General features: G+C 34.9%; 3 protein-coding genes and 3 long non-coding RNA genes across 11 annotated transcripts in view; 4 read left to right on the top strand and 2 right to left on the bottom strand.

Moving 5' to 3' along the window:
- The first annotated feature begins 27,949 nt into the window (after positions 1-27,949).
- Positions 27,950-30,327, top strand: LOC141486119 (uncharacterized). Its single transcript, XR_012467659.1, has 2 exons — positions 27,950-28,067; positions 29,990-30,327. It is a non-coding gene; the product is annotated as an uncharacterized lncRNA (long non-coding RNA).
- A 34,689-nt stretch (positions 30,328-65,016) lies between these two features.
- On the bottom strand, positions 65,017-99,073 carry LOC141486224 (uncharacterized). The gene is made up of 2 exons (XR_012467713.1): positions 70,038-99,073; positions 65,017-68,459 (listed from the first exon to the last, which is right to left on the bottom strand). It is a non-coding gene; the product is annotated as an uncharacterized lncRNA (long non-coding RNA).
- A 7,799-nt stretch (positions 99,074-106,872) lies between these two features.
- On the top strand, positions 106,873-109,572 carry LOC141486157 (uncharacterized). The gene is made up of 2 exons (XM_074183874.1): positions 106,873-107,461; positions 107,570-109,572. Exons 1-2 carry the CDS (start codon positions 107,288-107,290, stop codon positions 109,169-109,171), a joined length of 1,776 nt encoding a protein of 591 aa, XP_074039975.1. The 5' UTR covers positions 106,873-107,287; the 3' UTR covers positions 109,172-109,572.
- Positions 109,573-120,276: 10,704 nt separating this feature from the next.
- Positions 120,277-123,458, top strand: LOC141486223 (uncharacterized). The gene is made up of 2 exons (XR_012467712.1): positions 120,277-121,637; positions 121,726-123,458. It is a non-coding gene; the product is annotated as an uncharacterized lncRNA (long non-coding RNA).
- A 1,317-nt stretch (positions 123,459-124,775) lies between these two features.
- On the top strand, positions 124,776-130,174 carry LOC141486221 (protein FAM200B-like). The gene is made up of 3 exons (XM_074183949.1): positions 124,776-125,359; positions 125,451-126,077; positions 126,163-130,174. Exons 2-3 carry the CDS (start codon positions 125,452-125,454, stop codon positions 127,709-127,711), a joined length of 2,175 nt encoding a protein of 724 aa, XP_074040050.1. The 5' UTR covers positions 124,776-125,359; position 125,451; the 3' UTR covers positions 127,712-130,174.
- Positions 130,175-142,099: 11,925 nt separating this feature from the next.
- Positions 142,100-144,179, bottom strand: part of LOC141486222 (uncharacterized) — a 25,297-nt gene continuing 23,217 nt past the window's right edge. For 5 of the 6 annotated variants that reach the window (XR_012467708.1, XR_012467707.1, XR_012467710.1 and 2 more), the window contains one exon: positions 142,100-142,464. The gene's annotated coding sequence lies outside the window, so the exon portion shown is untranslated. The remainder of the gene's footprint in view (positions 142,465-144,179) is intronic. The other variant, XR_012467711.1, reaches the window with a different exon arrangement.

The raw sequence follows: 144,179 nt of genomic DNA, 5'->3' as shown, positions 1-144,179 counted from the left end.
AAATTTGGTATTTATTCATCACAACTTGCCACTTGTTAATTTTGAGTATTAAACTAATAATTAATAAAACAAACATTTTTGATGTGCGATTATAAAAATAAACGGTGTCCATAACCTATTGGAGTATGATTTGCCTTGTGATTTGCCTTATGATTTGCCGGATAGTAATACAGTATTCGGTATCCGGCCGGATACTGTATTACTATCCGGTATCCGGCCGGATAGTTAAAACAAGGCCGGATACCGGATAGTTACCGGATATCCGTTTCATCTCTAGTTCACACCATTTGATGCCACGAAGCAGTGCTACCTATCCAATAACGCCCTCGCCCTTTCTCATAAAAAGACTGCTCAAGAATGGGAAGAGTGGAAAAATAGTCTGGAGGCAAGAACGGCACAAATTACTGTGGCACAAAATGCAGCGGCTGGAGTAGCGGGTGCAAATAGTACGGGAGTAAACGCATCTAAGAGTAGAAGAATTTTTGGTGAGAAGTAAAGCTTACCAAATCTGGATGATTTTAAACGTGTTCTCAAACTGAGAGCGGATCTTTTAGAAACCTTGGAAATAACTAAGTTGCCGAAAACTGGGGATAATGAAAATATTAGAACGAAACATAATGCTGAACGCGTATTTAAAACAACTAGTTACTGCTTACTTTGCAAGGGTGACCATTTCGTTCAAAACTGTCCTGCTCTCTTGAAACTCTCTGTCAATCAACGGATTGATAAAGTGAAGCAACTTAAACTTTGTTTAAACTGTCTAAAGAAGAAACCACTCAGCTAATTGTGATGTAATATTCTATATACTCCATGGTTGTTGGTGTCCTGTGTGTGTAACTCTGTGGGATGGTGTTTTAGGCTTTGACAGAGATCAAGAGAGGGTCGTAGATGTGTTATTTCTGGAAAACTAATTATTAAGTATTGAGAAGCAAATAAACCTAAATAATGGATCTCGGAGTTTAATTTGCATGAAACTACACGGTGGCAGCGGTGACTCACAACAATTTAAAGTGAGAGTATCCAATCAAGAAAGTTTTCGAATCTTTTTCGTTTCAATATCGTAGCTCACGGAGTTCGAGGGAAGCCATCTTGTGCCAGAGTTGACGATTGCAGCGAAGCAAAAAAAAAGGAAAGAAATATGCCTACCAGAACCGATAATAGAGCAGGGGCGGCTGCGGTACCAGGATAGAAACGTTTGCGAATGTTTCGCCTCCCAGTGAATTTAACTTAACTAAACCACAGGAATGGCCACAATGGAAAAAGAGGTTTGAGCGTTTTATGTCAGTGAGTGGTTTTGGCAAAACATCTGATGAAGAGAAAATAGATATGCTAGTCTACCTTATGGGCGGCGAGGCAGAGGAAATACTTATTCAATTCCAACTAGCAAGAGTAAACACTACTTTTCATGTACATTCTAGCTAAATTCGATTCGCGTTTTATACCCCAACGAAATGTAATATTTGAAAGATACAAATTCAATGCGAGGACCCAAAATCCGGGGGAAAGTGTCTATAGTTTCATAACGTCACTTCACGCCTTGGCAGAACATTGTAATTATGGAGCCCTCAAAGATGAGTTAATCCGAGATAGGATTATGGTGGGAATAGCTGATATAAAGGTTAGCGAACGTCTACAACTACAAAGTAATTTGAGTTTAGCTGATGCAGTTTCAACAGCTAGACAGGCCGAATTACAAAATTCTCAAAATAAAATTTTAAGACAAGAAAAATATCCAGAAGTAGCAGTTGTTCATCATAACGTCAAGAAGTGGTAAGGTTAAAACTGATGGATACAAGAATAGTGGAAAACAAAGAAAATCAGGAGTACTGGAAAAACCCAAATGCAAGTACTGTGCTATAACAGGTTGTGTGGACCGGGATAGGTGCCCAGCCTAGAATTCAGTATGCAGAACTAGCGGAAAGAAGGGACACTGGAGTGTGGTTTGGAGAAAAAAAAATCCGAGCAGTAGGAGCTGAAGAGGATGGTCCACAGGTAAACTTGGATAGTATAGACCAATTCATTGGACAAATATATTCAAGTAATAAAGATCACTGGTATGCTGATATGCTCATAGATGGTAAATATAAGTATCCATTTTTTGTAGACTCTGGGGCAAATGTAAACTGTTTTCCTATTGAAAAATTATCTAATGAATATATGAATAAAATTACAGAGTGTGAGCCTGTGCGAGGGCCAGATGACCATAAATTAGATGTAGTTGGTGAATTTCAGATAAATTTAGTCTAAATCACGTATTTAGAGGAAATTATCCTTGTAAGAAAACTTGAGCAACCAATTTTATGTAGAGCTTCTATTCTACGTTTTAAGGTTTTGAATTTTACTGGAAACGAAGTAAGTGTTCAAAGTATAAATATTGATAATGATTGTAGAGCAGTTAATAAATTGAATGTATGAATTATTGAGCGAACATATGATGGAATTTTTAGTGAAATAGATCAGTTTAAAAAAGAAATGAGTATTGAAATGAAACCTGATGCGAAGCCGTTTGTGCAGTCAGTACCAAGATCCGTTCCATTGCCATTACTTCTAAAATTGAAATTGAAGATGGAATTAAATAGATTAGTAAAACTAGATATTATTGAGCCAATAGAAACACCTACCAAATGGGTAAGTCTTATAGTATGTGTAGACGAAGGTGACACAGTGAGACTATGTTGTGATTATACAAAGATAAATAAAGGTGTTCTACGAGCACATTATCCTCTACCTAAAATAGAACATACTCTTTCGCAACTTAAAGGTTCTAAATATTTTTCAAAATTAGACGCTACAAGCGGATTTTATCAAATCAAGGTAAATAACGAGAGCCAATTATTGACTACGTTTATAACACCATTTGGGCGGTTTTTTTAAACGACTTCCGTTTGGAATATCCTGTGCTCCCGAATATTTTTCAATGAATTTTGCGAAAATTTTAGCAGGTATGGAAGGTGTGGTCTTCCATATGGATGATATTTTGATTCATGCACCGGATATTGAAAAACATGATGAGATTCTCAGTAAAGTCCTAGCTAAACTACACGTAAAAGGTATTACTTTAAATTGTGTTAAATATTTAGGTCATTTAATATCTCATGGGGGAATATCGATCGATCCCGATAGAATTAAAGCAATACGTGAATTTCCCAATCCTGAAAATAAAACCGAACTTTTAAGGTTATTAGGAAAATATATCCATAAATAGTCAGAAATTTTAGGGCCTCTTACGGCGCTTCTGAAAAAGGAAGTTAATTTTGTTTGGGGAGTTGCCCAAGACAATGCTTTCAAAACAATTAAAGATTTATTACAGAGCACTCCTAATTTAGCGATTTTTGATTTGAATTAAACTATCATAGTAAGTGCGGACGCGAGCTGTCATGGCCTTGGAGGTTGTCTCATGCAACTAAATGATGACTCTACTAGAGAAATTGTAGCATTTTCATCTCGTTTACTGTCTAAAGCTGAAATACGGTATGCGCAGATCGAGAAAGGGGCCTTGGCACTAACTTGGGCTGCAGAATATTTTTCTGACTAAATTTATGGAGCGCAAAACCTAATTTTTGAAACCGATCATAAATATTTATTACAGATCCTACAGACTAAAAACTTGGATGACTTGACACCAAGATTGCAACGTTTTCGTATGCGACTTATGAAATACAGTTATATACACTCCTGAAAAAAATTTAGTAGTCGCAGACACTCTCAGTAGGAGTCCGTTGAAAAGTGCAATGAGTAGGGATGATAATTATGAGTTAACGCATGAAGTAGAGATGTACGTTGGGTTAATTATAAAAAATTTGCCAGTTAAAGATTATTTTCTTCAGCTAGTTAGGAATGAACAAAATAAAGATTATATTTTACAAAAACTGAAGGAATATTATTTAACTTCTTGGCCAGAAAAATCAAAGTTGTCCATTGAGTTTCTACCTTATCATCAGTATAGGTATGAAATCTCTTATGATGAATCTTTACTTTTAAAAGGATCACGAATTATTATACCCAAAACTTTACAACTGAAGTGTTTGGAATTCATACATACAGGACATTTAGGTATCGTTAAATGCAGGGAAAGAGCTAAATCTACTGTATGGTGGATAGGGTTGTCAACACAAATTGAGAATCTTCTGAAATATTGTCCACAGTGTATTGAAAACAGATGCAACACCAAAGAAACTTTCCATAAAGATAAAATGGCAACAAGACCATGGCACAAAATAACAATAGATCTTTTCAAACTTGAGAAATGGTATCTAATTGTAGTAGACTATTACTCACGTTTTTTCGAAATTTTTGAACTAACCAACATGAATGAGAACAATATCATTGTGAAAGTTAAAGAATTATTTGCTAGGTATCGCATTGCTGAGGTAGTTAGATCCAATAATGGACCTCAATTTTCTTAGAAATTTAAAGATTTTGCTTATGAATATAACTTTTTACATATAAGAAGTAGTCCTTATTTTGCTCAGAGTAATGGTTTGGTCGAGAGAACGGTGCAAATGGCTAAACATCTGATTGAGAAAAATAAGGCTGCCATATTTTTGGCTCTATTAGCATATAGAACAACTCCATTAGGTTTCTCACCAAGTGAACTATTGATGTCCAGAAAGTTACGTACTGACTTACCCCAGTTACCTAGTAAGCTAGAGAAAATTGTTGATACTCGGTCTCATTTCAGTGGGATAGAAAAGGAAATAAAATAGAAACAAGCTAAACACTATAATAAGAGACATAGAGCTAAGGATATGACTCCCTTAAACATAGGTGATTCAGTTTGGGTGATTGATTTAAGACAGTACGGAAAGATAACTCATATATGTGAAGAACCACGTTCATATATAGTTGAAACCAGTTGTGGAAAATATAGACGAAATCGGTGGCATTTTGTTCAAGCTCCCTATCATTCATCCAATATCCAGGCTGAACCACCTATACCTGATTTGTTCTTGAAACATAAAGGAAGTCATGTTCAGAGAAAATTTGAAAATGTAAACGATAGAAATAAAATTTGTTATGTTATGTTATTCAGGATGAAAATAAAAATTGTCAAATTGAGGTGCAAATGAAAAGTGAAAGTGTAGAAAATGAAAAAGTATCACAGACAGATGTCAGTTCAAGCAGGCCTAAGAGAAATGTTAAAACACCTGTGCACTTGTCTGATTATGTATTGGAATAGAAATTAATACGGCTATCGGCAACATTGGCGTATGACTTCATTTCTATGAAAAATAAAAAAAAAATAAAAAGGGATGTAATGTAATGTTCTACAATGTTGGTGTCCTGTGTGTGTAACTCTGTGGGATGGTTTTCTAGGCTTTGACAGAGGTCAAGAGAGGGTCGTTGAAGTGTTATTTCTGGTGAACTAATCATTAAGTATTGAGAAGCAAATAAACCTGAATAATGGATCTCGGAGTTTAATTTGCATGATACGACACTAATAAATGTCGGGCAAATATGTGTATAAAATGTAATGCCAAACATCACACCCTTTTACACTTTGACAGACCACAGTCATTAGGCGAATCGTGCTCTGTATCTCAGCCTTCAAACGCAGTGCTAACATCGCTAAATGATAGCAACGTGTTATTACAAACCACTTTAGTCGAGGTAGTGACGCCATCCGAGTCATCACAGATATGTCGAGCTTTGCTAGATCGAGGTAGTCGAAAAAATTTGATAACCGACGAATGTTGTAATAGGCTAGGGTTAAATAAGATAGAAATACAGTCGGCGATATCGGGTATTGGGCGGAATATTTCATATTTTAAATATCAATGTAAAATGAAAATGAACTCTCTTTATAATGGATTTAATACCGATGTAACGTGCTTGGTTATTCCTCAGATAAGCGGAAAATATCCCTAACATCATATCAACATATCGTCATGAAATATACCAAATCATATTCGACTGGCAGATTCAACTCTCGGTGAACCTGGCGATATGGTGCTCGGCAAGGTATTTGAATGAACGAATGAATTATTATTAAATATCAAAAGGGGCCAAATTCTGAGTACTATCCATCCCACCGCAGCATATTGGCAATTACCAATTGTTCGGAAGTATCAGAAATATGTGGGTTTTATGTTTGAAGGAATGTCCTATACCTTCAATAGAGTACCGTTCTCTGTAGCGAAAAATTTCGAAAGTCTCAGAGAGTTCCCGGGATTAGTAAATTATGACAATCGTTTTTGTGAAAAATATTCTCAGTTGACTATACCTTTATTGAAATTATTGAAAATAGGTTCCGTATGGCGTTGGAGAATGAAAGAAATAGAAGCCTTTGAAGAAATTAAGAATGCTTTTTTAACGATCACCATGATTTTTCATCCTGACTACGATAGAGAATTTTATGTACAATGTGATAGTTCTAATTACGCGATTAGGGGGATGTCTTTATCAAATACATGGAGAGACGATTAAAAAACGAGTGATTGCATACACTAGCAAAACCTTAAAGAATAATCAGATGGGTTATACGGTTACCGAAAAAGAGTTATGGGGGTGGTGCTTTCATAGAAACAGTGGCGTGTTCTTGTCAATTTCATTGACCAGTCAATTCAAGAGTGCTCGTCTGGTACGATGGATCTTCTTCATTCAAGAATTCAACTTTGAGGTTAGACATTGTAAAGGGTCCGATAATGTTGTAGCCGATGTATTGTCACGAAATCCTGTCGATTTTGATAATATACGAGAGCCAATAAGGACTAGAAACCATACAAGTATTCTTTACTCGTTTAAACGTGGACTATAAATCAATACGTAATCACTTTCGTGTTGGATAAGAGAAAACATTATATTTTTAGAACACTATCGCGATGAAAGTAAGCTTGTTATGACTAAGTCACCAGAAACAATAATTAAATGGTTCGTAATACATGAGGGTTTATTGTTCCGGAGAGGGGAACATTGTCGTGAAGGTTTCAAGTTGTGTGGTCCGCGTACTTAAGTGATTGATCAGTTTGAATGACCAAGACGTATGGTAAATTAGAAGCTTATTTCTATTGACCAAAAATGCAGAAGCACATTCGACAAATAGTATCTTCGTGTGATGTATGTCAAAAAACTGAAGTATCTCAAATAAGTTAGGTTCAAAGAAATGCGGCATTCGTAGAGCGGCCGGGAGATCTGGTATGAGTAGATATGATAGGCCCGCTTCCTCGAAGTCGTAGACGAGTTACACAAATCTCAGTTCTGGTAGACGCTTTCAGCCGATTTGTGACAGTGTATGCTCTCAAAAAGGCTACAGCCAAAGCCATTTTGAGCAAAATCTCTAAAGACTATATTCCAAAGGTGCAAAAGCCGCAATGTTTATCAAGTGATAATGGCACGCAATTCACTTCGAAGGAATGGGAAAAGAGCCTTAACAGTGAAGGTATTCGAGCCAATCATATATCTGTTTATTTTCCTCAGGGACATTCTACCGAACGGTATAATCGCGAGATAGGATGACTTTTAAGGGCATATTATTCAGAAAAACATACTAAATAGGCGGATTCACTGCCGTGGGTAAAAGATTGTTTGAATAATGTAATGAAAGTTATTCAGCAAACTTCTTGAAATTTGGCACTAAGGAAAGAAATCCTTTTGAAAATTTCGTAAGGTTTCCGATGTTTCCAAAAAAAAATAATGCCACTGAAAGAGTATTGGGTTTTAACTAGGTTCAAGATGAAGACAGTGGCGAAAAAGAGAGCTGCGCAACATGATGCGAAAATGAAAGTAATTACTATATGTGATTGATGACTTGTTTATTTTATGGCAACATGATGCGAAAATGAAAGTAATTACTATATGTGATTGATGACTTGTTTATTTTATGGTAATTCATGATCACTTTAATGAAATGAATAAAAACAATTTCGTCTAATTACCACTGGTACCACTAATATAGTTGGCTGTGAACCTCTTTTCAAATATGTTTTTACACTTGCTTATTTGTACAATATCGTTCAATTGAAATTTGGGTGTACTTCGGATTCCTTTCATGACTTTGAATTTTAATTTTATAGTTGAATTAACATTTATGGGTTCTATACCAGTTGTACTATGCACCTTGTTGTTATATTTCCTCGTTATGATTGGAAGAAGGCACTTATGATTCCCCCTAATCGAAAATTCTTTGTAGAGCAATGTTTTGATTGTTCGATTTACTCTTTCTGTTACAGATGTTTTTTTGTGCTAAAAGTTTAATAATGATTGATTTTATATCGTTGCATGAGAGAAAAAACATTTTTATGGAAAAATTATTTTCCTTGATCGCTTTGTAGATGGTTTGGAAAATACTTGGCTATCTTCAGAACACATTTCATTGCATTGCTTGTGGTACTAAATGTTTTATATTTAGTCGGCACTGTCCATAGATACTTTGAGTAGTAATCAATTACCACAGGGATATATCGATGTCTTTTGTTACTTCTGGCAAATGATTGCATTACCGCTAGATATATTTGCCATAGATCAGCAAACCCTTTGATGGTTGTTATTCTTCTCTGCAAATTACGTCTTACAGGTCTATGAAACTTGTTGACGACTTGTCGCTTAACATCACTTATTTCATTATCCATTCTTTGCTTTGAATATGGAAAAAATGCTAATGTTACTTCATTGAATAATGAGGCGGGAGTGATTTTTATTTGTAAATGTTTTTATATAGTATCCCTTCTTCATTCAGTTATTGAAATTTTTTCTTTATTGTGTCCAGTATGGCCAGCTGCCTTTGAAGATACTAATAGTCGTAAACTCATTGGATAATGAGTTGACTCTAGTATTCTTTTGACAACTTCACGAATTTTTTTTTGATTCGTGTTCTTGAAACCATTCTTCAATTGGTGTTGTTTGTTTGGAGCATTCGTTACTTTCAATATCTTTGAATATGTTTGCAAATTCGTTCATCGTCAATATTTTGTGGATTCTTCAAGAATATTATATCATATAATTCTGGACTACCCGGAAACTCATATTTTTTCGATTTATTGGTATTCAAAAATAATATGTTTTCATCGTTGAAATGTACCTGAAAATTTCCCATTTCAAGTTTTTGTGTGATTGGTTCCATTCGTAGGCCAAATGTTGCATCATTTGTCATATTTCTACTTCTGATATTTCTCAAATGTTTTTCACTACATCTTCATGACTTACATCCAGATTGGATGAAGACTCGAGATCTGAGGAACTGATGCGAGATGATGATGGCGGTGTTTCAAATACATTTTTTATTCTGTATGTCTCACTATATGCAGATGATAGAGTAGTTTGAAAGTTCACTTAAGTGTTGGATAACTGCGATGTTTTCGATGTAGTAGCATTTGACGATAAAACATTCAATGGTTTTGTTATGGGTTCATAGAGTTTTTCCAATGTCATACGATTTTCAATATTAGCATTCATAATTGAGCTGAATTTTTGTCTGACAGCTTCTGTTGTCTCAACTAATTGACGTTTGAAATTAATTTCATTGCTTTTATTTTCAGCTTCAGATTCATTTCTGGTCTTCATATCAATTTCTTTATTATTATACATGAATTCACTGGAGTGGCATCTATACAATCCAGTGATCAATTGAATTTAAATAGCAACATCTTGGATATATAAAACTATCGAATTCCTTGCGATATCTACCTTCATGTATTTTTCTATCCTTGTCAGTGACTAGAAATCCATATCGATTCTCCCAACATTTAACACCCATTAATTGAAACTATTTCGTCTCATGTTGCTTGAATATTATTGTAACGAATTGAAGAATTAACTATCAAACAAATTTATTTTTAACAATATTTCACTATCACAACTAATTTATATACAACACTTAGCAACTTACGCTTGATTTATCTTCACTGTTCGAATTCTTTGTTAACCGCTCGATTCACTTACTGAATACAGACTCCCTCTCTGGATGGGAAGCCGGCCTTTTATATCGGTAACGATCGCTCTAGATTCCTCTAGTGGTTTCGATACTCATCTATACTTTTCGCGGCGGTTGGCGGTGAGTCATGTTTTTCTGGCTGAGATATCGGTCAGGGCCGGCTTCAGATTCGTTACATTGCCCCCTTCTCAAAGACGTTTTGCCTCGAAATGTCATCCTTAGCGTGTGTCGATACCTGCAGGACTCCCCATATCTGCACTGTGAAGTTCGATGGAAGTAACACTCCACAGTCTTCAGGCTCGGTAGTGGAAGATGGTTACCGCACACCAAAATCTTGATGCCGCTGGATCTGAAGAACGTTTCCAACATGGTTCTCACAATTCTCCAGTCCAGCCTGTCGAGCCCAGAGGCTACTTTAGGGATTGCCAAGTCCACGAGTTTTTGGTCGAGCATCGTATCCCTCAGTCTGGTAAGACTCCTCCAGACATCCTCATAGGACGGTTTGTCTCGAGAATGCTTTTTGGTCACCAAGTAGAAAACGTTTCTCTAACCCTTCTTTAGCTGTAGCACTCCTCCGATTTCAGGATTCTATTCTCGTAATGTTTGAAGCTGACCGAATTTCTTGTTGAATACCACAACGATACACCTGGACATTTGGAGATCCTCTGCCACGCAGAGAGCTAGTGCGTTATCAACTGGCACCTTGAAAAGGTCTCGTCTCTTGAGTTACCCCATGTACGATCTTCTGTCCGTTCGAGTATAAGGACATGAATTTCTGGAACGTCGTTTCATCTTCTGGTGGTCTGAGGGCGCGAACTTGGTCGTGATTTTCAGCATAAGGAGCCAATCTATTAAAATTGACGACCCTAGGCTTTCCTCAAGGTGGCTTATGGATTCGGTAGGCGAGGTCACCGGTTTCAAATTCTCCAGCATTCGCCTTGATGTCATAGGCCTTCGTCATCTCATCGCTGGCACTCCGGATGTTCAGACGGACTCGTTCATGGATATTCTCCATTCTCTGCCGAAGCTTGCTGACATAGTCTTCCCCCGCAGTGTATTGTTCTGGCGGCGTCACAAATTTTAGATCGCAAAAAAGCCGCAGCTCTCGGCCCTTTATAATACTGACAGGGGTTTGGTCGGTTGACTCGTGCACTACCGATGACTACCACTTGACCAATGACGCCACTTGTCCAATGTAGTCAAAGACTACATTGAACAAGTGGCGGTTAATGGTCTTATTCATTCGTTCCACCATTCCATCGGACTGTGGATGTAAGGCTGTGGTTCTGGTCTTTCGAATGTCCAACAGTTTACATATTTCTTGGAACAAGTTGGACTCGAAATTTCTGCCCTGGTCTGAGTGCAGCTCCAATAGGACACCGAATCGACATATCCATTCCTTTACCAGGACGTCAGCGATGGTAATGACTTCCTAGTTGGGCAGAGTGTAGGCTTCTGCCCACTCACTGAAGTGGTCCATGGCTACCAAGATGTATTTGTTCCCACGGTCGGACTCTGGGAACAGGCCGGCGATATCGATGGCGGTTCTCTCAAAGGGACTACCCACGTTATACTGGCGCACATTTTCTGCACCAGTCCTTGATGTCGACTTGACAATTAACCCAGTAAAACAGTTGTCTTATTTTCTGTAGGGTCTTCGTTACTCCCAGATATCCTCCAGTGACTCCATCATGGGTTTCTTTGAACACCTCCCGTCGTCTGTTTCTGTGTACCACTGTCTGGCGTCTTTCTTGTGCACCGTCTTCAGACTCCAACACCCGCTTTAGAACCCCGTTTTCCAAATTAAGGGAGTTCCATTGTGCCCAGTAGGACTTGACCGCTGGCGAATAACCTGCTACCTCCTGCCACGATGGTCTTCGATTACTTTTCTTCCATCCGATGACTAAACCAAGATCTGGGTCTTTCTCTTGGTCTTCCTTGATCTTATCATCCTTCCAGTTGTCGTCTACAGCTGTAGTTCTACAAATAGCTTCTTCCTTCTCTTCTGTTCGTCGTGAGCAGTCATCGGGGCATGGTCTCCGTGACAGGGCATCTGCGTTTTTATAGCTAGTCCCAGTTCGATGTTCTATTTAGAAGTCAATCCAGTGCGCTACTTGGCCCTCGGGATTTTTGAACTGCAGAGCTGCATGGTCCGTTCTCAACAGAAATCTTCTTCCATACACGTATTTGTAGAAATGCGCTCTGGTTTACTGAGCGTTTTGCTGAAGTAGCCAATAACTTTCTCATGCCCATCCTGGATCTGAGAAAAGACTGCTCCAAGTCCCACGCTGCTGGCGCTCGTATCTAAAATGAACTTTCCGCCTGTTAGGGGATAGCTCAAAACAGGACCGTTGATCAAAGCCCTTTTCAGCTTCTTGAATGACTCTTGGCATTCCTCAGACCACTGGAACTGGATCTGTCCTTCTGTAAGTCGGGTCAATGGTTTGGCAATGTTGGCAAACCCCAGCACATATATGCGGTAGTAGGTGCACAAACCAAGGAAGCTCCAAAGCTGGTGTATGTCTTTTGGAATGGGTCATTCCTTAACTGCTTTGATCTTTTGTTCGTCTACCGCCACTCCTTTGCCAGAGACAACGTGGCCAAGGTAACGGACTTCTTTCTGGAACAGATGACATTTCTTGGGACTAAGTTTCAATCTCGAACTCCTCAGACGCATGAATACCTCCTTCAAATTTCTCAAGTGATCTTCGAACGATTTTTCGACCACGATTATATCGTCGAGATACACCAGATCCATGAGACCCATGAGAGCCCCTTGAGAACCGTCTCCATCAATCTATCGAAGGTCGCCGGAACATTACACAGCCCGAATAGCATAATCGTGAACTGCCACAATCCTGAGCCGATGATGAAAGCTGGTTACGTTTCAATTTAGCACTAGATCGAAACTGCTCCTATGTGACCTTTCAAAACACTACCTTACCTTTTAAGATCTTTATTCAGAGGATGTTAACAATATAATTCAGTTAAAAGTTGATTTCATTCCTTTAACATCATAGTAATGGGAATCTTCCGTTCCATAGAAAATCATACCTGAAATGTACGAGAATAGATGTATGCTCCCTGACTAACTGCTTTGACCAGTACTTACGCATTCCCCTATTGCCAATCGACGTTGGAGATCCGAAATTCCTCGCTAGGTTGAAATAGTTGTTATTGTTTGTTTCTCAGTTTACTTCACCTATCATTTTTTTTCAGCCGTTGTCTGCCTTATTCTCTATACCTTTCCAAGAATATTTCTTGCATATATTGTTATTCATCACTTCCAGAAGGTTTACTTACATATTAGAGCCATATCGCCTGAAAAACAATATTAGTTAGCTCTGGGTTTCTGAATACTGTTTGATATTTTCGGTTAATATTCTACATAATATGAATGCTCAAATATTCGTACTGAATGGGAAAGATGTGGCGACTTACCTTATGTGTTTCTATTCCATGGCATGAATAAGTATCGGTAAATAGTTGAAAATAGATTGGAGTCAATATTTTTGTAAACATTCAATAACAAGGTTGAGAGACAGCTGTTGGTTGACATCTGTCGAACTTTCGTAGTTTCGTTCCGACGACCTACACCGAACTAGTTTTACAGTTGTTCACGGGTGAGGGATTGATCGGTTACTCAAATTGTCAAGGGTTGTTTAAGGGTTGCATTGCTTTGAGAAGGAGTTTTGATGGGTCATGGACTTGTTGATATCTCGAGTGGCTGTGGAGGAATTGATAGATTTATGATGTTGTGCACGGCGCCCCCTTGGTGCTTGTAGTGTAGGTTGGACGCACTGTGGCAACAACTGGTTAGCTGTCAGATATGACAGTCAGGATTGTATAGTGGAAGACTGATTGGTCATTGTGGTGTGGATATTTGCAGTCTGAAACTTAAACTCTTTTGAGGATTTGTGGTGGTTACCGAACTCATTGTGCCAAGTGGAAGGATTTCCGAAATCAGATTTATAAGAAACAGAAGGCCCTTAGTCACTCATCAAGTCCCAGTAGGACTTCCGTGCAGAGCACCGCACATGAAGAAAAGTATAGAAAACCCCTTGGCCAGGGGTTTTTTTTTTTATCTTTTTGGGTCTTACTTGGTGATTCATTACTGGTCCAGCTTGTTGTGCCCTACAGGGTGATCCATCTCCGCCGTACTACAGGGTGATCCACTTCCGTCGGACCACGGGGTAGCCTAACACCATATACCGGGTGGCCCAAAAGGAGCACGCAAGTTATGATTGGTTTATTTGAATATTGGTGATATACTGAGTTATTTAAATAATTGTTTGCCCTTATGTTTATTGATTCCTGTTTGATATAGTGTTTGTTTATTTATACCTGATTGATATAGTGATGCATTTGTGAAACGGAAATTGAGGTATTTTCTTCTTTTAACGATTGCTTGTTGACACCGATGCGCCTACGCCTGAGCTCTCGCGACGCAAACGAGATTGTCTTACCTACCGATACTAGTATTTACGATTTCACCAACTCAATTTTTGTAGTAGTTTCACTTGACGTATTGTAGTTATATTGAGCGTCGTTACTACCGTAATTTATGGCTGATTGAATTTGTGGTTATATACACCGCGCTCTTGTATTGACATTTGAACATCGCGTAGTAGTGTGAATATTGCATTGTTGTCTTAGAAGCGTTGTCGGTTATTTCATGTAAGTTAGGTTTATTGAATAAATCATATTGGGGATCTTTATCTTTTATTTCCAATATTAATTGGTAAGTTATTGATATTGTGAGTTACTAAGGGTATCTGGAGGATTAAATTTACCCGGCGCCCATTAGGATCTATTTGGAATTTGCTAAGTTGTTTAACCCACTCCCGTCTCCACTGTTTAGCTTAGCCGCGGATACCCATCTGTCTTATTTATTACCGACAGTTGATTTAGTCTCCTCTTGTGGTTTGTGAGGTGACAGCTGTCTTTTCTCGATCTTCTGGGGCCAATTCAACTTGCCAATATCCACTCTTCAAATCCAATTTCGAGAAAATCGTGGAGCCGGCTAGCGTGTCTAGGGTGTCATCGATTTTTGTCACGTTATTCAGCTGGCGATAGTCCACGCAGAATCTTGTCGAGCTGTCCTTCTTCCTCACTAATACGACTGGGGAAAACCAAGGGCTGTCAGAAGGTTCGATGACTCCTTCTTTTTCCATATCGCTGACTATCTTGTGCCGATTGCCGAATTGGTCGGGCATTTCGAGTGTCGATTCTATGCTGAACCACATTCGTTCTGCCGCCTTTTCCTTCTCCAATGTCGCAAATTTCCTGGTACTTCTTGACTAACTCCCTCAGTTTCGATCGGTGAGTTGGTGATATGTCCTTGGAGGAAATGTCAATCAACTTCTCCAATGCTTTAGGAAAGTTATTGGCTTGGCTAACAGAACTGCGTACAGTCCGTATCACAGAGGAAATGGACGAACAGTGTCCCAGCATTCTTCCTTTTTACAAAGTCACAGAAAAGTAGTCGACATTCATGACCCTGACCGGCACAACTTTATCAACATGCAACAGGGTCTTCCCCAGTGCGATTCCTTGTCCAATTTTCTCGTCGTGTATCTTGGGCTCGAACAGTACCACCTTGCCGCTGCTCACACTTCCGTCCAAGCGCGCCTCCAGGATGGTTTCAGCCCTTTCAGATACGCATAAGCCTTCAGCCAACAGGACCCTGATCGTCTCTTCGCTTCTTCCATGAAGCACCAGCTCTTCTCCACCACCGACGTAGGACGCCGTCTTGAAAATTCAGCTCGAACCCTCTGGAATTCACAATGTCCATTCCAGTAATCGCATCGTCCTCGTTGTCCGCCACCTATGCACGATGGTTCAATCTAGTGCTGCCCAAGACCAATTTAATTGGTAGTTCTCCAAGTACAGTGGCTGGTTCCCCTGTTGCTTTGCGTAGCTTCTAGCTTGACTGTTCAATTCTTGCCGGTGTTTTGGCAAAGGTTGGCCCAAGAATGATTCTCGTCGCACCTGTATCTAGCAGCATGGTGCAAGGCTCGTTGTTGATGGGGCCGTCTACGAAAACACATTTGTCTAATCGTTGGAGAACGGCAACATATGCGTTTTTTGCGGGGGCTTGCTGGGTACAGGCCGACGATTGCCCCTTCTCATCGACTCCCTCTAGTTTTCCTGATTTGGTGTCGATTCTTTGAAAGCTGGACACGTGCTTACCAAATGTCCAGTTCCAGCATCTTATTTATTTCCTCTTAGGAAACACTTCTTTCAATACTTTTGTGATGCTGGCCTCAATATCAGCAGGTACTTGTCCATCTTCCTCGATAGCTCGAACTCTTGCAGGATTGTTTTGCAGCCTCAAACTCCAGAGCACTTGCCAGTGCATCCACGAGATGTTTGGGGTGAGCTAGTGTCAAGATCTGCCTCGTTTCTTGGTCACGAAGTCCGTCCATGAATGCCCGAACCACTAACCGCTCCATTACATTTTCCGGTGTAGCAGGATATGCCAGACGAACCAACCGAGCTATGTCGGCTTCAAACTCCTGTGGGGATACTCCTTATTTCTGGCAGCGGTTCTTCAGCTGTGAATGGTAAACGTGCCCTAGGTGGACCTTTCCATACCGCAGCTCAAGATGCCTTATAAGTTGGTCATAGTCTTCCTGTTCTTGGGTCGTGAGGATTTGCAAAATATCCGTTGCTTCTCCACGCAACGCCAATGTTAATGCTACCGCCTTTTCTCGGGCATTCCATACATTCGCTCTGACCGCAGCTTCGAATTGTAGGCGGTATTTGCCCAAGGAGTTTTTCCGTCAAACTGGATCGGCTTCATGAAGAGCTTTCCTGGTTCGTAACTGACTTTGACATCTTTCAGTTCCGGAAATGAGTAGTAACCGTTTCTGTAGGGTGAGCAGAATTAACGATTTGGTTTTGCAACTTGCTAATTGGTTCCTTCATCCCGCTGATTTCTGCCTGAACTCCGCCTTTGATTTCCATTACTTTTGTGTTCATTTCCTTTCTGATTTTATCTATCTCTGTCTCGATGATTCATATCCTTTCTTCGAGTAGGCTCGCCACACTACAAAGCTCTTTCTTCAAGCCTTCTGCATTTTCTAGAAGTTCTTCCTTCAAACTATTCGAATTTTCCAGAAGCTTCTCTTCAAAGCTTACCGTCCACAAGGCCACTAGGCACACTTTCTTTGAACACATTGTTTGAACTTATTGTTTATTTTCCACAAAACTGAATACGTCCACTTATTTCAATCGAGTCCGAAACACTTATTTATTTTCACAAGTCTATTTTTAGCGTGGAAAGGTCGTTCTCTACGCGAACAAATAAGTCTTATAACAAATTTATTTTAATAATCCACTTCTGATCACCAATTGTAAGGAATTGAAGAATTAACTGTCTTAAACAAATTCATTTTCAACAATATTTCACTATCACAACTAATTTTTATACAACAATTATCTTCCCTGTTCGAATTCTTTGTTAACCGCTCGATTTGCTTTCTGAATACAGACTCCCTCTCTGGACGGGAAGCCGGCTTTTTATATCGATAACGATCGCTCTAAATATCTCTATTGGTTTCGGTACTCATCTATACTTTTCGCGGCGGTTCGCGGTGAGTCATGTGTTTACTGGCTGAGATATCGGTCAGGGCCGGCTTCAGATTCGTTACATTATGATAACATTTATATTATCACGCACCAATTGCTTGGGCACTCGTGAATATATCTGTGAAAGATAATCAACATTTTTATGACGTTCCATACAGAAACATGATTTCATGATATCCTGCTTTCACATATCACATCATCGAAAAAGAAAACAGAATTTGGTTTAGCGTCAGAGGGTAACATGATTTCTGCATTACTGCTGAACGTATAGAATCCTAACCCTTTTATAGGTTCCAACACATTTTGCAGGAATACTCAGAATGAAATAATTGCGTTGTTAAGAATTGTCAGAAAAACTATTATTGATGAAATACATAGTAGTGATGGTTTGTCAATCTTAGCTGATGAAACATATAATATTGCGGGTATAGAGCAGGTATCTATTGGTATAAGATACGTAGACTGTAATTTAATAGTAGAGTTTCTTGGATTCACCGAATGAACTGAAACATATGGATTCTACTACAATAGCCTTTGCGATAATCGACACTTGTAAAGAGTGGAATTTAAATTCAAGTAAGTTATATGGGTTGGGATTCAATGGCTGCAGCGCCATATATGGGAAAGACAATGGCGTGCAATGGAAAATCCGTTTGCAATATCCTTCTGCAACCTACTTACATTGTTCATCCCACAAACTGAATCAAGTTGTAAATGATCTGAATTATGTTCCACAAATACAGGACACTTTAAATTCTGTTAACCCTTTCTATACGAATGCCGCATGTATGCGTACGTCCATGTGAGTACGAGTGTCGTACACGTTTGAAAGATAATGGACAGCTTCACGAGTGTCTTACGAATACGGCAAGCTAGACATGTGTAATATAACTGTAAATTGATGGATGTAGCTGTTACTACGTGGTAGGAGATCGTGATTAAAAGAGAAGTGAAAATTTCTATGTTTTTTACCACTTTTATTTATAACTAACGTTACTGCAGTTTCGTCCTATATGGACATTCTCAAACTAATACAATAAACTAACAATGATTCATTACATTCGCTACATGATTCGCTACATTCGCTACATTCCGGTACATGATTGACTACCTGAATTTACAGTTCACAGTGCGCATGTGCCATTTTGAAAACCGGAGAGTAAATTAAATCGATTTGGTCATTTAACAGGTTGTTTATGCTTTGGCATTGAAAAGGAAATGAGATAACCTGGCATGTGGTCTGAATGCTACTTCCACATTGTTTTTTCTGAAGAAACAATCAGAAATCAAGAAATGGATAACGCTAACATATTTTGGAAAAAGAACATGACAAGTTGGAAAAATCTGGAGTTTATAAGCTTAAGTGTCCGGAGTGTAATAATGTTTATGTGGGACAATGCGGACGAAATTTCCAAAAACGGTATGCTGAACATGAAAGGTCCTTCAGACTAGGGAAAAAATGATTAGACGTTTTCAAACCATTCCTTGGCATGCAACCACAAGTTTTCGAATCTAAACGATACGGAAATTCTGCACTATGCAAGGAAGAGTTGCAAACTCAATTACTTAGAATCCTTTGAAATTCACAAGCATAAACATTGATGATAACGAGTGTATCTTCATCTTCAGTACTGGAGAAAGTGAAGATGATGAGGGATACGATGATGAACGAAAAAGGATGATGAGCCAGAACATTTGACTATGAACATAATCCCCGTTTCACACCTGATACTGGGGTATGACAAAGCACTAGTTTTGTCAGATTCCCGACACAAATGTTAAAATGGACTTATTTTTAGTGATTTTGAATTTCAAATTTTCTATTATTTGTAGTGTTATCCAAATCGATTAACTTTTGAGAATTATTCTTCTCGCAATGACTAGGTGCAAAAAGTTGAGAATATATGAATATTGGTCTACTGATCCTTTGTTACAGACTTTCTTCTTTGCACGTGTGATGAAAAGAGACATTTTTTTATCCTCAAGGTGTTGCATTTTCGCGATAACAAAAAAACTCGAATGGAGATAAACTAAATATATAAAATAAGATTTGTGGTGGATCATCTAAAAATTGAAGATCAAGAAATTTTCGAACCCTTCCAAAATGTATATATCGATGAAAGCCTCGTCCTTTTCAAAGGAAGATTGAGTTTTTAAACACTACATAAAATCCAAGTGGCATCGTTTTCGTTTGAAATTATTCATGTTGTGTGATTCTGCGAGCAAATATTGCCTGAATTTGATTATTTATACTGGATCAGGAACTGATGTAGAGCCCTTACAAAAAGAACCCGAACTATTAGGAAAATCTGACACTTGATAACAGCGGCCCGCCAGCCTTTTCTATACGGCCCTCTAGCGGCTCTAGCCCTTTCTGCAGCCTGAAGGCTAATACAATATTTTTAGATTATTTGACAATAGTATTTTCTGATAACGACACAAAAATGTGTAGGGGTTTTTGACCCAAATCGAATACCGTGGTCGAACACTGGAAAGCCTAGTGTTCGAATACCCGCGAACGGTGTTGGCAAAGGCTGAAAGCCGGATTTTCGGTTTCATCAACACGTGGAAGAAAAATCATGATTCTTCTTTCTCTTTAGTTCAAGTCTTCAAGCGAGTAACATATCTTGCGAAGTAAACCTGTTCATTTCGAGGTTAGTTCCCAAAGCCACGTGGTACTTGTAAATTATTGTGTTCGTTTGTGTTTGTCAGTCGACTGAGTTTCTTTCACTAGTGCCGAGAATTCGTAACCATTACAATGGCTGGCGTGTCCTCAAAATCAAAACGTAAAATTTCTGACGAAAGTAGATTATTTGGAGGAAGAATATTTTGTTGTACCTAACAAACATAGTGTGATATTGAAAAAAATATATTATTATGAGATATAATACAAAATACAAGATGTTCGCAATAGTTTCCAGTCGGCTGGCTCTGCATTGCGAAAAGAGAAGCTATGCGTCTTGAAAAAGTAATTACAGCAGCAGCAAAATATTATGTCAGTTTCAATGTAACAAGATGTAACAGTGACGAGAGCGTCCTACGAAATTTGTTATTTACTAGGTTACCGTGTTAGGAATCACACGTTAAAAGGTAAGACCTCGTTAGTCCTTAGCTCGCGCAAGTTTCTCAACTTCTGAGAGTTGTCGTTCTTATGGGGGAGATAGATGATTAACGGAAAAAACAGATTTAGTGACGCTGACAATGTGAAGAAGTGTTTTATAAATGCTTCAACTATATTATTTGAAAAGTTCAGCAATAAACCACAGATAATATCACAAATCAGGAAACTACAGCTCTCAGATTTCACTTGCGAATTGAAGATATTTCGAAACATATTTTTGATCATGTCATAGACGACTTGAAGAATTGTAAATATTTCAGTTCATCATTTGATTCGAGCACTGATGTTTCATCAACATCACAATGTTCTCTGTTTGTAAGGTACTGTACTGAAGATTATAAGATTCGTGAAGATTTTCCCAAATTTTTGCCAACGAAAGGACATACCAGAGGAAGTGATTATATTGATATTTGTACTTTTTTGGAAAAAAATGGCATTGATATTGGAATTATGGTATCTATATGCACGGATGGCTGCCCATCTACGACAAGAAATAAGGTTGGGTTTATTTCTTTTTTGAAAAGGAAATATGACATAAATATCTTATCATTTCACTGCATCATACACCAAAAAAATCTTGCGGCGCGTACCACCATACCGGAAGTTGACGACGTGATGAAACCGTTATTAACATATAACAAAACGTTATTAATCACAGGAAATTCAAGAGTTTGTTAGAAGAATTAGGAAGTGAGAATGGCTATGTACTTTTACATACCGGAGTACGATGGCTGAGTAGAAGAAAAGTTTTAGAACATTTTTACGCTTCAAGGCACGAAATAATTTTGTTTCTGCAAAAAAATAATGAAGTTTACAGCGAACTTGAGCAAGATAGTTGGTGGTGTCTTCTAGCATTTCTTTGCGATATAACGGAGACACTTTGTGAACTCAATCGTCGTTAACAAGGTGGACATAAAATTATTTCACAGTTGGCAAGTATTTGCTTTCGAAGACAAGCTGAAGATGTACATCGAAGAAATAAATGTCCTACTGCTTTGCAGAACCAACATCAGAAGTTAGCTTCAGATGATGTTTCCATTGGATGAGATCCTCCGTTCTGTCTCACATTTTTGCTTGGTGCCCTCTTCTTAGAAAACTGTTTATATACTACAAATGCGTTCCTTTTTTCATATCCACTTTCGCATTATTTCATTCTTCCTTCTTCTGAGAGCAATTTAATTTTCACAAAATCTTCTGTCACAAGATTAGCATTTGATGATAACAAAATGTCAATTGAGGTTATAACAGATTGGTACTCGTTTGGCATCGACGCTAGCAGCTGAGATACATCCTCTGCAGTATCCACTGATCATCCAACATTTTTAAGATCAGAGAAAACCTTATCGATTTCAATTATGTAGCTATTAGGGAAACTACATTCATCAAAACCATATTTCCCAAACGTTTTTGTAGGGAGATTCGTGAAGTTAAACTTACTCTCACATACGTAGTGTGTAAGGTTGTAATAATTTCCTTGGCTATCTTCTTTGAATTTATTATTTCCAATACCGAATCGGCAAGACACTGAACAATGATGTCACGTGCAGTAGCGTCATCCTTTTGGAAATTTGCGTCCTCAACACCTGGCGGTTCCTTCGTGAGTTTCTCTCCAGGACTCGTTGAACTCAAAATATCCAATTTTCGAATCCAGTGCCATCAAATGGACGAATATTCACGGCTCCTTTCCCACGTGCCATTTTGTTTTTAGGAAAAACAGAATACACGATGAACAACAAACAGCAACTAATTTTTCACCTATAAATTCACTCTGGGCCCATAACCTGATGTTATGTGTTAGTCAACACAAAGAGAGCAACAATGGAATCATGCGTGTAGATTTATTGTTGAAAAACTTCTGGTTACATACACAATTATAACAACTGCTTCAGATGTTCATAACATGACAGATGGGCACACACATATCCTTCTATATAACTTGTAACATGGGAGACTTCTAGCCAGTTTTGATTCAGTAAGATATTTCATTTCACGGGAGAAAATTACACCTAGAGACGCAGGATGTTTGGAAGATTTTTGGCTAACAGGTCCAGAATATCTACAGAAACATCATAACAATATAGATTTCCAGCGTAACTTCGATGATCCGTTTCTGGAAGGAGATGATGTTAACGGTGCCGGTGTAGATATAAACGGGAATATTATACAACCTATGAAACAAATGTTGTATAGCAACTTGAGACAGAATGTGTCAAGTGTCATGTTGACAATAATGGTGCCAACTTGAGGAATGATTCATTATGGATTGTAAATTATTTTTGGTTGTGAAGAAGCCAATATAGAATAAGGTATTTCAATAATGAATTTTATATCAATTTAATTATAATTCATAATCTTTTTATGACATTCTGTCTCAAGTTGCCCTTCTTTTATATAATACTTTGACTCAACCACATGGTGTCAATCTATAACATGTATTCCATTGGTTATTAGGCTTATAGCGTGTTCAAATTACAAACTCGGCTATCATCAACCAGATGTCCTACCCTGCATTAACAAGACTCCTTTTGTGGTAGAACTCTGTTGTTTAGTAAGTTATTTTGTAAGAAATTGTATAGAGGTGTCGTTACTTGTTTTAAGATTTTTTTGAGAAAGTCGAAGTCCTCGAAATAGCCATATTAGCTTCTCTTTTCTGTTCGTGTAAGGAACGACGCTAGTCGAGATTAGTGTAATCCGACAGAAAAACCAAATTTGTGAGTAAAATTAAATCCAGAATGGATTATTAATGACTTTGAATGTTCCTGCGTTAATTGAGCACTATGTCTAGTGACCATATTTTGTTTGTTCCTGTTGGGACGTGTATTTAACCTCAGGATGAGGTTTTATGGAGGATGAGATTTCTGGAGAACTTTCACCCCATGTAATTTAAGTTAAGCCTAAATGTACGAGAAGATTTCCTTTTGGTTTTCCTTTATTTTGCTGATGACAGTTACGGCTTTGGTCCCGTCCGCCATTTTGTCATGTTAGACTGAATCCACCGTATCCACCTAATATCCCTACTTCATCAACTGAAGAGTATTTTAGACGTCGGTAGTCAAGTCCTATACATATAAGATCAAGAAATCCTCAGACGAGCTGTGCTCATACTGTAATGTAAGAGACGACCCCCAGCATACGATCTTCGTATGTCCCAGGTGGTATGTACAGAGAAACACATTGCAGACCGATTTCGAAATGGAAATAACCTCAGATAACCTCACAGGCCGAATACTGGAAAGCAAACGTAGTTGGTCAAGGGGGTCAAATTTCTTACATACGATTATGGAAACGAAGGAAAAAGAAGAAAGGGAGAGGCAAGGACTGCCAGTTGATGATAGATCGATGTGAACTAGGTATTCACAAATTGATTCAACTTTATCACTATGCGTTGGAAATGTTTACACATATTTCAAAATATTGTTTTTTTACACCTGTACTCTAACAATACACTTATATGACCATAATCCGTTTCATAATGATATCCATTATGATACAGATTTTTCATAACGATACAGATTATCAACCAATAGAAACCCATAATTTTTCAATCAAGAATCCTGTTCCTTTGTTTGTCCTAGATTCTAACCTAAGTAACTAATTGCTTTATTTGTCAAAATCAGTTTTCATATTACCTACCTATATTATCAAAATGTCTGAGAACAGCGATATAGAAGGAATACCATTGACTCCAATATTTTCAAAAGATCAGATTAATTACAGTTGTTATATTCAATATAAATATAATTAGAATCTATATAGTTTTCATATATCGATGATAATACCATTAAGTTTGTGTTTTTTTTTTTAAATATGAGTTAATTACTGTAAATGTGTTCAATACAAATATAATATTTATAGTTTTTCATTATTTATCGGGTTTAGAAAAAATAGCGTATGCAACTCTCATGTAATGGTTATTAATACACTCGCATATACCCTACAAAACTCGCCTTCGGCTCGTTTCGTATCCCGGTTAATGCTCGTGTCTTAATGATCGTTGTATAATATACTATTTACTATTATTTTACTTTTACACTGTGCGTTGCGTTATGAAAATTTTATCTATACCCTGGATGTGTGAATGTGTGTTTTGTTTTACTTTTAATATTTTACTGTTTTACTTTCAATTTTTTACTATTCTACTTTTATCTATACACTGTGTGAGTTATAACATTTAATTTACACTATGGATGTTGACGTAGTATGCCGCCTTTACTTGAATCAATGTCTTTCAGACAGTTCCAAGTACAAGAGAGGGCAAAGGGGTGGTTTTAGTCGGTAGGAGTCCGACACTACTGTTTCGCGATGGACACCAACCGATCAGTTCCCATGAGGGTTTCCACCCTACCAAAAAAAAAACTCCCATGAAAATTTTGCAGTATTGAAAGAATGTGTTTGCCGTATATATGGTTTCAATAATATAAATGATGTAAATTTATCGCGGGTAGCAGCATTCATGAAAACATACAAGGTTAAAAATGAAGATATTTTAAAATTTAATGAAACATTCGAGGGCTCTACTCTTCCACCGTATCATTCAGAATTGCAACAATTATTGAGGAGCAGTTATATCGTTCAATTGTGGACTCACGCATCTCATCAAACATCAACTCATTTAACTCCAACTGATTATGGATAACATATATGTTTTTAAATGGTTCGAAGGAGATCAATTGCCTTCGATAAATAGCATCACGAACTCTATCGAAGATGAAAGCGATAATATTATAAGTATTTATCATACTTTTCTCTGATATTGAATTGTTAATCTTCAACCTCCACTTCATATTAATGCAATTTTTCTGATCATTCAGACGAAACAAAATTGCAAGACGACGATAAAGATGAAGATTGCAATGAAAGCGGGTTGGAAGACAGTAGCGATGAAAGTTCACTGGGCGCGAGTGATTCTGATAGCGAATATGAAGAAGCCGAATAATAATTTCTCACATTTTTATTATTTTTCATACGATTTTATTCATAGAACAAATTTTTAATAACGAAAACTATTAAAATTTACAATTATTTTCATAATATTGATAATTATTCCCAGTCTTTAGTGATGAATCTATTATCTTTCATCTTATCAAAGTCATTGTATGCATCCTGCATTGCATTGTATGCATTTCAGATATAGGTTTTGAGTATAAAAAATAAATATAATCGTCAGACGACATGAACGTGGTGGAAAGTCCGTCAGTTGGACCGCAAAAGATGCCGCGCGCTTAATTATTTCCGAGAGCTAATATTCACTTCGATTGCTCGACTGACGGGTTTTCCACTATTTCTATAACGTCTGAAGATTATTTTTGTACTTTTTATGCTACAAACTGTCAACTTTAACAATTTCAGACTGCATGCAATAACTTTTTTTTCAAAATTCGGGATTACGTTACTACGCGTGACTGACGAACAATCCACTCGCAGATCATGGTCTGACGACTGACTTTATTAGTTGAATATACCTTGAGAATAATGAACTTTCGACATTATGGAGTGCATAAAATCACTTTCTTTTAAATTACTGGTTATCTTCCGCAGCTTCCTCCGACTTTACTCACCGCTACTGGAGAGTCTGACGGTCGGTTTAGTATTCAGGTATATGGAAACAACTTCAATGGGTGAATTGCATTGTGCATAAAATGACTTTTATAATATTAATACTACCTCCCGGACTAATCAGTATTCAAAGGAGTGAAATCTACTTGGAATCTACGTTTGGCTGATTGGCAAAGACGACGACACATTGGTGAAAATATTTCTAAATCTATATTTGCCAATATTCTTGAAGAAGTATGGTATTCCATGAAAGACACTGCTATCATAAATTGATTTCGAAAAACTGGTGTATATCCTTGTGACAGATCCGTTATTCCCTAACAATTTTTGATAAAGTGAAACTTGTACGATATGACAAACAGAATATTGTAAATCAAGGAAAATCAGATGATGGTGTTCAGATTAAGGAAAATGCAACTCTCCAAATTGAAGAAGCAAGTGAAGGTATAACATATTTTTTTCAAATTGGACTTTGTGCAACTTTTTATTTTTGTTTTAGATTTGACTAATAATGAGCCCAGCACTTCTGCAACGCCAACTTTCGAAGAACTACTGCTAAAAACTGTAAGAATACAAAAGTCAGATAAAAAAAGAGTTGATACAGCTGAAATGATAACAAAAAAAGATTATTTAGAAAAGGTCATAAAGCAGAAAGAGAAACACTCAAAACGAAAAAGAAAACAGAAAAATTAAACAACAAACACAAAAACAACAGAAATGCACTTAAATATCTGAGACATCTGAAGAGAGTGACGTAGAAATACAATATGCAGAATCTGATGATTTTCTCCCTGATCTGGGAGAACTATAAAGACAAGAGGAAGAAGAAATCTTTGAAATTTATGAAAAAGATGAAGTTCAAGGAAATGAAGGAAGCAAAGTCAGTCCAGACGTTGGAATCATATAATAGTACAATTGTCAGGCAAAAAAAGCAGAAAATATTTCGTAGCAATTGTTGATCACTGTATTAATGAAAAAATCAGAATTGAATTCTTAGAAATACTAGGAATGTTATACGATTTCATATATCCGCCAAAAGATGATATATCTATCATTGATTTAGAAGAAATTGAATGAATTTTACCTCGTCCTTGTGCCATCAAAAGTAGAAAGTGTTCCTTCGAATTTGATTTTTCAAAATATAAGAATCTAGAGTGACAGAATTTACTATTGTCAATTAGCCTATTTTATATATTTTAGGAATAATGTTTTCTCGACTGTGTCTCATATTTGATATTCTATGTATTTCATTGGTATATGAAAATATTTTTTTAAGCACAGAAAATCCTAAAGTGAATATTTTTGTTCTCAATCTACAATAACTTTAACACAGAGAATATTCTGTATGTCATATTTCCCACGTTCGAAATCACAATTGCTCCAATATGTGGGGTAACTGTGGCAATCGCAAGGGATTGAAAAAAAAAATCAATTCATAACGACCGAATTCCAATATGTATCATACAATGTATGGATCATTTTTAACATCACGAATGGATAAGTGTACTAAATTAAAACCGAATTGATCAATAAATATAATAACTAGGACTAAGTATAGTGAATTCACAATTTTTTTGCCACAGTTACCCCCCTTCACCCTGATGAACATTCAAGAAAGAAAGCACCATTGACCAAAATTGCTCAAGTATATTTCCTGAAAGAGAAAATGAAACAATAAAACAATACTCATGTAATACAACAAATATATCGCTAGAAAATCATATAAACATGCCGACTGCTGATATCTAAACTCAATTATTTCTCTTATCTGATCAGGAATCCGATATCAATCCTTAGTAATGATCAACTGATGAGAATATATCACACTCAGATATATTGAAAACTGCGATACAGAGTGCAGTTTTGGGGATTATCCAGTTCATCATCCGACGGGTTCATAGCACAAAAGCGCATCATATGCTATCTCAGGTATTTTTAATAGAACATCGTGTAGATACCACTTCAAAACCTTCAGAGTTTTGATCTCACCATTCCTATTTATATTTGAAACCACTGTGTATGTACACATACAGTATAATATTTTATTGTAGTATATTCACAACAAAAAATCAATATACCACTACAATGGTAATGGCTCCCAGAATATTTCATTCAATTCCAAATGATATAAAAAGATGGAAAACAATATACAGTTTCAAAAAAGCTCTGAAAAACTATTTGTAGCGTAACGCTTCTAGGATTATTAAAATTGTTAGTGAAAATTGTTTTATTTATCATCATGGATACTGTTATTAGTTTTCATCAAGTAACGGGTCAGTCCATTCATACATGTGATATGATTTCTTAATAAAAACTCAATATGTTGTGATTCTCGATTGAAATATACTTTATTTATAAGAATTTCAGTCCAATTATGTTTTTAAACACATTTTTAAAACGACTTCTTTTTGAGCTGGCTCACACAAATGAATCAATCGTACTATCAAAGTTGAAAGATATTGTAATTTCTCCTTTAATACTCAGAAAAGCGATAAAAAAAATGAAAATGTAGGTTTTCTCTATGCTATTATTTGATAGTATCCAAATGCGGCACCTTCAACATTGGTCCATAAATATTTCCTAATTTGCTCAAAGTAGATGTGGCCATGCCCTATTTTGCGGAAAGAGCTATCTAATCTCAATCTTGGATTTCCTGTGTGTGATACTAGGGTATGTATACTTTTTGTAATTGGTGAACATAATGTACTTGCGTCTTACTCGTAATAATAATTGGTTTTTATTCAACAAAATGGTTGTCTTAAAATTAAGTGAAAAGGATGAATAAAAAAATCAAGTGAATACTGGTATAACAAATGATTATACTAGAAAAGAACAGTATACTATAAAAATAAACGAAATGTCACTAACAATTGAAATAATGTATCTAATCAAAGAAAAGGAAACATCCTAGCTTCTTGATGCGTGTTCATTCCTAACACCACCAGCTCAGCTACTCCTAGCTGCATAAGAAATGTTTGGTAAGTGTTTTCAAACAGGAATATTACTTTCAATCAAAATGAGGTAAAAATATATAAATAAGCTGTTCCTACAAAGAAATACCGTGAGAAAACATTTATAAAGAAGTGAGTCGAAGAAATGAATTTTCATCGTACTTAATATTTATTGCAAGATATATTGTAGAAAGTCATACTTCAGTGGTCATCGAAACTAAAGAATACCATGACTAAAATTTTGAATATATCAGCAACATTGAAACTGGATTGATATTCTTCATGAACAGTAGACTTTATGTATCATAATACCTTCAATACTAAATATGCAATGAAGACCAAAGAAAAAAAATAAAATAACGATGAGTTCAGTAAAAATTTCACAAAATAAATTCATAAAATCTAAACATCCATTTAATGTAATAATTTATTCAACCTAATCATATATATTTATTAATCAACACTCGCCCCCAGATATGCAGTTTTATTATTCGTTGGCAGAATAGAACAAAATTTTATATGCCACTGTTACTAAGGAGAAATGGAGTTGTCTCATCACTACTTTTTATGTGAAATGATTGTTTTCTGGTGCATGAATACGAGTAAACTTTATACAAAGCGTGTGGCTGACCGAAAGTCAGCCAATATCACGGTTTTAAAAATTTCTCCGGAATCCATCGATGAGGAATGGAAACAATGGTGGAGTCTGTATAATAGAAAAATGGTATTTTTCAATAATACTTCAATTGAGAAAGGAGATCTTTTTGAAGCACCTTGTAATTTTGCTTTGGCACACTATGTGTCAAGCGATATGAGAATGTCTCGTGAAATTGCAATCATTTTTAGATGAATTACCTACCTATTCCTATGCTTTATATTTTTCCACGCTTGTTATTTCAGGAATAAGTATGGTAGGGTTGAACAGCTCTTACAGCAAAATCAAAAGCCTGGATTGCTCACTATACTTCGGCATGAAGAGCGGTGTTGCGTGGCACGCCTTTGTTTTGTTTACGCATAAAACCAAATTATGTTAAGGACTGCCTGCTAGCCGAGGTATTTTTATTGCAACCCTCAAGAGCGGTGAGGTGCGGGGTGTGCCAGGCAAAGTGACGACCAGACAAGAGGATTTTGGGGGAGTTAAATCGAGTCCATCGACGAGAACGCATTGCAATTCATTGTAGCATATTTTTCCACACGTTTTATGTTGTATCACTTCAAAATAAAGTTAATTGTCATGAGTTAGTGAATCATTTAAACGGAGTAGTTTAAGGAAACATCGAGATTAAAACATGGTCCTTCAGCCGAATGGTTATCATTCAAGTTATGGTACAAAATACACTGCTCTCAGCGAGAAGTAAACAGGCATTAAGGAATTGGAGAAATTAATCGAATCCATCGTGAACACCGAAGACAAACCAAACCGTCTGTATCATTTTTTCCATTTTCTACATATTTTGTGCTCTAGTTGGGTAAAAACGTTTGATATCATTTATCGTATCGTATTGTCATTTTATCGTAAAAATATCGATTTTCCTATAACTCCAACTTATCGTGAATCGTTGTTTGAGAGAAAAATAGCTATGACGTAGGAATTGAGAAAATTGCGTTTAGAAAGAGCACAAGTTAAGAGTGCCTTAACGAGGTTCAATACTTTCACTGATAAATTCAATTCAATTCAATTCAAAGCAAATTTGGTTAGACTTCGATAGAATTCAGGGTGAAATAGAGTTTTTGGATGAAACCGAATTGGATAATTGTACTGAACGTGAAAATTTCGAAGATAAATTTTGTGAGATTATAGAGAGGGCAAATCTACTTATAAAACGGGTTAAAAGTGAAAATAATACAGGAAACGTTACAAACACATCCCAGCAACCAATTTTAACGATTAGTCCGGTCAATAATGCAACCAATGTTAGATTTCCAACTCTCGAATTACCCAAATTTTATGTAGAATACCAGAAATGGGGTCAGTTCAGGGATATGTTTTTAGCGTTAGTACATAATGACGCCACAATGGACAAAATAAAAAAATTCTATTATCTCATAAGTTGTATAAAAGGGGAAGCTTCAAAAGTTATAGAGGCAATCGAAGTAACTGAAAGTAATTACGAAAACGCATGGGACTTATTAAAGTTTAGATATGAAAATAAATTATAGACCATAAAAAACCACGTCAGAGCATTAGTTGAAGCGCCAGCCATTGTTAGGGACGTTCGTGCCAATTTACGAAAATTAACGGATGACATCCAGAAACATACACGTTCACTAAAAACTTTGGGAGAACCGTTTGACAACTGGGATACCTAATTAATCTATTTGATCTCTCGTAAATTGGATGTTGCAAGTCAGAAGGAATGGAACATATGAGTTGCGATTGAGACGTTGATGAGTGAACATCGATAGTGACAAAAGTGACATTTTCAGTTTTATAATCCGCTATCCCCTAAAAGTGCTTTAGGTCGATAAGCGTTAATAATGGAGGAATTATTGAATCATATTCACTACTTCCGGAGAAGCAATTCAAGAGACGCAGTACTCACACTAGTAGCTGCATTATTAGACAGATATGACGTTTCCAGCTCAGAGCTGGCCAAGTCATATAAATATTTTGAGAAAGTGATGGAAAATAACAAACAAAATCGCAAGCCAAAGTACTACCAGCTTTTCGAAGCTTTGCCAAGCTACGAAAACGACATAGAAGATCCGGATTTCGACAGCATTCCTTCAGAGGATGAAGAAATCATGGAAGAAAGCATACCCCAAAAAAGAGCGGCCACGCCTGAGCCCTCTGTGGAAAAACAATAAGCCCGGTACAACAACCAAAAAAGAAAAAGAGCAAAAATTCCTTACCTGAAAGGAATAGTGAAAGTAAACCCGATGACGTCACACCTGGTACGTCACAAAACTCGGGCGAACCGGAAGGGCCTAAACAAAAGGATAAGCAGGTAGCCCAGAAGGTTAATCCCCAGACAAAAGACGATAATAAACCAAAAGGATGGAATTAGATGAGGAAAATAAGGTCGAGGATGCCACGGGAACTCGACAAGAACAACCAAAACAAAAGACCATAAAACCTCCGCCAATAACAATACGGGCGAAGGAAAAAAGGAAAGAATTTAATTCGATCGCCTCCGCGCAGAACATTTCCATCTCGCGGGCGATAAATACAAACGATGGGATCAAAGTTCATCTAAACACCATAGATGAATTTAGGAAAAATACCGTATCATACCTACTCAGTACAAGCCGATAAGCCTCTAAGAGTCGTTTTTCGGGGAGTTCCAGAATCCCTGGAAACTGAGGACATAAAGACCGAACTTCAAGGAAAAGGTTTTGAAGTTATTTCCATTGCTCGGATGAGCAAGTCAAATAGAAAACCGATCCCATTTGTATTAGTCTTGGTACCTAGAAACCAAACTAACATTTTTCAAGTGGAAGAATTACAAAATGTCCGCGTAAGTGCAGAAACACAACGCCCAAGGAATAGAGTAGGACAGTGTTTTAGGTGTCAGAAGTTCGGACACACACATCGGAACTGTAAAGCAGTTCCTGCTTGCGTAAAGTGTGCCGGACGACACTTAACAAATGAGTGTAGAAGACAAAAAAAATTGCCCATGCGGTGTTTCAACTGTAAAGGCGAGCATCCAGCCAGTTTCTCCGGGTGCCCAGAACGCTCAGAAAACAAAAAAACGGCCACTGACGTGCCAAATGACAGACGGCAGCCCACAAACCCGAGGACAGCCAGGCAAAATGTAGTCATAGACGGAATCTCATATGCGAGAGCCGTGTCCGCAACGGAGAATTCCCACAGCTCTCCCGAAGGTCTCCCAACGGCCCTAGGGCAGCTGCAGGAAATTCTAACGAAATTCCCAGTCCTGCAAGCCATGCTTGCCGGAAGAAATTGAAAAGAGAAACTGAAGGAACCTATGTCTGCACGACAGAAGAAAGAAAAGTAGAAGAATGGAAACTTCTACAAACATAGCCACAAGCTACAAGAAGTCGACAGAGACTTGTCTCCTGTGGAAATACCCGGTCCAATCACGAAACGCTCGATTCTATCTTCGATATGAAAAATATTCGATCCTTTGGGATTAGTTGCACCTGTTACAATTACCGCAAAGCTTATGATGCAGAAATTATGGGAATTGAGCGTTGAGTGGGATGAGACTCCCCCTACTCATATCACACATACTTGGCTTGAATTAGGTAAGCAACTACCTATGATAAATAACTTAAAAATCCCGCGGCAAGCTTTAGTATTGAATGCCGAACGTGTTCTGTGGAACGTGTTCACATGGGTTCTGTGATGCTTCTCAGTCAGCATATGGTGCATGCATTTATCTGAGAAGCTTCGCAAGTAATAGGGTGGGTACGGTTACATTACTCACAGCAAAGTCCCGAGTAGCACCTCTAAAGACCGTATCCTTACCACGATTAGAATTATCAGTACACCTCTATTTGGAAAATATTTTTAGCCAATAGGGTTTCTGAAATTCAAAATCATACCGATATTAGTCACGTTTCATCCGAATACAATCCAGCGGATATTGTATCTCGCGGTATCGAACCGTCCAAACTTGAAAGTTATTTTTCATTGTGGCACGGTCCTAAATGGTTATCATTGGAAAAATGTCATTGGCAAAATTCTCGCATAAACAGCGAATTAAAGGAAAATGCACCTGAAAGGCGTAAGGTGAAGATATCATTTGTAACAGTGAATTTCAATTTCGACATATTTCAAAAATATTCTTCACTCCAGCGCCTTCAGCATGTGGTTGCACTCATTTTACGGTTTTATAAAAATTGTCGAATGAAACCATCCAATCGGAAAGGAGAGAAAATTATTAATGAAGAAATGAGTCACGCGATGATGGTTTCATTAAAAATAGCTCAAAGGGAAATGTTTCCACAGGAGATCTATTGTTTTGAAAGAAAAAAGGCAATTCCAAAAAATTCTAAATTGACGTCTCTCAACCCTTTTTGTGATTCAGATCAGTTAATACGCGTTGGAGGTCGACTTAAAAATTCGGAATTTTCGTACGATAAAAAATTTCCAGTGGTTTTAGCGCAAAACCACGCATTAACGAAACTAATTATTTTAACGGAACATTATCGACAGTTGCATTCTGGACCCCAAGCTCTTTTAGCATCTTTACGTCAGCGATATTGGCCAATAAACGGGAGAATGGCTATACGCAGCGTCTTAAGAAAATGCTTAGTTTGTTTTAGGGCGAATCCTATTAGTATGAATGGTATTATGGGTAATCTTCCTGCGAATAGAATTACACAAAATCGACCTTTCTCTATTACGGGGATAGATTTCGCGGGACCCTTTAATATTAAGAATGGGAAATTGAGAAATCGCGAAATCATCAAGGCATATTTATGTATTTTTATTTGCTTCACTACAAAGGCGGTTCATTTGGAAACAGTGAGTGATCTCAGCAGTGTAGCGTTTCTTAATGCTCTGAAGAGGTTTGTTTCGCGTCGTGGACTTTGTAAGGTCAAATATTCGGACAATGGAACTAATTTTACGGGGGCTAAAAATGAATTGAAACGAGTTTATGATTTGTTGTCTGAATTTATCTCTGAGCAGAAGACTTCTAATTTCCTATTAGACAACAAAATTGATTGGAATTTTATTCCTGTCCGAAGTCCCCACCACGGAGGCCTTTGGGAAGCGTCAGTTAAAATCGCGAAATACCACGCGACTCGAGTCATAGGTAATAGTAATTTAACATTTGAGGAACTAACAACGGTTTTTACTCAAATAGAAGCCGTTATGAACTCCCGTCCACTCACTCCTTTATCCAACGATATAAACGACCTTAGTGCCCTAACACCTGGTCATTTCCTCATTGGCGAAACCCTCACATCAATTCCCCAAACAGATCTAACGGAGCTTCCAGCAAATAGATTGACACAATATGAACGGTTGCAACAAATCGCCCAACATTTTTGGCAAAGATGGTCCCACGAGTACCTGAGCCAGGTTCAGCAACGTTCAAAATGGAAGGAGCATTCTGATGACATTCTCAAGGTGGGATGCATGGTAATCCTCGTAGACGAATGCATTCCATCCCAGCATTGGCGGTTAGGAAGAGTACTCAAACTTCACCCAGGCTCAGATGGAATTACCCGGGTGGTCAGTGTTAAAACATCCACGGGAGTTACCAAACGCGCAGTGCAAAAACTGTGCTTACTGCCAATTGATAACTGATATCCGGCAACCCTCCTAGAATAAACAGTGTACCAGACAATATCATTTGATAGACTTGGTGCTTTCAAGGGTGGCGGTATGTTGCGTGGAACGCCTTTGTTTGGCGGGAGTTGGTCGTTTTCCCGTTTGATTAGAGGTTTCCATATGTTACTTATCTCTACGCCGCAAACGGCCATCTCCCGCTAAAACCAATGAAGCGGAGAGAGAGAAGAGGAGATAGGTGGAAGCACTCGAATGGACTATAAATACTTGTATCTCGAAGGAATAAGTCCATCACCCGAAGACTTTTGTGGATTCTAACAATCGAAACGTTGTGACAAAACTTGGTTTGGAATCCTTTAATTTTTCATTAATAATAATATTTGATTTTCAGCTTTCATCAATATTTCAATTTTTATTTTTTTGGTTTTATGTTATTATTTGTAATTTCAGTTTTTTGTTTAAATAAAATTGTTATTTTCGGTTAATGTTTTCAATATTTTTTCATGAATTCCAAACCAATTTATATTATATTAGACTGATGAAATGTATCAAACTATGGTTCTGTGTGAAAATGGTATACCATTTTGCCTCCATTTATCGCCCGCTGAAAATGGTATGGTGATAATATCGTCTGAAAATGTTCTAAAGGTGGGTGAAAACGTATTTGAAGTTCGAATTTTGTTAGATAGCGGATCTCAAAGAAGTTTTATCACCAAATCTATGTGCGATAAATAGAAAATTGAGAAATTCCCCATAACTCATACAGTCAAAGGTGTAGGACAAGGTAAAATGAAAATAAAGTACCAAGTTAATTTACACTTATTGTCTCTATGTGATACTTTTTCTATGAATGTTAATTGTTTAATACTTGATAAAATAAGAGTGTCTTCCAAAAATGACCTTTGATAAATTGATATTGAATATTCCAAAAGGACTCAAGCTAGCAACATGTCAGATATAGATATTAATGAATCGAAGAGGTTTTGTATTAAAGTGTATAATATATTGAAATTCTTGCAAAGCGCTTTCGACTTTTGTCATCATCAGTGCTCACCTGAAAGTAAGTGATCTAGTTGAAAAGGGAATTTAGTGAAATTGAAGTTGTAAAATGTTTTAAGGTTAAGAAATTTGGAAAAATTGTTTGAGATTACTTACTTGTCAGGCAACAGGAAGTATCAAGATAAGTGAATTGTACATTGTAATATTTAAATTATATAAAACAAAATAGGCTTATAGCCAAGAAAATACATTTTTGGATTCAGGCCATGTGGTTCAGTCAAAGTATCTTATGAAGAAGGACAACTTGAGACAGAATGTGTCAAGTGTCATGTTAAAATAATGGTACCAACTTGAGGAGTGGTCCATTATAGGTTTAAGTGAATATGTAGAGGAAAAATATTGAATAAATTATATTAATAAACTGTGATTAATTAATAATTCATAATCCTCTTATGAAGGGGGAGGAAATCTCTGTTTAAGTTTACTTGAGTATTCAAACAATGATCATTGTTAGAAAGTTCTTTAGAAATCTCCAACTCTTCAAACAAGTCAAGTCTAAGGAAATTTTTATTATCTATTTTATGTAATATTTTGGAATTTCTATTGGGACTGAAGTTGTGGTTGTGAAATTTTATGTGGTGGCCAAAAGCAGATTTATCAGGTTTTTTTATATGTTCATTAATACGAGTGAAAAGAGGTCTACAGGTTCTACCAATGTAAGATGCCGAACAATCAGAACAGTTAAGCTTGTAGACTCCGCTACAGTTTAATTTGTTGATTTTGTCTTTAGAATTTACTAAAAAGTTACTTAAGTTGTTTTGAGATTTAAAGGAAATTTTTGTACCAGGTATGGTATTTTCTATAAATTTGGAAATAACAGTACACATATTTTGATCAAAATAAGGTAAGGAAAAATATCTCACAGAAGGTGAATTAACTAAGGTGGTGGAGTTAAAGGCCAATCTTCTATCTGATCTGAGTTTAAATTTACTAATTAATTTGTGAATAATGTATGGTTGATAACCATTGTTGACAGCAATCTGTTTTAAAGTATTTAATTCTAAATTAAAATTGGAGGGAGATAAGGGAATGTTCAACAATCTGTTAACATAACAATTGAAGGAAGCCATTTTATGTTGCATGGGGTGAAATGAATTGAAAGGAATGACATGATCAGTCTGGGTTGGTTTTCTGTAAATGGAAAAATCTAGTTTGTTGTAAGTTTTTGTTATAGTCAGATCTAAAAAGTTTAATTTATTGTCTTGTTCTATTTCAAGTGTAAATTTGATTTTGGGATGTAAGTTATTTAAGGAGTCAAGGATATCATGTGCTACATTAGAGTTGCCATCTATGAAAACCAAGCAGTCTTCAACATATCTGTGCCAACTGAGAATCTTATCAATTTTAATAATTATGAATGAATTTTCTAAATTTTCCATGAAAATGTCAGCCAAGAAAGGTGAAAGAGGGTTACCCATTGCTAGGCCATCAGGTTGACTGTAAAATTTTTTGTTAAAGACAAAAAAATCTTGGGAAATGCAAAATTTAAGTAAAGTTAATATATCTGTTTTGGTGGAGTCAGAAGTTAAGTGTTGAGAAAGCAAGTTAGAAACTAAAGGTAGGGTTTCAGATTTTGGGACAGAAGTGAACAGGTTGCTAACATCAAAGGATATCATGAGGGTGTTGGAATTAGGTTGAAAGTTGAAAGAAAAGGTTTAAACCTTTTCTTTGAATTCAATAAAACTCACAATTTAATCCCTAGCAATCCACAAATTCCAAGATTATACGGTCTCCCGAAGATACACAAAGATGGTACTCCAATCAGACGAGTGGTAAGCTTTTACAATACTCCTGTCTCTATCTTGTCAACATTTGTCTTACAAGTGATAAAACATGTAACCAACTACAAACCTGTCAATTAAGTAAGTAACACTTTAGATTTAATTAATAAAATCAAAAACTTTCAACCTAATTCCAACACCCTCATGATATCCTTTGATGTTAGCAACCTGTTCACTTCTGTCCCAAAATCTGAAACCCTACCTTTAGTTTCTAACTTGCTTTCTCAACACTTAACTTCTGACTTCACCAAAACAGATATATTAACTTTACTTAAATTTTGCATTTCCCAAGATTTTTTTGTCTTTAACAAAAAAATTTACAGTCAACCTGATGGCCTAGCAATGGGTAACCCTCTTTCACCTTTCTTGGCTGACATTTTCATGGAAAATTTAGAAAATTCATTCATAATTAATAAAATTGATAAGATTCTCAGTTGGCACAGATATGTTGATGACTGCTTGGTTTTCATAGATGGCAACTCTAATGTAGCACATGATATCCTTGACTCCTTAAATAACTTACATCCCAAAATCAAATTTACACTTGAAATAGAACAAGACAATAAATTAAACTTTTTAAATCTGACTATAACAAAAACTTACAACAAACTAGATTTTTCCATTTACAGAAAACCAACCCAGACTGATCATGTCATTCCTTTCAATTCATTTCACCCCATGCAACATAAAATGGCTTCCTTCAATTGTTATGTTAACAGATTGTTGAACATTCCCTTATCTCCCTCCAATTTTAATTTAGAATTAAATACTTTAAAACAGATTGCTGTCAACAATGGTTATCAACCATACATTATTCACAAATTAATTAGTAAATTTAAACTCAGATCAGATAGAAGATTGGCCTTTAACTCCACCATCTTAGTTAATTCACCTTCTGTGAGATATTTTTCCTTACCTTATTTTGATCAAAATATGTGTACTGTTATTTCCAAATTTATAGAAAATACCATACCTGGTACAAAAATTTCCTTTAAATCTCAAAACAACTTAAGTAACTTTTTAGTAAATTCTAAAGACAAAATCAACAAATTAAACTGTAGCGGAGTCTACAAGCTTAACTGTTCTGATTGTTCGGCATCTTACATTGGTAGAACCTGTAGACCTCTTTTCACTCGTATTAATGAACATATAAAAAAACCTGATAAATCTGCTTTTGGCCACCACATAAAATTTCACAACCACAACTTTAGTCCCAATAGAAATTCCAAAATATTACATAAAATAGATAATAAAAATTTCCTTAGACTTGACTTGTTTGAAGAGTTGGAGATTTCTAAAGAACTTTCTAACAATGATCATTGTTTGAATACTCAAGTAAACTTAAACAGAGATTTCCTTCCCCTTCATAAGAGGATTATGAATTATTAATTAATCACAGTTTACTAATAATTTATTCAATATTTTTCCTCTACATATTCACTTAAACCTATAATGGACCACTCCTCAAGTTGGTACCATTATTTTAACATGACACTTGACACATTCTGTCTCAAGTTGTCCTTCTTCATAAGATACTTTGACTGAACCACATGGCCTGAATCCAAAAATGTATTTTCTTGGCTATAAGCCTATTTTGTTTTATATAATTTAAATATTACAATGTACAATTCACTTATCTTGATACTTCCTGTTGCCTGACAAGTAAGTAATCTCAAACAATTTTTCCAAATTTCTTAACCTTAAAAAATTTTACAACTTCAATTTCACTAAATTCCCTTTTTCAACTAGATCACTTACTTTCAGGTGAGCACTGATGATGACAAAAGTCGAAAGCGCTTTGCAAGAATTTTAATATATTATACACTTTAATACAAAACCTCTTCGATTCATTAATTCAAATAAGTGTATTCAGCTTTTCCAAATCCTTTTAGATATAGATATAATTTTACGGTCTCAAGTATTTTGAACAATTTTAACTTCTGCTCAAAAAATATTAGGACCTAACTTATCTGTACTTCAGAACTCTCGTTTAGGATGGATTATCGCTGGAAATTTGGGGCTAACCTCAAATACCTTCTGAGTCCATTTATTGCCAGATTCCAATAATTCTCTTGACTGTGAATTAGATTAACAACTCGCGCGTTTTTGGAGTTTGGAACAAGTGCCAGGTAAAATACAAACAATGTCAAATGAAGATATATATCGCGAGTGAGTTTTTGAAAGTAATTTAAAAAAGGATAGTAACGGAAAATTTATTATAAAAATGCCATTCAAAACTGACGATATTGATTTCTATGAGAATATTTTTGAAATTAGAAAAAAGATTGTTGAAAAATAGTAACTAACGTGAAGAATATGTAAGTTTTATGAGTGACTATATAGAATTAAGTCACATGAGTGAATTGTCCGACAATAATAAAAAACAAAATGAAGGTTATTTCATTCCTCACCACGCAAGTGGTGTATCCTATCGTCAGTAATATAATTAGACAAAATTTTTGCGTTGATGACGTTCTCACAGGTGGAGACTCACAATACAGATCCAGAAAGATCTCTCTACAATTTTTTCAAAATCTGGTTTCTATCTAAGAAAATGGCTATGTAGTGACTTCAATATTCTGAACAAATTTAAATTGAATGATCAATTAGAAATCAATATTTTACCAATAGGAAATATTGGAATACCAAAATGGACATCTTACAGTGTTGTGTGAATCTGAAAACAGTTAACAAATAGAACAATACTTTCAATAATTTGTCAAGTTTACGATTCATTAGGTCTTATAAATCCGATTATAATATCAGGAAAGTTGTTCATGCAAGAGCTATGGAAACTGAAGGCTCCATGGGACGACGAAGTTCCTGAAAACATTAAAATATAGTTTGAATTTCAGGAAGAATTACATTTTATCAACACACCATAACCCGATTTTTTTTTTATTATTTCGTGATTGAATTATATGCATTCGTCGACGCAAGCGAAAGGACGTGCGGTGGAGATATATATTTTAGAGTTTTCATTGAAAACAAAGGATATTTTTCAAATATGCTGTGCACCAAATCGCGCGCAGCACCTCTCAAAAATATTAGTACACCCAGATTAGAACTGCGTACAGCAGTCCTGGTAGCAAATCTAGCTGACAAAACATATCAATCCATTCAAATAAGTTTTAATGCCCGATTTTTTTGAACGGAATCAACAGTTAGCTTGGCCTGGATAAAGGAAGAACCGAATGTTTGGAGAACTTTCTTTGCAAACCGCGTAACAGAAGTACAATCACTTACAGAAGTCAGTGAATGGTATCATGTTGGTACAAAAGATAATCCTGCTGACTTGTTATCGCGAGGTGTCAATCCACAAAATTTAGCTTAGCTAATTCATCACTATGGTAGAACGGACCATCATTTTTATGCTCCAGCAATTTACAATTTTGACCGTATGAAATCTTTAATTAAACAATTTTTCGAGTTATCCAAAATTATTACATATAACTGCCTATATGTTACCTTTGTTGTTTTAATTGAAAATTGAAAACCTAATAAACCCATTGAATTCGACAGTCGTATTATTGGCTTGCTGAGAAAATTGAACACGATTTTTTGTGACGTGATGGATACCCAGTGATTCCTGTCTTTACCGTTACTGAGAGTTTCACCATCTTTTCCACTACAGTACTTCAACGACTGGAAATCTGCCTGTCGCGGCAATATGCTGTCATTTGTTGAAAACATATAGACATCTTCTGGCAGATTTTGTAGACCTTTTCTGCGACTCCAGAGTTGATTATCTTTGTAGTAACTGGACTTTTACTAGGTCACCATTGTAGGAACTAGTCTTATTCTCTATTTATTCATCAGTCCTTGGAATGGTCTCACCACTTGCTTGCACTTAGCTAGTTGTCACCCTTTGTAACCCTATTGCTATTGCCATGATTGTTTTGTTACATTTATTTGGCAGCCGCCGTCACCGAATGCGGATTTCTTCACATCAAATTTCGAATGTTAACTCAATTCTGAAAGGAGCTTGAGTAATTCCTACCATATACGAAAGTAACTGTAATACGTAGCTTGGCCTGTACTTTCGGACCACTGCCTAACTATGACTCAATTATTTGGATCCACTCTGTATACTGATTTGAGGCTAACTCCTTTCCAAAATTCAAATAACGATTATTACACATGGGCAAGTAACTTACCGCCGCTTTTTCTAGTTCATAGCGGTGAATCCTGTAGGTTATCCAAAAAGATATCAGCTCAATTTTAACACGATTATATTCGGTTTTGGCATACGTAATTATTATATATTTTTTCGCATTACACTGCTCGATTCCCGCTCAAACTTCACACACTTTCGATCCCCCTCACGGCACAATAAACAAAATATTTAAAATCTTTATATATTTGTTCGACACCACTCGACTCAAAATAACTTATTTTGTTCGAAACACTTGACTACGCTCGCTGAACGAAATTTACGCTCGACTCCCCAACTGTCTACCCAAAAAATCCAAAGCAATCGCGGGTACCCTCCTCGATCAATCACGAGAGGTTATCTTTTCTCTCGGTGGTCTCGATTTGTCAAACTCATCCTTAATTGGCCTATGGCCACGCCTTAGCAAGACAGTTGCTGAATTTTTGTCGTTCTTAGCAGAACTAGCCCACACATGACGTGGTCCAACGGAAAACTATATTTCGCTTAGCACAGCTGTCAACAGTTACAGATGAAAGTTAATATATTATCGTCTGATCTTTCTATTGGTCTCAAATACGTGAGTCTGCGTCTAGCGAAGAACCCGCAGATAATTGAATTTCTCAATTTAAAAAAAATATCTCTATTCTCGAAGCATCTCTATTATATACTTTACTGTACCGAAAATTAAATATTATATTTTTGTCTGTACGAACTTTGGAATCAAATTGCCTGATGACTTATTTATGTACACCTTCTGCAATTTCATAACCTCACCAGAGCTGATTAACCTAACAACCTGGATATAACATAAATAAAATATATAATTTCAGTTTATTACTAATACATAATGATAATAGTACATAATAATTACAATATAATGTATTCATAATCGCAAATGTCAATACACAAAAATCGCAGGGAAAAATTATACAATAATATTGAGTAAATAATTCAATATTATTTGAAGAAAACTGTTTTGAGATAAATTGATGTTAAGACACCAATTTGAGCATGTATGCAAGAGACGATCTAGATACCTATAAATTTAAAGGGTAGTTGAATCCAAATAACGAACCGTCACAGCGACACATTGAATGGTATCATTGATGAAATTGCAGGACAATCTATTCTATTGTTTGAAATATCATACAAAAATATCAAAATAGTCAAAAAAAACGCCTTTGCTGTAGAGATATAATTTTAAAATTTATTCCAAGTGTTGATGTTCGCACCATCCCATAATCCGGCCCTTTATATTATTCAAAATACAGATATCTCAGCAATTCATTTTGCAGTTTTTCTAGATCACCTAAACAGTTAAATTCACGTTTGACCAAACTTCGGATGCATACTCTCTGATAATGTACCCTAACATCTGATCAGCAGATTTCGTAATATTGATATGGTTAAAGAAAAAGTAGAATTATAATTTACTGCCAATTCTTTGGTTTCCTTTACACGCTCTGGTACTTCATTATTCATTGTGTAATTAAAAATAACCAGATATTTCATTCTATTCATAGTTGGAACATGACATTTCCTTATGTTGAATGAAAGTTTGTTATCATGACTCCATTAAACTATATTGTTTGGATCTTTCTGTGGGAGTATATAGTCTCTAACCGTTTTCACGTTTTTGAAAACCCTAAAATCGTCTGCAAAAAATGAGCCACATTAATAATTCAGCACTAAGGCCATAGGCATTTTGATATCGATGAGGTGCTATTCAGTGAACGTGAACCGTTTTTACATCTTATATAACTCAATTGAACCACTTGTTCCAGATGATGGTAATGTTAAATTGTCATTATAACGTGTTTTGATGTTTCTAGCACAAGTGTAAACGCCCTGAGAGGAAGACTTCTGATCTGATCTGTGTGTTCGTCTCTGATCTGAGACGGACACACAGAGACTGCAGGAAGTAATAGAAGAGACATGGAAGAGGCTAGAAAAAGCTGAAGCCGAAAGTAAGGCCAAAGATGAGAAGATAGCAGAACTAATCGACAGGATAGACAAAATTGAAGGAAGGAAATCAAAAAAGGAAACCGACAAGGAAGAAGTAAAAAAGAAGAAGGAGAAAAAGGAAATACAGAAGGACAAGGACAATGGGGACAAGAAAAAGGTAAACAAAACCGAGAAAGTCCAAAAAGTGGAATCTAAAAAAAGCCGTAAGGCAAAAAAGAAAACCGAGGCCGAAACTCAAGACGACACAAAAATGGACACGGAAACAACGTCCATAGCAATGGAAGCGGAAGCAACGCCCACAACAAAACCAAGCGTGCCAACAGACAGAAGAAAAACCCCGGAGACACCAGTATGGCCAACCCCCAGGCCAAACGAACAAGGCGTACCAACAAGCTCGGATACGAATCCGAGCGTAACACATACAAACCCCATGTCACCATCACCGATAGTTGTCCACGACAGCAAACGGTGGAACGAGATTTCCAAAGGCCTCGAAGCCCGAAAAATCGGGTACAACAAAGCAAGACTCACCAGGGATGGAATATACATCCATACAAATAATGAGGAAGAGTGGCGCAAAGCCACAAGATACATGGAGGAATTCCGCCTAGAATTCCACACCTATACCTTAAAAAAAGAAATCCCACTCCACGCAGTCATCCGGGGGACACCGGAGAACGTGGAGGAAGCGGACGTCGCGGCAGACCTAACTAAACAAGGGTTCGAGGTTCTGGAATGTCATAGAATGACGTCCAGAAAAACAAGGCAAATACTGCCGCTATTCCTGGTCAAAGTGCCTAAAGACCAGGAAAAAGTCTACGCACTAAGAACATGCGTAAATTTGATCGTGCGGGCGGAGCCGCAAAGAATAAACAAAAGAGAAATAAGGCAGTGCCACCGATGCCAATATTTCGGGCATGCACAAAGATGTTGCCACGCAACCGCACGTTGCGTAAAATGCGGAGAGCAACATGAGACCAGAGAATGCAAAAAAAAAGAGAAGAGCCAGCTAAATGCGCAAACTGCCTGGGTGCGCACCCGGCAAGTTACAGGGGGTACAGAATGTTCCCCAAACCCAGACCCTCACAGATAGCAGGAAGCAGGCCTCGACAAGCGGAGAGTCAGAGGCCCCGGCAGCAAACAGCTCAAAGGAAACCAGCACCGGAGGCAAAACAAACCGGAGGAAGCGAGTTGGTCCAAATCTTAGGAAATCTGACGACTGAGCAGCAAAAGATCGAGCAAGCGGTCTTAGCCGCCTTAATTCAAGCACCCGGTCGACAGTAATGCCCACTCGAGTCCCGGACAGACTACTATTAGGATCATGGAACATAAACGGGTCCATAGAAAAACGGAACGAGCTACTGGAGCTGCTATCGCGTCTAGACATAGACATTATGGCACTGCAGGAGACAAGATTAAGGAGTGAAAAGAGCTACCGAATCCCAGGATATAACATATACAGGACAGATAGGCCAGGGGGGCGCCGCGCCGCAGGGGGAGCGGCGCTACTAGTCAAAACAGATCTAACACAAAACGAAGACAGAAAACCAGAAGTACAACTCGGAGAAGCAGTAGCAATCAGAGTCAAACTGAGAAACTACGAGCAGCTGAGAATATCGTCGGTATACCTGCCTCCGCAAGGTATAAGACTAGAAAGAACCGACGCAAAGTCGCGCGACTGGAACTGCAGGAATGAAAACAGGAGAGGCAGAGACCTAGGCAGAATCCTAGAAGAATTCAAGGACATCGCGGTAGTAGCACCGCACACCCCAACATACTACGCGCACGAAGATCAAGTCCCGGACATCCTCGACATCGCACTAGTGCAGAACATCGAAACTACGGAGATGGAAGTACTAGATGAAGGTTCGTCAGACCACAACCCCATTCTATTTACAATAGGAAGGGGTGGAGTGGAAACAGACAACACAACAAAGCGAGTCATCGACTGGATAAGATTCCAGCGCACTATACACAACGCGATGGGTGAGATACCACGCATCGAAACAACAATGGATCTGGAGAACGCCACAGAACAGCTGCAACAGGCAATCATCCAAACAATAGAAATAAGCGCACGGGAAGTCCCAGCCCAACGCTTCAACTTCCAAGAACAGCTTCCACCAGAAACCTTGGAGCTGGTCAGGATAAGGAGACGCCTAAAAAGACGGTACCAAAGGACTCGCGCACCTATGGACAAAAGGTGCATGCAAAGAGCAAACAGGATACTGAAAGAAGAACTAAAAGAAATCCGAAACAGACAATGGACTACTCGCCTGGAAGAACTCAACACTGAAGACCAGTCTGCATGGAGAATGCAGAAAGTACTCAGGAAAGGACCTCGACAACCATGCCCGCCAATACACGGCGAGCAAGGAATCGTCTACACTGACCAGGAGAAGGCGGAAGCATTCGCGGACAACGTCCCGTTCACGGACGAAGTAGAAGAAATAGAGAGACAGGTGGAAAGAACGGTACGAAGTCTGAGACAACGAACTAACAACGCGCAAACCCTGGCCCCGACATTTCCTGAGGAAGTGAAAGATATACTAAGACGACTATCCACTCGGAAAGCTCCAGGCCCGGACAACATAACAAACCGGGCACTGAAAATACTACCGCGCAAGGAAATAACAGCCATAGCGAACATAACAAATGCTATACTCAGACTGCAGCACTTCCCGTACCAGTTCAAAGAGGCAACGGTTATCCACATACTGAAGCCCAAGAAGAATCACCTGTTCCCAGACAACCACAGGCCAATAAGCTTACTACCTTCCATAACCCTTTGCCGTCAGGTGGTCCCGTCAAAGTAACACAAATATAAGATTTTTTCCTGATTGCCTACTAAGCGCTAGCTGGGACCACAGATGTTTATACGTTGTTAGATACTTCTGTCGTCGCTGATTTGATTTTAGTTAGTTTAAAGCGCCGTAAGTGTGAGGTACATTTGAATAGCTGACAAGGTCGCGCGTTACCTATGTAAACAAATATTTTGAAAACATTATTTTGTCTGCTTCTGATGTTTGTCAATTATATTGAGGTGCGTGTTATGTTTGTTCAGTATCATAAATTATAAGGTAAGGTCCCATTTGAGTGAAAAATTTAGTGGTTATATGATACAGGTTAGAAAACTACGTGGTCCCAAAAGAAACCACTAGGAGTTTGTACATTATTTATTTATTCCATTTATTTTTTTCAGATTGAATCATGAACCTGAATAAAATAACTTCAGATGAGGTCTATGCTTTTTTGGACGAACTTCCTTCAGATATTGACTCATTTAGTTCAGAAGCTCCATCCGTAGATGATTTGGAGGAAATCGATATTGACGACCTGGAGGACCAAGGCACCAATGATCTTATTGAAAATATTGAGCCCACAGAAAATATTATCGATAATGAACCTATCCAGCATACAGTTATTGCAAGCAGTAAAATAAATTATGAATTTGATAGCGAAGATGAACTTCCTCTAATAAACTTTGCTACAAGACCTTTCGAATGGACTGAAGATGGAAATTGTGCTAATAAAGCACATTCATTTAGGCAAGATGTGGGCCCAAATGTTTCTGTTGATGCTGAGAGTCCTACCGATGTTTTCCTTCAATTGTTCACCCCGGACCTCATTGATATTCTGATATTTCAAACAAATTTGTATGGAACTCAGCGGTACGGCGAACGGTTTCTTCCAACAGACGCAGAAGAAATGAGATGTTTCCTGGGTATAAATCTTATGATTCGAAGAAATCGAGTTATAGAGATTATTGGTCCTCTTCAATACAGATGAGGGATCCATATATTTCTTCGAGCATGTCTCGTGATCGATTTGACTGGCTCTTGAGCAATATACACAGTTCAACCGAAAAAGGGTGAGGCTGGCTTTGATAAACTATATAAACTCAGACCGTTGATTGATATTCTTTCAAAAACTTATTTGGAGAGTTATAAACCCAACGAACACCAAAGTATAGATGAGTCAATGGTGAAATTCAAAGGCCGAATTGGGTTCCGGCAGTATATGCCTATGAAACCGGTCAAAAGAGGATATAAAATCTGGATACGGGCAGATCAGTCGGGATTCGTATCGCAATTTCAAGTCTATACAGGGAAATATGATGGAGTTCAAGAGAGCTTAGGCTCAAGAGTGGTGAAAGATTTGACCCGTCCGCTTGTGGGCAAGTACCATAAGGTATATTTTGACAACTTCTTCACAACTATCCCTTTGTTACGTGATTTGTTGAAGGAAAATATTTATGCTTGTGGTACAATCAGGAAAAATCGAAAAGAAGAACCCAAAGACATAACAAATAATAAAGATAAAATGCTTAGAGGTACTAGTCTCTGGAAGATAAGTAAGGAAGGAATATTTTATATAAAGTGGATGGATAATAAACCTGTATTATTTTCAAGTAATTTTCATGGTCCTGATGATGTCCAAACTGTTTCTAGAAAACAAAAAGATGGTTCGTCTCAAAATATTGCATGTCTTCAGCTCGTGCACGATTATAATGCTCATATGGGGCACGTGGATCAATCTGATATGTTCTTATCTTTATATAAAGTGAATAGGAAATCAAGAAAATGGTGGCACCGATTGTTTTGGCACATTTTAGACTTGAGCATCGTCAATAGCTTCATTATATTCAGAGACCGGTCACCCACAAAAAGTCTAAATTTGAAAGATTTCAGGCTAGCTGTAGCCGCAGGACTCATCGGTGTTGATCCAGCAATACCTAAAAAAGGCAGAAAAAGTTTGGAGGATGTTCCAAACCACTATAAGAGATCAGTTCCACCTGAAATAAAGTATGACAAATGTGCACATATGCCTATTCATGGTACAAAAGTCAGATGCGCACATTGTAGTTCACGTTCGGAGCCCCACCGAACAAGATGGCACTGCTCCAGTTGTAATGTCGGACTTTGTTTGACCGAAAAGTCTAACTGTTTTCTCAAATTCCAACAAAAATTTTGATTTTTTCAATTAGATTTTTTTCAAGTTTTATGTTTGATTTTCCTTGTGGTCCTGATATGGAACCACATTTTTTTGTTAAATTTTGCAAAAACGAAACAATAATTTTTTTTTCAACATTTTTTGTTTGTTTTTCATAACACAAACAACAATTCAATTGATACAATAAAGTGTATTTTAGAAAAAAATAATGTCGGCTTGAAAGGGATAAGCAAGGTGGCGGAACGTATCATCCTGAAAAGACTAGAAGATTAAACCAGAGAGCTAGGAATCCTCCCGGACGAGCAATTCGGTTTCAGATCAGAACACTCGACAGAGCTTCAAGTCCTGAGGGTAGTAGACTTTGCCACCGAGGGCTTCAATCTCGGCAAAGGACACAACACCGGTGCAATCTTCTTAGACGTCTTCAAGGCGTTCGACAGAGTTTGGCACCAAGGACTACTGGCCAAAATGAGCGACTTCGGATACTCAAAACCAATGGTAAGATTAATACAGTCTTTTCTAGCTGACAGGCGATGCCGATGCAGAGTAGGAGACGAATTATCAACAATTCGACTACTGGAAGCAGGGGTCCCACAAGGAGCAGTCCTTTCGCCGCACCTCTTCTCCATATATACAGCGGACGTGCCCAAGCCGGAGAACAACTTCAACAAGTTGGCGCTCTACGCAGACGACACGGCACTGCTGGCGAGATCCACGAGCCAAGCACATGTTACAAGATACTTGCAGCAACAGCCAGACAGATTAGAGGAGTGGGCCAAACTGTGGAAGATCAGTATAAACCCTGACAAGAGTCAGGCGATACTGTTCACCCGCAGGAAGGTACAACCGGAAGGCAACGTCACCTTCAACGGACAAGAGATTCCGTGGACCAACAAAGCGACATATCTGGGGGTCATCCTAGACGGGAAACTGACATTTCAGTCTCACGTACGGCAGAGAATTGGAATGGCTAGACATGCCAGACAACGACTAGCACCGATCATAGGACGCAGAAGCAACATGGGGTTGCAAGTGAAGTTGCTAATGATCAAAACCGTCCTCATGCCCATAATACTGTATGCTTGCACTGCCTGGGGCCAGTGCGCTCAGACATACAGGAAGCAGATACAGTCGTTTATGAACGCGAGCGTAAGGGCCGCTGTAGACGCGCCGTACTACGTTCCAAACAGATATATATACAGAGACCTAGACCTGGACACGCAATATGTGGACGTGTATATGAGAGAACACGCAGAAAGCGTGTTCGACAGAATCAGATCGCACAACAATCCAGCGCTACGCGATCTACACGATGCGTTGAACATGGATGACCCCAGGTTCCGAGAAAGGGACAAACACCCAAGGCCGACAAAACAGAACCAAAGACCGCCCCCGCTAGTCGCCGTAAGGCGACTACGATAAGTATAACTAATCAGATTCTCTTTCAGCAAGTTCACCACAGAACAAATCGACCGCGATTCCAGAATCCTCAGACTCGCTGAGGAACGCCCGTCATAACAACAATAGCCGCCGGTTAGTTTTTGGGGGCCCCCATGCAAAAATTCAGTTAGGAATACCGCGACAAAAACACGAAGTCACATAGGGAAATAAAAGCACCTAAAGGCTGGTTTCCAACCAAAAGAGGTTAGATATCAATCTTGCTGAAGTGCCTAGCAGTTGGATTGAGGATCGTTTCCTTAAGAAACGGGGGTGGAAGGAAAGGGTCGCCAGGTCCAAACCTACGAAAGCGATTCCGTAAGGAGGGAGCTTGCGACCTGGGCACACAACCCGGGAGGGGGCATGGGGGGGGGCAATTCTATTATTTATAAAGTTATTGCTGAATAAAAGTCATCAGTGTTCGCACCAAATTTGAAAATATCAAATTTGAAGTTGAAATTGAAGTATTACGGCAGTGAAATAATATATTTTGAGGAAGAAATGGCAGGAGCATTTGAATTTAAGTGTTTTTATAAACTTATTCAAGAACTGAAAAGCAAACATGACGATACAAACCTTTTAAAATTATTAACCGCTATTGAGAGCAGTATGATGTGCAACGTATACAAAAATACAGAAGAATTGAAAGAAGGCATTAGAAACGAATGGAAAGAATATAATCTACGTTTCGTTGAGCATTATAGAGTATTATGCGAATACTCATCGAATACTCATCCGTTCTGTAAGTACCCGTTTTTTATTTACCTTTTTTGAACTATGTACCAAATTTCAAAAAGAAAATCAGTTTAAATAGCTGAATAATAGATTGAAATGAATGAAGTAAAGCTACATATTCAAAAAACTGTTTTACATATTATCTGTCAAGTGCGTAATTCAAATATATTATTTCAGTAGATTAAAAAAAAATGTACAATCCATTCAAAAAACAGCTAATTTTCAAAATATGACATTTTCAAAATATTAGTACTAATAAGAGGAGCAAAAAGCATGGTAACACAATGAAACCTCTCTTAAATGTCTGATATGATTCCATCAAATACCATCATCATTTCTTTAGAAAATAGTTGAACAGGTTAGAGTGTTTGTAATTTATCTTCACAAATCTCATCAAAATGTGTTTTAAATTTCAGAATTTGTTTGTTAAAAAAAAACACCAGTTTCTCATCGACTTGTCCAGCCTCTTTTATTCAATATTTCATTGTGTTTTGTTCCATTTGAGCGGTTTCGAGCAGACCATTAATTAGTGCGACTGCACGGACAAGTGAAGAATATTCACCCAAATAGGTCAATTAATCGTACATTTAATTTTTTATAGCAGTAAAGAGATTACCTGCCTTGTATTTAGCTTCTGGAGCATGAAAAGTTTGCCTAACTTCCAAGGCTTCCACTACTGTCGAATTATTTAATAGGACATTCACAGTAAGATGTTTCGCCGACAATCTCGTCTGACTACTTCCTTTCAAATGTGTTATAACATACTTTTTCATAACGTCTCACCTAGTAGTGGAGTCAACAAATATCAATATACTTTTTAATCAGTCCAAATAAGTTAATAGCTTAAGTTAATAGCTTTCTGGCATAATGAGCCAGAATGAACACCTATAAGATTCAAAGTGAGCCAAGCACGGTACGAACTCGGCCAGCTCAGTCCTTTCTGCATTCACGGCTTGTACTCCATTATAGATTCCGGCCATATTGGACATTATCAATTCTATTCATATTCTAAAGGAAGTATCGTGTATTGAAGAGCCGTTTTATGTTTCAAACAGAAAGAGTAATTCATTCATCACTCCTGCTTGAGGAAGCTCCTATACAGTGAAACACGTATCGGGCGGTTTTGGAAACATTTTTATTAGAAAATTTTAATAATGATATCCTCCAGGAACCTGCCATCTCATTCGGTGATATTGAGTCTTTCATAAACATTATTTAACATATTGGCTACTTGAATTTGTTCACATTTTACTTTACCAAAATATTTTATTAGGTTAGTTTTTGGAAAGTAAAAATTTCAGAATCGTATTTTTAAATTAATCCAATATATAAAAATGGATGATTGTTGGTTAGTTGGTACGTGATAAACTTCCACATCAACCGATCGTGATGATGACATGTATAAGTAATTTTTCATAGAGAAGGATTTTAGGCTATCAATTTTTCTGTAACTCACCACTAGATGGTGCTGTTGAACAATTTTTTGAAAGCACTGTTCTATAACGCTGCGCACACCCAAGCTCGTTTATTCTGATTCTGTCAAAACATTGGAACAGCAGCGATACAGCAACATAGTACTAATTAGTACTACAACTACCAGATTCTACGCGGGCGAAGCCGCGGGCAACACCTAGTTGCATTATAAAAAACTGACTTTCTTGAGCAACCTCAATGAATAATCTGATTCTTCACGATTTAGGCGGATTTCAACATTTTGACATCATTAACCAGATTGATAGGGCGATATTTCGAAGACACTACAATCAATGAGAGAGTATTTCATACTCTTGTAAAAATATGTAAAAACAATAAGGAGTATGCTTACAAAATCACAATTGAATATCCAGAATTTGTGAAACGTGCTTTGGTGTTTTTGGAAATGGCTGCGAGTGATAATTGTTCTGAATCTGCTCCTGACACGATGTTACTATTTTTTAGGTGAGAATCATAGAAAGCATAGATTAATATTCTGTAAATTGATTTTTCATATTCTTTGAAGGGCCCTTGATTGTTTTGGATGAAATGAACTCTAACGAAAAATGTTTTTTTGAGTTCTCTGGTCTGATTGCTTGGCTTCATCGTTTTCGAGGAAAAGTTATAAAAATACGTTGTAATACAGGATAAATAAAAAATTCTAGGGAGATCAGATATTTCGTTTTTCACAAATTTATTATTTTTTGATCACTTAACCATATCGGTGACATTTTATTTTTTCAATATCTGATATTTACGATTCAAAATGATCAAATTCTTCTGTTCTTCTGTTTATTGTCAATGCAATTTTCCATCAACTTTTTCGAACAAAACATATATGCAGGTTTACCCGTTCATTGAAGAAAATTGGTAGCATTTCAGGCTAACCAGTGGTACCAGAAACTAGTATCACGATCACAGCCACGAAAACTCAGGCGTCGGTTTTCTTCAAAAAGATAAATGTCTCCAAACAGCACATAATAATGTCAGGACAGACAATTCCGCTCTCTGCTTCGATAAGTTTGTACGGGGCTGAAATGGACACCAATATGTTTTGGCACAATCATGTCGCTGAAATTGCAATGGCTGCTTTTTGATAGCTTGGAATACTGTTCCGAACCAGAAAACTGTACACACCTCGGCAAATTTTGATGTTTCATAAAGTTCAAATCAGTCCTTCTTTGGAGTATTGTTCACATGTATGGAGCTCCGCCCTTAAGCATATCCTGAAGCTGCTGGATTCCATCCAGAAAAAACCATTTGCCTGATTGGAGACAAAAACATCACTTGCGACCTTAATAGTCTGGAAAATCGAAGAAAGGTTGGAGATTTGTGTATGTCTTATAGATACTTTCAAGTGTTAAGTGATTTGGCACATTTGGTTCCACTAAGAGCGCTACATATCATAAATACGCGACGGACTGTGGCTGCCAGTCATTTCAAGGTTAAACTCAGTACTCCTCAAACTTCACTGTTTGAAAACTTCTATTTGGAGAACTGCTTCCATGTGGTATGAATTGCCTGAGAACATTTTTCTAAATGGATCATCATCGGAGATAACTCAGGATGTGTAAACCCCTGAAGTAGCTAGTCACTCGCGAAACCCGAAAAATAGTGATACTGAAAACCTCGGATGCAAAAGCCTCAACCACTTTGGATATAGTCAATCAAGTGAACGGCGTTTTTATGGTACTTTTTTCAACTTCGATCAAATATACTGGCCGTCAAACATTAGACCAGATTGTTAACATGTCTGAAAATAATCAGTTGTTATGATCTCTTGTTAACGCCAAAGCGGTTAATTCCACAAAGTTAGAAACACTAAGAGAATAAATAGTCCTAAAATCTCCAATTCATATCATCATCTTACTATTTATTTTGATTCATAACATTTAATTCGTTTGGTATGTAAGCATATACTTATAATTTCATTTATGTCCGACAACCTGTTGAGTTCAATTTCCAATACTTGAGTTCAGATTATTTGTGCAATCATTTCATGTTTTATTAAGAAAGATTGAAATATTGGTTCATTCTCCCCAAAGAAATAAACATTTGTTGCATTTGTTGATCCACCCAGTGGATTGGAGGGAGTTTTTGTGAAACATATTGTATACATGTTCAATAATTCAATTTTGGAATTTTCTTTTACCTGTTTTCATTAGAAATCCTTTTTATAATTAGGGGACAGGTAAAATCTCTTCGATTCATAGAGGTAAATAATTTTTAGGAAGATATATAAATGTCAAATCACAACTGTATCTCTCATTGAGACAAGTGGCATATTTGTGAAGGGACAAGTGATGAAGGATACTATTGGACAAAACAAAAAAGCGATACAGAGCTTCCAAGGCTTCCTATTGAAATGTGGCTGGAAATATTCAGGTAAAGAAAATGACAGGGTTGTTTTTCAAGTGTTTTTTGGTTAGTATTGCAGAGTATACGAATAATTTTCTCATCGGAGCAAAAATAGGCTTCGTTGCTATACATTTGTTATCAATATTTTGAGAAGGGAGGTTGTTCTTGTCAATAGTAAGTCTTGACCCTCGACCAGATACTGTTAGACATCTACTGTTAGACATCTACTATTCACACTCGTATCTACATGACGATACGAGTGTGAATATCGGTGAGAAAATATAAAATTTCAATGACAATACAATTGTAAATGTTTGAGGAGAACTATAACATTCCAATTACATGTTCAAGAAGCATTTTCTTCTGCTCATACTTCTTTTGCGATTCCACAACTCCAGGATGATTGTTAAAAAGTAAATGCAATGCTAGTATTGCACTCCCCTGTGATACAATTTATTAAGAATGTTTGTAGAATATGTTCACGTATTCAAGATTTGGAAACGTCGTTTTATCTTTCATCCAACGGAAACATTCGTGACTTTCCATGAACCGTATCGTTTTCTGATACCTATTTACATCCAGAGATGTATAGAGAGCCTCCATTGTTTGCCCAGAATTGAAAAACATTTTATACTCCGATTTTGTACTCAGTAGAATGATCACAATTGAACGCATATGCGATTCATGCAACGGCAACAAAATTCTATCAAAAAACAACGGATGAGAATGATGAGAACCCTTGAAAGAATTTTCCAAAATGAGCCGCCAATTTCGGATTGTGAATATTTGAGGATAAATATACAATTTCAATCACGATACGATTGTGAATATCTGACGAAAACTATAACATTACAATCACGACATGTTCAAAAAGCATCTGCTTCTGCTCATACTTCTTTTGCGATTTTACAGAATCAGCCGCCAATTATGGAATGTGAATATCTGAGTAAAACTACAACATTCTAATTATGACATGTTGAAGAAGCATTTTCTTCTGCTCATACTTCTTTTGCGATTCCACCACTCCAGGATAATTGTTGAAAAGTATATGCAATCCTAGTATTGCACTCCCTTGTGATACAATTTATTATGAAAGTTTGTAGAATATGTTCACGTATTCAAAATTTGAAAACGTCGTTTTATCTTTCATCCAACGACAAAGTTCGCGATATTGCATGGACCGTATCGTTTCCAGGTACCTAGTTACCCCCAGAGATGTATTTAGAGTTTCCATTGTTTGCCCAGGATGGAAAAACATTTTAAACTTCGACTTTGTACTCCGTAATATGATTATAATTGGACGAATATGCGATTCATGCAGCGGCAACCCAATTCTACTAAAGAACAAATAACGATTGTCAAAACGGGTCGATGCAATGATGAGAAATCTTGAAAGAATTTTCCAGAATCAGCCGCCAATTTTGGAATGTGAATGTCTGAGGGGAAATAAACAATTTCAATCACGATACGAATGAGAATATCTGAGGAAAACTATAACATTCCAATTACGACATGTTGAAAAAGCATTTTCTTCTGCTCATACTTCTTTTGCTATTCCAAAACTCCAGAATAATTGTTAATAAGTATATGCAATGTTAGTATTGTACTTCCCTGTGCTGAAATTCATTATGAAAGTTTCTAGAATATCATCATGGATTCAAGATTTGGAAACGTCGTTTTATCTTTCATCCAACGAGAAAATTCCCTACTTTACACGGGCCGTATCGTTTTCAGGTGCCTATTTACACGATTTTGTACTCCGTTGTATAAACAACGGATGTCAGAACGGGTCGATGCAATGATGAGAAATATTGAAAGAATTTTCCAGAACCAGCCGCCAATTTTGGAATGTGAATATCTGAGGAAACATATACAATTTAAATCGCGATACGAATGTGAATATCGGTGAAAAAATATAAAATTTATAATATTTTATATATAACATTACAACCACGACATGTTGAAGGAGCATTTTCTTCTGCTCATACTTCTTTTGCGATTCCACAACTCCAGAGTAATTGTTAAAAAGTATATGCAATGCTAGTATTGCACTCCCCTATGATACAATTTATTTTGGAAGTTTGTAGAATATGTTCACGTATTCAAGATTTGGAAACGTCGTTTTGTTTCTCATCCAACGAGAAAATTCACGATTTTCCACGGACAGTATCGTTTTCAAGTACCTTCCCAGAGATGTATTGAGAGTTTCCATTGTTTTTCCAGAATAAAAAATATTTTATACTCCGACTTTGTTCTCCGTAGTATGATAACAATTGGACAATAATAATAATGATAAACTTTATTCACCGTAAGAGCACAGAATATAAATGAACTACATTATAGAGTGCGAATAAAGACTTGAACGATAAGCGCTATTGCACTTGTTTCGTTATTGTATATTAAGGAGTATAATTCATAGAATACGCTACTAGACAAATAAAATATAACACAAAAACAAACAAAAAATAATTCGGAAAGACATGACGGTGTAAGTTGACAGAAAATAAAAATGAAACAATAATAATAATAATACGATTCGTGTAAACTTAATACAGGGTGCCTGTTTATGGTAACAATGAGTATAATTTCTATAATACGGCACAAGACAAATCATAAAGAAAGAAATAAAACAAGGACATAAACCAATATATGTTGACAGAATGTAAGAATAATAATAAGATTTGTATAAAACTTATATGATGTGTCTAGGGTAATATAGCATAATTGGTTGGTATACTTTTTATTCTAATATATTTATCACATATTGTCTTTGTTTTTCGAATATAAACGATTTCAAATTCTTCTTGAAAATTGGAGTGCGGTTACTGTTTTTATGATATTGTAGAATTCGATTGATGTGTATGAAAGTGTTCTTTGTGAAATTGACATTTTCAGTATGATAGGATACGGTATTTTCTTGTAATTTCTTGTATAGTAACTGTGATGTTCTGGTTTTATTTGATTTTTGTTGGAATTGTATTTGACGAGTATGTTGTAAAAATAGAGCTGTCTAAGGTCCATTATTTGACATTCCTTGTATAGTTCGTCCGAGGAATAGCGATTGTTTCTAAGCATTATAATTTCAAGTATTTTCCTTTGCAGAATTTCTAACGGGTTAAGATGGGTACGTAGAGCAGCTCCCCAGGCTACAATGCAATATTTCAAATGACTTTCAACCAGCGCATAATAAAGATTTTTCAATTCTTTAATGGGGAGGTATTTCCTCAGAAATCTGAATCTGAATAGGATTGTCTGAAGTTTCTTGATGCCATACTTGATATGAGTATCCCATTTCAGGTACCTATCCAAATAAATACCAAATATTTCACTTCGTTAACAGCTTGAATTTTAAAGTTTGATGTTTGGTTTTTGATAAGGAGATTGTCAAAATGGCAGGAATTGTTTGAATTGCAACTAAAGGGTAAGAAATTGGTTTTCTCCATATCAACAATGAGTAGTTTATAGTCGAACCATTCTTTTATAGCTTTAAAATCCATTTCAACTACATTTTAGAGGTTATTCCAGGTCTTTTCCTCATAAAAAATGGCTTTATCATCTGCATATCCAATTATTGTACCAGCTGTATTGAGTTTGAATGGGTCGTTTATGTAGAGATTGAATAAAGTTGGTCCTAAGATTGTACCTTGGGGCACAACACATTCTACTCTTCTCGGCTCGCTTTGTATCCCTTCGATTCTTACTGACTGTTCTCTATTGAGTGAATAGCTTTCAAACAGTTTCAGGAAATTGCCCCTAATACCGTTATTTTCCAATGTATTCAGAAGTTTTTTATGATCCACGGTTTCAAAGGCTTTCGAGAGATCAATGAATAGACAGAGAGAAGGTGTGGAGTTCTCTAAAGCCTTGTGTATCTTCTCAGTTAAAGTTATTAAAGCATCATCGGTGAAAATATTTTGTCTGAAGCTAAATTGTTTCTCTGAAATTAGCTGATATTTGTTTATAAATGACGTCAACCTATTTTTCAATAATTTTTCAAAAACTTACGATAAGTGTGTGATCAGGGATATTGGTCTGTAGTTGTTCACTGAGGTTTTATCTCCTCTTTTGTGAATTGGGAAAATTACTGATTTTTTTAAGGCATCAGGCCAAACACCTTTAGATATACATTGATTAATGATGAATTGAAGTGGTTCAATAATAAACTGAGAGATTGATTTTATTACTTCTGATTTAATTTCATCATAGCCGATTTGAGATTTTTTAACTCATTTATTAGTGTAGTCAGTTCTTTGGAGTCGGTATGTGTTAAAGCTAATGAGTTTGATAGAATTTATTGATGTGCGTTATAATTTCTACTCGTTGAGATTTTTTGGGCTATTTTTGCACCCATACCTGCGAATTTGTCATTGAATTCGTTGGCTATACCTTTATAGTCGGTTAAAAGCTCGTCATTATCATTTTTTATTGGACCAGTAACTTTTGTTTTTGATTGTGTACCGGTGAGTTCCTTTACAAAGTTTCAAAGCTTTTTTGTGTTTCCATTATTTTTTTCAATTTGGTTCCTGAAATAATTTTGTTTTGTTCTGTTTATTTTGTTTGTTACTTTGTTTTTGTATTTTTTATATTAATCCTGTATCGCAGTATTATTAAGATTACTCTAGAGTTTTCTGAACATTTGGTTTTCACTATTGATCATGGTTAGTAAGGAGTTATTCATCCAGGGAGCAATTTTGGTGTTTTTTCTGTAGTATCTTTTTCTTTCTGAGCATTGATTAAACTATATATAAGATTATGGAGGAAATTGATCATTGATATATTCGGATCCTGTGTACTGTAAATTGTGTATCAACTAGTCTTTTGCAGTATTTTGCATGTTAGTATTGCATGAAATTCATTATGAAAGTTTCTAGAATATCTTCACCGATTCAAGATTTGGAAACGTTTTTATCTTCCATCCAAGGACTTTACACGGACCGCATCGTTTTCAGGTACCTAGTTACACGATTTTGTACTCCGTTGTATGATTATAATTGGACGCATATGCAATTCATGCAGCGGCAACCCAATTCTACCAAAGAACAAACAACGGATGTCAGAACGGGTCGATGCAATGATGAGAATACTTGAAAGAATTTTCAACAATCAGCCGCCAATCTTGGAATGTGAATATCCGAGGAAACATACAATTTCAATCACGATACGAATGTGAATATCTGAGGAAAACTATAACATTTCAATTACGATATGTTGAAGAAGCATTTTCTTCTGCTCATACTTCTTTTGCGATCCCAAAACTGCAGAATAATTGTTGAAAAGTATATGCAATGTTATTATTGCACTCCCCAGTGATGAAATTTATTATAAAAGTTTGTAGAATATATTCACGGATTCAAGATTTGGAAACGTCGTTTTATCCTTCATCCAACGAAGAAATTCGCGACGTTACATGTACCGTATCGTTTTCAGGTCCCTAGTTACCCGATTTTGTACTCCGTTGTATGATCACATTTGGACGCATATGCGATTCATGCAGCGGCAACCCAATTCTACCAAAGAACAAACAACAGATGTCAAAACGGGTCTATGCAATGATGAGAACCCTTGAAAGAATTTTCCAGAATCAGCCGCCAATTTTGGAATGTGAATATCTCAGGAAAAATATACAATTTCAATCACGATACGAATGTGAATATTTGAGGAAAACTATAACGTTTCAATTACGACATGTTCAAGAAGCATTTGCTTCTGCTCATACTTCTTTTGCGATTTTACAGAATCAGCCGCCAATTATGTGATCATCTTCAAGAGGAAGATTTGATCTTTGATCATGTATCGATGTGTTGGAAATAACGGTTTGGTGTTGGGAAAAAACTCCAATTATATTCATTACTGCACCAGAGGTTCCAAACAGTGCATCACAAGTACATAATTGAGAATACTCAGAGTTGAGTGCCTAATTTTTCTGGCAACGATGTGGGAGCTCTGATGATGCGACTGAGGTCGGACTGAATAAACATAACATTACAATTTTTTTTCTTATAGGTATATCAGTACTTGTCTAAACCAGTGAATTTGTTGTAATTATAAGATTATGACTCATTGTTGTACATCTAGAGTAAGTTTGTGAACACCAAAATGTATGATATTTTATATGTGAATGATAATAAACAATAAAATGTTTCAGATTTTTTATTTTGGAGATGTGTGACGATCATATTGACTGATTAGTCAGTGTTTGGGATGAAATATATGACATGGATGAAATAAAATAACAAAATGAGCACTGGTAGGAGGATCATGTAAAGAGTTTATGAGAGCAATTCTTTGAGATTTAGGTACTAATATTTTCCATTCCCTCACGTTAGATTTAAGGGAAGTTTTTGAAGCAACAAATTTAAAAATTTGATCATTTTCTATTCTCCATTGAGAAAATTGATCAGGGTTTTAACTGATTTAATTTTTTATATTGTTGTACCATGTGTCTGGGACACAAGGTAAAATATCAATAAATGAAACATGTTGAACTGTCACTTTGGGAAATACGATATAATGTGTCTGGCACTACATTCAATATCAAATGAAAATTGTCTGAGGCGTAGGACCCACCTAGCCAGTTTACCTGTTGGATTTTTCATATTATCCAAATATAACAATGAATCTTGAAGCTTCCTCTGCAAATGATTTCTTAAAATTTGAAACCCTTGAAAAATTTTAAAGTTTGGCCTCAAAATAATTTGGAGAAAAGTGTCGGCTAGATAAACACCCTCTCCTTGCTGGTTTTCCAAACAAACTTCACAAGTTTTACTCAATTCACCTTGAGCGCCACATCGGAAACAAAATACTGCCCTTTTCATTGTACACTTATGATACGTACGATTCGGAAATCGACAATTCCAATACAAAAGAGTTTTCATATTTTTTGAAGATTTATTTTAATTTTTAGATGAAATAGAGGTTTCTTCCCTAAATACGTTATCATTTTTAACAAAAGATTGACTTGAACTTCTATTACACTCACTAGACTTTTTACTAAAACTTGTGTTTTTATTACCTTTTGAATGATTTTCATTTGTATTAGAATTTCTTTGATTGTTCTGCGTACTAGAGCCATTATTTTGAGTAACTGATGGTGAATTTGAAACAGTTGAAATATTATGTTGAACGGTTAGAACTGAGTTCTCAACATGAAAGCCTAAACAGATCACTTGTGAAACTTTCGTTTGTAAAGACTTATTTTTAATATAATTTGCTCCAGATGTTTACAAAGTTTGAATAACTCTTCTACGGTATTTGTTTCAGAAAGAGCTTAGTGAGAAATATAATCGAGTAGAATATTTTTCCTCATTATTTTAACTTTTGTAATCTCGAAAGGTTGTCTAGGAAGTCGTTTAAAATATTTTTTCAGAATAGCAGAATATATAACTATACGTTTGATTGTTGTTCTGTTTCCTAGCCTTGTTTGACTCCCAAATATCATCTTTCTCATGTGGAGGTAAAAAATCAGCGTTTCACTTCACTACTAAACTGTCCCAATCTGTCACTATGTGCTTGATTTGCAAAAACCATAAGAATGCGTTACAAAAAATAATTCAACAGCAGATCTAAAAAGTTCTAATTTTGTCAGTCCCCGAGCATTTGCATATTCAGATTCTTCATCAATAAAGTAGTACAATTCTTTGGGATCACCTGAAAATTTCAAAACCCAATCAGAGACAGGTAATTGTCTTGAACTATATGAGACGACAGGAGGTGGAATATTGAACACAGGTTGAACAGATGTTGGTGCAATATTTGCAGATGCTCCCTGAACTTGTGAGTCCGCTGTTTGAGCTTTCTCATGTAGTTCTGCGTCTAGTAAAATACATTCACCCAATGACTAATTCTCAAAAGTAGTTACCTCATCAACATCGTCTGCCGGAATAGGCATTCGATCGACAAGTCCAATAACATGAGCTACTCTACACTACGCGTTTAAAAATTGCATCCTCAGAAGTACCCTCAAAGTCATTCAAAATGAATTTCATAGAAGGAAATCCAATCAGTTATAGCTCTTTTCTCTGTTTGAAATTCGAACTCATATAATAAAAGTTGTATCAAAGCTCCAGGGCGTTTGAGTTCATTATCTTCCCTATCAAGTATACGAGCAAGAATTTTTCTTCGTTTGTCTTGATTTTTTTGTGTAGACTACACCCCTGATAGCTGATTCATGAGTGCACTCTTTATAAAGCAAATTCACTGTTTGGAATGTCTCCTCCAGGATATCGAAATAATTTAAAATTCAATCTCAGATTAATATGTTCCAAAAAAAAATTCAATCACTCACTATAAGAGCAAAAAAATGCCTGTCGAAACTTACTTCAGCTAAGTTTACTTCAGGTTCCCATTCAAGCATTTAATTGAAAATTAATGTGATATGAAGTCAAACACTTATATAAAAATCAGGCCCCACGCACGAGGCGCTACTGAACTGTTTTCTTTCTTTTTTAGGAAAAGTTTGTGCCGTTAGCTATTGAAATAGGTAGAGCATGTGGTCGAGATTCATTAATTGATTGTGTTTGAAATAAAATTTGTGCGCCACCCAATTCTTTTTAAAAGATAACTCAGATTTTGTCCGAAATGGGAAAAAAAGATGCAGGAAAATTTAGTGTACACTTCCTGTAATACTTCATCAATTTTAAAAGTCACACATCAATATTCAATAATCACAAAGGAAGGAATCTGAAGTCAAACAAATACTTTCATCAATAACAATATAATAATAGAGGATATGACATATAAAAAGGTAAATTATAATCCTACAAGCAATTTCTTGGGAATTGACACAATATTACGTATGATTTCAAATCAGTTAAACCAATATAAAAAGTAATTCATGTGATGACCTTATTCAAGTGTTTAAAAAAATTAGAGCGGTCGTCCAGTATCGAACAATGGTTATTACACACAATTATGATGTACATCAAAAAGGTGGCAGGTAAAACAGGAAAAATATTAAAATTGGTTTAGGTATACTATCCTGAATAGACTCAGCGGTAGTCTAAAATCCCACGAAGTTGGTTGAAACCAAAAGTTGTACCATCCACTCCATTCAGGTACGTCGTAATCAGATAAAATAAGGAAAGACAACTAGGGGAGTAGATGAAACGTTCTTGGGCTGAATGGTTTTTGACAGGCTTTTCAGATGGACCACCCTCTCAATCCTCATGACCAAGTAGAATCCGGAAAGACGATTGTTGGGGAAAGTAGTTCATCTTGAGTGGTTGAAACGGGCTGCAAAGTTGAACAATCTTTCTTTCGTCTTCACCATGAAAGAAATGGAGAGGCAAAAATCATGTATTCTCATAACCAGTTACATACAATCCGGAGAGACAATTAGAGCAGGAAAATAATTCATCATTGCAATATCTCGCTTGAGAAAAGTAAATCAAATTTTCATGGAAAAGATTTCAGTCCAATACGACAAAATGACGGACAGGACCAACGCAGAAACTGCCATCAGCAAAATGAAGGAAACCAAAAGGAAATATTCTCGTACATTTAAGATCAACTCAAATTACATGGGATGAAGAAGGTTCTCCAGAAATCTCCTCCTCCATAAAACCTTTCGGAAAACGAACATTTCAGAAATGTGGTTATCAAAAAAATTTGCAAAAACCCACCTCGTACCGAGGTTAAATTCAGGTCTTTACAGGAACAAACAAAATATGGTCACTAGACATAGTGCACAATTGAAGCAGCAACATTCAAAGTTATTAATGATCCACTCTGGATTCAAATTCACTCACTAATTTGCTTTTTCTGTTGTGGTACACAAATCTCGACTAGCGTCGTTCCCTACACGAACAGAAAAGACAAGCTAACATGGCTACCTCAAGCAATTCGATTCATTTAAAAAAAATCTTAAATCAAATAACGACACTGGATTATACAATTTCTAAGAATATAACATATTAAACAACAGAGTTCTACCACAAAAGGAGTCTTGTTAATGAAGGGTAGGCCGTCTGGTGGAAGATAGCCGAATTTGTAATTTGAACACGTTATACTCTCCGCCCCTCGGCCCCTTAGAATTCCGCATCACCGCTCAGACCCCTTGCGACTCCGCCTCACCCTTTGGCCTCTTCGTTACTTTCCAGTCACGTGATCCTAATTGAAAGAAATGTATAGTAGTGAGAATCGAACCCGGTTCCTTAGCCTCGACACTAATGATGGGTTTGTTTTGTCGGGACCGAAATTGACTCATTCATTATACTTGACAGCATTTTTTATTTCCGTAGAATGTTAGGGAAATTGTAATCGTCATTTCCTTGTAGAAGATAGGAAAATATACTCAGATCTGGAAAAGAATTTATATTTCATATAAAGGTATGTATTGTATTGTATTGTACTTTATTGGTCAGTAATACACGACATACTGTTTCGACAAGTCATTGACTACACACAATCCTAAAACTAAATAAAATTTGTTCATGAATAAAATATACTTATTGGATTTCACAATAATAATTATACATTTTCACGTCACTGTTTTTTTTGGATTTCAAATTTTTAAATATATAAAATGTATTTACATGTTTGTTAAAATGGGTTCAATAATGTTACACACAGTTTATCGACTAACATTGAGGAAATCTAAATTCAGAGATGTCATAATAGGCAGAGCATTGTAAGTGAGTTTTCAGTTTCGCTTCAAAAATGGCTATTGAAGCTTCTTTGATAAAGTCTGGTAGAGAGTTGAATAATCTGATACCAATAAATTTTTTATACGTAAAGGTTAATCTGTTATTTGGAATATCGATATGGAATGCGATAAATGCATGTGCGTTTTTACGTAGATTAGTTCGTTGTAAATAATTGCTGACGGAAGTGTCAGTATTTTAAACACAGGCACGGGATTCGACGGTGAATCTTGTCCTCAAGAACCACAGTAAGGTAATTTAGAACGAAGTTCACTTTAAAGAGCAAACAAGAAGAATCTTCGAACAATCGAGCAAATATCAAAAACCGTTCTCACTCAGGTCTCTAGAGACGAAAAAGAATCTCGACAATCGTTCATAAAAAACTTGACCCTGGAAATACTTTGCCAATGCAAAAAACCAGTCAAAATGAAATATTGGTTGCCTATCCCGGAGGGCATGAGGGCCATCACTACTTATGATTAAGGACGGTATAAAACTGTAAACAACTGGAATCGGCCTTCACTGCGGCGGATAAGTTACCGAGAAAATTCACCAGATGGCGAAACGATACTAGTTAAAATGGAAATAACTGAAATAGATGTGATTTGTCACAAAGTCATACTTCTTTATAATATTTCATCCAATGAGCACTTCCATATCAATATTTTTCACTGTTTAAAACCTGAGTGGAAACATGTTTTTCCTTGATTACAAAAAATAATTTCTCGCATCTATTATGTATAAGGGTCAATTTCACTGGTTTGAACTTCCATTGTCTACTACATAAAATAATTTGAAATCCCTGAAACAACTAAAAAAAAAAAAAAGAAAAATTAAAAATGATTAGCTGAAAATAACAATTATATTAAGCAGTAGTATCTGGAAACGCATTGTAAGACGTGTATTGAATGCGGCGTACTTTTACATTCACCTCTGAGTTGGATGGTACATATGAAGAGTCACTAGAATAGAAAATCTCATCTGACACCCGAAAAACAAATGACATAAAACTTTGGGCGTAGTATTTACATATTTACTCAGGTTAGGCTACGCCCAACGATTTTATAATTTTTTTCATCTCATCAAGACTGTAGATTGCTGAGAAAAGAGGTGTGACGAGTACTACCTATTATTTAATGTTTCTCTCATAGGAAACTTTTTAAAAAATGATAGTCTGAACCTATAATAGTCAAAAGTAATTTAATCATGAACAGATATATAAACACCTTCGCAAATAATACAGACTGATAGTATGCTAGAGGTGACGATGTGTCATTTTGGCAGACAAATATTTGTAGTCTTTCTGTTGCTGATTATATTTCGGAGCAATTAACAAGAACTGACCAGCCCTATTAGGGCTGAACCAATAAAACACGTGTAAAACTGATATTGAAGTATTAGTTTCAGATTGTATATTCAAGTTTTTGAATGAATTGATATAATTTGTTGAATGTTTCAATCATTGAAGAACCTAAAGACATACCAGTACATTTAGTTGTGAATATAAGAATATTATTTCTGTTCATATTCCATCGACTGTTTACAATAAATTGACCTGTTTCAGTATTTTTTATTCATTTGGAATTAACAAAAGTAGAGACCGCAGATACATAAAAAAATGTATAACTATATTTATTATATATTCATTTCAATCTACACACTGATTCAATACTTTGAATAAAGGTTCTGAATGAAAACTTTAATTTTGGGCCAGTCCTTATTATGTAGAACATCAGCATACAACTCTTCGAGTTCTTGACACTCCTTTCTTTTGGAGAGATTTCTTTTTTTTTTAATTAAACAACATATTTTTGCTTATTTGCCTTCTTCTTTGAATATTTATCCTTTATATTTTCATTTTCTGTGTTTTTTTTTTTCACCTGAGAACACATTTTTTGATTATATTTTCATCACTATTTTTCTCTTCGTCTTCTTCGCAGTCGCCTTCACTATTGTCGTTATTCAGCAAATTCTCTTCCATCCAATTGAATTTCATCTAGAGTATTTCTTTGATGCTCTCGTGTCTCTCCCTTTTCTATTGAAATCAGCAAAAAAACTATAAATGAGTTCCTCATTTTTCTAATAGTTATATTGACGAAATGTTTTCCTCGATGTATTTAGAGATATCTGGCTCCAAAAGCACGAATCAGGAAGTCACTCATTGCTTCCAGAGATATTTTATCTGGTCTCATACTCGGGAAAACTTCAGTTTTGAAACGCGGGACGATTATATTGCAATTTCTTATGAGCATATTATGTCACTATGCTTGATTCAAAAATTTTCATCTATAGAAACCAAGACAACTGGCTGATCTGAGCAAAGGGCTTCTTTGACAGGTCTCACACATCCTCGGGAATTTTTTATAAAATTTCCTTTCTTTTCCAGAACTGCTAATAATTTCCTTCTTTCTTCAGTTTCAATTTTTTTTGTGAATATTTCTAAAACTTCTGGTTCACAGAAATGGGTTTCTTTTCATGCGTCTGAACATCATGTCCACAAAAATAACACATAATATTTTTTAGGCTTTCCATTTGAGGAGGATGAGGAAGATGATATGTTTTTTTTGTTATGAAACAACGTAGATAGTTCATGGTCGTTATCAGTTTGTACCTGTAATGAAATATACACATGCAATTGAATAAATTCAGATAACAGAATGTGATGATCCACAAATTTATTCAATGTTCAAGTAAAAATTTATAAGGAAAAAGTGTGCCAACTTGATAGGATTTATAGCAGAGTCTCTATTAGGTTGGCCAATAAAAACGAAACATGGCCGATTTCTTATAGAAAGGGGTTCATCCTTTCCGTGGAATACGATCCAACCAACGATGTTTTCAATGCTATCTATCAAATTACGAACTTTTACTGAACTTGCAATGTTTGTTCGTATTATGTTTTAGTTAGGGTGGAATCAATGTTATGTGATGTCATTCTATTTCCAATATAGCGTATGACCCAAAATGTCATCACTCAAATGCAATTGGTATCAAATGAAAGGGTTTGTTGGACAAAATATAAAAAAATGAAATAATGCCTCTCTCTAAATTCAATATGGCGGATCGCCGAAGATAACTGAATAATTTAAAATGAAAGGAGTATACTTTTATGATATATATTCTACGTTGTATATATTTTTAGTTATACATACTTTGTCAACGAAACTTTTGTCTTTTGACAATAAAAGACATTCCATAAATGATTCCATAAAATTGAAAATGTTGAATTATTAAAGAAACGGTTAACCAGAATATTTTTTTAAATTAAGATTTCAAGAAATGTCTCCTATAATAGGTACCCCTTTTTCTGATAATGTGTTTTACTCAAAGAGAGTAAAACTTGATCAAGTGTCTTATTTATCATTTACAGACATAACAATAATGTTTGAAAACATATTTCTATTCAGTGAGTGTTACTTCTTTGCATAGATTTTTTTAAACCCAGTCACATCATTATGATTCAATGTTTTAACTGGAATGTACACCAAATCACTATCAGTGCCAATATCACTTGAAATATATTCTATCTTTCAGGTAGTTAAGTGTTGTATCATGTAAAAGTCCGTATATACTAAATCCAACAGCAAGTCTTCTACTGAAAAATATGGTTTAAGAACTCTTTCCAAAAGGTAATGAATTACTTTTTCCGTTAACAAGGGATTATTGTAACTCATGAAAACTGGTATCAGAATATATTTCTATACTTAACGTGCAACAGATAAACCTATATAGAAGGTAGTTACTTTTATTAAGTACTTTTTTGCATAGTACCCAAACATAGTATTATTTTTTCAAATTGCATATAAAATATTTCTCCATCGAAAATTAATTGAAATTACTTTTTTTTTCGGGGGTAGACATAATCAGGAAAAATAATATACTGTAAATAATTAAATCAGACGTTGATATTTAATGCAATCCAAACATTTCAAATATACTGAATCACCCTCAGAAACTTTCCAATTCAACTAACCTAGGTTTACAAACCAAATCTGCAAGGGTCGCCACAAGAGTTTTAGTTAAATTTAGCAATACTAAAGCAATAAAGTTATGCATAACCACTCTATATTTCAATATTGATGTATTTACTTAGGTGGTGTTTTTCAATATTAGCAGACTGTATATAATAAGGTTACTGACACTTCATAAGTTAGAAATAGTATCACTATATTGTACTTTCGTGACATACCTTGGTGAGTTGAGCTATATAATTGCGTCGGCAGATTTTTAGACACTGGCAGAGAGGCGGTAAGTCCCTCGTTTCGTGGTACCACGCACGCACACCCGGTACTCGAAGGTACTCCTGTCAATATAAATACATACAGTGTGATACAAAATAAATTAGTATAAATGAGAAAGGAACATACTGCCCACCTGAAATGGTCACATTTTATGTACCGAGATTGAATTGTAAATAAAAATAATGGGAAAAGCAAAACTGAGATATTTCTACTATTGAGTGTTTAAAAAATGAGGTTAAAACTAATTACAGGGTCAGGTTTTTTATGAACGACTGTCAAGATTCTTTTTGGTCTCTAGAGACCTGAGTGAGAACGGTTTTTGATGCGCCATATTTGCTCGATTGTTCGAAGATTCTTCTTGTTTGCTCTTCAAAGTGAACTTCGTTCTAAATTACCTTACTGTGGTACTGAAGACAAGATTCACCGTCGAGTCCCGTGCCTGTAAAATTATTTTAGGTGGGTAATGATTTTTATTACTATAAATTATGTAACACGTGTGTGGAGTTTTTATTAACTACTTTTAACTATTTTATTAAAACATTTGTAATTATTTTAGAACTGAGTCAACAGTCAAATAAGTACTCTGTCTCCCCCTCGAACTGAAAATAGATTGTTTCGCACCTTTTATTAAAACATTTGTAATTATTTTAGAACTGAGTCAACAGTCAAATAAGTACTCTGTCTCCCCCTCGAACTGAAAATAGATTGTTTCGCACCTTATCCTGTGTCTCATTGGATCAGCAGCAACCCCCTTCAAAAAACCTAGAGATTGAACCCTTACAAGTTATTGGAACACTTCTAAGTCTGACACAACATGTCAGACTTAGAAGTGGCTGTGGGTGCGTTTGCTGTGCTAAGCACTGCTTATCATGATATTATTTTACTGCCAAATCAAAAAAAAAAACGTCCGCGCAAGAAGATGGTGGGTCATAACACTACTAAACCAGTAAGTATTGAATGAAATATGTTAAGTAGTAAAGTGTAATATTGAATATATATAAAAATATATATTTTTTAATCTGCCTCGGCAGATTTTGAGTACCTTCTAGAATTAATTGAACACACAATTAAAAAAACATACTCAAAGTACGCTTGGCAGTAACACATATTTTGTGTGTGTGACATAATGACGTAATCACATTTGGTTGGTGTGCATGTGTGTGTGAGAATGAAGGGTACAGGGTTTATCATGTGCGTGTCTATGTACAAAGATACGTCTGCATACTTCAAATATTCTCCAAGTAATGAATTTTCCATAGGTGTGAGTCCACCAAGTTAGTGGTGTGATGTCACAGCAGCAACCGCTCAACGGTAGGAGAGCGAGATGTGCACTCCACGGCGTGTGGCTGAGTAATGCGTATTTATCGGTGTGTCCTTACCTCTCTCGATGCGGCGATGGATGTGAAGTAACGCATCGCTCTACCCTCGTGGTCGATGATGAAGCGTAGGCGGCGAGGACTGTCCCCTAACGATGGCGCAACGAACGCTGTCTGTTCGTATCGACTTCTGTTAACGCGTACAGCTGAGAAGTGGGCTTGGCTGTGACGTCAGGCATCTTTGGTGGGTAACAACAAGCAATGTGTACCTTTTGCAATGTAGCACGGATTCATGGTGGGGGTGACTCGCGCTGTTTAACATAAAAAATGCCTGACACATTATGAAATCAGTAGACGAATATATCTGCAGCAGTTAGCAATTGGTAGACTGTTATTCAGTTCGTAATAGAAATAAGACGGTGAGTGTATTTTTCTGTTGGATATTGTTTATAGTTTCGTACATATTTTCAGCATGTCCGTTTCAAAAGTATACTTACATAAAATCAATAATATGATTGTACAGGAGGTTGAAATACTAGAGCAAAAGGTCTTATAATCATTGCCAATTGATGAAGTGTACATAATTAGGAATATGTCAACTTGGTTTACAAGGTTTGGTAGATCAATTTTATTAACCTTGGAAGATGTAAGCAACGATGAATTATTCAAAACATGGCTACCAAAACGTATTTCGTTGCAATTCCGTGATGATGATATAACTTGTATCAACTCATCGGGTGGTACATATACGATGGTGTATTTAGGTCAGAGCCCACAAAATTCTGCTGGCATGAAAACGCGATCTCTAGTCGAATTCAATATAATTGAATAATAATAGTAATTATTTATAGTGTTTTTTTTGTTTTATCAATATTCATATATTAGAAGATTTATATGATAATTACATAGAAATATAAACATTACTAACTTAGTTGAATATACTCACTTTATAACTACAAATAAAATAGGAATGGAAACAAGTTGGAGGTTGTTTATTGTTTTCTATTCAATTTCAGTTCCACCATTCAAAGATGTGTGGTATGTAAGTTAAGGTTGGATCGATGTTGTAGATCTCCAATTATCGGTTCAACATTTGTCGACTGAATTGAAGTCGAATTGTGTCTTCGTGAACCTGAGAACTATATGAGTGGTGCAAATGGTGCAATGACATTAATTGATCATCTCTACACCAATTTTGACGTTCAGGATTTTGGCGTTTTAGACACAAATTTGGTGAAACATTTCCTAATTTATTGCATTTTCGAATAACCCAAAACGACTAATTTGCACAGTACTATAACTTTCCGTAACTTATCTAGTATGAATTCAAATGATTTTTCATATGGATCTCGAAGCTATGCAATGGAATAACATTTATGATATCAATCATATTGATGCAAAAATTGATTTTCTGAATAATAACATTCTTTGCTTAGTAGATGCCTATGCACCACTTACAACGAAATCTTTCAGATATAAAAATAAAAAACAACCATGGATAACGGAAATTATTGAAATTATGTAGAAATTGAGAGATAAAGCGTTAAATAAATATAAAAAAACAAAATCACTTCCCAATTGGAAATACTACAAGCAACTCAGAAATTTTACTGCATTAGCAATCAAAAGAGAGAAAAAAAACCTATTTAGAATTTAAATTACGTGGTTGTAATATCAAAGAAAAATGGAATGTACTCAAAAAACTTGATATAAAAAAACACCAAAATGATTTACCAATATAATTGAAGAACGTCAACGAAATTAACAAGTATTTCGCGAATCACTCCCACGATAATCGAATACCTTCTAGTAACATCCTTGAATACTATCCTGACAATACAATGGATTCTGTTACTACAATACTTGAATTCTCTCCCACTCCAGAGAAAGAAGTTTTGACAATTTTACGGAAAATGAAATCAAAAGCTTACGAATATGACAATTTGAATATACATATATGTTGCCCTCATATTGTACCACATTCAACACATATATTCAAATAATGCATTACACATCATTATTTTGAGGAAAAACTTCGAAAAGCCTAGGCGTCGTTAAAGTTGGTTGTTGCGGAACGGCTAACATACCCATTTTTATTTTCTTAATTTTGCCTCACCCTGTACCCTCAAAACGACTTCAATATGATTGCGCCCTCTGTGGTGTGTTGGAGCGATGAAAAGGGACGAACATTAGTGTTGTTGCATTGTTTTTCTATGTGGTTGATTGTCCGCCATTCTCGACTGCCCAGTTCAACTGTGAATATTCCTTTTTTTGCTGATAATATTTATGTTTATCACACCGCATAATATCGTGCTTCTTGATACACGGATTAGCTTCGATTCCAAGAACTGGTAGTACCAATCTCAGGACTCTGATGAGACAGTCGCAATCCACTCAAGGTAAGTCGTCTTTGAGGGATTTACTTTAACATTTGTTAAGTATCATAACGGTATACAGTCCCTACTGTTCCTATTACCGTTCCGTTATATATCAGCGGAGAATATATTCAAGTTGGGAAGTGAGGAAAATGTTGAACGAAACTATGATATTGTCCCATTTCAATCACTGCGACATTGTGTATAGTTCATGTATAGATTGTAGTGACATACGTCGAATCCAAAAAGTTCAAAATTGTTGTATTCGAATGATGTATCATATCAGGAGGAGAGAAAGAATTTCCCATGAGCTGAAAGACGCGAGTTACGTGGAAACAGATATCAAGAAACGTGCCTTATCTACAGGAGCCTGAGACTTTGCAAACTCATTATATTTCAAATCTTGTAATAACTGTCTTAATAAAAATTCATTCTTTGTACTGCTCTCGAAGTGAATAAACGCTTTTTTGAGTCTTATGTGAAATCGATTTTCTTTTTAAAAACTGAGTTCTCGATTTCTAATACATAATTGGCGCAGTCGGTAGGATTCTCGCGGTCGTGAAAAAGAACATTTGCATTGTGCCAGAAATCGTTTTCGTGACTTTGAAGTTTCAACTTCTTCAGCGAGGATCGGAGGGATTCAAGGAGCTCTTTGCAGAAGGAAGAATCGGGAAAGAAACCAGGAGACTACAATCACCAAACTGTAAGTGCCAAATTCCTTTTCGACTTTCCTAAACCCCTCTTTTTGAGGACTTTGGGAGAGATAGGGTAGTGACGTTGATTCCAACTGAATTTTGGATATTGTCATTAAATTTACTTGCGAAAATGATGAATTATAATAATAACTATATTGAATTTGAAAGTTAAATTATTGCCGATCGATAGATACTGAATTCTATTCATCAAAATCAACAATTTATAAACGATATTGAAAATATTTTGCAACTATTAAATAATCTGTCAGTCGAAGACAATAATCAAAATATTCCAAACATGCCACCAGCGGAACCTCGAATGGTCGACTGGAACCTTTTTAAATCTCGTTTGGCAAACATAAAACCCTACGATGGGGATAGCAATACTCTTAATAAATTCATAACTCGTTGTCAAAGCCTGTTAAACGATTATGCCATGTATGTAGATGCTGCTTTTCAAAAACATATACAAGAAAAATTAGTAGGAAAAGCAGAAGCAATGGTAGGAAATAGGATAGAATTAAATACTTGGGAGAAACTGAAAAATGCTCTTTTCCAAAGTTTTTCAGATCGCAGGGATTTAGAGTGTTTAGTTCAAAAACTCACGAGAACTAGACCTTATAAGGGGGAAAACCTTATAAGGGGGAAAACCTTATTAATTTTGGGAGTAGAATACAGCTGTTGAAAAGTAGTGTTGTTCAGAGAATAAGTAATGATGTCAATTTAACCGAACCCGGAAAATTATGTCACATTAATCACTATGATAAAACAACACTGAGTACCTTCATTGCAGGGTGTACTGGCATCCTGAAAAGTAATATGCATATTAAAAAACCAGCTTCACTGGAAGACGCAATGGCGTACGCGAATGAATTTGAAAACTTTGAAAGAATGTATGGAAGTTGAAACGAAACAAAAAATACAACTCCCAGGACTAATTTGGTTCCTAAACCACAATTTGGTAATATATCACAAGGGCATAATTTCAATAACCAACATTATTTAAATCATCAACCCCACTTTCAGCAATACCCCCAATTTTCTGGAAATTTCAACACTTTCCAGTCACAATATAGTCAAAAACCAGTTTGGCCAAATCAGCCTATACCAGTTCAACCTAGGCAACACGATAATGAAGACCAGTTTGAAATTTACCAGCAGCCAGAAGACGACGATGAAGAGGAAGAAGATGATTAAAATTATAAAATGTAGTTTTTGTACCCTTTATTCCATTTCTTAACTTTCAATAAAAATAAATGTATTCAATGATATTTTTTAATAAAAAGATTAATTCATAATTTATTTGTTTTTTTTTTCATCATGTAAGAAGTTATAAATATTAATTAGGTTAAAATTCAAATATAATTCCTAATAATTATTAACAATTCTGCAATTACATGGGCAGTTAAGTGTTGTTAAATAAATTAATAGTGAATAAAAAGTGAATAATTTAGGAAAAAAATGATAAAATATAATATAATAGTTAATAAAAATTGACAAATATTTATAATCATTGATTTATCGATAGTTCATCAACTATATATGGCGCGTTTTCGACCGGAGGCACCGGTTGACCTGAAGTGATGCTGTGACCGCGTGCTCTCCGCCCTCTATCTCGAAAACGGTTCACAGTATGAAACATTTTTTTTAACAAAATTTGTAGAGAATTTTGTATTCTACAATATTGATAATAAATACAAATGGCAAAAAACCCATAGGAAATGAGATATTTTCAAAAAAAGCGCAAAAAACCGATTTTTGTGACTTTTGACCTTGAAATTTAATAGTTGCTTACACCCTACCATATATAGGTTTTGAGACAACTTTTAGGGTGTCAATATACAAGTATTTACAGACTTACAGCTGGGTATCTCGAATTCCGAGGCGAACTTACTGTAATGACTGGACTATGATGCAGCTAACCAAAAAAAAAATGTGATATTATTTTTAATTTCATTTTTGATGAAATGTCCGTTCGAAAACAAGTTGAATGGGTATGTAGATATTGGTACTGATTTGGATAGCGATCAACTTTCTGAAGCTAAAGAAGTGTTGGTGTTTATGCTAGTTTGTTTGAACAGTTGTTGGAAAATACCTGTTGGATATTTTCTCTTAGATGGTCTTTCTGGATCTGACAAAGCTGGTCTTGTTAAGAAATGTTTAGAGTTGGTTGATGAAACTAGGGTAATTGTGTCCTCTATAACATTTGATGGTACTGCTGCCAATTTCAAGATGGCTTCAATTCTGAGAGCAGATTTCAATGTTTCACCAATGAAAACTCATTTCAATCATCCTGTTACGAAGGAAAAGGTATATTTATTTCTAGATCCATGTCATATGATAAAATTGGTAAGAAATTGTTTGGGATCTTACAAGAACTTGCCAAGACTCTGATAAAAATCAAGTGAGTTGGGATTATTTTGACAACTTAGTCCATTCAATATAATGAGGGGTTATATGCTGCAACAAAACTGCGAAAACGTCACATACTGTGGACTAGAGAAAAAATGAAAGTCAAAATCGCCACACAAACGCTAAGTAAAAGTGTAGCAGATTCTTTGATATACCTATGTAAAGATTTATTACTGCCTGAATTCCAAGGAGCGGAAGCAACTGCATTGTTCGCCCGTTACTTCAATGATTCATTCGACATTTTCAATACAAAAAATATATTTGCTAAATATAATCATAAAAAACCTTTGTCTCCTGTAACGAGTAAGCAATTTTTCGACTATCTTGACATTATTAAGGAATATATATTGCATCTGTCTACAGGAAAAGTTGAGGTATTGAAATCAAAGAGAAAAACTGGTTTTTTAGGATTTCTTATTTGTATAGAGAGCCTCAAAGGCCTTTACAAATCTTATGTCGAATCTGGAAAACTGAAATATATTCTAACTTATAAATTATCCCAGGATCATGTTGAATTGTTCTTTGGAGCAGTTAGAAGTCGTGGGGGATTCGATAACAATCCAATTGCTAGACAATTTGAGGCAGCTTATAAAAGGTTGATAGTTGATTCAGAAATAAAAGCTGGAGATACGGGAAATTTCCTTCAAATAAAACTCAATTGCACATATGTTGTTTTCACATGTTTGAATAAAAATCATTTTGTTTTTGACTTTCACAAAGATAGCCTAGGAAACTTTGACTCAACTAATTATTGCCAATTTTTCAAACAACTTTGTCTTACTTGCACCTTGGGTTCTGATGATAACTTTCCTAAAAATGAATATAAACATCAGGAGTTTTTTTTATTTTTTTTTTACATTATATGCCATTTGTTTCCCTATGGAGTGGCATTCTGTTGATGAATAAAGAAAGGCTGAGTAATTCTCCAGTGGAACGATGATTTGGTTTAGTTAAAAACATACTTGCTAAAGGAATTATGCGCCAAAGGAGTAGTCGGATAGCTTAGAAAATATATTTTATTCATACTGCAACAAAATGTTGCAGAGATGATTCAGTTGAGATATATAACGACGGCCTTGCTTCACAAGAAATATGGAAAAAGAAAGAAAATGTTCTATACAACAATTTTTAGGAACATCACTTGAACATGTACTGAAAACTTTTCAATCATTTCAGTTAACTGGAGGCACTGATCGAATTTTATGTATTTATTGTAAACCAGTTGATTTGGACTTTCGAGCTGATTGGGTACAATGTGATAAATGCGACGGGTAGGTCCATCTATTGTGTATTGATAACTTAGATACGAGTTTGAGCAGTATTTTTTTTTATAAATTCTGTGAAGCTAAAACTGCAGATGATCAATTTTCAATTTATCGACAAAAATCAGTGAAAATCTCGAAGATACCCCGAACATCAATTACTTTTCAATATACATCATTTATGAATAATTTTTCAATCAAAATTTCGAAAAAACTAACGAGCAATTAGATCAGATTGATGTAGAGACCAGAGATCAAAGACTCTTCCATATTTGATTTCAGGAAAGACGCAAACGCGTAAACTGCATCAAATTTTGGAAGTATATTCAACAGCAGAAGTGACCATAGTTTGATTACAATTTTAAATCCAGTTTTGAATCCGACTAATATCAATTCTTGCTCAATAAAACATGGTATAAGCAATAAGAAAGAAGCTATTCCCCAATATGAAATATTAGCTAATAGGAAATGTGACAAATCTGGTTTAAGGGTGCCAAAATGTACCAATTCATTGCTGGATCACCTGATGGATTAGTTTCAAATGATGGCTTAATTGAAGTTAAATGTCCATATTCCTGTAGAAATCTGGATCCAAATGAAGCCTGTTCTGAGGGACTGATTAAATATTATGATAAACAAACTGACATTTCTAAAAATCACATTTATTATTATCAAGTTCAAGGTCTTCTTGATCTCACAGATAGAGATTGGTGCAATTTTGAAATTTGGACATTAAAAGAAATTAAATTAATGCTCATTTTTAGGGATAAAATTTGTTGGAGCCGGTTGCTTTCTTAATTATAATATCTTTTTAATAATGTTACCTAGTATTTCAAATGCAACACCTACTCCCAACTTTATAAAATGGAGACCAGAAAAGGATTTTACCAAATGGTTTAGTATCCGATCCAGAATATTATGGAGACATTGGAAAAAAATACTACATTTCATGTTTTTTTAAATTTAAGTGTGATGTAACTGAAATTTGTAATGAAGACTTTGAAAGCTTTAGTTGACAAATTTTATCGGATATATGTCTAAATATATTCAATACAGCGACAAGCTTTCAAATCGTTACATGTAGCTTTCTTCAAGAATTTTTTCATATTGTCAAGGCGAGAATCAACCTTCACTTGTTGATTTCTCATTTGGATAGGACCTTATAGTATTTCCTATTTCAAAATTTTTCACTCGTATCATTTCTGTTTTGGGAAATATTGAAATGGAATCAATAAATGTGATGTAGATATTTTAAATTGGTCAACTGAAATTGAGGACCATGATAAATTCGATGATTACAATTTGGAGTTTTTCTTCAATAAAATTGTAAATAGGTAAAGTGTGAGTGATTAATGTTTCGGAAACGTTTGCTTGGCGGGATTGAAATGAATCGGTCATCACGTAACGTAAAATGTAGTATCTGTCACAGGATCAGTCACGTGTCGTTTCTGAAACTAATTTGAACTCGTTTCAATACACATTCGGTATATGCCCATTGTGTTTCAAATATTGACAGAATCAAAATGATATCTGAGATTATATATTTATTTCTTTATTTCAACAGAAACGTTATTTGTTTCTTTTTCCTTTTTAATATTTTATTTGTGTTACTGTTTTGTAGAATGTTTTATTTGAGTTTTTGTTTTAGACAAAATGTTATATCAGTTTTATTCATGTTGAATACTTCGTTACCTATTTATATTATGATTTATTTAACTATTTTGAAAATGAATATTATTTTATTTTCAGAAATTTATGACTGTTGCATTACATTGGAAACTATCCAACCTGAATGAATTTGATGAACATATTTTTACAGAACTATGTCGAAAGACTGAGAGGACACTCCAGTTTAAACTAATTTTAAACCTCTTGCAGCGTTTCACCTTTTTATAGGTTCCGATTATAGCAGTTATATTCATTGTTGAAAAGTTGGCATTTTCTAGAGAATTTATGAACATTGTGACATTTTGAAGATGGCGAAAGTTGACATCAAAAGAACCGAAAAGTTCTGCATTGATAAAATTAATCTGTTAATAGAGTTAGTTAAAAAATATAAAAAATATTTTAGAATGTAGAAAGAGTGATGTAGTAATATGGAAAGATAAAGAAAGAGTATGGAAGCAGTTAGCAGACGAGTTCAATAATGAGGCAAAAAATCAAAGAGAACTTCTAAAACTTTGGAAGGCAAGTGGGAACATTCGAAAAAAAAATGCAGAAAAAATTGTTGCTGAAAAAGTTGAAAAATACAAAACTGGAGGCGGTTCTGCTACAACAATTTCAATATCCGATATGTATAGTGACATCTGTTTAACAAAAATCTGTTTTTCCGTTAATCAGCTGTCGCCCCTAAACGAACGACAACTCTCAGAAGTTGAGAAACTTGTGCGAGCTATGAAAATAAAACGAAGCTGGAAACAACATAAAAAGCGGAATGAACTTCAATTCAAGCCACAAAAAATCAAACAATGACCGATTGGTCTAATTTAAAAAACGAAGTAGAATTGAAAAGAAGTGTATGAGGAGACAGAGGGTTTCTAATATTTATTCCAAGAATTTTATAATAGGGAGAAAACATACCTTGGATGCTGCCTTGCGGAAAATGAGAGAATTTGAAGAGGAGTTTTTGATTATGGAGAACTTTCTTCAAGACCACAAAACAAACCCTACCGCGCGAAAGACTGTTTTTACGATAGATCATTGGTTTTCACAACAACCACAAATATGTTAACGACGAAACGTTACACGTTTCCATAACCCTCATGGACAGATATTTGCAATAAATCAGGGAAGAGATACCCTCTTTGCTCCAACTGGTGGTCCTATCGACCTTGGGGATTGCTAGTAAGAATTTGGAAAATATGAATTTTGAAGTCGAGGATCTCATATTCACGTATAGTGGGAGACCAGTTTTGAAAAAGGCACTCTTGATAATGGCACAACTAGATTTTGCTTTGGACCAATCAACATCACTGGACTTCTTGACTAAGTATAGTGATATGTCAGGAGTTACAGGGAAATATCACTTCCTTGGACAATATATGGTGGAGTTGGCGCTACATAAATACGAAATGAGTCCTATTAAACCTTCTTTGCAGGCCGCTGCTGCTTGCTGTCTGACGATGGGAACTTTAAGAGAGGTTATGTACTTGTCTGAAGTTTGGACACCAGACCTTATAACTCATTCTGGTTATGAAATACATGACTTCCAAGATTTGTTAGTGAGATTCTCTATATCATTGATAAAATGTGAGAGAAGAAAATATTAAAATATCAGGAAGAAGTACGCTAGCCCAACGTATGCAGAAATACATCTGAACCCTTTGCTGCATGATTGTATTTCATTCCAAATCATGCATCCTGAACATCACCACTACACGAATGGCATAGAGACGATTTTACTAAAAGAAGCGTTAATAGTCCAAAATGGGAAGATACATGTTTACTAAAAGTTTTTTCTTTTCTAATGTTGTTGTTGATAGTGCTTGTGTATAAATTCGTTTTCCATGTTTTCATTCAAATCCGCTGAATTTTTCACTTCATCGTAAGTCGTAATTAGTTGTGAAAAATCAAATCTAGGGATCAGTACAATGAAATCAAATTTTCTTGTTGTCTACTTATACAGGGCGAATCTCCAGGAACTCCATCGATCGTGGGAAAACCATAATTAGTAAAAATCTGAAAATTTGACAATATACTGAAGTCGATGGGGACAGCTTGGCTAAAATATTTACAAGATGGCGGCACTTTTGGTTATTCCGGAAGTAGGTGTCAACTTCGTTATTTTATGAAAAAAGGTTTTTTTGAGTAACAGGATAAATTTTTTCTCAAAAAAACAATTATTTTCTTGCCAACGTTTCGAATTTGAATGAATTCTTCATAAACATAACTTCCACAAAACTTGTACTATTATTATCGTTTCAATTTAACAAGAAATAATGAGTTCTTATTTAAATTACTAATCGAAAAGTAGTTTTTTTTCATGTTGATAATATTACTATTTTGTTAAGTTGCGCAATATTCACCATGTCTTGGGTAAATATATGCTGGAGCTGGCACTTACACCTTCATTTCAAGCTGCTGCAGCTTGTTTTTATCAATGGAAATTCTGAATGACACTAGCGACTTATCGAAGCTTTGGACTCTAACCCTCATTCATTATGCGGGTTATGAATGACTGACTTCGAAGAAGTTGTAGTTTGCTTATCAAAAATTTTGGTGAAAAGTGAGACTTTTTTTTCAAACTGGTTTTAAAACTATTAGAGGAAGTCTGCTAGGCCGGAATATGAAAAAATAAGTTCAAGTTCGTTGTTGACGGGATCTGTTGTGAGGAATCTTTTTCCATTGTGACAACTAACTAGTGATGAATTATTTATTAATTTTTTTGCGATAATTCCTTTCACGATTTCATATATTTTCAAATTCATCGGTTCGTTCAGTTCATAATGTGGTTGAGAAAATTGTTTTTTTCAATTCATTTTGATGTTTGAATAAATACATCTGAACAAGACTGTTTTTTTCATTTTCACTACGTTTTAACCCATTAATTCCCAGTGGTGCGTAGACGCACCGCAATTTTGTAATTTTTTTTTTCGGGCAATTCAATGTCGATATCGTGAAAATCAGTTAGTATTCACTTGCAGTGTTTCCATTATATTGAATAAAAATAAATAACATTATATCAGAAAACAAAATCAGATTCTAGTACCATCTGGAGTAGGGTGAGAATTACTTTCGCTAAATATGTTTTGTTAGCACTGACTAAATGTTACTTAGAAAAGAGATTTTTTTATTTCAGTTTCCATCAATGTGAAGTCATTCAGTGACCCAATATGATATATTACACATACAATCGTTGATATATAAAATAAGAGACTTTGACCAAAGAAAAAATCATTGGTGCGTTCACGCACCACTGGTATCAGGCATGAGCTTCAATAATTTTTCGACGAGTTCAGACAAGATTCCCCAAGCTGTGTGCATACGTGAGAATAATTCATAACCATTTCATCAATGGTGCGGGATAGTTGTTCGCTTATTGTAGTGATTTAAAATGTCTTTCAGAACGTTTTTGACCCAAAAAGAACTAGAAGCAGCTTTAGAGGAAGCAATTGATGAACTAGAAGCGGAGGGGCATGATGGTAGGTAGTTGTGATTATTTAGCGTGTCATTTCCAATATCTTCAGTATTTTTTCATTCAGAATATCATTGTAGACTCATTTTCCAGATGTCATTGATGCAGTTTATTTACCACCAGATGTTGATACGCTCACAGACGAGGAGAATATTGATGATGAAAACTATTCACCAGAAAATGAACCGACTGATTTTGCTGGAACTTTCGAACTACAAGTACCTGATAATTTCCATAACGTTGATGTGAGGCAAAATGAACAAGATGAGTGGAGTTCATCAGATGAAGAGGATTTGGCATCTAAAAGAAAACGCTTGGCTCCTGGGGCATCCCGAAAGGTCATTTCTAAGCCAAAATGGGTAATCGGAGAAATTGATTCTACTCATTCCGCAATATCCAAGGAATCTGCTGATAAAGAACGTATACAGAACGAGCTTGCTGGTAAGACACCACTTGAGATTTTTGATCTTTTTCTGGACGATGAAGTACTCCAGTTGGTAACGGACTTCTCACTGAAATATGCGCAAGATAACAACCGACAAGATTTCCGTCTCTCAAAAAATGATCTATTGAATTTTATTGGTATATTGTTATTTTCTGGATATCACTCATTACCACAAATTCCTATGTATTGGTCTACTGATGAGGATAAAGGCGTCGATATAATAAAAAAATGCATGAGTAGAAATAGATTCCAGAGTATAAAACAGAACTTGCATTTATCAGATAACAATAATTTGGATATCAATGATAAATTTGCTAAAGTCAGGCCATTCTTAGATGCAATAAATAGGAAGAATCTACAGTGAGGTGTTTTCGCATATAATCTGTCAATCGATGAACAAATGGTGCCCTATTATGGAAAACATTCCTGCAAAATGTTCATAAAAGGCAAACCAGTGAGGTTTGGTTTCAAACTGTGGTGCATTTGTTCAGCCGATGGATATTTATTCTACTCTCTACCCTATGCAGGGGCTAGTGAGAAACATTCGAAATTAGGTCTTGGTGGCGATGTTGTAATGAGTCTTCTTTCTGTGATTGATAGTCCTATGTCTCATCAAATTTTCTTTGACAATTTTTTTTCTTCATATCAACTGTTTGAACAATTGAAAAATGATGGATATTTTGCGACAGGAACAATACGAGAAAATAAAACGCAACACTGTCCACTCGAAAAGTCAAAACAATTTTCTAAGCGGGAGCGAGGGTCTTATGTTTCTGCATTTGAGGAAAACCCTAAAATTTCTTTGATGCGCTGGAATGATAATGCAACGGTTACTGTCTGTAGTAACGTTTTCAATGTACAACCAATACATCACGTAAAACGATATAATCGATTTAATTGTTTTTTTCTTTTCCTCGATCTTGTTATCTTGATACTGGTTTTCCTTAGAATGCAACGCGTTTCAAATTTGTTGCTTATCAGGAAGGTACTGAAATATATCTTGAGTATCAGCAACAAAATAGTTGAAACCGATCGGCCGATTTTTAATTTTTTGTTTCGTTGATCTTGATATTGGTTTTCCTGAGAATAAAAAGCGTTTCAAATGTGTTGCTCATCAGGAGGGTACTCAAATACACTCCGAGAATCAGCAACAAAATAGTTGGCCTTGATCGGCCGATTTTGAATATTTTTTTAAATTCTCTCTGTTCTTGCTATCTTGAAACCGGTATTTTCTGGAATACGGAGTACTATGAATTTGTTGCTCACCAGAAGGGAACTCAAATACACCTTGAGTATGAGCAACAAAATAGTTGAAACCGATCGGCCGATTTTTATTTATTTTTTTTTTTTCCTCCGATTTTCAAATTTTTTATTTTATTTTCCACGTTCTTGCGGTCTTGATACTAGTATTCCTTAGAATAAAAAGCGTTACAAATTTGTTGCTCATCAGGAGGGTACTAAAATACACCTTGAGTATCAGCAACAAAATAGTTGAAACCGATCAGCCGCTTTTCAATTTTCTTTTTCTTTTTCGTTGATCTTGCTATCTCAAAAAAGTGTTTTGAATTTGTTGCTCATCAGGAGGGTACTTGAATACACTACGAGAGTTAGCAGCAAAATGTCATACTACGGTGATCAGCCCTCCATACCTTCACGTGTATAAGGAGCAACTTTAATCATTCATTTTTCGTAAACTGTACGGACAATCAACTAAAAATTTTAACTGAAGACTAATGAAAAAAAAGCTTTTTAATCGATACACAAATTTTCAAACATATGATAATACCTCCATTTCGGTCTAGAAAATCCTTACGACTTCACATCTTTTTTACAATGGGAATTACATTTTTCTGTGAAGCATGTCATATGTTTTTATCATTATTGATTTGATTGTCAATTAAAACACCGTACTGAGAATATACATAAATTTATTTTGAACTTAATTTATAATTGATTATATTTCCTTCCCTGTTTTGTGATTGAAAATTTAAGAACTGTAAATGTACTTGTGCACGCACGTTAGAAGTTGTACTTCTTGGCGGAATTTTGAAAACAATTTTTCTATGCATTCAATTGAATTGTAACTGAGCTACATGACCAATAAGTAAACTAGCAGTAGTAAATACTGACAATGATAATTTTGAAAATCAAATGAAATTTCAATAAATGAAGTTTCATAAATAGTTATAAATAGTAAAATGGAAGTAACATTATCAGCCAACTAAGTAGAAGTTTGGAATATTGAGGTTATTTTATATAGTTGAGAAAATCATTGAAATATTTGATATCAACCGAATAAAAGAATAAAATTATTGATTAATAATAATTAAAGTGTAAGACATAAAATTTGTAAGGAAATTATTCATTTTTCAAAATAAAATTTTATGTTTTACATTTTAGTTAAACAGCTTGTCTCATTGTACCGGGTCATATTTTATATAAAATTCGTTGACACAGTCTCACATGTTGAACAATTTTTGACTGTTTGCCGTCATTCAAAAATCAAAAATAAAATAATACTCAATATTAAACGATAACAGTCTTGTAGCAAAGTAATATCAAAATTAAAAACATTGAATTGAAGGTTGAATTAGCACTTATCAATATACGCTTGTTATTAGAAATGAAAAAATGTCGCTGACATTAGAAAATTTCTAATTTTTTTTTTACTAATTAATGCATTACAAAAGTAATAACAGATGAATCATTGTTTAATCAAAACCGTTAATCTCTGATTAACTTTGTTTTTCACGATTCATACGTTTGATGAAATACTATGATGAAAAGTAAATAATCCCTTGATTATGACACGGAGTACATTACAAATACTCACGACTAATACAGTTAACTATTTTTGAATAGCCAAAAAAGAAGAACTGACTAGCGTAACTTTCATCAGAAAAAAAATCATAGTTATCCCTGGTCACGCCTAAAGAAGTTTTACTTCGAATATTTTAAAAATCAGGCGATCGGTTTCAACTATTTTGTTGCTGATTCTCCAGGTGTATTCAAGTATTCTCCTGGTGAGCGACGAATTTAAAACATCTTCAATTCCACGGAAAAGCAGTTTCATTATAGCAATTACGAGAAAAATGAAAAATTAAAAAAAACGCCGATCGGTTTCAACTATTTTGTTGCTCATCCTCCAGGGGTATTCGAGTATTCTTGTAATGAGCATCAAATCAAGAACACTTCGTATTTCAGAAAAATATTCAAATATTTTGTTGCTGATACTCAAGGTGTATTTGAGTACCCCCCTGATGAGCAACAAATTTAATCCACTTTTCATTCTAAAGAAAAGCAGTTTCAAGGTAGCAAGAATGAGGAAAATTAAAAAAAATATAAAAATCGGCCAATCGGTATTTTGTTGCTGATACCAACGTGTATTTGAGTATACTCCTGGTGAGCAACAAATTTGAAACAATTTTTATTCTAAGGAAAATTAGTTTCAAGATAGTAAGAACGTGCAAAATGAAAAAAAAAAATAAAATCGGGATCGGTTTCAAATATTCATATTACTCCGTATTATAGCAAGAACAGAAATAATTTTTAAAAATATTAAAAATCAGACGCTTTTTATTCTCAGGAAAATCACTATCAAGATAGCAAGATCGAGGAAAAAGAAAAAATATTTTAAAAATCGGCTGATCGGTTTCAACTATTTTGTTGCTGATACTCAAGGTGTATTTGAGTATACTCCTTGTGAGCAACAAATTAAAAAACACTTTTTATTCTAAGGAAAACCAGTTTAAAGATAGCAAGAACGTGGAAAAAAAATTGAAAATGGGCCGATTGGTTTCAACTATTTTGTTGCTGATACTCAAGGTGTATTCAAGTTTACTCTTGGTGAGCAACAAATTTAGAGCATCTTTAATTCCAGGAAAAACCAGTTTAAAGATAGCAAGATCATAAAAAATGAAAAAAAATATTTGAATTGTTTCCGCTACATCCAAGGTTTAGCAACTAAATATTCTGTACAGATCAAAGGGAAATTATATAATTTATTGAATTACCTTACTACCTTTATATCAAGATAGCATTATTTGCTATTTCTAGAGATCGCTACATCCAAGGTTTCGCAACTAAATATTCTGTACAGATCAAAGGGAAATTATATAATTTATTGAGTTACCTTGCTACCTTTATGTCACGATAGCATTATTTGCTATTTCTAGAGATCGGCACGAGCAACAAAATCGTTGTTTTGGCAACTAATTAGCAACTAATTAGCTACAAATTGATGTATTTTTTTGCAATTTTGCTGGATTCGCCTTGCTAACCTGATAGGGTTACAAAATTCGGCTTCTGCTTGCGCAATGTTACATATTTTCCGGTATTACGTTTGGGACCACTGTTGTTTAACCTTTCATCAACGATCTAACCAGATGTTTCCATGAAAACAAAGCTTTGCTATTTGCCGATGATTTGAAATGTTTCAAAAATAATCTAAAGTGAAGCTGATACATTGTGTCTACAAAACGATATTGATTACCTATCTAACTAGTGTTGGCAAAATGGTATATGTTTGAAGGCATCCAAATGCCAAATCTTCGCTTCCATCGAACGCATCACCCAGTCACTTCCGAATATACTATAAATAATCGGACCTTACATTCTGCTATAGAAACCAAAGGTGTGATCCTAGGTGTGATCCTAGACTCTACACTTGCCTATAAATCACACATTACCGCTGTAATTGGAAAATGCATGAAGATGCTTGGCTTTATAAACAGTACCACCTGTGATTTCACTATCACTTTATGAATACTTTTGTTATGAATTAACAATTAAGAAACACTTGCGTTTAGGCATTATCAGGTTACAAACCACTGCATTACGTTACATGATCGTAGTTTCGTCCTACTTGACCTACCAAAGATCAAAGATTAACCAAAAAAAGGACGAACTGCTTTTCAGTTATGGATATTTTTCGAAATAGAAATGAAACATGGAGCTAAAAAATGTTGAGAAATTACACAAGAAGGATGCGTTCAAATCAGATTTGAATATGGAACAAACAATAACCTTCAGGCATCCTATAGACATAATGATACGACAGTCAGGAACCACGAAGTCCAGAAGAACGGTAGAAAACAAAAAAGTAAATGATTCAAGTGAGTTTGTACCGAATAGGAATCCTACAGTTCTAGAAAATAACGGAGCTTCTCAGGCAGGTTTATTGAATCATGCAAGAATTTTGAATCCGATTAAACAACTTCCTATCTAAGATGCAAATGAAATTTCAACTTCTCCATAATGTCAAAACTTCCAAAACAATGCAGAAAATGTCAGATATACTCTAACAAAATCTACATAAAAAATAAGGAAGAACTCAAAACAAAAAGTGAAGTGAAATCTTCAGAACGTCAGAAAAAGTTGAAAAGCGGAGAACTGCATGAATCACAGCAGCAAAAACGAATCAAAAAAGCCCAAAGCTCAAAAAGTTGAGAGGAAGAGAATGAACAATTTGATTGGCTCAGGTTAGAGAACGCACTAGAAAGAGTAACGGAAGAAGAGAATTATTCAAGTAGACAGATGAATTCTAAAAACCAATCCAGAAATATTTCAGAGTAAACAGACTGTCCTATGTATTTTGCTCTACGCAAACTAAGGGGACTTGAGGAGAAGTCCTTAATTATGGAGAACTTTCTCCAAGAGCACTAGACACATCCTACGACGCGTGAGATTGTGCTGCGTTGGTGAATCGGTTTCCATAATAGCTTCAACGTAGTTAAAGACGAAACATTGCATTTTGCAATAACACTTATGGGCAGATATTTGCAGGAGAATAACGAAATGAGATCTATTCTGCGTCAATTGGTAGCTTTATCAACCTAGTGGATTGACAGTAAACACTTGCGCCATAGAGATCCCAAAGTTGAGTTTCTCATATCCGCTGATAATGGTGGACCCATTTTGAACAAAGCGTTTACAATAATGCGAACATTAGATTTCGTTTTGGACAACCCAAAATCACTTGAATTTATGAGCAAGTATAATGATATTGCAGGAGTTCCACAAGAATGCCATTTTCTTGGACAATATCCTGGAGCTGGCGCTGTTGAAACACCACATGAGTCCAATCAAACCTTCCCTGTAAGCGGCTGCTGCTTGTTGTTTATCGATGGGAATTCTGAAAGAGGTCTTGTATCTGTCTGAAGTGTGGACAACTATTCTTGTTTTTCATAGTGGCTATGAAATACGCGACTTTCAAGGTTTGCTAGTGATTATTCGATATTATTCGCGAAGAGTAAGAAAAGAAAATACTCTAATATAACCTTTCGTTGGGCACAGCCGATCAGATTGATACAACGCAAATGTTTTTTGCTGGTACTTTCGACCCGTAAACAGTAGGCAGTTACCGTCAGTAATAAAAAGTACTGTAATAATTTATTCAACTTCAGTTATGTCAATAACCATTGGGAAGAATTTGTAAATTGGATAAATAACCTAGACAACTCCAACAACTCCATGTTGTTGATATTGGGTATTGTATGACTTTGAACGTGGTTTTCATTCTCCTCGCCGAGGATTATTCAAACTTCACAACCTTACGTTACCAAAGTCTTGTTGGGCGTAGCACCAAAGGGATATATACGACGAATCATTTCTGAAATCGTTCAGAAAACTAGGAACTAGGAAAATCTTTCGAAATATTTTCGTTGACCACTACTGATGAGAAAAAAACTCTTGCCAGCTCCAAGGGTGTTTTTTATGTCCGAACGTGAAATATCATTCTATGACCAGTCGTGGAAGACCGTCCACTTCCTGTTGAAGATCGTTGAAGGCTGAAGAGTCAGAACTATTAATCTGAAAGGAGAGGAACCAAACTAGAATTTCCATTCAGCACCGTAGTAGAGGAAATTTTCGAGATATTACGCCTGTGCTGGAGTCACACAAGTAGACTGCGTTTTTTAGAGGGCTACAAAGTTGAATGCTGTGATCAAGCTAATGCAAGCGATAACTCAGAATCAGAAGAAACAAGTTTTCTTGAAAGAACAATTAAAGACTTACAGGAAGAGGGAGCTAATAGAGATAATTATATAAAAAAACTCAAGAGTGACCATAAATATATTATCAGTGAAGCAATTAAAACGAAAAGCGAGTTGAATCAATTAGTAGAACAACAAAAAGTAATAATCAGAGAACTCCAAGAGAAAATAAATATTCTACAAAAAAAATATCCAAAAACCACAGACAAAAAGTGTTCCTATTCACAAACTGACACTATAAAAACGGTTGACAATACATCAACAGAATCTCCATGGAAAATCTCCAGGGGCGTAGTAATAAATAAATCTTCAAAGAACAGCTCGACCGAAACAGTTATGGGAGAATGTAACAGAGAAATTAAAAAAGACTGGTCTGGAAATCACCAAAAAAATTTCCGACAAATCACCCTCTTGAAAATTATAATGTGAAGAAAAGGAGAATAACAATCATCGCTGATCAGAAAGAAAAAATATGGCCAGCCATAGGATCAATAATAAAGACAAATGCAACAGATGATGAATTAGTTAGAACTGCTCTCAGCTATATAAAGAATAACAAAGACAATTACTCAGTAATATTTTGGCCAAATAAATATAATGAGCACATGATCAATAAAATACTGGAGGGCTTATCGAAAGGAGAGATAATCTTTCTGACTGAACCATTCACATATGATAAAGGAAATGATCAGTCTATTTATAATAGGAACTTGGAACTAATCAGGCATATGTACAGAATCAACAGATCAAGAAGTATAATAGAGAGTAACAATTTTGTGGGCTTGTGGAATCATAGGAAGCATGTATATAACTTCAAGAAATGGCAGATGTGTAGAGAAATTGTTGCTCATATCCATAAACATTTCAATTTAGTTGAACTAGCAGAAAACTAAGCTAAAGAATTTATAAATAATGCCTTCACAACTAACTCTGTCGAAGACGGCGGACCATCAAGTTCTTCATCACATCTGTATTCAAGTAAACCATTTATTGAAACCAAAGAAACACCCGAAACGTTAGCTTCTGAATTAAATGAACATCAAGTGAGCCAGCCTAATTATTTTTTATACCCTCGTCTGTCTCAAGAAGCACCAAATCTATAGCGTCGAATGATCTTGAAAGCTCTTCAAATGAATGTTTACTACTGATGCACATTAACATTCAATGTATCAGAAATAAAATTGAATCAGTATCCAAATTGGCAGAGGAATACAATTTTTCGGCAATCATTCTTAGTGAACATTGGTTTGTGGATGCAGAGATTAATTTATATAAATTGGATAATTTTCATATGGCATCTTGTTTTGCTAGAAAAGAAAAAATACATGGTGGTGTCTGCATTTACATTAGAGATACGTTCCAATCAGAGTCCTTGGATGGCATCAGGGATATGAATAAAGAGCAAAACTTTGAAATCTGTGGTTTGCTCATGAAAACAACCAAGGGTACAATATATATAATTGCATTATATAGATCTCCTACGGGCAATATTGACGTATTCATAAACAAACTGATTGACCTATTGAATATATTAGACGCAAATAATGTTAATGTCATAATAGGTGGTGATTTTAATATAAACTTTGGTGAGTACAATAATGTATCTATGATAATAATGAATATATTTGAATCTTACCGTTATCAAAAAAATATTTCTGATTTCACTAGAATACAGGGAAATTCAGAAACAGTTATTGATAATATTTTCACTAACTTTCATGTCGAAGAAGCTTATACGGCTAACTATCATTTATCTGATCATTTAGCCCAAATTGTGCGAATGGGTTATGGAAATGAAATGGAAAGTAAACAAACAAAAATAATAAGGAATAAAAGTCTCAAAAATAAATATAGATTTCATGATTGTTTAGCGAGTGAAAGCTGGGCATGTCTCTACAACTCAGTGCATGCAGTAACTTCTACAGAAATTGTTTACGATATATTCAATTACTATTTTGATTCATGCTTTCCTAAAATAAGAGTTAAAGGAAAAAACAATCGGAACAAACATATTCAACAGTCAAATCCACACTTAGTTCAACTCAAAGAAGATATGAAAATATTAAACACTATATTGAATTCCGGTAACACTAATACTAATGAAACCGCTGCGTATAGAATGATTCTCAAGGAAAAAAAATGAAGTATGAATATGAACTTTCTCAGCAAAAAAAGAACATTATAATTAATGATATCAGAGAATCAAGTAATAAACCTAAAACCATCTGGAAACATATCAATAATATTACTGGTAAAAAGATTTTGAATAATCAACTCGAGCATTCTCCAACTGAGTTCAACATTCATTTTTCCACCCAAGCTGATAAAATACTAGAACTTCTGCCCACTTTCAAAAAGTCATTTGAAGATTTCCTTTTACAATCCAACTTAGTTGCACATACCTCACTTACTTTTCTACCAGCTACAGAAAATGACATTCATGATGTAATCAACTGTGTTAGAAACTCACACGCTACAGATATTTTCGAGCACAGCACATTATTATTCAAAGAGAACATTAAATTTCTTGTTAGCCCCATCACTCATTTAATTAATACTATTTTGTGTGATGGGATATTTCCTGACACATTGAAAATGGCAAAAGTAATACCCCTTCACAAGGGTGGAGACAGAAGAGAGCTCAACAATTATCAGGGAATACCTTTAGTTCGCATAACGGCGAAATTGATGGAAAAGTAATAAGTAATAAACTGTTCACGGAATGCCAGTTTGGGTTTCGTAATGGTAGATCTACATCTGATGCAGTGACGAGATTTGTAACTGAAGGATTTGAGGCCTCTTCTAACTGATTAGCTATTTTTGGCATCTCAGCAAAGCTTTTGACTGCGTTTGCGATTATATTCTTATAAAAAAGTTAAAATTTTATGGTTTTTCGCACATAGCTATACAATTGATGATCTCATATCTTCAAAACAGATCACAATCAGAGTACTGTAATAACCAAATCAGTGAAAGTCTTCCGGTAAACAACGGAGTTCCCCAAAGTAGTGTGTTGGGACCACTTTTGTTTTTAATATATATAAACGACTTACCGGAAGTATGAATGCCGTAACAACTTTGTTTGTGTGTCTATATATGTTCTATTATTTGACAAATTGTGTTACTTTTAATTGCCATTCATAAAGTGCGAAAATTCAATGCAGCACATAGCAAGATAAAAAAGACACCAAACTGTAGGGTAATGTCTGAGAAAGCCCAAAAGTTCGCCATGCAGCAGGATACTTTACAAAGAATGCATGCCGATATGAGAGCTAAACTGAATACAAGTGCGGGTTGCTTTTAGAAAGCTGATCACGTCGGGGCAAATTACAAAAATTATGCTTCATTTCTATAAACTTTCTACTTGTGATTTTTTTAGCTTTGTTCGGATTTGCTAACCTAGGGTTTGACTTCGCTTCATTGTTTCTTTATTCTCTTAGTTATTTTGATAGCTGCTTGTGGATGAACGTAAAAGCATCATTTGAAGATGGCAACAACGTACCAGTGACATTTATCTTTGTTTTGATCTCCTCCTGGTTCAAAATGCTTCATGCCTAAATATTAAATTGATTATTGTATGACTGCTGCCAACAGCAACCTTTTCAGTTTTTTTTATGATGGATCAATAACAACAAAATTATCATGACGTCTTAAAACTTTGTATCACATGAACCCCTGCCAAGAATATGTTGTATCACAAAGCCGAAATATCTTCATAATGGAGCAATATCTCAGATTTATACTATATGGATACTATATGTCTATCAACAAAAGCGGGGATTTTTTACTATACTTTTGGGTAAAATTCTAGAGCTCGGTAACTATATGTTCGTTGTTTTCTTGACAACATGTATTTTTCATGGAATCGAATACTCCGTTCTTTTTGCTGATGTCCCTAAGAATAATTCAGTCGCTCGGCCCCATTCACAAGCTGAGTTCTCCTCTAATCACAGCAAAGTTACATTATATGATGCTATTTTGCCACTTATTGAGTGTATTAGTGATTTTACTAGTTATACAAAACTCATTCTAATGGAATATAATCAGGAGCGTGGTAATTACTATTTGTTATAAGACTCTCCCAGGTGGCGCTCACGTGGGAAACGGAACAGTTTTACCACAATGTCCTCAAAGTTTACGATGACGATTTAGACAACCTGACTTGAAGGGAAGTTCTAAGAAAATCAGAGACGCGCAGTTGAAGCTGAATATGTGTGTGATCAAAAAAGAGCTAACATCTGTGATCGTATTTTGAGACGTGACAATTTTGAAAAGGGCTGATTCAGCAGGAATTGCTGCCACCAACGACATGCATACCTTTCCTACCAAAAATTGTATTCTGGAATAGTGTATTCGAGATTAATATTCATTTAATACTTTTCCTAACACGTTAGTGAGTCTTCAAGAGGAAATACATGAAGAGTACAAAAAAATGTGAATAAAGTGAGAGAGCTGGAAAAAAACTAAGAACATTGATACTCTTGTCTTCATAAATTTTATATGTTCTCCCTTAATTTTTTTCTGCCAGATCTTTTATGGAGTTGTGTAGAACTCGAAGCTTTACTTAAGACATTTCAACGAAACCGAAGAAGAATTGCATATTCGACTCTGTCGAGGCCATGGACCTCTTCCGCTCAAGGTTGACTCAAAGGTTGAAGAATGGGTTTTTCGGCTACCAGACGAAACAGATTTCGAATAAATTGGTTGAAACTGAACGGACCAAAGCTTCACCAAGACTTCAAGATTTTTTACACAAATTGCCAACAATATATAGATAAACGCTATAATTTTTCAGATGAAAATACTTTTTCTAGGCTTAAATTTTATAAACCTGGAAAGTGAAGTTAGTTTTGACATGATTAAAAATCTTTAATAAAATTGACAGGTCATATTTCGGTATAGATGAAATTTTTAACTTGTTGAAATCAACCTTGGACGTATCAGTAGGAAATTGCAAAGATACCACTGCCGCCACCACACAGAAATGACACCAGCTCTTTCAACAGTCAAAAAAAAAAAGATATCAAGAAAATGTTCAAACTAGTGCCTTTCATATTAAGTAAATGCTCCGTGAATTTAATCAAAGCAGAATTACTCATGCAGTTTAATCTACAGCTACCCAGTGAAGAGTTCTGTATCTTTATCAAATATAAAAAGGAAACTTTGAAAGAAGTTGAATCTTCACAGAAATATCAAGTAATTTTAATAAATAATTATTCTCTTGTAAGTTTCACTTTGTAACAATTACTCAAGACTATTGCTTGAAACCCCATATTTTTCTGATGACAATATTTATTTTTATTTTTATTTCTGTTTCTTTTATTCTGAATACGAATAAGACTCAGCTATTCAACGATAGGGTAAATATGATTTAAAATATAATATTTTCATTAAAATACATTTTCTATTGCTATTTCTATGGTATTGTCACGTAAACGTAATTTTAATTCAAATAAAAAGATAAATATTTGAAAACTTCTTATAAAATAATTAGGATAGGAGTCACTGACGAATGAAGGGCAACAAAGATCTCCTATCTTTGTGTGTATTTTCGTTAGTGTATTTTCGTTAGGACAAAATTCCATGCTTTCTCTTATGGTGTTTCATCGGATTCAGGGTGAGATCATGAAGTTATGACATCATACCACAAGGGTACTAAGCCGTTCGCTAATAGTCGGATTACCGAAACAAGAGTATACACACAAATAGTATAGAATGAAACTAGCCAAAATATCTTATGAATGGTATTTTATCAGAGAAAAATATCAGCAGGCTGAGGATTTCATATGTGCCAGTTGTTTAGGGTGCATAATACAAACATTATGGAAATACAATAAAAATGAGAGGAGGATACGAACACACTTAATATTGCGAGATACCTCAAACGAAACTATCGATTTTATTCTGAAAATAAACACTTGAATATTGAAAAAAATGTATCGAAAAATTGAATATATACAAGACACATAATATAGTCAGTACTAGATGATATCCATATCCTGATATTATGACATGAGAAAAAAAAGTAAATTTTGAAAGCAAACGAACAAATATGTGTATTCATTACAATAATGACCGTGATATACGACTAGAATAGAAATTTATACCACAAAGAAATTATATACGAGGGTTCATAGTAACGAAAAACAGTGTGTTGGAGATACAAGATCGGTAAAATAAAGTTATATGGATTATTTCAGGAAATATGTTTTGTTTGTCAATTTAAATTGTTGCCCAACAATGTACGGAAAATTAACAAAATTCAAACAAACAACTCAATTAGTATATTTTTCTTCAATTGAATAGATTGCACGAATACTGATCTTTAAATTAATAGATACGGTTCTTTGGTTCGTCTGCTTGTATCTTTTTTAGTTTCTCAATTAGTATGAACATTTTTTGAATTGAAGGTACAAACTTCAAATCAATAGAGACACTTCAATAATTCATCCAGTGGTTTATCAATTAATATGCTTTTTTTATTGAACTACACGAACACTAATCTGTAAATGAAAAGAGTCGATTCATTAATTCGTTTGATGACATATATATGATGAACTTGTCCAATTTAAATAGTTAATTGTAGGGATGGGTGTAGGTGTAATTTAGGTTTGGTTGATTTGGTAGTGTGTGGTGTGAAGAATGTTTCAATTTGGTAAAATATAGTTACGATTTACTTTTTTATAGCCAAAAGGTACAGAATCAAAACCATCAATACTTGTTTGCTTGGTGAAGTGGGTGCGAAAGACCTTTGTCACTTCCTTGGTAATGCTGAAGTGATCAGGTTTTCTCAAAATATCTGTTGTTGTGGTCTACTCGACAGGGGCATCATTAAGGACCATAACTCTGAGTTTTTCAAAATTTGTCTAATTATATGTATTATGATTCAATTTAATTCCTTTCAATTTGATCATGTCAAATGTTTTATTTTGCATCGTGGAATATACACGATATGCGTATAATTTTGGCCCATCAGGGAGAAAGTCTGTAATGTAGCTACCTTTCTCATATTCAGACAATTAGTTAGTCATTTCACCTGAGAAACTACCCAAAGGTATATCATACATTCCGGGCCGTGAAATATAAATGACAGAGTCTGTATCATGGTATGATAACTTATCCAGTATTTCTAAATAATTATATAATTTCAACCTTGCCTGAGCAGTAGTGTAGGGAAGGGTGGCGCAAGTAAATCATACGGGGCAAGTGCGTCTCTTGAAACAATTCGTACAACCGGCATCTTAGTCGACAACAAACAGTTCAATTTACGTAACTAGCAACAAGTGCATGTGAATAGAAAATTTACTGAAAACTAGCAGAAGTGAGGAAAATATAAATATTTTTTGAATACCACGTGTTGTTATGTTAAAATTGAGGTGAGTTACTTAAGAATTTTTCGTAAATTGAAGGCTTCATCTAGATATTTCATTACAAACGTGACATAACCTTATATTTGAGTATATTTGAGGTTTAGAACGTTGCCGTTTTTGCTTTGATTTATTTTTAAAGATTTAGATGTGACTTTGGGGCAAGTGAGTCATAGCTCAATAGTCATGACTCACTTGCCGCACTGTAACATATATAAATAAGTAGTTATTAAGTTATTTGTATTTTTTGCAGGTCGAAAATGGTCCGTAAATACGTGTGTAACACCCAAAAAGGGTCATACTCAAAATATGCTATGCAATGTGCCTTAGAACCTGTTCAGAATAAAGAGATGTCAATCATGAAAGCTAGTGTGGTCTTCAAAGTTCAGACAACTAGCATACACTCAAGGTTAAAGCGTCAGGGTCTCAATCCGTATTTACTGAAAAAATGGAATTGTCTGAACATATCGACGTCGTCACGACGAAAGGGCGTAAGCGCCAAAATTTGAAAAAACTGTTTTTCATCGCGATGTATTGCTCGAAATCGTGTCTATTCATGGTGCGAAACGTTTAAGCGACAAAAATTCGTACCGCGAGTAATTTGGCTTTGACTTTCCTAAGCGACAAAAATGTTCCAGTAAAAAATCGACTCGGTCGGTAGTAACTGACTAGTTCCCATGCTGTGAGGTTGTGTTTACGCCCAATCCTTTTTTTAAAATGATTCCTCAACAAGGTAAGAAGTAATCACTTGAATGTTATTTCCTTCAATCCTAGCATGCCTTTGAAGAATATTTAGGTATCAAAATTATGATCTAGCCCAGTGAAAAATCGATTTATTTGGTTATGTCGCTTAAGCCCTTTTCTATTTTTGATTTCTAGGTGGGCGTAAGCGCCATTTTCCTATATCTATAGCATTGAGTACTCAATACACTTTTTTAATTGGAAAACGTTCAATAATCTGAATAAATATGGTAACAACCAGTAGAACAGCATATATATATATATATATATATATATATATATATATATATATATATTAAAACTGATTCAATATTTCGTCAAAAATCTCTCGATTCTTTCTCAATGTCTCTGTAAGTTTTGGTTTCTGCTTAGTCGCTTACGCCCCTGATTTCATTTTCAATTTTCAGTTTTACTTTACGAGTAATTATTATTTTTAGATACAGGATGATACATTTCCGTGTCGGAATGAAAAATGCACTCTTTTTTGTTCTAACGAACATTTTAAATAATATTGTATTCCAGAATTGGCAGTGCATCCCAGAATTAGGAGTTCAACGACAATGGGTTCGATTATTAATCTTATAAGTTACCTATTTCGAAAAATTCGGAGATATTTTTGTATTCGAAGTTTTCTATACCTAATATACATGACGCTGTAGTATCTGCGACATGTCATATTAATGGCGGATATTTGCAACTTTCAGTATGATAAATAACTTTCTCTGAACTCTTTCAAACTCACTGCATTAAACCCTGTAGTGTTGAATTTTCTTATGGTGAGCGCTAACGACTCATGGTATAATACTAATCATAATTATACCTGATTTCTTCAAAGCAATACGTTGTTGAAACGACGAAGTGGAAGGGTTATGTTTCTTTCATTTCTGAACGCACTGTATGACCAAAGTAGCTTTCCAATAATTCGTTCAATGAATCATCCATATACCTTGTTGTGGTTGGTATTAGGTACAAGATTTTTTTGAATTATTCTATAATTGAAATATTCGCTTCACGCAAATTTTTTTTCCTGTTTTTCAGATGTCGGCAAGGTCCAAAAAAATCATGGATATGGCGATGAAGATAAGAACAGAAGATAACTCTATTTATCCCGATACCTCCGATAAATCTAGCTGTGGCGAAGAAAAAATAGATTTAAATGAGGCCTTGAAATATGATGTCCTTATTGATATGAGAACTTTGTATTCATCTAACTGTGATAACTTACCTCAAGAAACAAATACTCCTGCAGAATCTATGGATGACAATGGGAATCAAATTCAATCCGATTACTTCTTTTCACAAGAGAATGACCAAAATTTATATGACGGTCTTGTAGATTTCGCTTTCGATAATTCAATATCTTCCCATTCAGAAAGTTTTCATATAAACGAATCCACATGTACAAACATTCAGGAACTTATTTGTTGGAATCAAGATCGAGAAAAGACTGAAGCCCTACGAGACTGTGATAAACCAATTGTCGATTATTCCGATACTAGTGATACCAGTGCGATTTGTGAAGATGATTTATTGACTGAAACACAACTACGAACTGATTAAGGAATTGACCAACTTCAAACTCCAACTGATACATTGATGACAGTTCCTAGTCCGGGAAGCAATCATTCAGATATTGAAGAGAACATGAGTCAATATGATGATTCAAGTGATAGTTCTAGATTCAATTCATCTACCTCTTGAAGGAAAGAAACGACAAAAGGCACCAAATAAATCCCAAATGAACAAGAAAAGAAGAACTTCAGGAAGAAAGTACCTCAATTATAAAAACGAATTACTTGAAAAGAAAAAAGTGCTTCCCAATCCATGTCGAGGCAAAAATTGCGTAAATCATTGCAACACTTTCAGAGAAGAGGAAAGAACCAATCTTTTTTCATTATTCTGGAAGCTGGACAGTTTTACTGAGAAAAGAAGCTACATTAACGGCTGTGTGAATGTTGTACCAGTAAAAAGAAAAAGAGCACATAGGAGTTCACGACGCAGCCTCACTTATCAATATTTTTTCATGAAAAATGAAGTACAGAAAAGAGTATGCTTACAGTTTTACCTAAAAACTCTAAATATCAGTCAAAAGCTAGTTAGAATTGCTATTCGAGGAAAATTCAAGAAAATTCGGACAAGCGAGGGCAAACTGAACCAAGACATAAACTTACTCCTGAACAAATGGATGAATTTCATAACTTTATTAAAAGTCTTCCGAAGGTTCCTTCTCATTATTGTCGAAATTCAAGTTCGAAACTATACTTGCCTGCGGATATAAAAAACATGTCAAACCTTCATAGGATGTATAGCAACAAAATTCGAGAAAAAAACTCTACGCCTCTAAAAATCTCTAGTTTCAAAAAATTCTTCAAGAGGGATTATAATATTGGAATCCACGTGCCCAGAAAAGATAAGTGTTCCCAATGTGTTCGGTTCGAGAATATGTTGGACTCTGATAAAACCGAAAAAGACCGCGAAGAATTTTTGAAACATCAGAAAGACAAAGATAGAGCTAAAGAACTTTTTCTATCTGAACAAAACCGATCTTCACAACATGGATACCTTGTCGTTTCTTTCGATTTGCAAAAAGTTTTAGCCACACCAAAGGGGGCGAGTATGCTTTATGGTTTCAGTCGGAAATATGCCGTATACAACTTTACTGTTTATGAAAGTAAAACAAAAAACGGATATTGTTATTTGTGGGGCAAGAAAGATGGTAAGGGAGGGGCAAATGAAATATGTTCAAATTTATTCAACTACCTTGTTGAACTTGACAATGCAGGACAGTATCAGTCAATTTCACTTTTTTGTGATAACTGTCCGGGCCAAAATAAAAATAAATTCATGCTCACGATGATAATGCATTTCATGAAGAATTGCAAATCGATTCAGGAGGTCACAATAACATTTTTGGTTGCTGGGCATACTTACATGCCTGTGGACAGTGTTCATGGGGTGATAGAAAAATATATATCAAACATGAATATCGAAGTACCTTCTGAATGGATCACCATTATCAGAAATGCGAGACATCGACCGAAACCATATGAAGTTATTCCTGTTTATTTCACAGATATATTGAACTGGAAAACACAGGCTCCAAAAAGACTCAAGACGTTGCAAGGTGCATGTATAAAAGTTACTGATATTAAACAGTTCACTGTTTTCATAGATTATGATTTAAAGGACCGTCATGAAATCGAATGGAATTACAATAAAAACTGTAATATTCCTAAAGCGTATAGCTCAGAACTGCCAATTAATAAAGAGAAATTGAAAGATCTTTCAGAACTCTGCAAGAGTTTGAAAATCAAGAAGCAGTACCACATGGAATACTCTTCTCTCAAAGAAAATAAAAATGTACCTGATATTTTACCCGAGAGTGATATTGAAGACTTCAATGACATTCGTGAATGAATATTTTGAGCATAGCAGTATTTTTTCTTCAACCATTTTTCAATATTATTGTTCACCACTCATGCTCATCTGGAGAAAATATGTTTTTATTTTTCTGTTTGTGATGATTTTGTAATTTTATAACTGTCTCTGAGACAATAAAAATATAAGTCTTTGTTGTGTTTTTTTCTGTTCTGTACAGTATATATTGTGTTTTTTTTTGAGTTTTAATAAAATAATCATATTATTACTTATTTTATTTTTTCAAAGTCGTAACCACCATGTTTTTCTTCATTTGATTGCCGAATAATGAAAAGTCGTAATCGACTTCTAACCGCCAAATTGAATGGATATGGAAAGAACTTGATTTATGCAAGCGCCATCGAAAAAGGCTTAAGCGCCACTCGAAAACAGAAAAAAGGCGTAAGCGACATTTTATTCAATAACTGCATAATTTAATGCAGTTATTGAATATTTTTTCTCTCATAAATGAGAAGGACATATTAGAGGAATATTCATGCAAAACTTGTAAAGAATAGTTGAAATATAACACATTCAAACGTTTTTTCCGCCTCCTGTAAAATTTACCAAATGTCGCTTACGCCCTTTCGTCGTGACGACGTCGATATCATACACATAGAAAAGCTATTTTATGGACTCTCAACTTCAGATTTTCGACGAATTGCATTTCAGTCCGCTGAAGCTAACGAAATCAATCATCCATTTTTAATGAAGATCGGAAGCTGGCAGAAAAAAAAGTCAAGGAAACCTCTCTATCAGAAGACCTGAAGCAACAAGCATAGCAAGAGTGACAGGATTTTCCAAGCACAGAGTTAATGAAGCCGCGCGGAAGCCAGACTACCCGCTTTTGGCTCTATTTTCAGAGCTCTGTAAAAATTATAAATAATCGAGATATACAGTTTCGGGAGTCGGGACTTTTTTTACGCAAATTCATTGAACTTTTCAAATCTTTTTTCAATTTTCCAAAATTTTGAGAATTTTCCGAGATATTAATAAAAAACTAAAGCCCCATTTTTTTCACTTAATTGTTTATAACTTTTGTAATTTTTATCGGCGCGTTTTCGGACCTTTCCTTAAACTTTCTAGGCAAAAATACGAATCGAATGACACCTTGGTCGTAATTTTTGGACAGGGCTGAAAAAAGTCAGCAAAAATAGCTAAATCGAGTACATGTGAACCAGACTATTGAGGCATCAGGCAGACGCCACCGTTGGAGCCGATTCTCTTTTTTGCTGTGTCGTTCCTAATCGCCACTATATTACTGAATAAACCGCAATAAACTGAGTAAATTGTGTTGTTTTATGAAAACGTCAAAATGGATATCCAACAACTCCTGAACTTGTAGAAGGCTGATGATGGAACCATATCACAAGAAATTACCGGGAAATAATCTGGTATAATAGTCGATGTTTTATAAAATTAATAGAACTGTGTTTGAAGCAGAGCTTGTAAATCCACTTGAATATTTTGAATAATGTTAAATTCAACAAAATAAGCAGTACCTGGATTTAGCACGGGATACACCCGTTAGAAACGAAAAGAAATATTGACTATTATGTAATTTTGATGGACTTGAAAAAATTCTCATAGAAATATAAAGGAATATACAGGGTGCCCCATTGAAAAAAATATTTTTACTCAATTTTTTGGATTCAAACGTTAATGGAAATGAAACCGACAGGTTTAAAAGTGACCAAGATACGGAACGTGTTCTAAAAGTCGGAAATTCAATTTCGCCCTGTTTCTCAAAAACAGGAAGGGCTATGGAAGTTCTTTTTTCAGTAATATTTGTTGAAAAAAAGTAGGGCAGAAATGTGAAGACCTCAACTCTCCAAAGACAACTGAGATATCATGCAGAAGTGTCTAAAATTGGACTCCCTGTACATATAAGAATAAATATTAAGAAGTTTTTATGTTCCTCCGATTAGAGGAGGTTATGAAAATATTTTGGAAGATATTATATTTTCGAGATATTGTAGGTATGACTTTGAAGTTTCTCTTTACCATTCTGAAAATTTTATTTTTTCATTCCCCTACATTTGTGCTCTGATATTCTGAGATGATGTGGCAGTGCTATTTTTTTGAAAATTTTTCTAAGAATACCTTAGTGATTTTTCATTTCATGCGAAAATCCGCACTAATGTTTTCCAACTTTTAAAATCAGCAAATCACACAGAAATTCGGCTTTCCATTTTTTACAGTCAAAAATGTAGATTTCCTGCTACTGGGTTTTTTTATATTCGAACATCTTTTATGGCACTGGTTGTACCATATAATTTTTATTCTTGTATATTTTCAGAAGACTTAGTCATGACGAGTATACTATATTAGCATCAAAAATTGTTTAACTCTCTCCAATGGAAACAACTGGGATATCCTATGTTTCTACTATAAAGAATGTCGAAACATTATATTGAGATTTCACTGAAAATATTCCCGAAAAAGAGTCAGTTGCAGTTGCAGTCAAAATGGTGGCCTTTAGAATCTGGACAGAAATGAAAATTGAATTCTAAATTTCCGGTATTTTTACTCGACTGATCAGTCATAGAGTACCCTCCCCTAATGTTAAGTCTGCTGCACACGACGCTTGTTTTGCTGCTGGATTGCTTGCTGCATGGAACATGACAAAGAAGTCATGTTCCATTTGCTAACCTAATCAAAATTGATTATAGGTACGACACTGACCGGCAAGGGGCTTATCGTGATCCAATGGAATTAGTTCATATATAGAGCGCTGATTTCGTTGTTCTTAACCTACAAAATTTTGACATTTATCTCGCTCTGTTCTGGCATGCAAATATTTAAACCAAAACTTCCATAATCGTTAGATCCCCAGACATAAATGGTCTTGATTGTTTTATTAGGAACCACAGGCAATAGACCATTTTTATGATAAGGTACAGGGCAATTACGAAAAATGAAGGGTCATTACAAAAATAGTATATATTTGGAAAAAAGACAGTTGCGTATCATGATTTTGATAAAAAATACGGCAGAGTATTTTAACAGGAATGCCACTGATGAACAGTATTTACCAAAATTATAAAATCCAAAGAGGTTTCACAGATGTCAGGGGAATTTTTTTCAATATCAACATCCTGTATATCAAAAATGAAGCAGTTGTTCATATGAACAATCATCCAAGAATTATCGCCCTTCAACATCAGCATTCGATTATGAAACACTGTATAAAGATTATATATCTCTTTCGTAACATAACTTTTTCTGCAGATTTTATGACGTCGCAACAATACCTAGTGAAGAGTCTTGCTGCCTTGGAAAAATCACATACTGCATTAATATTGTCAGCAATAATGAAAATGGAAATCGACTATCGGAATTATCTACATTGATATTTTAAGAAATTTGGAATTGAGCTAGTTTGACTCTTGAAATATTTGTATCAATAAAAATATCAATAAATAATTTTTTGTATTTATACATTGAACTCTTTATACTGGCCCAGGTGTTGAATTTGTCTTTTCTATAGTTAGAAGTTGAGAAATGTTGAGAAGTTGAGAAAGAAATTTTTTTCTCAATTATTTTTTGGAATGGACTAAATTGGACACTTTTAAAGAAAAACTCCTGTTTACAAACGATATAGATGAAAACTGATGGATGTGTCTGAGGGTCAAATTTTATGACAAACTCATTAATGAAAATGAAATATCTATATCTAACATAGTTTCAGAGTTAAAACATGTTTTTCTGAAATAAGCATTTTCGAAAAGTTGTAACTTTATTCCAAAGTACTTTTTCACGTAGAATTCGATGGTGTGAAAAACTTATTTTTTCAAATAAGATATCAATAGTTATTGATGTTAAACTATTTCTCAATGAGACACCCTATATATTGCTGCATATTTCGATAGCGCTTAAAATTACCTTTCTAAAAATGTAGCACACTTGATGTTTTCCTAGAGTCATCTTTGAAATACAGAGCTTTTAGATTTTTTCACGCTTTAATTAAGTAGGCTTTGGATGACGCGGCAATAAAACAGAAAGAAATTGTTCATTAGTAGATATCAAATGTTGAGAAAGTTTTTCACTGAACTGATTGAAACAATAAGTGCAGTGAAAACAACAATGTATACTATAATTACTCAAATACAATATTCAATGGATAGACTGTCAGTTGCATAGGAAATAACGGGATTAGTGTTTCTGCGCCACCCACCCGCGCAAAGAGAGAAAATTAATGTTAGAGAGAAAAATTTGACAGAAGTTGGCTACACTTGAAAGAATACTCTTTTATACCTATCCTTTTTCTATTCATATACTAGAAAGAAATTACACCACGGAAAGAAAGAAGAAGAAGAAGAGTGGCACTACTGGCACTTGACAATTAGCATTTATATATTGATTTGATTTTTGATTGCAATTTTGATTGTTAATATGTTTATGTTATTGATGTTTGAAAATTGAATGCTTTCAACTGATAGAGTTGCTGTTTTATATATTAATATTTTGTTAATTATATGGTGAGTTTTTGAAAAGTGATGTGTTGTATTCAGTTTTAATAATAATCTTCATATTCTAGATTGTCATAAAATCAATAATACTTGAAGCAGATTTACGAGAGAAGGAAGTTTTTTTCTTAAAATTTCGTACTTAATTACGTACGAAACAAAGTTACAAGTAAAATTATTTCTAGGTCACCAAGGATGTCTTTACCAGGCGATCACAAATGAATTGGTTATTGTATAAACGAAACAACTCCACTTTTTGGTCAAAATGAAGTGTTATATACATATTTCAGATAATTAGTCAGTGCACCGTTGAGTCTATAAAGGAGACGAATCCGATTTACTATATGAACATTAAAGCGTCACAAAATTTTGGTTGAGTGTATAAAGGAAATAAATCCACTACTTGTTCCCTTCATACACTCAATGTGAGGGCGTTGCAAGCGGACTTTTGACAGCAACCAGTAGTAATCATTCTAAATTATTATTAGTATGCATTAGGTATTGACTAAAGTAACATTATTTTGTTGTTTTACGTGAAACTACGTAGTATTTTGTAATAAAATAGATGAGAATATGTCATATTCCAACAGTGATAGTGGAGAACCACAATGTAAACGAAAAAAAGGTGTTCGAAACAGTGAAAAGTATAATAATAATGTTCGGATTCAAGCAAGATTATTTGGGCAAAAGTACACAAGTCAAAAAGGAATCGAAAGAGCTGCAAAACAAACAGGGCCGGACTGTAGGTAAGGATTCCATTGATTTAAGAAAGTTTTTCAAATTTGATCAGTCAATCAGCCTTTCTGGTAATATTAAATTTATTTAAATTTCAGATGTAAAAGAAAATGTACGGAGATGTTGTCACACGATGAAAAGATAACGATTTTCAAATCGCTTTACTGTGGTAAGCCCAAAAACGAACAAGACACTTTTTTGATGGGTCTTGTGGATGTTGAAGATATTAAAAGACGTAGGCCAAAATATTCGGAACCAAAGCAGAATCGTCGAGGTAATTTCAAATATCATGTTCTGAACGGAAGCGTGCGACGTGAAGTATGTAAAAAAGCATTTCTGAGTCTTTATGCTTTATCAAGTAAAGCAGTTTTCCGTCTGACTACACTACTTTCGAATTACTCTAGACCCACTGACAAACGTGGTCGTCATGGTAATCGAGGTAATGCTATACCTGATGCTATTATCTGTAAAATCCATACTCATATTTCTGCATTTCCGACGAAAGAAACTCATTATGGTAGTAAACCATTAAAATACCTTGAATCGACCTTAACAGTAAAAAAAATGTATGAAATGTTTTGTTTGGAAAATGGAGATCTTGCAAAACGCGTTAAGTATGAATACTACTTAAAGCAGTTCAACGAAAATTTTGGATATCGGTTTGGTAGACCACAAGTAGATGTCTGTCCAACATGTGAAGAGTTGGCAGTGAAACTAAAATCACATGTGTTAAACGACAACGCAAAGCGTGTGGCTAGTGCAGAACTAATAATACATAAGAGACGTGCCTCAAAGTTCTATAAAAAAAGTGAAAATGTCCGAGATTTGTGTGCCCAAAACCAACATATCGGTGCGATTGTTTTCGATTATATGCAGAATCTGCCTTTACCTGATATGCCAGTAAACGATATGTTCTACCTTCGAAAACTTTGGCAATATGTTTTTGGTGTTCACAACTTAAAAACCAATGATGCTACATTTTACACATACTTTGAAGGTACCGCCAAAAGGGGTTCAAACGAAGTTGCAAGCTTTCTGAAAGATTACCTAGATACAATACCAAAACAGATTACCGAACTACATATCTTTAGTGATGCTTGTGGCGGACAGAACCGCAATCATACTATTATTAGATTGTTATCAGCTTTCACCATGCATGGAAGGTTTACCGAAATTCATCAATATTTTCCTGTTCGTGGCCATTCATTCCTGCCATGTGACAGGGATTTTGGTCTAATTAAAAGAATAGTGAGACGCCGAGATCGAATTTTCACACCAATGGAATATATTTCTATCATCGCTAATGCAAAGAAAACTCGACCATATTTTGTGGTCAAATTAGTTCAAACCGAAGATATACTAGACTACAAGAGTAAAAAATCTTGTACAGAAACTACTACTAGGAAGAGGGGAGCAGGGGAAAATCGCCAGAAATTCAGCATTTCTACGTACAAACACTTCATTTATAAAAGTTCTACACCTGGTTACGTCATTGCAAGCGATTTCATAGATGGGTTCGTAACATCTACATATAACTTAGCAAAAACTGCCAATAAACCGCAGTTACCTACTGACCGAGCCTACACACAAAAAGTGCCGATTAAGACAAAGAAAATAGAAGATATCGCAAAAATCGTCAAGTATATTCCTGACGAACATCAACCCTTCTACACTCAATTTGAGAATTGGCCCACTACTGCCTTGGAGTACGATTCCGAGTAACAATAATGTATAAGTTGTTATTTAAAATATGTTTTGATGTTCTACAGTTTACATTAAAAATGTTCCCATGTTCTGCATCATTGTTTTATTACCTTTATTTGCATTATGTTTGCATGATAATACGATTTATCGTATAAAGGAAGCAAATCCAGCTGTTCAAAAATCACCTGTCACTTTTATGTTCCATCTCAGCTCTTTATGTTATACCTCATTGTATTTGGGGTGCTTATCCCTCCATTTCTTCCTTAGTGCATTTTCGAGTTGGACTTACCGTTTGTGTGATAAAACGTTTTTTTCAATTTTCTCAAAATCGTCTATGTTGGACATGTTCCCTTTATACAATCACCGATTCAAATATAAGTGTTCAGTGTGTCCAAATATATTTTACTGGCCAATTAGAGATGAACAGTATAAAAATAAGAAATATTTCAAGTTCCCTTTGGATTGTGAACAACGAAAACAGTGGTGTGAAATATTAAATGTGTCTTATACTACCAAAGAGATGCATTTATGTGAAGATCATTTTAATGATGATGCGTTTACAAATACTATGAAAACTAGAGTATGTAAATGTGCATTACCAGTTGCCTGTAAGTCGAAACCGAAAATTAATATTATTTCAAATGTTGTTTGTCGTGATGCATTTGAAGGAACTTCTGAAACACAAACAATAGCAAAAATTTGTGATCAAAGATGTATTACACCTGAGATGAAGAGACGTAAAGTAGGCATCTTATATTCAATTAATGAGACGAGGGCAATGAACTTGACACCTAAGAAGAGCAAACTTTACCAGACAACCATTAAACAACGCAAGCAGATTTCAAAATTAGAAAGTAACCTTAAAAATTCCAAAAAAAAATGAATTATGCTGTAAATCTTGCTCGAAAAACATTCTTTTCAAATTTTAAAGCCGATAAAGTAGATTCACTAGGTATCGAGTTCATAAAACATAGTTTGGAAAATTCAAAAAAAAGAAACCATGCTGGACCAGCAGCTGCTTTGAAAATATTACGGCATGGAAAGTGCCCTAGTTCGTGCAAATTTAGACATTCACTCCGCACAGGTAAAAGTTGATATGTGAAAGAATCTAAAATGTGTCCAAAATTTAAGGGAAAGTTTAAAAAATTGAAAAACATAAGACAATGTTCTGAAAGTACTTCTTCTGCCCCACATTTTATTTTAAATGATAAAAAAATTTATACATTGTTTGACCCACCACATATGCTCAAATGTGCCAGAAATGCCTTTTTCAAATATAATATATATTTTGATAAACATAAAATAGCTGGGTCCCAATATATTAAGTCTGCTTTTCATTTAGACAGAAAAAAGAGGTTTCAAACAATGTATAAAGTAAAAGAACAGGATTTTGACTTGAGTAGTAACAATAAAAATGAAATGAAAGTGTCTAGAGCAGCTAAACTTATGAGTCACACAGTTGCTGCAGCAATAAAAAGCATGATTGGAAGTTCTCCAGAACAGCTTCCTGCGAAAGCTATTTACACTGCTGAATTTGTAGAAGACATTGACAGTCTGTTTGACAGTTTTAATAGCCATACGCCCAAATTTAATTTCAAAGCTCTCAGAAGATGTTTGTCTTTGAAATCCCAATATATTAAATTTTGGAAGGACATACTTCCGAAAATAAAAAGTTGGGAATTTCATAACATATACTCTGATGAAATCAAAAAAACTTTGCCATTCAAAGTTTGCTGGATATTCACTATACTTGGAGTAATGGAAGTTTTTAGTATTTGCCAGAAGATTGGTATGAAATTTTTAAGAACCAGATCTCTAACAACAGATCCATTAGAAAATATTTTTGCTTCCATTAGGCAATACTACGCAGCAAATACCAATCCAAACTGCTTCCAATTTATATCCGGACTAAAAACTTCCATATTAAATAATTTGATAGAATCTGAAAATATCAATTCTAACTGTGAGGCTGATGAGAGCAGCATTTTAGATAAATGAAAATCTAAGCCTTTTTTTAGCACGAATTTATGATATGATATATTCAGCTCTGCCAGTTTATGGCCATGTTGAAAACATTATAAAAAAGTTAAAATGTACAATTGTCAAACAACTTAACATAGACTGGTTTACTTGCAAAATGTACATTGATATTATATTTTTGAAATTAATCAATATTTGTGTTCCATTTATTATCAGAAAATATTTAAATGATAATATACGAAAACAAAAACAGTAGAAACCAGGTAGTATGTTTTGGGGTATATAAATGTATGTTACAAAGGAATTATTTAAATAAAAATATTTTAAGAAGTACCAGTTGTTATCTTATTTGAAGACTCCCAGTCATAATCCCCATGTTCTGAAAATACTCAAAAACATACAATATGATTGAGAAGGTATAACTTTCATAAATTTCAACCATGTTAGTAATTGATTTATTAAGAATTCTTTCAGAGAAATTCGGAGGTATGTATTTATAATAAAAACAGAAGCAGCAAAAATTCCACAATATATTGTGAATTTTTGCTGCACAATCATGATACATATTAAAATAAAAAACATACGACTGTGGTTTTAAATTAACTGCTCACTTTTAGTTGAGCCACCCGCCAAGGGTGTCGCTACTGTTTGAGGCACCTGACGTTACCATTGTTTTGACACTCTCTACTTTTTAATTTCACTATGCCAATATGTTTTGGCACAATCATGTCGCTGGAATTTCAAAGGCTATTCCAACCCAGTCAGCAACTTTTGGTGCTTTATAAAGCTAAGATCAGACCTTCTTTGGAGAATTGTTTTTATGTATGGAGCTCCGCCTCCAACAATACCCTGAAGCTGCTGGATTCAGCCATCCGCCTGACTGAAGACGCAAGCATCACTTGCAACCTTGATAGTATGGAACATCTTTTATAAATACTTTCACGGGAAGTGTTCAAGTAACTTGGCATATTTGATTCCACCAAGAGCGGTTCATATCAGAAATACGCAACGGACTGTGATTGCTCATCGTTTATAGATTCAACTCAGTACACCTCGAACTCCACTGTTTAAGAACTCTTTCATTTGGAGAACTGCTTTCATGTGGAATGAACTTTCTGAGAACGGGCCTGGATGGCTCATCGAAGTTCAACCACTGTACTGAACTGTCCTGAACATGAATATCCGAGCCTGGTGGTGCAAAGGCAAAGAAGAACATACCTCGAAACGTGACAGTTTCTGTCAATTGTTCAAATCGTGGGGCACACACTTTTCAATCATTTTAACATTTCCAATACGTCATCAAAAATTGCATGTCGAATATACCACACTTACTAGTATCTCACAGGAACAATAGTGCTTTCACTGATCGAACATAATGAACCAAAACACAGTTGCCGAAGACAGGTTCACTACGAAGCCTGCTGCTGAGTCATAATCCTGCAGGCAAGCAGTTATTGTTGATCTCGATGAAAAGTGGTGACGGAGTACATTCAGAATATTTTTAAGTATATGAGGACAAGTATTCTATCAGAAAAGGGTTTCTCAATGGTCTTGAGGCAACCCCGAAGACGCGGCGAATAGTCGTCGATATGCGTATTGAAATACTTCATATATGTGTTAGCTTTATTGATAGATACCTACAGGACAACGAGGTGGGACGTAATATCGCACATCCCGGAGAAAAGTGTAATAAGTCTGAGGAATGTCGATTCGCACTTTTCCTCTCGAATGAATAATAAAATATATGCTCCCAACAAAACAACAAAAACTGAATTCACACGGTTATCTCCTAGATGGCGTGAAAGTCATTGTTTTTCCGAACAGGTGCGCGGACACTTTCCGATGAAAACAGTAATACTTGGAAGTTGTTACGGTAAGGTCCGCGGCACTTCGGGAAGTTAAAGAAGAAGAGTGTAATACTTAGAGTTATTGCAGTAAGTCTAAGTACTTTTTCCAAGAAAATGTGATATTTCAAGTTATTACCCTATTCGTCAGGATATTTTGCTTATATTACCAATTTGGCACAGCCAAAAAGTGTTGTATTTATTTGCAGTTACTGCTCTTTTCTTCGGTAAGTGTTGAAAAAAAAACAATATTCATTTCCAGTAGAATAATGTCATAATTGCACCTGTTGTCGTTTTCTTCGAAACTGTCTAATCTAATTATATTTTATTTTAAGTTAATACTGTATTCTTCGGAATAAAATCAATAAAATCTTGCGTGTCAAAATATTGATAATTTTTACGTTTTTATAGTTTCATAATAAACCTATAACCAAATCGTGATTATTGTTTTGAAAATATTATTTTTCCCAGTTAATTGTATGTTTTATTTCTCATATAGAATGGAGTCGTGGGCAAGATGAATGGTGGATACCGCCTTGGCCAATAATAGGGACAAAGAAGAGACAGTTCCTATTTCGCACATCTCTGTCAATTTTTATTTGGGCATGGTGAAAGATGTAAGGGAGAGTGAATATTATTTGGATGAAAGTGCAGAAAGGTGTTAAGTTTATGCAAATATTCAAAAATCCAATAATCCTGCACCTGACGCTGTTGGAGAAGCAATCGGATATCTCTTTAGCGATAATCAGCAAAATATATCCGAACAATTGGAGGATTTTATCGGAAATGATGAAGATATTGTAAAAGACCCAAATTACGACTCTGATTCTTCATCAAGCATTGCGTCCTCTTCATCTAATAGCAGCGTATATTAATGAAGTAGTTCGCCCTCTACATCTATCTAGCTCGTCATTTGGGAGGATATTGTAACCTCTTTATGTAGCATACCTTCAGAAGCTGTGGACAGACAGACTCTAGATTCAGGAGAAAAATCTTGTACGCCAGCACCTGAATCAGGATCCCGAATTCATGTCAAGAGATGCTGGAGATAAAAAAAGATAAGAAAAAAGGTTCGCAAAGAAACAGTGGAAAAAAACAAAAACAAAAATGTTTCCTAACTTAGGAAAAGAATATGTATCTTGCTCAAGTTTCAAGATACTCGTACCAGTAAAAACTGTACAGTCAGGTTGTACTGACAAATGTAAGTTTAAGTACAGCGAGAAAATAAATGAAGACGACAAACTGCACATTTTTCAGAAATTCTACACTCTACCAGATATATATGGAGTCCATACAGCCAAAATAACCGACGACTTAATAACGCCTCCTATTTTCAAGTCAATCAGAAGAAAATCCGAGTATGCGAACTATCTTTCAAGAGAACATTGAATATAAACGATAAAACAATTGATACAGTAATGATAAAACGAACTTCGGCACGATCAGTAAGGGAGGATAGAAGAGATAAGAAGAGCAAACACCTCAGAGTAGACTTTTTTATAAAAAATGACAAATGAGAACATATAAAATCAATACCAAGAATTTGAAGCCATTATTTGAGGGCTCAAACAACCAGATACTTCATAAAAGGTGGCAAAACTATTACAGATCTACATAGAGATCATGAAATACAATGCAAAGCAGTGCATTATATGGTAGTTATTTGGTAACATTGTGTAGAGTAGTTGGCAACACTGACAGAAAAATAATAAACCTCGGCTAGTTGTAGTAATACCACGTGAAATATTTTATGTAATGGATATTTTGATAAATAAAGTATTGAGACATTAATCGTGGCTATTAATGTTACATGGTGTCAGGTAAATTGAATTGAACCCTGGAGTGTATAATTGAACACTGGATAACTATGGAATCATTATTTAAACCACCTGAGCCTCTGTGCATTTTAGGTAACCTAGCTGATAATTGGAAAAAAATCATACAAAGATTTGATTTGTTCATGACGAAAAAAGAATTGGAAAATAAAGATGTCAAGAAGCAGACGCTGTGTTTTTAGGCTTGATTGGAGAAGATGAGTTGTACATTTACAATTCATTCACATTGACAGAAGAGGAAAATAAATCCTTGAAAGAAATAAGGAATAAATTTGAATAGCATTGCTCCCCTCAAAATATTGTAATATACGAGAGGTTTATATTTACCTCTATAGGTCAGAAGGAAGGTCAGAATTTTCATAGTTTTGTTACTGAACTAAAAATAGCAGTCAGAACTACGGATTACTCAGATTCTCAAGATATGTTAAGGGACAGAATAGTCATGGGAATTTTTGACAAATGCACACAAGAGCGATTACTAAGAGAAAAGGACCTAACATTGCAATGTTAGGTCAGTGGTCAGTGCAGTTCGCACTAAAAATCACACTAAAAATAGGACAAAAATGCCTAGTAAACAGGAGAAAAAGAAGTGTGAGTACTGTGGCTACAGTCATTACGAAGGCAAGTGCCCAGCTTATGGAAAAGTTTGTAATGTTTGTCATGGCAAAAACCATTTTGCAAGTGTATGCAGAAGAAAAAAGGTATCGTCAAGCCAAACCAGAAACCAACAAGTTTGCCAAGTGGAGGTAGGTGAAGACTCTGAAGAGTGAGGATGAAAGTTTCTTTGTAAGCTCTTTGAAAAAGAGAGTTGATGAGTGCAAAGAAATAGGGAATCCATGTGGACCAAGCAATCAGTAGAAGGTAAAGCAGTCAACTTCAAACTAGATACTGGAGCTGAGGTGAGTGTGCTTCCTTTGAGTGTATTAAAGAAGATATGCCCGCATGCGCAAATGATGGAAGCAAAATTGACATTAATATCATATGGCAGCCCCGATTTCAAAATCGGAACTGTAGAAGACATCTCCTTGCAATGTAGTGTAAAAGATAATTGTGAATATTTATCATTTGTAGTGGTAGATAATAAAAATCAGATGCCTTAGTTAGGGTTGTAAGGATGTTTAGCACTAAACCTAATTAAGAGAATTGACAGTTGCATACTGACTTTTAACAGTGTTGATGATGTAATTAAGTTGTATTCGGAAGATTTTTCAGGATCAGGTTGTTTTCTAAATAAGCATAGAATCATTTAAAAAGGGGTAGTGTACCACATGTTCAATCAGTGAGACGTATACCTCAAGAACTTCATGACCGAATTAAGCACAAGTTAGATAATCTTCAGAGTCAAGGTATAATCAGAAAAGTTGAGGAGTCTACTGAATAGCTGAATCCATTAGTTATTGTAGACAAAAGGAATAGAGATTTGAGGTTGTGTTTTGATCCTAAGATGTTGAACAATATACAACGTGAACATTTTTTGATAATAATAACGTTACATAATAAAATTTTTGTAGCACAGCCGACGAAATTGCTAGCAAAATTACAAACAAATCTCTTTTCACAGTCTTTGACATGACCCTAAGAAAAAAGTATTATTCACTATGTAGGAAAAGTTGTTGGTCACTATAGTCAGACTGAATTTAAAGTATCTTATTTAAGAAAGAAGCCAGGCTTTTCGTGGACATTTGTTTTCCCTAATAATGTTGAAGATATTCATACTATTTATATAACTGATGTTGAAATGATTCTCCCTGAACCTAAGCTTCCAACAGTTTCTAATTCTAGCTAGAACATCAAACTTTTCATTCTTCAGTAAATTTTTTAAATTTTACTATTCAATAGTTTTTATTATTTTTTTAATTAACAACAACTTTTTGCAGTGCTAATCCGCACCAAAGATTGAAAAATGTGATTCTGAATTTAAGATAAGTAATTTACGTAGAAAATGAAGGAATTTTATGTTTTATTGTTAGAGGAAAGTAATTTAATTTTCCTTACTTTTAAGAAAAGTCATTTAAGTTTTGTTTTACATAAGAAAAGCTATGTAATTTTTGTTGGCTATAAGGAAAGTATTTTATTTTTGTTTCATAGAAGTTCAATCTTTAATTTTGTGTTTATTTTCATTACTAATGAAAGAATTTTGATTTATATGTATTGTTTTAATCGCACGTACGGAACTACCCCACAGCGTACGAAGATACCCCCAACACTGTATATAGGTGTCCCTTTGTTGGGACAGATTCGTACATATTCCAGATTTAGTTTAAATTATAATTATGGTTGAAACATCAAATGAAATCTGAAACTGAATCTTGGAAATTATGTTTCACAAAAGAAAATCAAGATATAATCACACAAAATAGGTTAAACGATACGAGTCACATGAATCTACTCAACCTTCGATTAACTTTTTCATAGTGTAAAGTGTGCTTCATTAGAATAGATCTTTCCCGGAAAACAGCACGCTTCAGTTGATTTGTTATGGTGCATATACTGCGTGACTCACGGTCGATGGTAGGTTAGACGTTTCTGGAAAACGCAAAGCATGATTTTTCTGATAATTTCACCTCTCACATTTCCTTACCTGTTCTATCGATCTAAAATATTTTCAGCATTGCAGTGTTGCCACTTCCATCAAAAAGTCCTAGCAACTTTATTTTTTTGAATGGAACACCCCGTATATTAATACATTTTTGGAATCGCTCTGGTGTTTTTATACTTTTTTTTAATGATGTCCTATACCTATCTCTATCTATTTTCGAGATAAAAAATAAATTGTGCTAAATATGGTCCACAACACAGCCTTAATTGAAATTAAGTACATCAAACTTGAAATATTCAAATAACACCAAGAAGTCGACTCCATATCATACAGGGCGTGCTAAAATTACTATTATTTCCATTGTGCATAAAAATAGTCAAAAGTTCATTTTTCCAAATGAAACCCCCTGTATATTATTCGGTAATGATATGTATGATATATCAAGTCCCTATACCTAAATCGTCAACTTTTCTCAATAAAGTCGCTTCTTCTGGAAACATTATTTTTTTAGAATTTGGATTTAGGTAGCAGCGGAATTATCAAGCTTATAGCAGTTCGGTTACTTTTATAAGTAATTTACAGAGAGTTATCGACGGTGTTTCGAATCATCTTCCAAAATGAATGCAAATATCGATTATTCAAACGAAGTTCTTATGAAATTATTTATTATACACATGAACAAAGTGATCAAATCATTGTCAGAACGTGTAAAAAATTCTACCAAATGTATCCTGAATTAATACAATGAACGAGAGGAAGTTTGTAAAGTTACAAAATAATTTCCTTGACTATGGCTCAACGTTTCCAAGGAACAACTGTACCAAAAATCAGTCATTTCTAGGTAAAAAGTAAAATTTTGTGGGCTAAAACATGTGAAAGTACAGACAATAACAGAATAGGATGATTCAAAATAACAAAATTGTAAACAAAATATCACATTTTCACAATAAATGCTGGAAATGTTGTCCATTACATTCTGAACACTTTGAAATGTTTTTCTGTACGCGATTTGTGGTTGCTTTTTTAATTTCCTGGGGATCCAGATCTTCAATACTCCGCACTATTCGCCGTCGCAATTCTTCTTTGATAGGCAGTGGAGTACTGTATACCCTTTCTTTTAAAACACCCCATAAAAAAAGTCAAGTGGCGTGAGATCGGGTGATCTCGGTGGCCAATCCTACGGCCCTAAACGCCTAAACCAACGATCGTAGAAGAGTTCGTCAAATTTCCTGGAAACTTCCTGGGTGGAATGAGCTGGCGCTCCGTCCAGTTGAAACCACGAAGTCCTATATTCCTCTAAAGGCAAATTTTCAAGAAAATCGGTTACAGTCGTCCTTAATATTTGGAGATATCTCTCTGCATTCAGTGTGTCTTCATAAATAAAAAAGCTAATTTTATTGTTCTTCAGAATACAGAAAACAAATTTTTCTTGAAAACCCATTTCTTTTGTAACATGAGGATTATGATCAGCCCAAAAATGTTTATTCCTTCTATTGAAAATACCATCCCTCGTTAATTTTGATTCGTCGCTCTAAACTATTACAAAAATTCCCGCTCTTCCTGTGTATGAATCAAAAGGGATTCACAAAAATACATTCTACGTTCGAAGTCTTCTGCTTTTAGAGCTCGAACTTTGTAAATTTATAAGGATGCATTCCGTGATTTTTCAAATTCTTTAAAAATGATTTTTGTACAACTGTTATTGAAAATATCTTTGATAGAAACACTTCACTCAGAACACCTACCAAAAAATCATTTAGAAAAGTTCACACATGCAGTTAGTTATGAAACGCGTGTGACCTCAAAGTCCTCTAGAAACGCCCACCATAACGACTTCCCAGACGGATGCTGTATCAGCCCTATTTTGATAAGCATTTGTATAAAACTGTTTGTAATGACGCCTCTCGTCACTCTTTACTTATTCTTTGTACAACACTGAATAAAGTAATTTGTCATTTTCCAATTTCTAAGTTTTTCAACTCCTTTTTAAAAAGTGTTTTCGCCAAGCCACGACGAAAACTGGCGCAGTCGGTAAGATTTTGTCGAACAAAGTTTCTATCGAAGTGATTTCGGTTCGTATCAACGATTCATTGGCAAAAACCACCTGGAAAGCTAAGACTTTGGAAAAACTGCCGGAAGAGGACAAGAATCGCCAACTCCGACTTCAAGAAGACCAGGGACTACAGATAAGCATCGCTGGAAATCTTATTGGCAACCTAGAATTGAGGAGAAAACCCAAGAAACCAGAAGAAAGACTTCACAAACAAATGAAAGCAACGATACTACTACTGTAAGTCAATTTTCATCCAATTTGCGCGAACAAATTTTATGAACATTGAAAACGATTTAGATAATTTAAGTACATTATTAGAAAACTCGTTTAAGGAAAAAGACAAAATGCCTGAAACAAACTTTCAACTATTAAGACTACATATTCACACAATACCTCAATATGAAGGAAATCCTCATACTTTAGGAATATTTTAAGATAACTGTGAAAATTTAATTGCAACTTTTCAAAGTCAGACCGATCAAACATTAAATAAATTTTTACTAAGAGCTATAATTGGTAAATTAACAGGAAGAGCCTTGAATATTACTGGAGTTTTTTCCCAACACCAAATCGTTATTTTTACACCTCGACATGTGTTTCGATCAGCAAGTGATCATCTTCAAGAGAAAGATAAAATTCCTCTTGAAGATGATCACTTGGTGATCGAAACACGTGTCGAGGTGTAAAAACAACGATTTGGTGTTGGGAAAAAACTCCAGTAATATTCATTATTACACCAAAGGTTCCAAACAGTATATCACAAGGAAGAGCCTTAACACTCATTGGTTCTCGCATAGAATTAAAGACGTGGACAGATATTAAAGCTGCATTACAATTAAGTTTTGGAGATCAAAGAAATCTTGACTGCCTGTAACGGTCTAAATTTACTTGTAAATATTGTAGATATTGTTCGTTTATTTACTATGGAATCGACAGAATTGTCATTTATTGATGACGAACTTTTCGTCACAGCTAGGGACACATCTGGTTTGTCAGTGTGCCCAACCTACATTTTCAAAGAAGTTGTTACGTTTCAATTTAGCACTAGATCAAACTGCTCTTATGTGACCTTTCAAAAACACTACCTTACCTTTTAAGATCTTTATTCAGAGGATATTAACAATGTAATTCAGTTACAAGTTCATTTTATTCATTTAACATCATAGTAATGGGAATCTTCCGTTCCATAGAAAACCATACCTGAAATGTACAAGAATAAATGTATGCTCCCTGACTAACTGCTTTGACCAGTACTTACGCATTCTCCTTTTGCCAATCGACGTTGGAGATCCGAAATTCCTCGCTAGGTTGAAATAGTTGTTATTGTTTGTTTCTCAGTTTACTTCGCCTATCATTTTTCAGCCGTTGCCTGCCTTATTCTCTATACCTTTCCGAGAATATTTCTTGCATAGATTGTTATTCATCACTTCCAGAAGGATTACTACATATTAGAACCATATCGCCTGAAAAACAATATTAGTTAGCTCTGGTTTCTGAATACTGTTTGATATTTTCGGTAAATAATCTGAATAATACGAATGCTCTAATATTTGTACTGAAAGGGAAGGATGTGGCGACTTACCTTGTATGTTTCTATTCCATCGCATGAATAAGGATTGGTAAATAGTTGAAAATAGGTTGGAACAATATATTTTGTAAATATTCGTAAACAAGGTTAAGAGACAGCTGTTGGTTGACATCTGCCGAACTTTCGTAGTATCGTTCCGTCGACTTACACCGAACTAGTTCTACAGTTGTTCACGGGTGGAGGATTTATCGGTTACTCAAGTTGTCAAGGGTTGTTTTAGGGTTGCATTGCTTTGAGAAGGAGTTTTGATGGGTCATGGACTTGTTGATGATGTATCAAGTGGCTGTGGAGGAATTGATAGATGTATGATGTTGTGCACAGCGCCCCCTTGGTGCTTGTAGTGTAGATTGGATGCACTGTGGCAACAACTGGTTAGCTGTCAAATGTGGCAGTCGCTTAGTATTTTGAAGTTAGCCTTCGGTGAGCTTGGTTCGGAGTTCAAAGGGTACCATCAGACTGATTGTAGGATATATTTGGTTGTATTTGTGCCATCCTTCACGGGGATTATTTCTACAAGTCAGGATTGTATAGTGGAAGACTGATTGGTCATTTTGGTGTGGATATTTGCAGTCTGAAACTTAAGCTCTTTTGAGGATTTGTGGTGGTTACCGAACTCGTGCCAGGTGGAAGGATTTCCGAAATTAGGTATGTCTGAACCACTGTCGCATCTCTCATGTGATCTTAGCTATGATATCACTTCTTCAATTCTACAACCTTCGTTTCTCGTCTCTAGATTCATAAGAAACAGAAGGCCCTCAGTCACTCATCAAGTCCCAGCAGGACTTCCGTGCAGAACACCGCACACGAAGAATCGTATAGAAAACCCCTTGGCCAGGGTAAGAATTTTACCATTAAATGTGTTTTAAATGATTTTAGTAATTTCTGGTTCCATCGTTATATCTCAACTGAATATTAGTATTGAAGAGAGGTTTCAACACTCATTCAATTTTCTTGATTTTTACGGGTCATATGGTTATACAGGGCACCCAAAAATATACTCTTGTTATCTTGCTACTTTGCTTAAATGAAAATATACCAGGGGTATTGATTAGTCAAATAGTCCTATTGAATGGGGGTTGAATCTCACCTTGTTTTTATCTGATTCTGATTGAGAATTTTCTTCCTGCTTTTTTTTGTCTTCGTTAAGGGTTCCTGTTTTCCTTTTTTTTCCCCTATTTTCTTCCTGGATCTTATTTGGTGATCCATTACTGGTCCAGCTTGTCGTGCCCTACAGGGTGATCTATCTTGGTGGTGCTACAGGGTGATCCATCTCCGCCGTACTACAGGGTGATCCATCTCAGCAGTACTACAGGGTGATCCACTTCCGTCGAACTACGGGGTAGCCTAACACCATATACCGGGTGGCCCAAAAGGAGCACGCAAGTTATAATTGATTTATTTGAAAATTTGTGCTATACTGAGATATTTGAATAATTGTTTGCCTTTATGTTTATTGATACCTGTTGATATAGTGTTGTTTATCGTTTATTGATTAAGAGTTGTTTATTGATGCCTGATTGATATAGATATTTGTGAAACGGAAATTGAGGTACATTCTTCCTTTCACGATTGCTGATTGACACCGATGCGCCTACGCCTGAGCTCACGCGACGCAAACGAGTTTGTCTTACCATCCGATACTAGTATTTACGATTTCACCTACTCAATTTTCGTGGTAGTTTTACTCGACGTATTGTAGTTTTTTTTTTTGAGCGTCGTTACTACCGTAATTTATGGCTGATTGAATTCGTGGTATATACACCGCGCTCTTGTATGGACATTTGAACATCGCGTAGTAGTGTGAATATTGCATTGTTGTCTTAGAAGCGTTGTTGGTTAATCCATGTAAGTTAGGATTACTGAATAAATCATATTGGGGACCTTTATCTTTTATTTCCAATAATAATTGGTAAGTTATTGATATTGTGAGTTACTTAGGGTATCTGGAGGATTAAATTTACCTGGCGCCCATTAAGATCTATTTGAAATTTGCTAAGTTGTTTAACCCACTCCCGTCTCCACTGTTTAGCTTAGCCGCGGATACCCATCTGTCTTATTTGTTACCGACAGATGATTTAGTCTCCTCTTGTGGTTTGTGAGGTGACATGCCTTGTTCAGGATCTAATTTCTTCAACACCACATAAAAACGAATCACCTTATAATTTTGGAATGAGATGCCAGGATTCAAAAAGCCTTAATGTTTCGAAAATCAATAACTCCTTAATTCAACAACAAGAAAAAATATTACAAATTAACAATTATGACGATTAAGCTTTAAAAACATTTATAAGAAATTTACCAGGATACTTACAAAATAATGTTACACTTAGAAACCCAGATTCACTAGAAAAAGCAATGTCTCTAGTAATAGAAGAAGAAAATTTCTTATATTCACAAAACAGATCAAATAGCGCGAATACACACAATTACAAACCATTTACAATAGTCACCCCATCAAACCAAAAACCTTTTTTACAAAAACCCAATCCGCATTTTCAGAAACCACAAAACCCTATGAATACCCAAAATAATTATAGACCACCTCAATATAATTTTATAAAACTGAATTTTCAACCTTTTCATCATCCAATAAATAGTCAAAGAATTCCTTTTCAGTGGAAACCGAATAATAATTTCTCAACACAAAAACACCCATTCTTTTTAAATCAACAAAGTCAAAGAATGAGAAATCCCCAAAGACCTAGTCAATTCAAGACAAATTATAAACCAGAACCTATGGACACATCCTCAGGTAACACAAAAATAAATCCACAAAACAAATACCATGCAAACGAATTATTTAACCAAGAACTTTTTAATTTTGACGAATATGACCCACAAAATTATTATTTCGAAAACCAAGAAGAATATGAAAACTTTTGTTACCAACAAGAATACGAAAATTACCAATACCCTTATACTAACGAAAACCCATCGTATTCTCATACCGCTGAGAATCCCGAAGACCCAGATTTCTAAAACCAACACGAGAATGAAAATTCAACTCGAAATTTTCAACAGGAAGACACCTCACTCGACCAAACATAATAACATATTTAGTTAAAGCCAATTTACCATACATTTTCATCCCCGAATAAAACTCGAACTTTTTAATAGATACAGGAAGTACTAGAAGCCTTATTAAACCTCAATTAGCTTACAAATTTTATTAAAATTATATTTTAAAAGAAGACTTCAATATTCAGACAGCACACAGCATAAGTTATCATAATGAAGTAGTAATTATTCCAATTTTCAAACAATTCAAAATAAATCAGAAACATAAATTCTTTTTATTCAATTTTAGTAATAAATACGACGGACTTATAGGTATAAATTTCCTCGAACAAATTAAAGCCTCTGTAAATCTTGAGAAAAAACAAATCATCCCTAGCTAAAATACCCATTGTATATGAAACAGAAGAATTTTCAAATTTAAAGAAAAGCCTTAAAATAAAAAATCATTTAATTATTGTTCCACCCAGAACAACTAAAATAGTTAAAATACCCGTAAACAAAGAAAAAGGTTTAGGATTTTCAAAATATCAGAAATATGATGATTTAGTCGAATCTCCTCAAGCACTTTTCAACATAAAAAATTATGTTACATATACTACTATTACCAACGCACAAACTTTTCCAATCGAGATATCTATAGAAGAACCATTCGAAATCGAATTATTAACCTTTCAGTAGTCGCGCGCGGACTCCTAGTCCGCACCTACTTTTATTCGACGATAATTTTGATTATCCCCTCTTAATAGGCATCGCGCTTCTCGGTACCTTCCGGCAGCGTTCGGAACCGTACGATAATTATCGTACACATACGATAATTTTGTGCCTACGTACGATGTACGATAGCATATTATTATCGTACGCAGATTGTACGATAATTTCTATCATGATGAAAAATTTGAGAATTTATATTATTTCACTCATGCGTTGATAGTCTAAATCGCACTAGCATGATTTTATTTTGTCCAATAAAATCTTGGGAAAATACCGGGAAATACAAGTTCTCTATTCCTATTGGTCCTTACGATCCGCTCTACTAAGTTTCACCACTGTCGATACTGTAACTTTATCCAGCGCCTGCTGTACACGCTTTCTTATTGGTTAGTATAGCATCTACCAATGCGAACAAGAGAATATAAGTTCGATATTTCGATATTTCGATTATGTTCACACTTCATATGTATCGTATATTTTGTATAGAAAAGTTGGCAGTTATTTCGTTATATTATTATGATTATATGTCTGTATTCACTCTGACAAACGGAATTATTCAAATTAAGTGAAGAAAGAAGTAATTTTCTAAAGCAGCAAAATTTTGATTACACACTCGGAGTGATTGTTATCAATGGCAAGTAGGTATATTTATCAAATACATTTTTTCAGTGGCTGTATATTTTCTGTAACTTACTAACCTATTAATTATTTTTTATCTGTGCAATGAAGAATGAGTCCTAAATGCAAAGTAAATAGTACGAGCAGTCAACTGACTGAATCAGACTCGGATATCACACCTCCCAGAAAAATAACCAAGATCAACAAACATCGCCAGCAAAAATTCAGAGACGCCTGGCTTAAAAATGATGATTACAAGGAATGGCTTAGTAAAGTGCCTGACGACCAGTACAAAGCTAAATGCCGTACATGCAATGTAATAATGAATGCAGAGTTGACTGTGATAAAAAATCACATGACATCGAAAACTCATCTTCGAAAGCCTTTAGCATCTCAACAGTCAATTTCTACTTTTATAAAAAAAACTGACGAAATCAGCACGAAAGCCAAAGCAACTCAAGCACTTGAATTAAAGTTATGTGGTTTTCTAGCCGAACATAATATATCCTTCACCACTTTAGATCATTTGACAACACTATTGAAAAGTTCTGTGCCAGACTCTGAAATTGTTAAGAACATGCAGATGAAATCGACGAAAGGAACTGCGATAATAAAAAATGTCATTGCTGAGGCCGAAAAAGAACATCTGCAAAAAAAATTGCAGATCAATCGGTTCAGTGTTTTAATTGACGAATCAACTGATATTGGGGGCATACAAACGATGTGCATCATTGTGAGGTAAAAAATAATAATCATATTTCACTGCTTTTACGGATAATAATTATCTATTATGTGTTTTTATATTTTAAATTTTGTAAAACAGGTTTTTTGACGCTGAAGAGGGTCGAGTGGTCAGCAAGTTTTGGGATCTCTGTCAAATTTTCGAGCAAGATTCGGAGGTGGAGAGTGCTACGGCAGAATATTTGTTCGGACTAGTAATGAAGTCCTTTGAAGATTACGAGATTCCATTAGAGAACATCATTGGATTCGCGTCGGATGGAGCCAGTACAATGATGGGAAAAGATAACTCGGTAGCTTCAAGATTTCTCGAAAAATGCCCTGGCATTTACATTTTCAAGTGTATATGCCACTCATTGCATCTTTGTGCCAGCAATGCATGTAAAAAATTACCAAGAAGTTGTGAAGATCTGGCTCGTAATGTCTATGGTGAATTTAAAAACAGCGCTAAACGACAGCACTTGTTCAAAAAGTTCCAAACATTTTTAGACATTGATGTTCACAAAATTCTCCGCCCAGCACAAACGCGTTGGTTATCTTTAAAAGCGGTCGTTTCGAGGATAATTGAACAGTGGCCTGCACTCGAATTATACTTTAGAGACCAAATGCTAACTATTCGATTAAAATCTGTTGAACAGATTGTCCAGGCTCTCAACAATCCGATCATCAAACTATTTTATCTTTTTCTGGACTTTATACTACCTAAATTTACTAAACTAAATGAACTCTTTCAGTCATCGTCGGTAGTTGTTACAAGCCTCCATGATAAAATGTGTAAAAGCTATCAAGAAATTTTAGAAACGTACATGTCCAGAGATTATATTTATCGAACCGATTTAAGTGAACTAGACCCATGCAATGAGTCGCATCGTTTACGTCCGGAAAATATGTACTTCGGAGTTGAAGTCAGAAAAATGCTAGATCAGGTCGAAATTCGCAATAATGAAAAATTAAAATCAGATTTCGCTACGACTTGTACCGATTTTCTAATTGAAGGTTGTAAAGAAATTAAAAAGCGCTTTGATTTTTCAGATCCTGTTTTAAAATTAGTCTCGTATCTGAATCCGTCAAAAGCAATGTTGAGAAAGACCAGAGATATTGTCCCCAGTTTGCTGCCCTTGATGAAGGCTTTGCCTCGTATTGCATCAAGTGATCAACATCAAATAATCGATGACGAGTGGCGTCAATTACCGTCTTTCGAGCTCCCGGCAGGTATTGATGTAAATGATCCGGTCGATATTTTTTGGGCAAAGCTGTTGGAATGTGAAGAAGGAGATCAAGGAATGACTTTTAAAAACCTTTCAAAATTTGTGCTCGAAACAATTTCACTTCCACACTCGAATGCTGACAGTGAACGCATATTCAGCAAAATTAACTTGATTAAAACTAAGGCTCGCAATAAAATGACAATTTCGACGGTAAACGGCGTGCTATTAGCTAAACAACGAGTTAGAGGTAAAGAAAACGATTGCACAACGTATGATCCATCACAGAGTGAATACAGTCGGATGAACAAAGCGTTACTATACAAAAAAAAAATTACTACAGAAAGCACTGCTAAAACGGTTCAAGATTTATATAGTGACGCGGATGTAGAGGAATTTAATAATATTTTAATGCCAAACGATTTCTAAGTGATAAAACAAATAATTAATCTTTATGAATACCTTAATTATATTAAATTATTTCTTAAAAACTATATTAAAATATAAAAATTATATTTTCTGTTTTTATGAATATAAGTGTATATTGATATATAAAAGAAATTCTTTCATTTTTTATTTCACTACCCATTCATATCCATTTCTTCTTTATAAATACAAAATTTTGGCGTGTTTCATACCCAACTTGCATGGGAACAGTGAAATTTTGTCTGAGTGAATTTTAAGCTTGGCGCGTTTATTGAACTTAAAGTGGAAAGGGAATCAGTTCAGGTCTGTACCACGTGTAAAACATTTGGGTTTCAGTGTTCTGTTGATTTGACAGCGGTGGTTTAAAAAAGATAAACTATCGAGTACTTGCATGCATATCAATATTACAATTTATATGATTTATTTATCTATAAGAGACAGTATCCTAAAAAATACGATAATTTCGATCCATGTACGATAATTTTACGCCCCTGGGTACGATAGTCAGTCCACTTCAAGTTGCTAACGCTGCCTTCCGGCGAGATCCCGTGGCAGTTTATGGTTGAGTAGTTGAGTGGACAGGTTGTCGTTTTTTCTGAAAATTTTGGATCGCGGACTGACAGTCCGCAGCGACTAGTTACGTACTTAAAATTATTAGAGCTTATATACTGAAGGTACGTTAGTTTCGGTATTTTTAGGTTTATCTGTATTATATATTATACAGGGTGTTCATTTGAAAACTTCCCACCACGGATTTATCGAAAACTACTGATTGAAAGAAAAAACGCCGAGACACGTCAGAAGATACATCAAAGGGGACAACTTTTTAACCAATAACTACTTCACCCCCTTTCACCCTCTGCACCCCAGGATCATTTCCTTGAAAATTTTAAATGACAAGGGGTATCGAGTGATAGCTTGTTTGAAAAGTCTTCCGAAGTCCTTCATTTTGACGTTTATTTTTTTCAAATCGGTCGATTCGTTTTCCAGAAAATTAGAAAAATCTGCATTAATTTTTATTTGTTCCGATAGAAAACAAAAACACACGAAAATATCACTTTTCATTTCAATTACATTTAAGGTTTGCCAAATCCACAATTCGTTTATAATTCAAAACGAAAACTACCAACATAAACAGCAGTTCGAATGATTAGACGTGGCAATAACCAAATACCAATCCCAATTTTTTCCGCGATTTTTTCATCAACACAGATATCCTAGGCGAACTGTTTTTATTGTTTACATGTGTAGTTATTCTCAGTTGCTAGGTGAAAGAAGGAATTGAATTTCCTATCAGTTACCTCTGTCACAGTTTTCAGATCGTGAAAAGTAAATCATTGATTCAGAATCTATTTCGAAAATGGTTTACACACTAGCCGAAAGAGTGGAAATTATTCTGATTTATGGTGCCCAAAATCAATGTGCTCGGCAAACTGCCGTCACGTTTAATGCCAGACATCCAGATAAGTTAACTTCGCATAGATATGTTTTGGACCTAGTTACTAAATTTACTCAAACTGGATCGGTTGCAAATAAAAAACGTGATAATAGAAGAGTTTTGGATGAAGCCGCTCAAATTGAAGTTTTAGGTCATTTTGGAATAAATCCTAATACTTCGTTACGCAAAATTGCTGCTGCGACTCATATTTCATTAGGCTCTGTACACACAGTTACTAAACTCCATAAATTTCATCCATTCAAAATGAAAATATTGCAAGAGTTAACCGAAGATGATTTTGATAAGGGAGTGGAGTTTTGTGAAATAATGACTGCAGCGATTAATGATAATACCATTCGTGTGAAGAATGTCTGCTTCACTGATGAATGCACATTTTATCTAAATGGATTTGTTAATAAGCATAACTGTAGGTATTGGAGCAATGAAAATCCGCATGCTTTTGTGGAAGGGCACACCCAGTACCCTCAAAAAATTAATGTATGGGCAGGCATTTTAGGAAACAAAGTGCTTGGGCCATTGTTCATTGATAGAAATTTAAATGGAGACATTTATTTGGATATGTTGGAAACTACTATCAATCCGCTTATCACTGAAACCATTGAAAACCAAATCGAAGAGGATGGAAACCCTACACTTGATGAGGCTCAGATATATTTCCAGCAAGACGGTGCTCCTCCTCACTATGTTCTTCCGGTTCGACAATGGCTAGACAACGAGTTTCCCGATAAATGGATAGGGCGAAGAGGGCCTATAGAATGGCCTGCTAGGTCCCCGGATTTGACGCCATTAGACTTTTTTCTATGGGGCCATTTGAAGTCCATTGTGTTCACTCCCCAACCTGCAAATTTGAATGAACTTCGTCAACGCATTATCGACAGCTGCCATGATATCCAACAACATGTATTTGAAAATGTCCGTCAGGAATTTGAACATCGCCTATATCATTGTTTGGCCACCAACGGGCAACATTTTGAACAATTATTGAAATAAAATGTAATATTTTTGTATGTATTATTTCGAAAATTCCCAAATTAGGATCAATAATATTTTTCTAATTTTCTGGAAAACGAATCGACCGATTTGAAAAAAATAAACGTCATAATGAAGGACTTCGGAAGACTTTTCAAACAAGCTATCACTCGATACCCCTTGTCATTTAAAATTTTCAAGGAAATGATCCTGGGGTGCAGAGGGTGAAAGGGGGTGAAGTAGTTATTGGTTAAAAAGTTGTCCCCTTTGATGTATCTTCTGACGTGTCTCGGCGTTTTTTCTTTCAATCAGTAGTTTTCGATAAATCCGTGGTGGGAAGTTTTCAAATGAACACCCTGTATATTTATTCATAGAATGGGGTCGTATGAAAAAGAGCAAGAGCGTTTAAACCGTTTAATGCAAGAATGTTTGGAGTCATCTGATGAAGAGGAACCACCTTTTGACCAATGCGAAGATGGGGAAGAAGATGCTGTAGAATTACAAGTGCATGAAACAGATAGTGAGCAGGACATTTCGGACGACGATGAAAATATTTTGCCAGAACATGTTGGCCCATTTTTCCTCGGTAAGGACCAAATTACCAAATGGGGAAAACACTGTTCCCCAAAAAATGTAAGAACCCGCTCGGAAAATTTAGTTTCTCACTTACCTGGCCCAAAAGGCATTGCTAAATCGCTAAAAACTCCTTTGGCAATATGGGAGTGTTTTCTTCCTGCCAATATGCTACAAATTATTGTGGAAAATACAAATAAACACATTCAGGCCTCTCAAGACCGATATTCGCGTGAACGTGATGCCAAAACAACCAATGTCATCGAAATTAAAACGTTAATCGGGCTTTTATATATGGCTGGAGTATTGAAAAGCAGCCGCTTGAATGCTGAGGATTTATGGCGAGTTGATGGCACTGGTGTGGAGATTTTTAGGCTTACTATGTCTCTACAAAGATTTCGATTTCTTCTACAACATTTGCGATTTGACGATCTTGAAACCCGCGAAGCTAGAAGGGTTGTAGACAGATTGGCACCAATTCGAGTTATGTTTGACATGTTTGTACAAAATTGTGAAAGTGCATTTACTCCCTTCCAATATGTTACCATTGACGAGAAGCTAGAAGCATTTAGAGGTAGATGTATTTTTCGTCAATACATACCCAATAAACCTAATAAATATGGAATTAAAATTTATGCTCTTTGTGATCCAAAAGTATTTTATACCTGTAAGATGGAAGTATATGTTGGCAAACAACCGCCAGGTGTATGGGAAGTAAATAACTCTCCAGAAGCTGTTGTGGAAAGGATGTGTGAACCTATTAGAGGAACTGGAAGAAACGTGACTACTGATAACTGGTTCACTAGTTTCAAACTAATAGAAAATCTAAGAAAGAATTTCAAGTTAACTCTTTTAGGAACGGTGAGAAAAAATAAAAGAGAAATTCCTATCGAATTTTCACGACCAATAAATCGTCCTGAAAAGTCTTCTATGTTTGCGTTTCATGAAAATTGTACGTTATTATCGTACATTCCAAAGAAGGGCAAAAATGTTTTGCTGATGTCAAGTTTGCACCGTGACGACATTATTGATAGTAAACAGGTAAACCGGACATAATAGTGAATTATAATCAAACTAAGGGTGGAGTAGATACGGTTGATAAGCTCTATGCTGCATATAATTGCGCACGTGGAACTCGGAGGTGGCCAATGGTAATTTTTTATTCCATGTTAAACGTTGCGGGAATAAATTCATTGGTAATTTTCAAGGCAAATGATATAGATGCAAATCTTTTGCGAAGAGATTTTCTACGTAAACTAGCGTTTGAACTTCTAAGCGAGCAGATAAGGATTCGCTCCACTTTATCAAATACACCAAAGTCAATAAAATTCAGAATTAGGGAGATTCTAGGGATAGAACCTGTTGAGCAGCCTCCGGAACCTCCAGAAAATCAAAGAGGTCGATGTGCTATGTGCGATCGAAAAAAAAATCGTCCCACTCGTTATTTTTGTAAAAAATGTTACACCTATGTATGTTCAGAGCACGCTCTCATAATTTGCCCAGAATGTTTTGAAACGGCGCATTGGGAATAAGAATTTTGAAATTGATGTGTACACCGGATATATATTTAGTTAGTTTTTTTACACGTAATTATTTTTATGTATTTGTTTAAGTTTTTTTGCCTATAAAACAACATAATATACTAATTTCTATTTATTAGTTGTTTTATTACCCTTAATGTACATTATATGTTACTAATTATGACAAAATGTGGGTATTTTGTTAATGCGGACCGGCAGTCCGCAGCGACCACTAGTGTTCTAATATTCAGCGCGACTACTGAAAGGTTAAACACAATAGAAGTAAATTTCATCGAAAAAATGGAAACTAATGAAGAATTAGACAATTTCAAAGACAACATTCAAAAAGCAAATTTAAAAAATTTACGCCGTGAACACTGTAATTTAGAAGAAAAACGAGCAATAAAAAGCTTATGTTACAAATACCGAGATATTTTCTAGAATGATAAATTACCTCTAACATTTACAAATGAAATCCGACATAAAATTAATTTAACAGATGAAACTCCAATTTATACAAAAACTTATAGATACCCTGAAATTCATAGACAAGAAGTTAAAATTCAAATTTAAAAAATGTTACAACAAGGTATAATTCAACCATCATCATCACCCATTTCAAGCCCTATTTGGATAGTTCCAAAAAAATCAGACGCCTCAGGACAAAAAAAATTGAGATTAGTAATAGATTACCGTAAACTCAATGAACGAACAATAGACGATAAATACCCTTTACCAAACATTAACGTTATTCTCCACAAATTAGGAAAAATTCATTATTTTACCAACTAGACTTGGCAAACCGTTTTCACCAAATAGAAATGCACCCTGATGACATACAAAAAACTGCTTTTTCAACAGAAAACGGACATAACGAATATAAACGAATGCCTTTTATTTATTTATTTATTTATTTATTTATTCTAAATTCGGGACACATACAGGTAAAAGAACCCAAACAAGTATCCACTAAAATACAGATTGTGCTAACTAACTAAACTGGCGTTCAACAGGTAAATGATCTAAATGCTTAATCTAGAACATAAATGATTAAAAATTGAATATTTTCCTTATGTTACTTTTATACATTTGTAAGGACATGGAGAAAACGTCCAAATTGGAACAGTATCTGTTGAATGAGTCTGCAATTCTATTTATTGGAGAGTTTTTCCCCACATTGGTGTTATATGTGGAAGTAGCTAATAAATATTTATTCCTTGTGTTTCTCTGGGGTACATGAAAGGACATCATTGCTATCAACTCAGGTGAGTCAATAAGATTCGTTAAAATTTTATAGCCAAACACTAGATCCGAAGTGATTCTCCGTTGCTCTAGAGGCTGAATGTTATAATAGTTACGGATTTGATTAATACCGTGAGTTACATAGACATTAGTGATTCGGTAATGAAGATGTCTAACAAACCTATTTTGCAGTCGTTCTAAACGCAATTTGAATGTATTATAGTAAGGATTCCATATAATGCTAGCGAAATTCAACTTGCTATAAACAAATGCATAATAGATAGTTTTAATAGCGGCTTCGTTGTTGAAGTCTCTGCACATTCTATTGAAGAAACCCAGTGTTCTGTTGCTTTTATTTATGACATATTCAACATGGCGATTGAAATTCAATTTTATGTCAAAGTATACTCCAAGGTCCTTGATATATTCTACTCTATTTAATGCAATACTATTCAACAAATACTGAAACAATATGGGTGAATGATTTCTATAAAACGAAATACATGTACATTTTTTAAAGAATGCCCCCAGTACCTTTCAACGAGTAATGGACAATAAATTACGATGTTTACAAAATGAAACATGCTTAGTATATTTAGACGACATAGTTATTTTTAGAACATCTTTACAAGAACATTTAGAACGCCCACAAAACGTATTTGAAAGACTAAAACAAGCCAATTTTAGAATCCAATTAGACAAATCAGAATTTTTGAGAAAAGAAACCAGTTATTTAGGACATGTAATAACGCCAGACGGATTAAAACCAAACCCTGATAAAATTGAAGCTATTATAAAATTTCCAATCCCAAAAACACATAGAGAAATTAAAAGTTTCTTAGGACTTGTAGGACACTACAGAAAATTTATCAGAGATTTTGCAAAAATAGCAAAACCATTAACTTCATGTTTAAAAAAAGATTCAAAAGTAGTACACGATACAAAATTCATAACAGCATTTAATATGTGTAAAAATATTTTAATTAATGCACCTATATTACAATATCCCTACTTTCAAAAGAAATTTATTTTAACAACCGATGCATCAAACGTAGCATTAGGAGCCGTTCTATCTCAAGGAACAATCGGTTCAGATAAACAGTAGCCTTTGTCAAACAGAACAAAAATATAGTTCAATTGAAAAAGAACTACTAGCAATTGTATGGGCCAGTAAATACTTCATACCTTACCTTTTTGGAATAAAATTCACAATCTATACAGATCATCGCCCACTTGTTTGGCTTTTTAAACTGAAAGAACCCAATTCAAAATCAGTACGCTGGAGATTAAAACTAGAAGAATTCGATTATGAAGTAATATATTAAAAAGGGAAATTGAATACAAAAGCAGACGCATTATCCCGAATTCATTAGAAAATGAATCTATAATTAATAACCCAGGTGACATTGTCGAAGAAACCATGTCATTATTGAGAAACTTATCAGAACATCCTATACAGAATACTAGCAAACTCCAAACTCAACAAAAAGTAAAAATTTTATCAGACATTCAAATTAAACCACCAACTAAAGAACAAACACCTCCAATCGAAGAAGATTCGGACAATACCCAACATAGTAACGTAAACGAAACAACAAATGAAGGAAAAAAATTCATGACGAAATAATAAATGATAAAATTAATCAAATTTTAGTATTCCCACATGTTTACCCAATATTAAAAGTAAAACATGAAAACCATAGAATCTATACAGTAAAAATTCCAGAGAAAAATAAGGAGAATCTCATACTTGAACTTGAATTCAGAACAAAGCTTATTGCATATATTTTCATACTGAAAAACTTTATAGGGATTTTAATGAAGTATATTTAGAACATTTTTCAGAAAAAGGACCTAATATAATAAGATGCACAAAAAACGTAAATACCGTAACTGAAAAAAACGATCAACTTCTATTTACAAAACATCATCACGAAAGTTAATCAAACCATAGATGAATAGATGAAACTCTAGAAAAACTAAAAAATAATTATTATTGGGTCAATATTAAGAAAACAGTAACAGACTATGTAAATTCATGCGACATATGTTAAAGAGCAAAATATGCCCCTACGTACCACTTATGTTAACAAAAACATCTTCAAAACCTTTCCAAATTATTCTTATAGATATTTTCCAATATGACAAACAAATGTATTCAACTGTAGTAGACGCATTTACGAAATTTGCCCAAGCAATACCAATATCAGGAAAAACCGCTATACACATTAGCAGCGCCCTAATTAAATATTTTTCATCTTTTGGAATACCAGAAAATCTAATAATAGACAACGGAACAGAATTTAATAACGAAACTGTAAAAGAAATATTAAATTTACATAAAATAAAAATTCACTTTACTACCCCTAAACACCATGAATTTAATGGAATAGCTGAAAGATTTCACTCAACAATAATTGAACATTTAAGAATATTACAAGAACTATACCCTGAAGAAAAAGACCTTATGGACTATGCTATTATAGGATACAATGAATCCATAAATAGTGCAACGAACTTCAAACCTTTTCAATTAGTTTTTGGACATACAAATTCACGTGATCCATACGAATTATTCACACCTCATTCATTTTTCACAGACTATGCTGAAAATCATAAAAGAAAATTATAACACGTTTATGACAAAACTAAAAAACTAATTGAAACCAAGAAAGCGAAAATTGTTGAAAAAACAAATATACACGGAGACACGAATAATGATTATCAAGTAGGATTAACCGTATTTAAACAAAATCCACAAGAAAGAAATAAAAAACTTAATAAATTTATAGGACCTTATACTATATCGAAAGTATTAGATAGAAATAGAAGAGAAATTATCAGTAAACAATACCCAGATAGAAAAGAAATTGTTTATATTGAAGAGCTTAGAAAGAAACTTCTTATTTCAGACTCTTCATCCAAAGCAACGCAGAAATGAAGTCACCAACATTTCATGACCTTAATGACAACTCCGGATTACTACCACTGAAGCTAGGAAACACTCAAAATAAAATAGACCAATGGTAATTTATTCAAATATTCGATATAACAGATATAGTAAACGAATTTAATTTTTTAAGAGACAGATTACACCAATTAAAAGGTACAATTGATAATAAAACACGAGGAAGTAACTATCAAGTTGAATTTTACAACTCATTATTTGACAGAACTATTAGAAACGAAAATAATTAGGCAAATTTATCAAATTAATCCTTCAATAAGAAGAAGGTAAAAACGAGGACTTATTGATGGACTAGGATCAATTTCAAGATCAATAACTGGTAACTTAGACCAAAATGACGCGGAAAAATATGACAGAGCGATTGAAATACTTTCATTCAATCAAAACAAAATGAAAACTCTCATATCAGATCAAATAACACTTTTACAAAGATCAATTGATAATTTTAGAAACAATACACAAATTCTTATGCATAATCAAGAACTCTTGAACTCTCGATTAGAAATCATTGAAAAACATACAAACTCAAGAAGCCAAAAATATTGAAATGAATCAATTTTTAATAATACAATTAACGATTTCACAAATAACCACTGCATTCCAAGCAATTTATGATATCCTAGAGAAAATAGAAATTTTTTGAAGTTGAATATTTTTCATAATTCCATGGCTGAACCAAATGAGATATTAAAAGAAGTCGAAAAGATTCCCAAATATTTGACTACAAGTAAATTACCCTTTGAACCTAAAATAGAAAACATTTTACTATTTGAGAAAATAATCGATATCAAAGCATATTCGAAACATAACAAAATAATCTTTATTATTGAAATACCGATAGTCGAAATGGAGAACTATAATTATTATCGTTTATACTTCTTACCAACTCCAAAGAATAATTCCTTTAAAACGATTATTCCTAAATCTAAATATCTTATCCTAAATGAAGAAAACTATGTACTTTTCGACACAAGCTGCAATGAAATCATAAATGAAGAATTCTTATGCCAATTAAACAATTCGGAAGTAATCACAGAAGAAGCCCCTTGTGAAATCCAGATGCTCAAATATTCAAAGAAACTAACAAACTGTAATCCAGTGCCTGTAATGATTAATCGAACAAAAATACAAAAAATTGAAGAAAATAAATGGATCATTATCACACCAAGCCAAAAAGTCGCTAAACAAACTTGTAAAAAAATAGTAGAGAATCAATTCCTCTCCAAGGAACTTTTATTTTAGAACTCACCTTTCAATGTGAAGTGAAAATAGACAATACAGTAATGAGAAGTTTTCAAAACCCTACAATTGAATTTAAACCATTCAAATTTCTAAAATTGAATTTTGAAAATAATTATTCATATTTAAATCCTCAATTTTTAAATATTAACCCAATTAAACTGGAAGCCATTAACCTGGACGAAATGAAGCATATTCAAAAAACACTAGAAATCAAGAAAGAAGAAATAAAAAAGATTCAAGATGTACCAATCGGTCAGAAATCAATTGATATTTGGACTATAATTTTATATGTTATATTTTTTATAGCCATCCTGTATGCAACCTATCGATTTTATCCAATTAGATGCCTTGCCATAGCGGAAGCCCCAAAAGAAGGAGAAACCGAAGGAACTTCCCGAAATTCCGAAGTCAACCCCGGAATTTCACTCTAAGGATGGAGGAGTTATAGAACTCGTGTGACCTCAATGTCCTCTAGAAACGCCCACCACAGCGACTTCCCGGACGGATGCTGTATCAGCCCTATTTTGATAAGCATTTGTATAAAACTGTTTGTAATGACGCCTCTCGTCACTCTTTACTTATCCTTTGTACAACACTGAATAAAATAATTTGTCATTTTCCAATTTCTAAGTTTTTCAACTCCTTTTAAAAAGTGTTTTCGCCAAGCCACGACAAAAACTCGTATGTTTGTGATGTAATTTTATAATCAAAACATGATTGAAACAGTAAATACACCATTTTATGCAACCCCATATATATCTATGACGAAACGGTTTGATTATGTTATCAGTTGTTCAAAAATAACTAGTGGGGGCCCGAAAATAGGTTTGGGAGGGCGAAAAAATCTGTTACGCCATTGATGGTCATAAACGAAAGCATGATACCATGGAGGGGCAGACTAAAATTTAGTCAGTGTATGTATACCATCTAAGAGTCGCAAATATGGGGAAAATCTGTGCAGTCCAAGGGGCTATACACAGAAATGCCAAATATATACTCGACTGACTGAGAAACAGCGCCCTGCAGGACTTGAAACAGATGTAACTGTCGTACTGGCATTGACTGAGGGATTATTGGCTGAAGGCAAAACCCTCTACACAGACAACTTTTATACTAGTTGTCCATTAGCTAAAATTCTCCTCATCAAAAGCACACATTTAGTAGGTACACTTAGACGATCAAGAAAACACCTGCCAAAAGATGGCACGACAAAAAATTTAGAAAAACATGAATACATTGGGAATGATACTGATAATGGGATAATTGTCTCCAAATGGAAAGACGCTAGAGATGTACTAATGCTATCGACATTACACGGACTTGAGATGAGAGTTCCTCCACCTTCAAGTTAGCTAAAGAGGGAACTGTCTCCAACAGCTAACAATGATAACCCACCCAAAAAAAGAAAAGGGCAAACAAAGCAGCAAAACTGAAGCTATTTATTATTGCTTATAATAATGTGGCGTTGACAAGTCTGATCAAATGACTTCATACAGTACTTGTAATCGTCAAGGCGTCAAGTGGTACTGAAAGGTTTTTTTTTGACTTGCTGACAGGCATGTCTGCGGTAAATGCATTCAACATATATAAAGAACATACAAATTCAAAATCAAATAGCAATAAATTCAGTGAAGACGTAGCCTGAAGTTCATTATTTGGAAATGTTGCCAACAGAAAGAGTCTAATGATACCCAAAGTAGCACAATTATTTTAGAAAAGCTGATGAGAAAACTTGTAAGTAATGTGTGTTACAAAAGAAATGTGAAGAAGAAAAAGAAAGAAAAGAAAAAGAAAAGTCCCGCATTTTGCGATGGATGTGATGGAAAACCTGCAATGTGCCAAGAGTGCCATATTAAAAATCATAGTTCATAAGTTACTTATTTTTTCAACAATGTATGAGATTTCGATTGAAAAATATTTCATAATTTGAAATTGATGTATTTTTACTCAGAGGACGTCAAGCGCCGCGAAATTTTGTAGACTTATAAAATTAAGCACCGCGATCTCAATAAGCATACACAATTCAATATAGTCTCGGTCCAAAAATCCTAACACGGCCGTGAATTATAGTGATGCTGCCGGTCATAAACGACTAACGACGCAAAATTATGCATCTCAGTCGGTCAGTCATACATGAATAACAAAACAAAATAAAATAACCAAAAATTAGTATGCTGGCAGTCAAAGTGTTAATAGATACTGTTTGAAAAATAAACCCTCTCAGAGAAAAACCAAAATTGTTTTTTGTTTCTATAACTGTACTTGTACTACAAAAAAAATTTGAAATCTCAGACCTAGAAATAGAGAAATATTTTCTTTGGTGAAATGGCAGTAGTCTAATATTTCCTCAGAAAACTTGTTAAATTTCAAATTCTCATATCAGATATAACTCATATTCAGGCTCATCCTGTTGATATATAGTACTCGTGAATACAAGTTTTAATTTCAACGAAACAATGACTTGTTGGAAGCCTGAGAAACCCCTCCAACACTTCAAACCATTAACAATGAAACGGTGTATTATATTACCTTACAATTCTGGGAATATGAATTATCCACTTTTTGTGGATAAAAACGGAGTATACAGCAAAGAAATAGATCAACCAGGACCTCCACTTCATTTAATTCAATATAGTCTCCCTTGTGGTAGTTTTTCATACAAAAACTTGTACAATGTCGGAGTATTCAACTCATTTTCAAAACCTTTGCTATCATCAAAAGATAATGAAAATTAATTCTGCATAAACATTCAAGAAAGAAAACACCATTGACCAAAATTGTTCAAGTGTAAGGTTTTCCTGAAAGAGAATAAAAAACATCTATAAACTAAGTAACAATAAGAACCATTGAACAAAGTTGTTCAAGTGTATAGTTTCCCCCCCAACACTTCAAACCATGAAACGGTGTATTATATATTACCTTACAATACTGGGAATATGAATTAGTCATACAAGCAATCCTTTTTGTGGATGAAAACAGAATATACAGCAAAGAAATAGATCAACCAGGACCTCCACTTCATTTAATTCCATATAGTCTCCCTTGTGGTAGTTTTTCATACAAAAACTTGTACAATGTCGGAGTATTCAACTAATTTTCAAAACTTTTGCTATCATCAAAAGATAATGAAAATTAACTTTGCATAAACAATCAAAAAAAAAGCACCATTGACCAAAATTGTTCAAGTGTAAGGTTTTCCTGAAAGAGAGTAAGAAACATTTATAAACCAAGTAACAATAAAATAAGAACCATTGAACAAAATTGTTCAAGTGTATAGTTTTCCTGAAAGAGAATAAACAATAACAGTAAAACAAAATTCCTATAACAATAAAATAAGTATTCTATATCTATATCCTAGAATACACTTGTGAGAAAGTATTTTCCTTCAATTTTGGGCTGGTAAAATGAAAATCAAAACACTTCCCAGATATATTACTTTTGTAAAAATATGAACATAAAACATCGAAAATAATTTTGTGAATGAAAACATCAAAACTAATCTAAGCCCTGATGGTTTTTTGTCGTTTTCATGGTTATGGTTTTTATGTAACATGGTTGAACGTGCATGTAAATTACATAATAACAAGTAATAAAAGATTATTCAAAATTATTTGATTATAAAAAATATTTCATATCTTCAAACTACTTCATAAGCATAACTTTCTCTCCTTTCAAAATAAATAATTCAAAATCGAGATTAGAAATTACTGAAAATAATCCAAATTAACTGCAATGTGATATTCAAGAGATAATGAAAATCAACTCAACAACAACAACATTAAAGAAAGAAAGCACCTTTAACCAAAATTCTGGGAATATAAACAAGTCGTGCAAGCAAAACTTTTTGTGAATCAAAACAACAGAACTTACAGCAAAAAAAAATCGACCAAGACTTTTCCTTCATTTAAAAAAATAATGAAAGGATTTCATCCATCAGATTTTTCCCATATCTGAACTATTTCGAAGATCGACCAAAGAGGAGCAATAAAAAATTTCCATTATCATGATACTTTCCCCGACAAACGAGCCACGTCTTCGACGAGGTGACTAAGCTTGAGATAGACATCTAGTTCTAACAACATGGTAAGTATTGGAGTAGATGTTGAAGTAAAGAATTTTTGAAATCCCAAAAAATTGAAGCTCCGACTTCCATATATTGTCTCCCATATATTGTTTTTCATAGAAAAACGTGTACAATGTCGGAGAATCTAACTACAGGTAACTCATCAAGAGATGCTGAAAATTAACTCTGCATAAACAGTGAAGAATGTAATCAAAAATGTTTCGAATGTAAAATTTTCCTGAAAGAGAATAAAAACAACAATAAAACAATATTCCTGTAACAATGAAGCGAATATTCATGTTTCCTCGAATACACTTGTGAGAAAATAATTTTGTCCAATGTTGAGCAGGCAAAATGAAAATCAAAACACTTCCCAGCTATATTACCTTTGTAAAAATGTGAACATGAAATATCAAAAATACTTTTGAGAATGAAAACATTTAAAGCTATTCTTAGCCCTGATTGGTCTTTGTTGTTTTTATGGTTATGGTTTTTATGGTGAATTACATAATATCAACTAATGAAACATCATTCAACCAAAATTATTTGATCGTAAATTGAGAAGAGTGCTTGTAAAAATAAATTATAACAGCACCAAAACTATTATTCCACAATATTTAACAAACTTCGTTGTTTTCCTTTACAGTTTTCCAGGTTGATTCTTGCGCTTGAGATGGCTTTGGTAGCGTTTCAACTGTCTTCATCATAGAACAGGACTATCTGGAAAAAAGATAAGACTTAGGACTCACAAACTTTTGTCATCAATACAGTCAATAACCTACATGCTACTATAATTTTCACTATGTTCTATATTTTTCTGTGTAATAAATACATTATTATTAATTATTATTGTGACGCATCATATCTCAAATAACTATGGAATAAATATAGCTTGAAAAACTAAAAAACACGCTTTTAAAAAACATCGAACTGAAAAGTTAAAAATATTTTTTTTAAATAAGCTCAAAACAATAACGATCGGAAAATACTAGTATTATTGTGAAAAAAGCGTGGGCGCTTTGTGCCATATTTTTTGTATATCTAGCGCCCAAGCTTTTTTCATAATAATACTAGTATTTTCGATCGCTATTGTTTTAAGCTTATTTTTTTATAAAAATTGTTTTAACTTTTTAGTTCGATGTTCTTTAAAAGCGTGTTTTTTAGGTTTTTTTAAACTATATTTATTTTTAAATTTCAAGTTCGATGTTTTTTAAAAGCGTATTTTTTAGTTTTTTTTAACTATATTTTTTACTTTTCAGTTTCATATGCTATAAAAGCGTTTTTTTTAGTTTTTCAAACTATATTTATTTTTCAAATCAATCTTTTGATTTGATATGTAATGTCAAGCACCTTAATTCTAATTTTTCGATTTTTTGGAATATTTGAGTAACTGAATTTTTTAAGTGTACATTTTACGAAAACGTTTTCATTGTTGAAATCCATATTCTGGTTTGCTTTCAAATAATCGAATTAGATTTTAAAATGTATCTTTCGTTTTGTTCAAAACTTTTTTCTGTATTAAATCACGGGTAATTGAAAATATTTAAATATCTAAAGATTTCATCTGTAGTACAAAATTTCACTGACACTTATAATTCCTAAAATCCATTTTTTATTTTGACTTTCTTTTGAACAACCTATCAAGGAGGTTACGTACAGCGCCAACTGCTCGCGAATAGATCAAGCAATAATAATGTTGATAATCCTGTCAATATAGATCCCGAGCTTGGGAGTTACAAGCAAACAAACACAGGTGAAGCTAATATAAAGCGTGTAAGAAATAGGTGTACTCAATTGAACAAAAAACTGAATTCCGATATCAATCTTGCTATTTCGAAAATAGTGTATGAATAAGGTTTGTTCAAAAATAATTGACAGTACATATCATTGCAACTGACAGAGTGAAGCCGCAATTAAAGCTACTCATGGAGAAACCAATGCATAGGGTTAATCAAAGCACTTGGGCTGAAGTCAGAAACTGAGGAGTTCATCATGGCCTGCCTGGGTGGTGTCTTCAAGTGCCGAATTTATTGAAACTATCCAGTCCCCACCATCAGGCTCATACAAGGTAATACGCCTGATGAAGTCCTTCTCGAGCATCAGAGCAATACAACACATATTGAAGATGGCTGGTCTGATTATTGGAATCGACGGTGGAATAAGGCCCTCCCTACTCTCGAATCTCAAAATCATACCGGCTTGCTTCATTAAGGCAGAAGTTTCAACCGGACAAATGCAGAAGGGTATCATTTTTGGCTCATTGCACTTACTCAGGGCACATGATTCTCGAGCCGAATGATCACTTCCTACGATGTAGTCGTTGGTTGATAAGGCTGGTATGCCCTCCTGAATGTTTCGGGACTTGGGGGTTTAGGGCCTGACCATTGCAAAGTTACGTAAAAAAATCAATTCTCATTAGCCTTTTGATGTCGTAC

The sequence above is a fragment of the Leptinotarsa decemlineata genome, unplaced genomic scaffold, assembly GCF_025532065.1.
Source record: "Leptinotarsa decemlineata unplaced genomic scaffold, Ldec_3_MD MMD2_tig00026347_RagTag_RagTag, whole genome shotgun sequence".
Lineage (NCBI taxonomy): Eukaryota > Metazoa > Arthropoda > Insecta > Coleoptera > Chrysomelidae > Leptinotarsa > Leptinotarsa decemlineata.
This window is presented reverse-complemented; position numbering and strand designations above follow the sequence as displayed.

Bases quoted from the DNA above. Each gene is read 5' to 3' on its own strand.
- LOC141486221 (XM_074183949.1), top strand. From the start codon at position 125,452: ATGAGTCCTAAATGCAAAGTAAATAGTACGAGCAGTCAACTGACTGAA. The intron at 126,078-126,162 runs GTAAAAAATAAT...TTTGTAAAACAG, and splicing joins ACGATGTGCATCATTGTGAG to GTTTTTTGACGCTGAAGAGG.
- LOC141486157 (XM_074183874.1), top strand. From the start codon at position 107,288: ATGTCATATTCCAACAGTGATAGTGGAGAACCACAATGTAAACGAAAA. The intron at 107,462-107,569 runs TAAGGATTCCAT...AAATGTACGGAG, and splicing joins AAACAGGGCCGGACTGTAGG to ATGTTGTCACACGATGAAAA.